Genomic DNA, 121,896 nt, shown 5'->3' on the forward strand with positions numbered 1-121,896 from the left:
TTCAAAAAATGCCTCCGATGAGGCCCTTCCCAATTTCCATTCGATGTGATTTTCCCACTGTTGTGATCACCGTTTCCTTCTCTACAGGTTGACTAGAGCAAAACACCCAACCGCAACGTTAGCCGGAGGAGCCGCCGCACCAGAATGCCCCACCGCCGGTGAGTTTTGATTTTCTACATTTTTTGGGCCTACCGAAGGCCCTAAGTGTGTTTTCTCACAGGAACCGATGCAAATTCGGCTGAATTTGACCAAAAATGACCGAAAACAGCCAACCCGAGGCGGATTGCCGCTGCGGACGACAGCACCGTCGCCGGAGCATGACAGAGCCACCATGCCGGATTTTCGAAATTGACTGAGTAGGCCTGAGTCTGATTTTTGAGTTATTTGAGACATTTGTAGGTACCGTAAGCGTGTTTCAGTTCCCGAATAAAAATTCAGGGAACCTAGGGACTGCCCGTAGGCGTAGTAAGCTATTTAGCTTTTCAGCGTTAAATCAAGTAAAGACCCCTCACCCTATTTCCTATCATGGAATTGAAGTTCAAATTAATAATAATACGCTCTTTTGTACAAATTAAATGGATGTGCTTGATTAATTACGGTTTCTAATGGAGCCCAAATCGGACATTGTTTTCTGTCGATTTCTGTTGATTTATTTTATAGTCTAAAAGCATGATGGTATCTGGTTTATATATTGTATAGTTTAAATGCATGTATTACTGTCTTACTTGACCACTGTTTGATTTTAGGAATCTAAGATATAATTGCATTTTCGAATGCATCTTTACTTGTTTATGTATTTATGTTTGATTTGGTAACGGAGACTAAGGAAAAACAGGAAAGGGGTATGATCTGATAAATGGATAAGATGACAGCCTCACTAGATATCCTAGGAGATGGTGGACGGACTGAGTTCATAGGGAACCCTACCGTGAACGTTGTCTCATACCGGACGGGGTATGAAGACTTGGTCATTTGGCACTCATACCGAACGGGGTATGGGGACGGCCCACTTCGCCCTCATACCGGACGGAGTATCGAGATTTAATATCTTGGCACTCATACCGGACAGGGTATAGGGTTGGCTATGTAATTAAGACTGTTAAAGAAAAGGGTTCACGTGTAGCAGGGACACTCCTATGGATTCCTATAGATACTAGTAAGCTGGTGAAACGAGAAATGGTTACGAATTCGTCTATTGTTAATAAATGTGAATTTATGATATATTTTATGTTGGTGGTCGTGCATGAAGTTATGGTCTGTATGATATTATTGCTTCTATAATTTATTTTTATAAATTCCCCAATAGTAAGTAAAAGGGTAAATGGTTTAGTTTAAATAAATGTATTGGTTCAAATCTAATACTCCATTGGTTGTTTTGATTTTCTACCAACCTTTACTTCTGTGACGGTGATATAGTGTGATGTCCTTATTAGGCTAGTGTAGCTCATTCTTTATTTAACTATTTCATATCAAGAGGATCTGATTCCCGAGCCCGATCCGTAAGAAGACTGCGAGTAGATACTAAATATTTTACATATTTCTTTACTTTTCTCATTTCTCGTGTTTCTTTCAGAAATTTCATTCCATGATATTTGTTTAGTACTTTTAAGTTATTGTGTAAGGGATGTAAACCTTAACTTTTTATTTCGCTTCCGCATTTAAATTAGTATATATTTTCTTTTGGATTTCCGAGGTCGTTACAATATTTTTAATTTAATTTTAGAATTTTTTACCGTGTATAGATTTTTTGCAGTTTTACTTCAAATACAATATTGAAATTGTTTTATTAGATTTAAAGATAATATTTTTTAAATATTTTATTAGAATTACTTTACTTTTATATTATTATTTATAGAAAAATATTTTGTTATTTTTATATTAACAGAAAAAAGTTAAAATTTATATTCTGTACATAATACACAATAAAAACTTAATTTGTAAATTAATTAAAATATAAACAAAATAATTTTCTGAATAAGTACTAAAAAATGTAAAATTTTCAATTTCATCATAATTTTGACCATTATTCTTTTTATTATTAACTCAAACTTCCATGATTCTGTAAATATAATAAATGTTAATTAAAAAGTGAAAATAAAAAAAAAAGAATTTATATAAACATGGCCATAATTAATTAATTAATTTGAAAAACTTGGAAGTTAATTTACAAGTTCAAAGCTATAAAAGTACATATCAGGTAAAGGCTAAAACAAGTATCAACTGATACAGAAATCAGCTAGGACACACTACTCGGATGATTTAAGGTTTCATAACAATTATCAAGATCACTTGCATTGCAGCACACAGATGAAACCAAAGACCGCCAAACACAAATCTCTGGCAGCAAACCCTGGCTAACCATCTCTTCCACCCACATCACAGCTTCATACAGCCTCTGCACGGAGCAAAGACCCCCTATCAGAACGTTATATGTTTCGAGACAAGGCCTATATGATTTTATCAACATCTCCTCCAAAACTCGGCTTGCATCAAGAAATCTACCATTGGAACATAGTCCATTCACTAAAATATCATAAGTTTCCTTGTTAGCAACACAGCCGACCTGCTTAGCCATTTTCTTCAGGTATTCAACAGCCAGTGCCGACTTCCCTTCATCACACAGACCTTTCATTAGAATATTATATATTCTAACATTTGGAACCAAGTACCCTTTTGCCCTCTCTTCATCAACTACTTTCAATGCCTCTTCAACTTTACCATCCTTGCACAATGCAGCCATCTTTGCTTCGTATATTTGTGGGGTTGGCCAAAAGCCTCTATTGCGCATTTTGTACAGCACCATATCACCTTCAATAACCCTATCTTCATTATAAAGATCAATCGCCATAGCACTGTAACTGGCCAAACTAGGAATTATCCCTCTAATCAGAACTTCATTAATTAAAAGCTTTGTGCCCTCTGTATCCTTGCAGTTACTAAACTGACTAGGATCAAGACGACAATAACTGCGTTTTGGAGCCTTTAGCCCCTTCCTTAAGATTTTAACAAGTATCTCCAAAGCCTCTTCAACTTTTCCATTATCACACAAAGCATCTAAAAGTATTCTATAGATCACAACATCCTCACCACTGCCCTTCTGTGAGACCCTCCAAAACATTGAATACAATAAATGTGTTGCCTCGTGCAACCTCCCATCTCCACACAATCCCTTCATCAAGACTTGATAACTTTCCCTATCTGGATAGCAACCCTGATAATTCATCTCTTGTAGAACTTGCAATGCCAAATCAGAGCGGTTACGTTCACAAAGAGCCCCCATAAGCAAATTTAAAGACTGCACCCTAGATTTCACCTCCCATCCATAAGAATTCTCTGAGAAAAGATGATAGGCACTCTCAAGTCTCGACTTTTTCACCATTTCCCGCAAAAGAGTGTTGAAAGATTGAGTCCAACTGATGCAGTTAAATTGATGAAGTTTCTTGAAAAGAGTCTCAGCCTCGTTTAGCATTCCAGCTCTTGAAAATGTCTGTATTATTGATGCAAAAACTGAATCTTTACAAGCACAAGAATCTTCTTTCACTTGCTCAATCACTTCTTTCATTTCAGTAATTCTGTCCGCATTTCCAAGGATGCCAATCATGGTTGCATAGACAGAGCCATTGTGATGATAATTCGGGTATTTTTCTTTTGCTTCCTTGAATAGTTGCAGGGCTGTTAGTGGGTTTTTTTGGTTCCTTATGATTTGAGAGAGGTGAGTTGGTGTTAAAACCTTTGGCCATCTCACCCTCATGGCATTCAACATTCTCTGTCTTTGTTAATCAGAGCTCGGATTGGCTTCTACTGGTGTGCATGCAAGCACTTCACACTATCATTGAGAATATATAAGGCTCTCCTAAATAAAAATAAACAAATAAATAAATAAATTAACCGAATGACTCATAAATGGATAAAAAAAAATATTGCTTAATAAATTTTTATAATGTGCAGGCATGATTTCTGTAGGAGTAATCATGTTTTGACGCAAAGAAAAAAACTTCAGAAGGAAATAAGGATGTAGGAATAAACCATATAGCTAAAATTTCACGCTGAATTTCAGTTGACCCTTTAAAAGTTGTAGTCATACCTTGTGACAGAGTAAATATCATTTTCAGTGGGCGTCCAAGTGATCACATGAATCATCCTTGAGAGGGATGAAATTTTAGCAATCATGACGGATAAAATTCAAACAATCATGATTGGAGCCCCTAAGAAATCCTAAATAAGCAAGCTTTACATAAATATAAGCCAGCTTCCAACACAAAAATTCATATCTTAAAACAACCTACGCAAGGCCATGCACTCATATACAGGAACCATAAGCCAAGCTCAAATTAAATATAAAGCATTACATATTGAGAGCAAAATATCAGAGAGTGTTCAAACACGTAAACAATCATTTACGAAAATACATGAAAGCAAAAAAATCCCAAAATTAGGCCAGCAAAAAGCAGAAAGAGACTTGTGAAGATTTTGAGAGTAGGAAAAACTTATTTTTTCATCTTATTACATCAATGATCAGTGTCTCATTTTATAGACAAAACAGAAGGGAAAAAACAAATTAACTTTCCCTAGCAAATGACAGCTAGCATTCTATTACGGTGCCTGGTTGTCTGACAAAAACAGAAAGCAGTAACAATAAATATAACTTATTCCTAATATTTCTATACTCCCCCTCAATCTAGATTACGTAAATGTTGAGTAAGCCTAGATTGAATATCAATTCGTTGAAGTGTCTTTTGATAAGTGCTTTTGTTAAAATATCTGCACTTTGTTGACTACTAGGAACATGGAGTATTATAATGGTTTGATCTTCAATCTTCTCTCTGATGAAGTGCCTATCTATCTCCACGTGTTTAGTTCGATCATGATGTACAGAAGTTTTAGCTATACTGATTGTTGATTAATTGTCGCACCATACTTTCATGGGAGTAATAACCAAGAATTTTATTTCCATTAGAATCTTTTTTAACCAAACCTCCTAACATATTCCATGAGCAAGTGACCGAAGTTCAGCTTCTGCACTACTTCGTGACACAACAGATTGTTTTTTACTCCGCCAAGTGACTAAGTTTCCCCAAACATAAGTACAGTACCCAGATGTAGATTTTCTGTCAGTTACAGAACCCGCCCAATCTGCATCTGTATAGATTTCAATATTCCTGTTCATTGTTTTCTAAAAAAATAATCTTTGTTCTGGAGTTTTCTTAAGATATCTTAGGATCCGATATACTATATTCATATGATCATTAGTAGGTTGGTTCATGAATTGACTTGCAGTACTTACAGCAAAACTGATGTCAGATCTAGTATGAGCGAGATAAATAAGTTTGCCCACAAGTTTATGATATCTTTCTTTATCAACTGGCTTGCCATTGGTTTTAAATTCAATTTTTGTAGTCGTTTCCATTGGTGTTTCTGTTGGTTTACACCCAAACATCCCTGTTTCTTTCAGCAGGTCAAGAACATATTTCTGTTGTGACGCATATATTCCCTTTTTAAATCAAGCAAATTCTATTCACAGAAAATACCTGAATGCTCCAAGATCTTTTATCTCAAACTCTATGGCAAAAAAAGTTTTGAGTTTCTAAATTTTCTTTATGTTATCACCTGTTAAAATAATATTATCAACATAAACAATCAGGATCGCTTTCTTACCAGAGGCACTATTCTTGACAAACAAAGTATGATCAGACTGACACTGTTCATACCCCATATGTTTGACTGGTTTGGTAAATCTGTCAAACTAAACTCTCGAAGATTGTTTTAAACTATAGAGTATCTTTCTGAGTTTGCACACCTTGTGAGATTCATATGTGATCTCAAGGCCCAGAGGGACTTCCATGTATACCTCTTCTTCCAAATCACCAATGAAAAATGCATTATTTACATCAAGTTGATAGAAAAACCAATCAAGATTAGAAACAAGAGAGAGTAATACCCGAATAGTGTTATACTTACCCACTGGGGCGAATGTCATCTGATAGTCTATCCCATAGAACTGAGTGAAGCCTTCAATGTAACACCCACCAAAACTTTTTTTTTTCATTTTTTATAAGTAAATATAATTATTTATTTATTTATTTATTTATTTATTTTATTATATTTTATTTTATTCTAATTTAATGAAAAAAAAAAAAGATAAAATTTATTAATGATTAAATTGAAAATAATTTTGAAAAAATTGGATTCAGGGAGTGTTTTTGATAGAAAAATTAAAAACCAATGGTCAAAATACAATTTAGAAAAAATTTGCCACGTCAAACGTCCGGTCAGCAGCCCCGACCAACCAGGACGCACCAAGTGGCAGAAATGTTGACACGGGATGCCACGTGGGTGATCCGCGTGCGCGCGATCGAACAGCTGAGGTCCGTTCCCGCGCGCACGGACGGCCAAGAGTGAATCGCGCACGGACGGCTCAGATTGGATCGCGATGAACGGCCCAGATTTACTCCTTATTTAATCGCGATCGGACAGTTCAGATCAAACGCGATAGACGGCCCAAATCAAAAGCAGATGAGTATAAATAACCTCTTCCGCACCCAAACCCTAACCCTAGCCGCCAGAACCCCTCGCCGGAGAAGACAACCAAGCCGCCGAGCCGACTGCCGCCGAGCCGACCGCCGCCACACGCCGCCGCACCGGAACCCTTTCCGACCGCCAAAAAAGGTAAAAATTTCTTTTTGCACGAAATTCAATTTTTAACCCACCCATGGCCAAATCGGAGTGAAAGAACCGACCAATTGATCGAAAAAGCCGACGAAGCCCGGCACTGCCGCCGCAGGAAATTTCACAAACCGCCTCCAATGAGGCCCTTCCCGATTCCCATTTCGCGTAATTTTTTCACTGTTTTCTTCTCTACAGGTTGACCGAAGCGAAACACCCAACCGCAATGTGAGCCGGAGGAGCCGCCCACCGGAGAGCCCAGCCGTTGGTGAGTTTCTGTTTTTCGTGTCTTTTTGGGCCCACCGAGGCCCTTTAGCATGTGTGCTCGTAGGAATCGATACAAAATCGGCCGAATTCGGCCAAAAATGGCCGACTCAAGGCGAACCACCGCCGCGGGCGACGGTACCGTCGCCGGAGCACTGCGGAACCACCGTGTCGGATTTCCAAAATTGGTCGAGCAAGCCCTGGGACTGATTTTGGGTTTATTTGGAATATTTGTAAGTATTATAAGTGCATTTCAGTTCGCAGAGAAAAATTCAAGGAACTCAGGGATTGCATATAGGAGCAGTAAACCGTTTAGCTTTTCGGCATCAAATCGAATAAGAACCCCTCACCCTATTCCTTATCATAGAATTGAAGTTTAAATAAATAATAATACAGTATTTTATACAAATTAAATAGATGTGCACAACTAATTACGGATTGCTAATGGAGCCCGAACCGGACAATGTTCTCTGTTAATTTATTTTAGTCTAAAAACATGATAGTATTTGATTTATCTATTTTATGGTTTAAATGCATGTATTACTGTCTTATCTGACCATTGTTTGATTTGGGATTTGAGACATGATTGCATTTTCATATGCATGTTTATGTGATTATGTTTGATTTGGTAATGAAGACTAAAGGAGAACAAGAAAGGGGTGTGATCAAATAAACAGATGGAATGGTAGTCTTACTAGATATCCTGGAAAATTGTGGATGAACCGAGTACATGGGGAACCCTACCGTGAACGTTGTCTCATACTGGACGGGGTATGGAGACTTGATAATTTGACACTCATACTAGACAGGGTATAGGGACAGCCCGCTTCACCCTCATACCGAACGGGGTATTGAGCTTTAATGTCTTGGCACTCATACCGGACTGGGTATGGAGACGGTCCTGTAATTGACATTGTTAAAGGAAATGATTCACGTGTAGCGGAGACATCCCTATGAACTCCCATGGATACTAGTAGGCTGGTGAAATGAGAAACAGTTATGATTTGATTTATTGTTAATGGATATTAATCTATGATATGTTCTATGTTCTGATTGTTCATAAAGTTATGAACTATATGGTATTATTTTCTCTATAGGTTGTTTTCATAAATTTCACTATGGTAAGTGAACGGTAAATAGTTTTATTTTTAATAATAAATGTATTGGTTTAAATTTAGTGCTCCATTAGTAGTTTTTGATTTTATACCAACATTTGCTTCTTTGCGGGTGATATAGTGTGATATCCTTACTGGGCTAATGTAACTCATTCTTTATTTAACCATTTCAGATCAAAAGGACCTGATTCCAGAGCCCGATCCGCATGAAGATTACGAGTAGATGCTAGATACTTTCTATTTTCCATTACTTTTCTTATTTCTCGTGTTTCTTTCAAAGAATTCATTCCGAACTGTTTGTTTAGTACTTTTAAGTTATTGTGTAAGGAATGTAAACTTTAACCTTTTATTTCGCTTCCGCACTTAAATTATTATATATTTTCTTTTCAATTTTCGGGGCCGTTATATTTAACCACTAGACGAGATTTGTACCGATTCACACTTCCATCAGGATTGCGTTTTATAGTGAATACCCATTTGCACCCCACTTTATGTTTTCTAGGTGGAAGTTTTGTCAATTCCCAAGTCTTGTTCTTTTCTAGAGATCTGATCTCTTCTTGAATAGCATCTCTCCACTCTGGTAGTACAAGAGCTTCATGAATTGTTTTAGATTCAGTGGAGCTGCCATCAAGCTTACTTACATATGAATAATACTTTAAAGACAAGTTGTTGAATGAAACATAATCCTGTCTAGGGTGTCTAGTACAAGATCGAGTTCCTTTCCGCAAGGCAATAGGTAACTCAATATCATGGTTAGTAATGGTAACAGTATCAGAAATTGTGCCTGAAAACTCATTACTTGATATGTCCTTACTGCTTGGAACTGAAATAGACTCATGGCAATGTGTAGTTGGTTCAAAATCTTTATCAACTGGAGTTTTATTTCTCCTAATATACACACGTAACTCTTTGTTAATAGTAGTAGGTATAGGTTCAGGTTCAGACTCTTTGATACTGGTTTCAGGAAAATTTGATAAGGACTCGGGAATAGTAAGGAGAAGAGAGGTGAGAGGTGGTGTACAGGTTATAGTAGTAGGTACAGGTTCAGATTCAAACTCTTTGATACTGTTTTCAGAAAAATTTGATGAGAACTCGGGAATAGTGAGGGGACGAGAGGTGAGAGGTGGTGTACTTACATCCCATACTTGATATTTCTGATTAATATTGTCCTCCTGAATATCAGTAGTGGGATGAATGACTGATTTTCAAAAAAAGTAACATTCATAGTGTTGTAGAAACGATGGATCCTGAGACAAAAATATTTGTATCCTTTTTTACTTGGTAAATATCCAACAAAAACACATTTAATGGCCCTTGGGTCAAGTTTACCCCTAAGGTGAGTATGAACATGGACATAAGCTGAACAACCAAAAACTTTGTAGGGAAAGGTATGAAGGATATAGATTGTGGAAAGGCCTTTAAAAGTGTATCATAAGGTGTTTGAAATGCGAGAGTTCGGGAGGACATGCGGTTTATCAAGTATGCAGCGGTGAGAACAACCTCTCCCCAAAGAAATTTTGAAATGTGGACAGTGAACATGATTGATCGAGCTACTTCAAGAAAGTGTTTATTTTTTCGTTCGGCTATGCCATTTTGTTGTGGGGTATTAACACAGAAACTTTGATGAATAATGCCGTGGTCAGAAAAATATTGACTCAAAATGGTTTCAAAATATTCACACCCGTTGTCTGATCTCAATACTTGAATTTTAGTAGAAAATTGATTTTGAATCCTAGTGTCAAATTTTTGAAAAATTTAGCCAACTTCAAATTTTTCTTTCATGAGAAAGATCCAAGTGATTGTAGTGTGGTCATCAACAAAAAATACAATCCATTTTGTTCCAATGATATTAGTAACCCAAGAGAGACTCCATACATCACTATGAATTAATGAAAAAGGTTTTGTGAGTTTGTAAACTGAATTGGAAAATAAATTTCGAATATGTTTGGACAGTTGACATACTTCGCACTGAAAGAAAATTGGATTTTTATTTTGAAACAAAGTAAGAAATACCTTTTCCAAGTACAAGAAATTAGAATGTCCTAAACGGTAATGCCATGACATAATGGGGCAAAACTATTTAAATTGTTTACAGATTCAGAATTAGTACATACTACATTATGAGTTTGTCTCCTAAGAGAAGAATTGTCAGGTTGTAGTAGATAAAGACCAGAATCCATACTAGCATTGCCAATCGTCTTCCCTGAATTTAAGTCCTGAAATTCACATAGTTTAAAGTTAAATGTGACTACACAATTCAAGTCCTATGATAATTTGCTTATTGACAGGAGATTGCAATCCAAATTTGGAACATATAGCACAGAATATAAAATTAACTTAGGTGACAGTGCAATTATTGTTATTCCTTCAACTTGAGAACTAGAGCCATCAGCAATTTTAACTGAAAATTTACCTCTATATTTACTGTATTTCTTAAATAGTGAGATATCTCCAGTCATATGGTTGGAAGCACCCGAGTCAATAATCTACATTCCCTTTTTGAGGAATAAGTTGAGAAATCAGAAAAATTACCTTTGTGAGCTGTGGAAGCATTACCGAGAACCATATTGGGAGAAAACATTTTCTAGAGGAGGATGATCTGTTCAGGACTAATAGAGGACTTTTAGTAGGAACGGCTGCAGTTGATTCCTCCTCAATTGAGACAAAATTGACCCGATGAGTCTCCTGCTCATGGTCTTTCCAAAAACAGAAAGCAACATGGTCGTCCCTTCCGCTCAGTCACCCAACTTGTGAGAGCTACACCAGCCTCGAGTGAGAGAGAACTGCTTTCAGCAGGTTAGGGCTAAGTCGCGATTCACCCATCATCACCTTCTTCCTGCTTTCTTCGCGTCGCACCTCAGAGAACACCTCTCTGATGTTCGGGAGAGGTTTGGTTCCAAGGATGCGTCCTCTTACCTCGTCGAGATATTTGTTCAGTCCGAAGAGGAATTTGAATATTCGTTTCTGTTCCATGATGCTTCGGAATCTCCTGGCATCCTCGGGACAGCTCCAAGCATGTTCCTCAAAAGCGTCAAGCTGCTGCCATTTTTGGGTAAGAAAATTATAATATTGAGTTACTGTCTTTTCTCCTTGGTACAGGTCGTGAAGACTTACTTCGACTTCGAAGATGGCCGAAGTATTATCACGAGTGGAGTAGAACTCACGGGCTACGACCCAGATATCGTGCGTAGTCTCATAAAGGAGAAAATTTTCTCCAATCTCAGTAGTCATTGAGTTCACCAACCAAAACATAACAAGATTGTTCTCTACTTTCCATGCCCGAGCATTTGGATCATTCATGGGAGGTGGTGAGACCTCTCCAGTGAGATATTCGTCACGACCTTTCCCTCGGATGAACATTAACACCGAGGACGACCATTGTAGATAGTTACTGTCATTTAGTCGATGGCCAGTAACGAAAGGAGCCTAATCAACGAGAGCATGGCTATCAGGCACTGGAAGATAGGAGCTCGAAAGGACTTGGGGCGAAGAAGAAGTATGTTCATCCATTGCCTATTGAATGCAAGAGGGATGCTGAAGAATTTGGATCAGGTATGCTCTGATACCATGAAGATTTTGGGAGTAGAAAAAATTCATTTTTTCATCTTATTACATCAATAATTAGTGCCTCATTTTATAGGCAAAACAGAAGGGAAAAAACAAATTAATAACTTTCCCTACCAAATGACAGCTAGTATTCTGTTACGGTGTCTGGTTGTCTAACAAAAACAAAAAGCAGTAACAGTAAATATAACTTATTCCTAATATTTCTACAACTTGTATACCAACAATTTATGAAGTAGAATTAGTTTTCTCAATCGACTCCCACACAACCCCCAAACTGCCAACATTTCTTCTTCCAAAGACCAGGTAGAATCAACATTTGTATTAGCCCAGAAACCCAGTGACAATAACAAAAAGAGAACTTAGAGCTAAATAAAACAGTCAAATCAATGTAACAATCTTAGAATGACTAAGAACAGGAATGAGGAAAACTATACCTAGATTCTAGAATCTGTGGACTTCAGAATCCATTACCACCTACAGGTGTAGAGGATAATGAAAACTAAGAATCTAAACCACATAAGAAAGCTGCTTAGGTTGTTTATTCTCAGAAAAAATAGGAAGCAGCTTACATTTTTTATTCTCAAAAAAAATATAGGAAAGCTGCATAATACTGAAGGTAGGTCTAAAACAGCCAGCATTTCACATTAGCATATGAACAAATCAGAGAAAACAAAAGAAAACCATGAAAAGTAATCACAAAAAAGGGAAAGAAGAAAATAAAGAGAAAGAAGACCTTAACTAGAAGGAGAAGCCACCAATCTCTCAGCTCAGCTTGTGAAGAGAACTGACCCTGAGCTGGAATTATGCAAAACAAAAAGAGGTTTGATGGATTTTTTGCAGGTGGTGGTTTCTGTGACAGCGAAGAGATAAGGAAACAGAGACGTTCAGGCAGGATCTGACTTTCGGTGGAAAGTGTGTATTGAGCAGCATCAAGACTAATACAAAACAAAAAAACAATTGCATTCATTTCCCAAAGCAGCAGTAGGGAGACCAATCAGCAACAGAAATCTTCAGAACAGATGGAATGTGGAGCCAGAGTGACAGAGCAGCAAGCTCTGGAAAGATACAAAAAGCAGCAATTCTCCATAAAACACTATTTAGACAACATTTAATACTATACCATGCTTTTATTACTCTCAGATCTAACTCCTCTATTCACAAACCCAAAACCATGTCTCCTAACTCCGATATAGAGATAAAAGATGTAGATTTTTCAAAAAAAAATATTTACTTTACTTTTCACTTGTATGTTATGGTGTCACAGACGAGGTATATATACGAAATTCTTATATACAAATAAAGAAAATACCCTTATAATAGAGATTCTAATTAATTCTAACATTATGGAAAAGATTATGATAAGAACTATATAGAAAAAAATATCACAACTAATTAGGTAACAAAATATTCTAATCAACAAAAGATAATAAGTATTCATTAAAAAACAAAAGAAAAGTTTTAGAAATAATTTAGAGGAGAGCCTATCTTAAGGTGGTCATTTCTAGAGAAGAATAAACTTTTTCCTGATGCAGATTTCAAGTATCGTAATATGCGAAAGACGGCATGTAAGTGAGTCTCGCGATGATCATACATGTACTGATTCGCTAGGATAACTGCATATGTTATATCGAGTCTGATATGTGAGAGATAAATGAATTTTTCAACTAATTTATGATATCTTCACATGTCAACTGATGTACACTATCTACTTATAATTTATGATTATTTTCAATGAGGGATTATGCTAGCTTGTAACCCATCATAACAGTCTCTTTTAGTAAATCTAGGATATGAAAAATGAAGATTCCTGTATTAGATCTGACAACTTCAATTCCCAATAAGTACTACAATTTTTTTATATCCTTGATTTCAAACTCTCAAGCAAGAAGTTCTTTTAATCGAAACATCTCCTTTATATTATCTCCAGTCACCATAATATCATCTACATAAACAATTAAAAGAGTGACCATACCCTCACAGTACTAAATGAATAGGGTATAATCAGCATTACTTTATTGATATCCGAAAGAGATCATCACTCTTTTAAACCTTTCAAATCATGTTCTTAAAAGACCGCTTCAATCCATATAAGGCCTTCTTTAATTTGCAAATATTTTCTTGTATTCTTTCATCTTCAAATACAGGAGAAATTTACATGTATACCTCTTCCTATAAGTCCCCATAGATAAAAGCATTTTTGACATCAAACTGATGTAAGTCCCAATCAAGATTAGCAGCACAGGATAGTAAAATTCTAATTGTATTCATTTTCACGACAGGTGCAAAGGTCTCTTAATAATCAACTCCATAGGTCTGAGTAAACTCTTTACCCACTAGTTTAGCTTTGTACCTTTCAATCGACCTGTCTACTTCATGTTTTACAGTGAATACCCATTTGCAACCAATTATCTTCTTTTTTTGTAGAGGTGAAACAAACTACCATGTTTCATTTTTCATCTATTCAATCATCGCTTCCTTCCATTTGGGATCTCCTATAACTTCTCGTCAATCCTCTGAAATATATACAAAGGAAACAGAAAACAAAAACTCTATAGAAGGAAGATAGAGAATCATAGAAAACAAAATTAGACATGGGATGCTTAGTGCAAGTCCCAATTCCTTTTCTAAGAATAATGGATTTATTAAATAAATTAAAAGATAAAGATAACTCACCAATATTTTTAGGAACTAAAAAAGATTGTTGATCTGAAATAGACTGCATGATGACTTTTTCTGCTTTATCTCTCCTTAAATAGCTTTTCAAGTCTAGTTTATCCAGACATCCAATATTTTCTCCTTGAATAAGATCTTTTGAAATATAACTCTCTCTCTGAATATGACTGTCAAGAGTTACCGAACTAGATATCACTTTTTCCTTCTCACTCTCCCCCTGAAGAGGTGTTGGGTTTAAGCTGAAGTATGACTCAGATTCTCTAAAAGTAACATTCATAAATATTTTCTACATAGTGAATGATAATACTTGTAACTTTTTTGAGTAAGAAAAATATGCAACAAATACATACTTGAAAGCTCTAGATTTCAACTTACTCACATTTCTAGTATGGACAAAACAAATACATTCAAACACTTTTGGGAGAACAAAATAAGAACTTTTTGCTTACAAAACCTTCAGATGACTTCTAAAATCGAAAATTCGTAAAAGTATTTTATTAATAAGATAGGCAGCTGAGAGAACTGCATCTCCCATTAATTTTTAGGTAGATTCATAGTAAAAATTAATGATCGAACTACTTCATTATGCGTCTTTTTTTTCTCTAAACAATCTTATTTTGTTCACTGGTATAAGCACAACTTATCTAATGAATTATCCCATTTGACTCCAAGTAAACATATAATCAACTATCTATATATTCTGTACCATTGTCAGTTATCAGAATTTAACTTCAGTATCAAACTGTGTACATATCATTTTATAAAATAATTGAAAGTATGAAAAAACATTAATTTTTGCTTTCAACAAGTAAATTCATGTTAATTTAGTACAACAATCAATAAAAGTAACTGTTAACATGAATATTTTGTTGTCGAAATAATTGTGATATTTTTTCCTACAGAGCTCTTACTATTAATTTCTTATATTTACTTAGAATCTCTATTTTAAGAAAAATTTCCTTATTTGTATTTAGCAATTCTTGTATATATAAGTTATTTGAAACACCAAAAAAATAGTGGAAATAAAGTAAATATTTTTTCATAAATTTCTACATGGTATCAGATCAAAATAAGGGTATTTTGAAGTTTTAATTTTTAGGATTTCTTTCAAACCCTAGAATATTCTCAACACCCACCAAACGAAGTCTTAGACTCGTCACCAGCCTGCAGCCCTTCTCTGGTGAGCGTCTCCGCCATACCCGATCCCCTTGCTCCAGTCGCACATGATTGTTCGCCCGACCGCTGCTTCTCCTTCGACTATCTCTTTGATTCGCGCAGGCCATCTCTCTGTTTCACGCCTGACCCAACCTGCACAGCATCTGGTTCTCCTTGCCCCAGCCGTGCATTGCAGACTCAGATCATATCTCTCTGAGTCGCGCTCGATCCAACCCGCACAACCTTAGTTCGCGCATCGCAGACTCAGTTGGCGTGGTTTCTCCATTCGTGCATCTCCCCGACACATCTGTCTTGGTTTGCGCACGGCTCTCGGCGCGATTTCTCCATTCCCACACGGGTCCTATTTCACGGCTCCGTCTTACGGGATCATGCGCAGCTGCTGTTCTCTTCTGCTGTGCGACCACATCTGGCCGAGCACCAGCGGGTCTGTTTATTTTTTTGCCATAATTCGGTCGTGATTTGGCCTCTTGCAGCGCTCGCCTACCTCTGTCTCCGACTCCAGACTTATCTCTCTCAGATCCGGCTCTAGTCTTGTCTCCGGTGATCTCCTCTGATCTTGTAGCATTTTTTGTCTCCATTGGTGTTAGAGCATTTTTTGGCATCCTTTGAATTTTTTCTATCTCGTTGAAATTAGCAATTGGGTATTGTTCTTTCTCTATTGGTATTTCCCAAGCTTTGTATCTGTCACTCGATCCATTTGCGTTGTGTTTTACAGTGAACACCCACTTACAATCAACCATTCTTTTTTCTTGTGGAGTTGAAACAAACTCTCATGTTTAATTTTTTACCAATGCTTTTATTTCTTCAATCATTGGTTCCTTCCATTTGCGATCTTTTAGAGTTTCTTTCTGATCCTGTGAAATAGACATAAAGAAAACATATAAGACAAAAGCTCTATATGAGGGAGATAGAGAGTCACAGGAAACAAAATTAGACACAGAATGTTTAGTACAAGTTTTGATTCATTTTCTAAGAGTAATGAGTTTATCAGATAATTCACAAGACAAAGATGACTCACCAGTATCTTCAACAATTGAAGAAGATTCTTGACCCGGGGTAGACTGCATGAAGACTTTTTCTGTCTTATCTCTCTTCGGAGATACAGATGTCAATAGTAAAATCCTACAGTTGCATCGACGATTAGGACATCCTTCTTTCTTTACCCTAGAAAATTATATCCCACATTATTTAAAAAACTTATATGGATTCCTCATTTTGTGATGCATGTGAGCTAGCTAAACATAAAAGTTCATATCATTTGAGTGACCATAGAAGTCCTATTTCTTTTATAACCATTCATTCTGATGTTTGAGAACTTACTCAAAATACATATTTATCTAACTATAAATGGTCTGTTACTTTCATTGACTACTATACTAAATTAACATGGATTTATCTGTTGAAAGGAAAAAAGTGATGTGTTTCTATCCTTTCAGTTATTTCATAAAATAGTATGTACACAGTTTAATACTCAAATTAAAATCTTAAGAACAGACAACGCTACAAAATATATGCATGGTGGATTCTGTGTCTATTTAGAGTATAATGGGATAATTCATCAGACAAATTGTGTTTACACCAGTGAACAGAACGAGATTACTGAAAGAAAAAACAAACACATATTTGAGGTAGCTCGGTTATTAATATTCACCATGAATCTACCTAAAAGTTACTGGGGAGATCCAGTTCTCTCAGCTGTCTATCTTATTAATAGAATGTGTTTGCGGGTTCTTGATTTTAAAAATTCTCTGGAAGTTTTGCAATGTACAATTTCCTATATTGTTCCCCCCAAAGTGTTTGGATGTGTTTGTTTTAGTCATGCTAGAAATGTGAGTAAACTAAAACCTCAAGCTCTCAAATGTATATTCGTTTGATATTCTCCTACTCAAAAGGGTTACAAGTATTATCATCCGGCATTTAGGAAATACTTTATGACTACGGATGCTACTTTTAGAGAATCTGAATCATACTTTAGCTCCAACCCAACACCTCTTCAGGGGGAGAGCGAAATGGAAGAGCTGATGCTCAGTTTGGTCACTCTTGACAGTCATATTCAGAGGAAGAATTTCACATCAGAAGATCCTATTCAAGAAAAAAATATCGGACGACTTCTTTGAAGAAGTATTCAAAGAGAGATAAGACAAAAAAAGTCTTCATGCAGTCTACCCCAGGTCAAGAATTTTCTTCAATTCTTGAAGATACTGGTGAGTCATCTTTGTCTTGTGAATTATCTGATAAATTCATTACTCTTAGAAAATGAATCAGAACTTGTACAAAACATTCTGTGTCTAATTTTGTTTCCTGTAACTCTCTATCTCCCTCATATAGAGCTTTTGTCTTATATGTTTTCTCTATGTCTATTTCACAGGATTAGAAAAAAACTCTAAAAGATCGCAAATTGAAAGAACCAATGATTGAATAAATAAAAGCATTAGTAAAAAATTAAACATGAGAGTTTGTTTCAACTCCACAAGAAAAAAGAATGGTTGATTGTAAGTGGGTGTTCACTGTAAAACACAAAGCAAATGGATCGAGTGAAAGATATAAAGCTACACTAGTGGCTAAAGAGTATACTCAAACCTATGGAGTTGACTCAAGAAACTTTTGCACTTGTCGTAAAAATAAACACAATTAGAATATTATTATCATGTACTGCTAATCTTGATTGGGATTTACACCATTTTGATGTAAAAAATGTCTTCTTTCATAGGAACTTAAAAGAAGAGGTATACATGAAGATTCCACCTGAATTCGAAAATAAAAGAACATAAGAGAATGTCTGCAAATTAAAGAAGGCCTTGTATGAATTAAAACAGTCTCCAAGAGCATGATTTGAAAGATTCAGAAGAGTTATAATCTCTTTTGGATATCAGCAAAGCAATGTTGATCATACTCTGTTCATTAAGCATTGTGACGGCAGGATCACTCTTCTCATTATTTATATAAATGATATCATAATGACTAGAGATGATACAAAAGAGATGACTCGACTAAAGGGATTTCTTACTCGAGAATTTGAAATTAAAGATTTAGAAAAATTGCAGTACTTCTTGGGAATTGAGGTTGTCAGATCTAATAAAGGAACCTTCATTTCTCAAAAAAAAATATATCATAAACTTATTAGAAGAGACTGGAATGATGGGTTGCAAGCCAGCAGAATCCCCTATTGAAAGTAATAACAAACTACAAGTTGTTAGTGGTACAGCAATTGACATGGAAAGATACCAGAAATTGGTTGGAAGACTTACTTATCTCTCACATACCAGACCAGATATACCTTATGCAGTTAGTCTAATGAGTCAGTACATGCATGATTCTCGCGAAACTCATTTCATGTCTTTCGAACATTATAATATCTGAAATCTGCAACAGAAAAAGATTTACTATTCTCCAGAAATGGTCACCTTAAAATAGAAGCATTTACAGATGTCGATTGGACTGGATCTCCAGATGATAAAAAGTCAACTACTGATTACTGCAAATTCGTTGGTGGCAACTTAGTTACATGGAAAAGTAAGAAGCAGAGTGTAGTTATCCGTTCTAGTACTGAAGCAAAATATAGAATAATGGCTTAAGGTGTATGTAAATTATTATGGTTGCAAAAGTTAATGAATGAATTAAAATTATTTAAAGAAGGGAGTTTATCATTGTTTTGCGACAATAAAACAACTATTACTATTGCCCAAAATCCAATTCAACATGACCATACGAACATATTGAGATTGATCGTCACTTCGTAAAAGATAAAGTAGTTGATGATTCCTTATAATTATAGCATGTATCTTTTAACAATTAGGCAGCAGATATCTTCATTAAAGGACTTTACAACAAAACTCTTCAAAACATGATATGCAAGTTGGGCATGTGTGATATCTTTGCACCAACTTGAGGGGGAGTCTTGACATGAATATTTTGTTACCTAAATAATTGTAATATTTTTTCTTATATAGCTCTTATTATTAATTTCTTATAATTATTTAAAATCCCTATTATAAAAAAATTTCCTTATTTGTACTTAAAAATTCTTATATATATATATATATATGAGTTATTTGTAACACCAAAAAGATAATGGAAATAAAGTAAATATTTTTTCATAAATTTCTACAGCAACAAACCATCGATGACCAGATAAAGAGATATTTTGAGTAAGTTCCCACACATCAGAGTGAATAGTCATAAAAGAACTAGAACTTCTATTATTACTCAAATGGTAACAACTCTTTTTATATTTAGTAAGTTCTCATGCATCACAAAACAAAGAATCCATGAAAGTTCTCTTAAACATATTAGGATATAATTTTTCTAAAACAAAAAATGAATAATGTCCCAATCGTTGGTGCCATTGTAGTATTTTCATATTGACTTCTTTGTTCTCAATGGTGGTTTGATTCCTAATTAAATTCTGACTTCTATCCAAAACAAATAAATCATCCTATAGTCTATTAGTGTCAATCATCTTCCCTGTTCGAAAATCCTAAAAGATACAATAATTAGAGAAAAATTTAATTTTACAGTTTAGATCTCTAGTAATGGCACTAATAGATAAAAAAACTGTCAGAAAAACTAGGCACATGTAAAACTGAAGACAGTGTAATAGTTAGGGTACAATTAATAGAACTTATTCCAAACACAGGAGTGCATGACCCATCTACTATACGAACATTTTCCTTTTTAGTACAAAAAAATAGATTAAAAATGTTTTGGAAAAGCATATCATATATCTGTTAGCTCCACAGTTTATAATCCAAGTATCATAAGTGGAAATAAGAGGGAAATAAGTAATACCTGATTTTTACCATAGTTGATGCACAAATAATTGATGAAGAATTAAGTTGAAACAGAATATACTTCAAACTTTGAATCTCTTCGGTCGAAAAAGCTCCAACTGTTGCTGTTTTAGGTGCTTCACTTGCCTCAACCAAATTTATTTGAGCTCTCATAGGTTGACATTTCCTTCCCACACAATCTCTAGTTGGTCGTCCATGCAATTCCCAACAAATTTCCTTGGTATGTCTCGCTTTATTACAATAGTCATAATTCCGTTGGTCTTTGGATTGATCAGACTGAGCAAAATCCAATTTTCTCAACTGGTGCTATATGAAACATTGATATTTTTTATACTTTTTTCTCACTAAAAATAAGAATAAGTTTGTTCTAATGAGAAAAGAAGATCCTTACCAAGTATCTGGATCCGTATCTGATCATAGTCGACATTCAAATCAAACAAGAACTTATAAATTTGCTCTTTTTCTATCAGTTTCTAAAATTTGACTGCATCTCCAGGGCAATTTGTTTGAAAATGTTGATAATAGTCTAACTCCTATCATAATCCACTGAGTTCAAAAGAATATTGAAACATAGTTATTTCTTCTTATTTTGTACTGTGAACCTCTCCGCAGTTCATAAATTTGTACATCATTTTTCACTTGTGAGTATGTAAGAGATGTTGCATTCCATATATTTTCTACAGTATTGAGCAACAAATATGTTCGAGCAATGTGAGATTGCATGAAATTAATGAGCCAAGACATTATTAAAAAGTTTTCAAAATTCCATCTATTATATTGCAAACTACTGACATCTAGTTTCTTCACATCACCATAAATATAACCCTACAATCCTCTAACTTTGATAAATAGTAAACAGAATCTTGATCACAAAAGATAATTAGTTTCATAAAGCTTAACAAGACTTATTTGTAATGGGGTTATCAGAATGAGGAACAATCAATTTTTTACTTCTGTCATTTTTTTAGTAATAGAAACAAGATAAAAATAATACCGAGTAGTGAATCTCACAAGTATAAAACAAACATTAGAACCAGTACCAACAAAGGTCGAAAAACATTGCGAGACCAGAGAAGATCACTGGAGACAAGAACCAGAACCGAATCTGAGAGAGACAAGTGTGGAGCCAGAGACAGATGTCAGTCGCGCACTGCGGGAGGACAGATTGCAACCAGATCGGATGGACCTACTGGGAGAAGGCGCGACAACACGCAGTTGGGAGGGCGAAGATTGCGCACGGCCGCATGAAACTTGTTATAGTGTGACACGACCAGATTGCGCGGCGGAGGAAACCGAACAGAATCGAGAACATATGCCAGATCTGTGAAGCTTTTCCCCTGCACAAAAACAAATGCACGAAACCAGAGACTAGAGGACAAAAACAGATGCGCGAAACCAGAAACCAGAGGACCGTGTTTTCCCGTGTGGGAAATCAGACGAGTCATGCTTGCCCATGCACAAAAGTAGGTCGGAGAAGGGGTGGAGCAGAGATAACAGCCAAAGGAAGAAGCCGTGCGATTTCGAGCCGGATTGCAAATTTTCTAGCGGTGCGTGTGGCTCACATTCTCGAAAATCGGTCACCAAAGTAGGGCGGCCAGCCGACAATGAGCTATGACCCTGTTTGGGTGGGTGGTATGAGTATTCTAAGATTTGAAAGAAAGCCTGAAATCAAACTCCTAAAACACCATAACCTTGCTCTAATACCATATAGATTTTTCTGAAAAAATATTTACTTTATTTTTCACTTATATTTTATAGTGTTACAGACAAGATATATAAACAAAATTCTTATATACAAATAAGGAAATCACTCTTATAGTAGGGATTTTAATTAATTACAACATTATGGGAAAGATTATGATAAAAACGACATATAAAAAAATATCACAACTAATTAGGCAACAGAATATTTTAGTCAACAAAAGATAATAAGTATTTCACTAAAAAACGAAGGAAAAGTTTTAGAAATAATTTAGAGGAGAACCGACTGCAGTAATTTAGAGGAGAGCCTGTCGCTATGAAATAAAGTTCTGCTGCTTGAGGAGATGAGTGAGTTAAGAGAAGCTGTGGCAGGTTGAAGAGAAAACCTAGAACAAATGTTCTTGCAAGTTGAAAAAAAGAACCCTAGCTGTTATAGATCAGATGAGTTGTGAAGAGAATGAAATGTTTTTATATAGGTGTATTGTAACTTCTTTTTAAATCTTTTGATATTTTTGCATGAAAAATAAGCGTATGGTGAAGCTACAGACAATAAATTAGGCTGTAAGTCAAACTGATGACTCGTACAATCTTTTATCAGCAATCATATCCAGTCAACCAAACATCACTGACCTTTATTCATGAAATAACAATCACATTTTAAGCTCATTCTCACCCTATTCAGAAAACCAACCGTGTGTGTGATTAGTAATTATAAGAAAATATTTTGAAACTTAGCTGAAATCAATGACATGGTGAAATTTTCAAGGAAACCTATGACACTAATAATGACGAAAATTTATAAATGTGACTTTTATTCACCAAATATTTAAATCAATGCAAACAATAAGATATATTTAAACTAAGCATAAGACGTGGAAACTAGATCAACTTTAGAAATCGTGCATTATTTCTACAAAATCCCAGCTAGTGAAAAATTAAAGTAATCAAATCTCAAGAACAATAGAACCAGAACCATGAATACAAATTGACCATTTTATTCCCATCAACAATCATCAAACAGAGCAAGAATGAATATTGAAAGCCCCAAGTTGTAACGAAAGCCCAGGTTCCTAATTTTACAATTTTCAACTAACCCGTGTCAATCATCTATTCAAGGAAAGAAATAGAAGAGCCTTGAAAGATACTTTTTTCGTTTAATTTCAGGATGTTTAATTCTATACTCTTTGTTTTTTGTCTCAATTATGCAGAAGACCTAGGGAACTTAAATTGACATTTTGACTTGTTTGTAATTTATGCACTTTTCTGCTTGGATGGCACCCCATTGGTACTCTTCAATAATACATATCACACCAAATTACAGTATGTTTTGCCATCGTAATAGTAAAAAAAATGAAAACCAACACAAACATATATAACCAAGCACCTATGAGGAAAACCAGAAAGCGCACAAGTCTTTCCCTAATCGAGAAGCCAAAATCAAAATAAAGAACCCAATCATATTTAATTAAGAACCCATCAAACTATTCAGTTATATGTCCAAAACCATGGTGCAAAGGAGAATCGTCAACTTGCAGAATCAAATATAGCAAATTAATGTAGAAGAATTTTGACAAGAGTCTTGAAGGGGTGCACTGTTGGGTGAAACTAAAGATTGCCATTTTTATAAAACCAAACATTAACTTAACCAAGTTTAAGATAAATAGCAAAAGAAATCAAACGGAACTTGAATCAAAGCACCAAAAAAAAAGAAAAAGCAACTCAGAAACCAGATTAAAACAACTATTATTTAAAAGCAAAAAAGAAAAACCGTATCTTAACACAATTCTCTTGCTTAACTACAACGAAATACCAAAAAGAGTAAACGTAGACATAATTCAAGGACCCATTCAACCAAGTCATACGTGTCTACTAGCACCATTCTCAGAAACATTTGGTCTACCACCTCTAGTGGAAGAACTATGAAAAGTTTAACTTGAAACATTTTAACTAACAATATAAATCTAACACTAAATAGAATTATCATTTTCAAATCCACTCAAAGAAAATTAGCTCGTAGCACCTCAGCAGTTCTTTGGAAAACCAACATGATTGATAATTTGAAATCTCAGTTTAGACATTTCTTCGAACACGTAGTCTGCAGTACCCAAAACAAAACAAAAGATTCATCACCTGCTGCAGAATTTTTCATCTTGACTCTTTTTCAATGAAACAATTTTAATTCCCCAACAGAATAAAAACAGAAACAAATTGATCCATCTGAGTTACTCTTCAGAAAACCAACCTGTGATTAGTACATTCTCAGGGTCTGGGGCGAATGAAAAGAGACGACGATAAGGTGGTGACGTTGAATGATAGAAAGAATCCGGTGCAGGAAAGTCTCCGATGGATGATTCGACTTTTTGCGGCTCAAAAGCTTCAGAATTTTTTTAGCTTAAAAGCGGAATTCCGCCGGTTAGCTTTAATAAACATTCTGAAATCCAAAAGAAAAAACATATCATTTTAAAAAAAAATGATAAATTCTTGTTATATAAATAGTAGAAAGTAAAATTACATAGAAATCTTTTACACTCTATTTGGATCATGATAAATGATAGAATTTTAATATATGGTATTTCACATGTGTGAAAAATCGTATTTATTTTAACTTCTAATTGTAACAAACGGTATCTGACCGGTAAATTTGAAATGAATTTTTAAACTATCGAATTGTTGATATGTGACCAGCAGATTTTTTGTTTTTCTTATACCTCATATAATATAATTAATTTTATTTTTATTCTCACAAATTAAAAACCTTATTTTCTATTTTTTCCTCATTCAAGCTACACGCAAGGAGGACTGAACAGCTCCAATATTCTTCTTCTTCGATCAATATCTGCTTGTTCTTCTTCTTTGATTGCTTCCAAAATTTAGGTGCTTGATTCTACTTTTGATTTACGTTCTTCACCTTCTCGATCGGTAAGTATTTTTGTATTTTTTTTTTCAGCATCAATTTCTTTTGTTTTTTATTTGATTTGCATGTATTTCTTTCGTTCCTCACCTTCCAATCTTCTCTGAATAATGTTCTTTTTAGCTATGGTAAACTCCCTCTGTTTATTTTTTTCTTTTTCCAAAGCTTGAATCTTTGGTGGAAGAGGAGTTGTTACCCAGTGTTGTTTTTGTAAGTTCATATGCATTCTATTTGACTTGTTTTTTTTGTTCCTGGTTTATTCTATTTTTTTTATATGCTGGAAATTCTTAGAGATTAGGGTTGATTCTTGGCTTGTTCTCTTTTGACTTTGTAAATCAATACAAGGGTTTGAACAAAAAGAAGAAAGACAAAACAAATCAAAACCATTTATTCTGTTTATTCTAAACATTAATAAGTTTGATATGATTTTGCGATATAGGCTACTCATCATAAGTGCATTTTTATATCTGCATGTAGACTTCCAGAATTGTCTTTTCCATGAGATGTATAGGGTTGACAGAGGATTTTTTATTTGGGTATTTCCTGAGTCAAAAGAATTCAAAGTGATTGTTTTGTATCTGTCTACATATCTTCTCAAATGATGGGTATTGTTTAATAAAGCTTTTTGAATGGAGCCTAACCTGCATGCATGTGTTAGATATCCAAACCTTGTGATTCATATCCATTATGACCAAGTAAGGATTAGCTTATGTTTGGAAAAAAATCAAGAATTATTATCGAACTCATTTGGAGATCTACAGCTATTTTAACCTTTTTTTGGATATTATATAAAAAAAGAAGCCTATAGATAATTTTAAGTAGAATAAGACGAATGTAGTTTAAATTCTTTAATGAAATCTAGAATGTTTTATTTTAATTCTTAAATTTTATTAATTTTCTAATAAAATTTTTATTAGTCCTAATTAAACTTTGTAAATTTTTAAGTGAATCCCACAAAATTTATAGATATATTTCAAATGTAGTCTTAAATAATTAAAAAATAATTGTCCTCTAGTTCAAAGACAAAGATAATTTGGTTACATGTTATGTTTATACAAAAGTAAAAGCTCTCAACTTTTTACTTTCAAGAAAATAAAAGTTCATGCACATGTGAGAGGCCAACTGCATTTTATGAACTCACTATTATTTGTTTATTTTTGTACTGGAGAATTTTCTTTTTGTGTTGTAAGTCAGATTCAAAACAAATTTAGTTGTCAGGATGTTTGATAATTCATGCTTCATGGTGTCCTGAAGTTGAGATTTCATAGCAAATTCTTCATTGAATTAATTGCTAGGATGTTTGATAATTGTTCTTACTTCTGATCATCCAAAAACTTAAATTGATGGGAAAGTCATCATTCCGATGTTCTTTCACACTTTCAATTTTTTCTTCTGAATTGTCTGAGTGCATTTGATATTTTCCTTTCTATATTTTCATTGCTTGTATATTCACTTGTCTTTATGGATATGATTGCTTGAGTTTCAACTTTATTTCAACTCTGTGCTTCCTCTCATTCTTTTCATGAGATCCACAGCTTTTTCTTTCAAGTCTGTAAAACAAGTTCCTGTCGAGATTGAATTTTTTATACAAGCTCTTTTACTGCTTACTGATTTCTTTTTCCACCTTATTAAGAAAAAAAAGGAGAGGTGGCATTGGTGGCAAATCTTATTGAACCTGGCTACACACTCGAACTATCATTCCTTCTTCTATCAGTTAGTTGGTTAGTATGATGAATTCCTTGTAGGATGTAACTATCAAGACTAGACCATGTTTACATTTAGCTAGTTTTTGTTTGAAGCACTAATGAAGTAAATATAATAATAAATTTATTAAGGGATTGCAATGGGGTTAATTCAGTGTGGGTTTTGCTAAAATCGAACCTGCCCCAAATTTTTTAAAAAATTAGTTTTCTTTACACTGTATGGGTGTACTATAAAATCCACCCTGCCTTATCCCAAGTAAATTAAAAGATTTAGTGAGATACAAATGAATGCTCTCAAGCGAGTGGTGAGCCACAAAGAAGAAGATGTTGTGATGAGGGAGTGAAGCCAATAATTAGGGAAGTTATAACTTACATATGAGAAAGGTGTTAATTGGGTATAAGGAAAATCAGGGGTTAAGTGAGTGAGGAGAAAATTTGGTATGTGGTAAGGGCATATTCTGTCTAATTTTAGGAAACTGTAGTTTGGGAATGATAAACCAGGTGGGTAATTAGCAAGATTAAGGGTGATCATTTGGGAAACAAAAAACAGAATTGAGCATATTGGCAGAGGGATGAAACTTGTCAAGATATGGGTAGGGTAAGAGTCAAGTCATAGGCTTATGTGAATTCTGTTAACATATAATGAAGTTAAAAAAATATTACTGAAAATTTATTCCCCAAACAGGCGAAAGTGTGTGGAAATTATCCTACACTTAATGATGGATATGTCTGGCTTATTTTGATTGAAAAGAGCCTCAATTTCTAACTTAACCTGAGAGCTGACTGAAGACATGAATCAATTCACTTATGCTCCTTTGATTTGATTTCCACTTGAACTTTCATTTGGGCTCAACTTTTGTCATTTTATATGAGATTTTCACTATTTCCTAGTTAAGTATATGTTAATTTTTTTAATGAATTCGATAAAAAAAATCTTGATTTGTTTTAAAGTTATGCATTTTTTGTATGTATTTTCTTGTTTGATGTCACATTCATTAGACAACACTTAGTTGTTGTAGGTGACTGATCTAGCCATCAAGAACTCATAAGAAGCTTTCATGATGGAGATTCGGGCAGCCAGAACGTTAATTAAAATGCATGCTTTGATTTGCTTTGATTTGGAATAATTATACTCATTGTTTCTTTTTATTTCAGGCATTTGGTATCGTTTCTATTCACACATTAGATAAGAAATATTGATATTTTGAGACATGTAGTTATTTTAGTATGTCAGTTTATCATATTTCATGAACTAGTAGTTCATAGAATGCGTGAGATAAATTATAAGTTTACTCATTAATTATGACTAGAGGGAGAGAAAGTGTAATATCTCGCCCATCACTGTGTTAAAATGATCTAGAAACTCTATTTATTCGGCATTTTGGCCGCCCTAAATTTAAATTAATTTATGCATCTCGAGATCCATGATTTTAATCTATTTTTATTTATTTTATTAATTTTACTATTATTTTTATTTTACATTATTTTGCTTTATTTTAAAAGAAAAATTAGAAAAAAAAAATTAAAAAACGGCAAAATGGGAGAAAATCGGCTTGCGATGAAAAAATTCGCAGGAAAACAAGTTTGCCTGCGCGGTGCTAAGCATTGTGTGCACGCGCATGCGCGCATAATGGCCGCAGGGCGTCCGCACAGCACATACGGGACGTGTGCACAGCGCACACATCACCTCCACACACATGCACGCACGGGACTGGCGCACAGCGCGCACATCCCATCTGCGTGCATGACGCAAGTCAGGACCTGTGCTCGCGTCTTGTCGCGCACAGGTGGGCCATTTGCACATCACTTCGCACACAGACTGGTGCCGCACATTGTGTGCGCGTCGTCCGTGTTGTAGGCCTGTGTGGATAGGCCTTGTACGCCTGGGGCCTATGCGTGTGGCGCCCAGTACGCCTAGGCCCTGTGCGCACGACAGCAGACTTATGCTCCTGCAGCGCGCCGGCTGAGCTCTGCCACCTCGGGGAGAGCTCTGTTGCTGCCCTTAGGTGGGGTGGGGGGGGGGGGCGCCACCACCGTCGGTGGAGGAAATTTTTCTCTTTCATTTTTCGTGCTAAGAATCTTTTTCTTCTCTCTCTTCACTGGATTTCGTCACTTGGCGTGAATCCAACAGTTCTTAAATTGTATAAATTGCCCTTTCCCTTCCCTTTCTCTTCACACTTCTATTTCTTCTATTTTTTAAAGATTTAGAGAGAGAAAGAAATATAGTAAAATAGTGAGAGAAAAAGAAAAAGAAAGGAAAACGATGAAGGAGAAAACATCGAGGTTTCGGTAAGAAATCTAACGTTACTTTCGACGTTATAAGGAGTATTTTTATATAAAAAAATTTAATATGATAATTATTTTATCTTTTTTGCATGTCTCTGTATTCAAATAAGTCGAATTGTCTGATTTTCAAGCATGATGTGTGATTTACTGACACTTGGTGAATTTGCATGTGATAAATGTAATATGTAGCACGTGATAATAAAAAAAAGAAAAAAAAAGAGAAAAGTTGAATGAAGCATGTATGGTTTGAAGTGTATCTGTATTGATATGCATATTGTATCAAGTGTTTCGTTAGGCTTTCTATCTCTGAAGGATATATGTTCCCCTTACCCTTCAGGGTATCTGTTTCCCCCTCCCTATCTGGTCTGAAAAAACGTAAGAGAACCACTCCTAGTGAATGACGGTGTGTCCTCTGATAAGAGTGGTATCGCATTATCTGTAGGGGTCACCCGTGGCTAAATAATGTCGTGACCATAGATTATCTGTTAGGACCACTATGGTTTTGTATGGTCGTGGTCATAGATTGTACCATAGTTTAACCAGCCAGAAATGGGTCTGAGCAAATTGTCATATCTATATCTAATCTGATCATTCCACTTGGGTAGTTGAAAATCTGAATCTATATCTGTCATCAAAGATAGAAGTTTATAACGACTTCGTAAAGTATGACACGAAAAATTTGCGTATTTCATGATTTATTTGATTTTCTTTATTATTTAACATGATATATGTATATTTGATTTTCTATTCTAATATACTATTTTGATATTCAAATAAATGATTGTTTTTCTAATGATGAGTTAGGTAAATGAGAAAGCTAATCGGTAAGATAAAATAATAAACTTTCGAAATCTTACGATGTTAATTTAATATTGTTTTCCTTACTGAGCACGAACAGGAGGGCCATTTACGCGTCACTTCGCGCACGGACTGGTGTCACACACTGTGTGTGCGTCGCTTGTGCTGCAGGCCTGTGCGGACAGGCCCTGTACGTCTGGGGCCTGCGCGTGCAACGCCTAGTATGCCTAGGCCCTACGCGCATGGCAGCAGACTTGTGCTCCTGCAGCGCGCCGACTGAGCTCTGCCACCTCGGCCAGAGCTCTACTGCTACCTTAAGGGGGCGCCACCGCCGTCGGTGGAGGAAATTTTTCTCTTTCATTTTTCATTCTAAGAATCTTTTCCTCCTCTCTCTTTACTGGATTTCATCACTTGGCGCGAATCCAACAGTTCTTAAATTGTATAAATTGCCCTTTCCCGTCCCTTCTTCTTAACACTTCTATTTCTTCTATTTTTTAAAGATTTAGAGATATATATATATTAAAATAGTGAGAGAAAAAGAAAAAGAAAGGAAAACAATGAAGGAAAAATATTGAGGTTTCGGTAATGAATCTAATGTTACTTTCAACGTTGTAAGGAGTATTTTCATATAAAAAAATTTAATATGATAGTTATTTTATCTGTTTTGCATGTCTCTGTATTCAAATGAGTCGAATTTTCTGATTTTCAAGCATGATGTGTGATTTACTGACACTTGGTGAATTTGCATGTGATAAATGTAATATATAGCCCGTGATAATAAAAAAAATTAAAAAAAGAGAAAAATCTAATGAAGCATGTATGGTCTGAAATATATCTGTATTGACATACATATTGAATTAAGTGTCTCGTTAGGCTTTCTATCTCTGAAGGGTATATGCTCCCCTTACCCTTCGGGTTATCTGTTTCCTCCTCCCCTATCTGGTCTAAAACAATGTAAGAGGACCACTCACAGTGAATGACAGTGTGCCCTCTGATGAGAACGATATCGCACTATCTGTTGGGGTCACCCGTGGCTAAATAATGTTGTCATTATAGATTATCTGTTAGGACCACTATGGTTTGGTATGACCGTGGTTATAGATCATACCATAGTTTGGTCAGTTGGAAGTGGGTCTGAGCAAATTGTCGTATCTGTATATGATCTGATCATTCCACTTGGGTGGTTAAAAATTTGAATTTATAGATGCCATCAAAGATAAAAGTTTATAACAACTTCGTGAAGTATGAAACGAAAAAATTGCACATTTCATGATTTATTTAATTTTCTTTATTATTTAACATGATATATGTATATTTGATTTTCTGTTATAATATACTAGTTGTAACGCCCGGAAAATGTGGAAAAAAAATTGATTATTTTATTTTAAATATTTTAATTAGGTTTAAAAAAAAAACACCACGTCAGCAGCCACGTCAGCAGACCCAGTCAGCAGTCCTGGCCAACCAGGACCTGCCACGTGGCAAAACCACGTCGACCGGGGACGGGCCACGTTGGCGATCCGCGTACGCGCGATCGGACGGCCCAGATCAAGCGGACGCATGGACGGCCCAGATGCAATCGCACGGACGGCCTAAATTCAATCAAAAACGGACGGTCCAGATTAAATCAAAATGGATGGCTGAGATCAAAAGGCAAAATGGTATAAATAGAACCCCCACACCTGACCACAAAAACCCTAGCCGCCTGCCCTCGCCGGAGAAGACGAACCAGACGCCGGAGAAGCCGGACGCCGCCACCCGCCGCCGCACCGGGGAGATTTTCGACCGCCGATCGAGGTAAATTTCATACCCCCGACTCGTTTTTCCACGCTGATTTCCCCTGTGGCCAAATCGGAGCCAAAATCCCGGCCAAACGGCCGAAAAACACGGCCGAAACCCAGCGGCGCCGCCGCGCCCCTCCTCAGTTTTTGCCTCCGATGAGGCCCTTCCCGGCCTCCGTTTGATGCAATTTTTATATCACCGTGATCACCATTCTTTTCTCTACAGGTTGATCGGAGCCGAATCACCAAAACACGAACCTCACCGGAGAGCCGCCGCACCCGAGAGCACCGCCGCCGGTAAGCTTCGGTTTTCCGTAATTTTTTGGCCCTCCGAGGGCCCTAGGGTTGTTTTATCGCAAGGACCGATGCAAGTGTGGCCGAATTCGGCCGGAAACGACCAAAAACAGCCAAACCGAGGCGAATATCCGCCGCAAGCAGCGGCGCCGTCGCAGAAGCACGGCGGAGCTGCCGTGCCGGAATTGTGATATTGGCCAAAAAGGGGCCCTGGGCCTAATTTGGGATTTTTTGGAACACGTGCAGGTACCAGTAGTGCGTTTCAATTCCCCGGAAAAAATTTAGGGAAAATTAGGGACAGCCTGTAGGCGCACTGTGAAGCCGTGTTCGGACCCCGAAACGAGTAAGGACCCCTCACCCTATTTCCTATCATGGTATTAAAGTTCAATAATGATAAAATGGTATTTCTTGAATCAACGAATGTGTGAAATTGCTTAAGGTCGCTAATGGAGCCCGAGTCTAGTGTGTTTGTCGGTTAACTGTTATTTGGCATATTTTACAGTTTTAAATGCAGTATGAGGTTTGATGTTTTCATTTTATAGTTTCGTGTGCATATTTTACTGTTTCATTGATTATGGATTGAATGACTGAGATACTGATGCTGTATGTTGCCTGTTGGGCATAAATTACTGTTTTGCTTGTTTGTATGTGTATTGATGATGCTGACTGAGGAAAAGGAGAATGAAAGATTATGTAAATTAGTAATTGTATAATGTGGTCAGCCTGACTAGATATCCTGGGAGATGGTGGACGGACCGGGTCCGTAAGGAACCCTACCGGGATTATGGCCTCTCATACCGAACGGGGTATGAAGACCTTATGTATTTTGGCGCCCATACCGGACGGGGTATGAAGACCTTATGTGTTTTGGCGCCCATACCGGATGGGGTATGGGGACGGCCCATTTCACCCTCATACCGGACGGGGTAATGGGGTTTATAGTTTTGGCGCCCATACCGGACGGGGTATGGGGACGGCCTTAGAATCTGATTTCAAGTGTTAAGGGTTAACGGGTAGCGAGACCCCTATGGATCCCCATGGATACTAGTGGGCTGGTAAATGAGGAAAATATGTTGTGTAATGATTGAATTACAAAAGGCGTGATAAGTATTATATTATACAGTTTATATATGATTTCATGATGATGATAATGTTATTGCTTTCGTATACTGTTTTATGAATTTCACCGAGGTAAGTGGATGGTGAAGGATTTATTATTGATAAAAGAATTTGTTGTAAATTATGCTTCATTGGTCTTTTTGTGTTTTCTACCCATATTTACCTCCGTGACGGTGAGATATCGTGATGTCTTTACTGGGCTAGTGTAGCTCATTCCTTATTTAATCATTTCATATTAGGAAGACATTGTTCCCGAGCCCGTTCCGCAGGAGGACGACGAAGGGGACGCCTAAAGACTCCATAGTCGTATTCATAGCTTTTACTTTCGAGTTTCTCCTTTAGTTAGTTTGATCTTTTATATTTTGTGAGCACGTTTTTTGTTTTAGTGTAAGGGATGTTAAATCGAATTTTTGACTTCGTTTCCGCATTTGATATTTTTAATACACATTTCATTTCTAATTTCCGAGGCTGTTATAATTTTGATATTCAAATAAATGATTTTTTTTCTAATGATGAGTTAGGTAAATGAGAAAGCTAATCGGTAAGATAAGATAATAAATTTTTAAAATCTTACGATGTTAATTTAATACTGTTTTCCTTACTGAGCATATATGGAACTCACTCTTTCCATTCCCCCCCATATGAGGAAGAAGATGAAGAACCACGAGCAGACCTACACTTAGAAATCTATAAGGATCTCGTGGATCCAGAAGTCTGAGTGCATGTCTCTTCCTACGCTCTGATGAATTCCAGTAGCATAGTGAAAGAAGTGACCCTTATGTTTTGTATTTTGTAGCCACTTCTGTCCTCTGTAATGTATGTATTTGGAACTATATATATGTATCTGTAAGAGATTTGTTAATGTCTTAATTTCGCTGCAAAATATTACTATGCACTCATTATTCTAAATCTATATCTGACACTCAATTTTCTTAACTAGCACCTGAGATGTCATAAAAAGCTCAAGATAAGTTTATGCAAAATTTATTATCAAGTGAGTTTTATCATCATATAATTAGGATGAGAGCTTCATCTTTTATGAATTTATGTCATTTACTAGTTATAGATGGTGAACTTAGGTATACCATTCGTGTAACTATAGAGGAATAAGTACTTAAGACACTTATCTATTAGGACACAATGAGAGAAATCGAGTCATATCTTGAGTTTTTCAACGATATGGAGAAACGACAAGTTGTCATTTTCACAATGTGCTACGATGTATAGTACATACGGCTGATAAATTTATTAATCAGCCAAATGGATCACAAGTGCCTCCGAAAATATGCAACAATCCCATATTCTTTCTATTTTTTAAGGTATATATATAAGTTATATACGTTTAATTAATTCTTTTAACACCAGTGAATGTTTAATTAATTAGTTAACAATTAATTTCAGGATTGTCTTAGTGCGATTAACGAAACACATACGTATTAAAGTGTCTAAAAAAGATGTTTCACGATTTCACAGGAGAAAAGATTTCCCCACCCAAAACCTATTAACAGGTTGTACATTTGATTTGAAATTTTCATACGTTTTAGCTGGGTGAGAGGGGACCACATTAGATTTAAGAATAATAAAATATGTGTTACACAGAGTTGATGATCCTCTAGTAATTCCCGATGGTAATTAAAATATATTTAACTTCAATATGTAATGTATACTTTTGAAGAAAAATATTATAACTTAATTTATTCATTGCTTATAGGTAAGTTTTACCTTGTGGATACTGAGTTCATGTTGTGGGGTGGACTAATTACACCATATAGAGGAAAACGCTACCATTTGAGTGAATACTCTAGGAATCCACCATGCAATGCTCGTGAGCTATTTAATCTACAATATGTTTCTTTGCGTAATGCGATTGAATGTACCTTTAGAGTTCTAAAGAAACGTTTTTTAATTATCCAAACCCCGACTGAACCTCATTATTGGATTAAGACTGTTAATACCATTATATTTGTTTGTTGTATTTTGTATAATTATTCACGGGGAGAGGATCTAATTGATGAACTTTTTCAAGAGGTTGATGAAGAACTCCAAAATTTTCTCTAGATGAACGAAGTATATATAACTTTTGGGATAACACTGAGGAAATGAGAAAAGGCAAAGCAATTAGAGATGCAATAGTAGCTGATATGTGGGCTGATTACATTTTGTGTACTTTATGACATTTGTATAGTTTATAATGTTTGTATGATGTATTACATTTGTATGACTTATGATGTTTGTGTAACTTAAATATTTTAATTGAATGCTATAATTTAGAATTTATTTTATTATAATTATATTATATTTTTTTTGTATGATTATATTTGATGTTTTCATATGTGTTTTAGAAAATGGCTTAGAGGAACAGGCATGTAAATGCAGGAAGTAAAATGATCTACTGGTCAGATCATATGGATGATGTCCTAGCAAACTCGTTTTACGATCAACATTTGTGTGGTTGTAGATCGGGTGGGACGTTTACATCACACGTCATTGATTGTGTAACACCCAAGTAAAATAAAATTATATTTTTTACTTTTATTTATTTGATTTTTATTTTATTTAATTTAATGAAAATAAAAATAATAATAATGTAAAATTAGGTAAAAATATTATTTAGATTTAATTGAAATTGATTTTAGGAAAAAAATGGTGAAAATTTGATTCTGGGGGTGTTTTTGAAAAGAAAATCGGAAACTAGGGGTCAAAACGCAATTTAGAAAAATTGTGCCACGTTAGCGGCTCGATCAGCAGCCCCGGCCAACCAGGACCCGCCGCGTGGCAAGGCAACGCTGACCAAGGAACGGGCCACGTGGGCGATCCGTGTGCCCGCGATCGGACGGCCCAGATCCGTTCCCGCACGCACGGACGGCCCAGATTGCATCGCGATGGACAGCCCAGATTTAATCCCAATTAAATCGCGATCGAACGGTCCAGATTTAATCTTGATGGACGGTTGAGATTAAAAGGCAAATGGTATAAATAACTCAACCCACACCTGACCACAAAAACCCTAGCCGCCAGTGCCTCGCCGGAGAAGAAGAACCAGATACCGGAGGAGTCGGCCGCCGCCACCCGCCGCCGCAAAGGGGAAGTTTCTGACCACTGATCGAGGTAAATTTTCTCCCCCTTGCTCCTTTTTCGATGCTGAGTCCGCCTATGGCCAAACCGGAGCCAAACCACTGGCCAAACGGCCGGAAAACCCAGCCGAAGCCCAGCGGCGCCGCCGCGTCCCTCCTCAGTTTTTGCCTCCGATGAGACCCTTCCCGGCCTCCATTCGATGCAAATTTTATACCACTGTGATCACCGTTCTTTTCTCTACAGGTTGATCGAACCCAAACATCAAAACGCGACTCACGCCGGAGGAGCCGCCGCCGGTAAGTCTCGGTTTTTTATGATTTTTTTGCCAACCGAGGGCCTTAGGGTTGTTTTATCACAGGGACCGATGCAAGTGGGGTAGAATTCGGCTGAAAACAGCTAAAAACTGCCAACCCGAGGCGAATCACCGCCGCAAGCGGCGGTGCCGTCGCCAGAACACGGCAAAGTTGCCGTGTCGGAATTCCTATATTGGCCGAAAGGGGCCCTAGGTCTTATTTGGAATTTTTTGGGTCACGTGCAGGTATCGGTAGTGCTTTTCAGTTTTTCGGAAAAAATTTAGAAAAATTAGGGACAGCCCGTAGACGCACTGTAGAGTCGATTTTAGACCCCAAAACAAGTAAAGACCCGTCACCCTATTTTCTATCACGTTATTAAAGCTAAATAAATAATTAAACTGTACTGTGTAACTTTATAGATGTATAGTTGATTAAGATTGCTAATGAAGCCCGAGTCTGATACAGTGTTGGTCTGTTATTGTTTGATTTAATTTCCAGTATTAAATGCAGCATGATGTTTGATGTAATTATGTTATGGTCTTGTATGCATGAACTATGGTTCTTTTTATTATGGTTTGTATTATGGTGAACCCGGTACTGTATTGTCTTATTTGGTGTCAATTACTGGTTTACATGTTTTGTATGATTGGATGATTGAGATTAAAGAAAAAGGCAAAAAGGTTATGTGAATTGATAAGTGGATAATGTGGACAGTCTGACTAGATATTTTAGGATATGGTAGACGGACCGGGTCCGTAGGGAACCCTACCGAGAACGTGGTCTCTCATACCAGACGGGGTATGGAGACCTTATGTGTTTTGGTGCCCATACCAGACGGGGTATGGGGACGGCCCGTTTCACCCTCATACCGGACGGGGTATGGGGACGGCCCTGGAATCAGGTTGTAACGGCCCCGAAATTTTAAAATGAAATATGTGTATTAAAAAGGTCAAATGCGGAAGCATAATAAAATTTTTGATTAACATCCCTTACACTAAAACTAAAAACGTGCTCAAAGTATAAAAGAACAAACTAACTAAAAGAGAAACTCGAAAATAAAAGCTATAAATATAACTACGGAGTCTTCAGGCGTCCCCTTCGCCGTCTTCCTGCGGAACGGGCTCGGGAACAATGTTTTCCTGATCTGAAATGATTAAATAAGGAATGAGCTACACCAGCCCAATAAAGACATCACACTATCTCACCGTCACGGAGGTAAAGGTGGGTAGAAAACACAAAAATACCAATGGAGCATAATTTACAACAAATTCTTTTATCAATAATAAAATTCTTTACTATCCACTTACCTCGGTGAAATTCATAAAACAATATACGAAAGCAATAACATTATCATCATCATGAAATCATATGAACTGTATAACATAATACTTATCACGCCTTTTGCAATTCAATCATTACACAATATATTTTTCCTCATTTACCAGCCTACTAGTATCCATGGGGATCCATAGGGGTCCCGCTACCCGTGAACCCTTAACACTTGTAATCAGATTCCAAGGCCGTCCCCATACCCCGTCTGGTATGGGCGCCAAAACTATAAACCTTAATACCCCGTCCGGTATGAGGGTGAAACGGGTCGTCCCCATACCCAGTTCGGTATGGGCGCCAAAACACATAAGGTCTCCATACCCCGTCTGGTATGAGAGACCACAATCCCGGTAGGGTTCCCTACGGACCCGATCCGTCCACCATCTCCTAGGATATCTAGTCAGGCTGACCACATTATACAATTATCAATTTACATAACCTTTCATTCCCCTTTTCCTCAGTCAGCATCATCAATTCACACACAAACAAGCAAACCAGTAATTTATGCCAAACAAGACAATATACAACATCGGGTTCTCAGTCATTCAACCCATAATCAATAAAACAGTAATATATGCACACGAAACTATGAAATGAAAACATTAGACCTCATACTGCATTTAAAACCGTAAAATAGGCCAAACAACAGCTAACCGACAAACACACCAGACTCGGGCTCCCTTAGCGACCTTAAACAATTTCACACATCTGTTGATTCATGAAATACCATTTTTATCATTTATTGAACTTTAATACCGTGATAGAAAATAGGGTGAGGGGTCCTTACTTGTTTCGGGGTCTGAATACGGCTCTACAGTGCGCCTGCAGGTTGTCTCTAATTTTTCCTAAATTTTTCCTGGGGAACTGAAACACACTACTGGTACCTGCACGTGTCCCAAAAAAAATCCTAAATTAGACCCAGGGCCCCTTTCGGCTAATATCGCAATTTCGGCACGGTGGCTCCGCCGTGCTCCGGCGACGACGCCGCCACTTACGGCGGCGATTCGCCTCGGGTTGGCCGTTTTCGGCCATTTCTGACCGAATTCGGCCACACTTGCATCGGTCCCTGCGATAAAACAACCCTAGGACCCTCGGGGGGCCAAAAAATTACGAAAAACCGAAGCTTACCGGCGGCAGTGCTCTCGGGTGCGGCAGCTCTCTAGCAAGGTTCGTGTTTTGGTGATTTGGCTCCGATCAACCTGTAGAGAAAAGAATGGTGATCACGGTGATATAAAAATTGTATCAAACGGAGGCCGGGAAGGGTCTTATCGAAGGCAAAAACCGAGGAGGGGCGCGGCGGCACCGCTGGATTTCGGTCGTATTTTTCGACCGTTTGGCCAGGATTTTGGCTCCGATTTGGCCACAGGAGAACTCAGCATTGAAAAATGAGCCGAGAGTATGAAATTTACCTCGATCGGCGATCAGAAAACTCCCCGGTGCGGCGGCGGGTGGCGGCGGCCGGCTCCTCCGGCATCTGGTTCGTCTTCTCCGGCGAGGGCAGGCGGCTAGGGTTTTTGTGGTCAGGTGTGGGGGTTTTATTTATACCCTTTTGCCTTTTGATTACAGCCGTCCATTTTGATTAAATCTGGGCCGTCCGTGCTTGATTGAATCTGGGTCGTCCGATCGCGCGCACACGGATCGCCCATGTGGCCCGTTCCTGGGTCGACGTGGTCTTGCCACACGGCAGGTCCTGGTTGACCAGGACTGCTGACTGAGCCGCTGACGTGGCTGCTGACGTGGCGCTGACGGGCACAATTTTTCTAAATTGCGTTTTGACCCCCGGTTTCCAATTTTCTTTTCAAAAATACCCCTAGAATCTTAATTTTCACCTCTTTTTCCCAAAATCAATTTCAATTAAATCCAAATAATATTTTTACCCAATTTTATCATTATTATTATTTTTATTTTTATTAAAAAAATTAAATTAAATTAAATAAATCAATTAAAATTATAAAATTATAAAATAAACTAAATAAAATTAATAATAATAATAATAATAATAATTAAAAAAAAATTAGTGGGCGTTACACAGGTTGTAAATGTTAATAGTTCACGTGTAGAGGGGACCTCCTATGGATCCTCAGAGATACTAGTAGGCTGGTAAAAGAGGAAATTTGTTTCCTGATGATTGAAATGTAAATGTGTGATATATGTTATGTTATAAAGTGTGTATGATTTCATGATATTATAAGGTTATTGTTTTCATATGTTGTTTTCATGGATTTCGCTGAGGTAAGTGGACAGTAAAGGTTTTTATGTTAATAAACGAGTTCGTTATAAATTATGCTTCATTGGTCATTTTTATTTTTTACCCACCTTTACTTCCGTGGCGGTGAGATAGTGTGATGTCTTTACTGGGCTGGTGTAGCTCATTCCTTATTTAACCATTTCAGATCAGGAAGACATTGTTCCTGAGCCCGTTCCGCAGGAAGACGGCGAAGGGAACGCCTAAAGACTCCATAGCTATATTTATAGTTCTTATCTCGAGTATCTCTTTTAGTTAGTTTGTTCTTTCATATTTTGAGTATGTTTTGGTTATTGTGTAAGGGATGTTAATCAAAAATTTTATTACGCTTCCGCATTTGACATTTTTAATACATATATTTCATTTAAATTTCCGGGGCCGTTACAGATTGTGTACTTAAAGAACTAAGGAATACATTTTCATATCTAGACATTGATAAATAACCTATACACAACCGCATAAAAAATTTGAAGAGGCAATTCTCAAAATATTATGATACTTTCAAACATAAAATGAGTGGTTTTGCCCGAAATCCAATAACTAAACGATTCGAAGCATCCAACAACTGAACGATTTGAAGCAGAATAGGAAGTTTGGGAGCAAATAATAAAGGTAAATCTTTAACTTTATCATATGTTGTTTATCATTTTTTATATTATTCAAATATCAATATAGTTATTCATGCCAAGCTCAACCTGAAGCAGCGAAACTGAAAAATAAATGTGTGCAAAATTACGAGAAAATGTTAGAAATGTATGGAAGGGATAGAGCTAGTAGGTCTATAAATGAGATATCCTAAACCCTCGAAGACAAACAAAGAGGAGTGGTGATAAACATGGTCTAAATGCTACAAGTGAGACACCACTTATCCAAGATTTATGTGGTAATTTTAATTTTCATGGTCTGGATAGTTCATGTGAGACTCCAACACTTGAAGCTCCTACTTCAGAATCCGAACATAAGGTGCAAGAGTCTTTAATGCAAAAGAAAGCGAGACATTTGACAACAGTTTATAAAGAATAATATCTGGCTGAAATTCGAACTACTTCAAATTCAGTGAAGAAAATATTAACAATTTCAAAAGCGTCTGTTTCTACAAAAGAACTATATCAAGAGGTTTCTCGTATGAAATTAGTTCTCCTTCTAGAAACAAAAGCTTTTATGCTGCTTATGGATAAACCAAATATGGCTAAAACTTTAATAACTTGTCTTCCTAATCGACGTAGTTTTTTCATGACCAATTTGCTTAATTTACCAGATAATGACTAATATTATATTTCAAGTTCGAATATTATTTATTTATTATTTTGTTAGTTTTGATTTTTTGTTTTCTTCGAATTTTCGGATAATTGAAAATGGAGGTTGATGTTGCCGAAATGCAAGACTATATTATGGTTTTAGGAACCTTTGTCAAACTGATGTTGGATGTTTAATGGATGAATTTTGTTATGTTAATAGATTAATTTATTATTCTGGGTTGATTAATTTATGTTAAATGGACTAATTATGTAATGGCCCCGGAAATGTTAAAATGGAATGAGTATTTAAACACATAAAATGCGGAAGGGAGATCAAAATTTCAGTTAACATCCCTTACACGAAAACCAAAAACGTACTTAAAATATAAAAGATTAAACTAACTAAAAGAGAAACTCGAAAATAAAACTATGAGTATGACTACAGAGTCTCTAGGCATCCCCTTCGTCGTCCTCCTGCGGAACGGGCTCGGGAACCATGTCTTCCTGATCTGAAATGGTTAAATAAGGAGTGAGCTACACTAGCCCAGTAAGAACATCACGATATCTCACCGTCACGGAGGTAAAGGTGGGTAGAAAAACACAAAAGACCAATGGAGCATGATTTACAACAAATCTTTTTATTTATGATAAAACCTTTACCATCCACTTACCTCGGTGGAATTCATGAAACAATATAAGAAAAACAATAACATTATCACAATCATGGAATAATATAAGCTGTAAAACATAGCACTTATCACGCCTTTTGTAATTCAATCATTATACAACATATCCTTTTCTCATTTACCAACCTACTAGTATCCATGGGGGTCCATAGGGGTCCCGCTACCCGTTAACCTTTAACATTCATAATCAGTTTCCAGGGCCGTCCCCATACCCCGTCCGGTATGGGCGCCAAAACCATAAACCTCAATACCCCGTCCGGTATGAGGGTGAAACGGGCCGTCCCCATACCCCGTCCGGTATGGGCGCCAAAACCATAAACCTCAATACCCCGTCCGGTATGAGGGTGAAACGGGCCGTCCCCATACCCCGTCCGGTATGGGCGCCAAAACACATAAGATCTCCATACCCCGTCCGGCATGTGAGACCACAATCCCGGTAGGGTTCCCTACGGACCCGGTCCGTCCACCATCTCCCAGGATATCTAGTCAGGCTGACCCCATCATACAATTATCAGTCTACACAATCTTTCATTTTCCTCTTCCTCAGTAAGCATTATCAATGCACATTTTAAAACAAGCAAATCGTAATTCATGCCGAACAGACAACATACGGTATCAGTTTTTTTTCAGTCATTCAACCCATAACCAATAAAAACGTAATATATGCACACAAAACTATAAAATAAACACATCAAACCTCATACTGCATTTAAAGCTGTAAAACAGGCCAAATAACAGTAAATCATCAATCACACTAGACTCGGGCTCCATTAGCAACCTTAAGCAATTTCACACATTCGTTAATTCAAGAAATACCGTTTTATCATTTTGAACTTTAATACCGTGATAGGAAATAGGGTGAGGGGTCCTTACTTGTTTTCGGGATCCGAATACGATTCACAGTGCGCCTACAGGTCGTCCCTAATTTTCCCTGAATTTTTTCCGGGGAACTGAAACACACTAACGGTACCTGCACGTGTTCCAAAAACCTCAAATTAGGCTCAGGGCCCCTTTTTTGCCAATATCGCAACTCCGGCACGGCGGCTCCGCCGTGCTCCGGCGACGGCACCGCCGGAAGCGGCGGCGATTCGCCTCGGGTTGGCTGTTTTCAGCCATTTCCGGCTGAATTCGGCCACACTCGCATCCGTCCCGGCGAGAAAACAACCCTAGGGCCCTCGGGGGGCCAAAAAATCACGGAGAAGCGGAGCTTACCGGCGGCGGCGCTCTCGGGTGCGGCGGCTCTCCGGCGAGGTTCGGGATTTGGTGATTCGGCTCTGGTCAACCTGTAGAGAAAAGAATGGTGATCACGGTGATATAAAAATTGCATCAAACGGAGGCCGGGAAGGGCCTCGTCGGAGGCAAAAACCGAGAGGGGGCGCGGCGGCGCCACTGGTCTTCGGCCGCGTATTCCGGCCGTTTGGCCAGGATTTTGGCTTCGATTTGGCCACAGGAGGAATCAGCGTGGAAAAACGAGTCGGGGGTATGAAATTTACCTCGATCGGCGGTCGGAAATTTCCCCGGTGCGGCGGCGGGTGGCGGCGGTCGGCCTCTGGTTCGTCTTCTCCGGCGAGCGGCAGGCGACTAGGGTTTGTGGTCTGGTGTGGGGGTTCTATTTATAACCCCTTGCCTTTTGATCTCAGCCGTCCATTTCGTTTTAATCTGGGTCGTTCGTTTTTTATTAAATCTGGACCGTCCGTGCGATTGCATCTGGGCCGTCCGATCGCGCGATTGATCTGGGCCGTCCGATCGCACCCACGCGAATCGCCAACGTGGCCCCTTTTCGGAGCGACGTGGTCTTGCCACGTGGCAGGCCCCGGTTGGCCGGAACTGCTGACGTGGCTGCCGACGTGGCTTTTTTTTTTTTTTCTCCTTCTCGGTCCGGGCGCTACAACTCTCCCCCCCATAAAGAAATTTGGTCCCCAAATTTGCCTCATTACTCTTGATCAAACAGATGGGGATACTGAGCCCTAAATTCTGATTCCAGTTCCCAAGTCGCCTCCCTAGGCGTGTGGTTCTGCCACATGACTTTTACAAATGATATTTCCTGGTTGCGGAGTATTCTGCTTTCTCGGTCCGTGATACTGACCGGTACTTCTTCATAAGACAAGTCCTCTCGGAGTGGAAGCGGTTCGTGAGCCAAGACATGAGAACGGTCCGGATTGTACTTACGTAGCATAGATACATGAAACATATTATGAACCCGGGAGAGCTCAGGAGGCAGTGCAAGTCCGTAGGCAGTGGTACCAATCTTGTCTAAGATTTCAAAGGGTCCAATATATCTGGGGTTTAATTTTCCCCTCCTGCCGAACCTGCTAATTCCCTTGAAGGGGGTGACTTTAAGAAACACCCGGTCGCCTTTCTCAAAGGCCAGGTCCCTTCTCCGGGTATCGGCATAACTCTTCTGCCTACTCTGAGCTGTCTGGATGTTCTTCTTGATCTTAACTATCTTGGACGTGGTTTCTTCTACCAAATCCGGGCCAAACAATCTTCTATCGCCCACTTCCTCCCAATAGATCGGCGACCTGCACGGACGCCCGTATAGCGCCTCGTATGGGGCCATGCCGATGCTTGCTTGGTAGCTGTTGTTGTAAGCAAACTCTATCAGGGGTAGGTGGTCGTCCCAATGGCCCCAAGAGTCAAGGACACAAGCTCGGAGCATATCCTCCAGCGTACGAATTGTCCTCTCTGATTGTCCATCGGTTTGGGGGTGGAAGGCAGTACTAAGAGACAGCTTTGTTCCCATAGCTTGCTGGAAACTATTCCAAAACCGAGAAGTGAATCTGGGATCCCTGTCGGATATCACTGTTACTGGAACTCCATGTAGTCTGACTACCTCCCGGATATACATTCTTGCCAACTTGTCCAATGGATCAGTCATTCTGATGGCCAGGAAGTGGGAAGACTTAGTGAGTCGGTCAACAATTACCCATATAGTATCATGTCCCGATCGTGCCTTGGGTAGTCCCGATACGAAGTCCATGGTGATATGTTCCCACTTCCACTCTGGAATCGGTAAAGGCTAAAGTAACCCACCCGGGCGTTGATGTTCTGCTTTGACCTGCTGACATACCAAGCATTTAGATACAAAGTCGGCTATATCTCTCTTCATCCCATTCCACCAGAACCGAGGTCGCATAGTTTGGTACATTTTCGTACTTCCTGGATGCATAGCGAACCTTGAACTATGGGACTCTGTCATGATGTCTCTTCTTAACTCACTGTCGTCTGGGACGCACACTCTGTCCCTGAAACGAATCAATCCGTCGGCGGAGATCTGAAATTCTGAGTTCACTCCCTGTCCTGCATCCTTCTTGCGGGTTACTAGGGCGGGGTCGATTGACTGGGCTTCCTTTATTCTTTGGATTAACTCGGGTTGGACTGCTAGGTGGCTCAAACATGTGGCCCTCTTCAGATCTCGCAGTCGAACCTGCTGCGTGGCCCCAATGGACCTGCATTCTGAAACCATCATATGGGCTAGGGTGCCAGCACTTTTTCTGCTGAGGGCATCGGCTACTACGTTGCCCTTACCTGGATGGTATAGGATGTCACAATCATAGTCCTTGAGGAGTTCCATCCACCTTCTCTGACGCATGTTGAGATCCTTCTGAGTGAAGATGTGCTTCAAACTCTTATGATCGGTGTAGATCTGAAAGGTCTCTCCATACAAATAATGGCGCCAGATTTTCAGGGCGTGTATGATTGCGGCAAGCTCCAAGTCATGGGTAGGATAGTTCTTCTCATGATTCTTTAGCTGTCTAGACCCATATGCTATAACCTTTCCATGCTGCATCAGGACACAACCCAGGCCCAGATAGGAGGCATCACTATAAACTGTATACCCTCCTGATCCACTCGGTAGAGCCAGCACGGGTGCAGTAGTCAGTCGCTTCTTCAATTCTGAAAAACTCCTTTCGCAGTTCTCATTCCAATCAAACCTTGCATTCTTCTTTGTGAGTCGGGTTAGAGGAGCCGCTAGACTGGAGAACCCTTCGACAAACCGGCGGTAATAACCTGCCATCCCTAGGAAACTGCGAATTTCCTTAACTGTTGTCAGTCTTTCCCAACCAAGTACCGCTTCAACCTTCTCGGGGTTCACTGACACCCCTTCCTTCGATATAACATGTCCTAGGAAGGCGGTTTGCTCGAGCCAAAATCCACACTTGCTCAATTTTGCATACAACTTCTTTTCCCTGAGTACCTGTAGGACTTGGGCAAGATGATGAGCATGTTCTTCTCTACTTTTTGAGTAGACTAAGATATCATCGATGAACACGATGACAAATTGATCCAAGAACTCTCTGAAGATTCTGTTCATTAGATCCATAAAGATGGTCGGGGTGTTGGTTAGCCCAAACGGCATAACCAGGAACTCGTAGTGTTCGTACCTGGTTCGAAATGCCGTCTTGGGGATATCCTCTGCTCTTACCTTTACCTGATGGTAACCTGATCGTAGATCTATTTTAGAAAAGATCTGTGCACCCTGCAACTGATCGAAAAGGTCATCAATCCGAGGAAGAGGATATTTGTTCTTGATTGTTACCTTGTTTATCCTTCTGTAATCAATGCACAGTCTCAACGTTCCATCTCCCTTCCTTGCAAAAGTAACCCCGACACCCCATGGGGAAACACTGTGTCTAATGAAACCACTGTCTTGTAGCTCAGTGATCTGTTTCCTTAGTTCTTCCATCTCGATGCGACTCATTCGGTAAGGAGCTACTGAGATGGGCTGGGTACCTGGCTGTAAGTCTATGGTGAACTCGACCTCCCTGTCCCTTGGTAGACCGGGCAGTTCATCCGGAAATACGTCTGGAAAGTCTCGGACTACTGGAATCTCTTGGATACAAACTTCTTTCTTGGGTTTACCTAGTTAGAGAAAATACAAGATTAAGGCACTGGAAATCAAGAAACGAAAAGACTTGCCATTTGCGAAATCAGTACTGAATAATTTTATTAACTTGTAAATGGCTCCTCGTTGGGAGGATTAAATACAATCTTTTTGTTAAAGCAGTCTATGGTGGCGTGATACGCCGCTAGCCAATCCATTCCTAAGATTACATCAAAATCCCCCGTGTCTAAACCTATCAGGTCTACCCTCAATTCCCTATCTGCTATCTCCACGGCACATGCCCTGTAGACAACCTCTCCTAGCAATGTCTCCCCCCCCAGCGGTAGATACAAGCAATAATGAATCAAGTCTCTCAGGTGATACACAAATTTTGGAAGCAAGAACATGTGAAATAAAAGAATGTGATGCACCAGTATTAAACAAAACATGAGCAATATGGCCAGAGATAGTATACATACCATGTACCACGTCCGGGTCTGCGTCGGCATCCTTCTGGGTAAGGTTGTAAACTCTGCCCTGGATTGGAGGCCTTCTCTGATTCTGGTTCCTGGGGCATTCCCTCGCATAGTGCTGAGCACTGCCGCATATGCGACAAGTGTCGTTGAGGTGGTAGCAGGGTCGGTCCTCGTGATCCCTGCCGCAGTACTGGCAGATCTTCCCACATGCTGCCCCCGTAGCCTGAGGAGGGGCCTGGACGGTAGGTCTGGCCCTCTTACTGGGTTGGACAGGCATGATAGGTGCTGGCCTGCGGAGCGGGGCTGAGAGTCGGGAACTTCCCGCTAGTTGAGGGCGGGTGTCAAAGCTCCTTTCTATGATCTGCGCCTTAGCTAAGACTGCCGAATACGTCTCGAGCTCCATTACGAGTAAGTGTTGTCTGATCTCCGGGCGGAGACCCCACTGGAATTTCCTGGCCTTTCGGCCCTCATCCATCAATGTCTCCGGGGCATGTCGGCCCAGCTCCAGGAACTTACGAGCATAGTCTGACACTGTCATATTTCCCTGGACCAATTGAGCAAACTCCATTTCCTTTAGATGTTGGATGTGTTTAGGAAGATACTCCGCATGGAAGGCCGCCAGGAACTGCTCCCAAGTAACTGGTGTAGGCAGGGTGGCCCGCTTGAGCTCCCACCAGCGTACTGCTTCCCCTACCAGCATGTAGGAGGCAATGGCAGCCCTCTGCTCAGGAACTACTCCCAAGGTCTCGAAGGCTCTCTCAGTCTCTGCCAGCCAATATTGGGCCTCTTCAAAAGAGGATCCCCCTGCAAAAGTAGAAGGGTTCAGTCTTCTGTACCTCTCTATGAAGCCGGGATCGATCAAGGAAGGAGCGGGGTCCCGAGGTAGGGGGACTGAGACCGGCTGAGGGTGAACTGGGGGACCCTGTGGTGGAACCTGCTGATGTGGTGGGGGTACTGGAAAGTGCTGTGGCGGCGCCTGCTGGTACTGTGGCTGTGGTACCGGGTCGTACCGCGGCTGTGGTGCCGGTTGGTACTATGGAGGAACAGACTCCTGCCGGGGTGGTACGGGATCTGCCTGCTGTAGTGGGGGCTCAACCTGCGCTAGCGGAGGAGGTCCGGGTAACTCTCTTCTCTCCTCTTGCCTTCGCTGGGCAGCTATGAGAGCCTCCACCATCTCATACAGTCTGTCAAGATCCTCCCGAAGCGAATTATCCTGAGCCGCTCGGTTTAGTGGGGGTCTTCCTCTCCTCATTCCCGTGTACCTGCATTCACAAGGAATGATTGAGTAACGATATATCGGTGAGTATTTATCTAAGGCACTATTGTGTAAGGGATGGGTCCGAGGAAACGCGGCTCTGATACCAACTGTAACGGCCCCGGAAATGTTAAAATGGAATGAGTATTTAAACACATAAAATGCGGAAGCGAGATCAAAATTTCAGTTAACATCCCTTACACGAAAACCAAAAACGTACTTAAAATATAAAAGATTAAACTAACTAAAAGAGAAACTCGAAAATAAAACTATGAGTATGACTACAGAGTCTCTAGGCATCCCCTTCGTCGTCCTCCTGCGGAACGGGCTCGGGAACCATGTCTTCCTGATCTGAAATGGTTAAATAAGGAGTGAGCTACACTAGCCCAATAAGAACATCACGATATCTCACCGTCACGGAGGTAAAGGTGGGTAGAAAATGTAGCGCCCGGTCCGAGAAGGAGAAGGAAAAAAAAAAAAAAAAAAAAACCACGTCGGCAGCCACGTCAGCAGGCCCGGTCAGCAGTCCCGGCCAACCGGGGCCTGCCACGTGGCAAGATCACGTCGCTCCAAAAAGGGGCCACGTTGGCGATCCGCGTGGGTGCGATCGGACGACCCAGATCAATCGCGCGATCGGACGGCCCAGATGCAATCGCACGGACGGCCCAGATTCAATCAAAAACGAACGGCCCAGATTAAAACGAAATGGACGGCTGAGATCAAAAGGCAAGGGGTTATAAATAGAACCCCCACACCAGACCACAAACCCTAGCCGCCTGCCGCTCGCCGGAGAAGACGAACCAGAGGCCGACCGCCGCCACCCGCCGCCGCACCAGGGAAATTTTCGACCGCCGATCGAGGTAAATTTCATACCCCCGACTCGTTTTTCCACGCTGATTCCTCCTGTGGCCAAATCGAAGCCAAAATCCCGGCCAAACGGCCGGAATACGCGGCCGAAGACCAGCGGCGCCGCCGCCACCCCTCTCGATTTTTGCCTCCGACGAGGCCCCTCCCGGCCTCCGTTTGATGCAATTTTTATATCACCGTGATCACCATTCTTTTCTCTACAGGTTGACCGGAGCCGAATCACCAAACCCCGAACCTCGCCGGAGAGCCGCCGCACCCGAGAGCGCCGCCGCCGGTAAGCTCCGCTTCTCCGTGATTTTTTGGCCCCCCGAGGGCCCTAGGGTTGTTTTCTTGCAGGGACCGATGCGAGTGTGGCCGAATTCGGCCGGAAACGGCCGAAAACAGCCAACCCGAGGCGAATCGCCGCCGCAAGCGGTGGCGCCGACGCAAGCGGTGGCGCCGTCGCTGGAGCACGGCGGAGCCGTCGTGCCGAAGTGCGATATTGGCCAAAAAGGGGCCCTGAGCCTAATTTGAGATTTTTTGGAACACGTGCAGGTACCGTTAGTGTGTTTCAGTTGCCCGGGAAAAATTCAGGGAAAATTAGGGACGGCCTGTAGGCGCACTGTGAATCGTATTCGGATCCCGAAAACAAGTAAGGACCCCTCACCCTATTTCCTATCACGGTATTAAAGTTCAAAATGATAAAACGGTATTTCTTGAATTAACGAATGTGTGAAATTGCTTAAGGTTGCTAATGGAGCCCGAGTCTAGTGTGATTGATGATTTACTGTTATTTGGCCTGTTTTACAGCTTTAAATGCAGTATGAGGTTTGATGTGTTTATTTTATAGTTTCGTGTGCATATATTACGTTTTTATTGGTTATGGGTTGAATGACTGAAAAACTGATACCGTATGTTGTCTGTTGGCATGAATTACGATTTGCTTGTTTAAAATGTGAATTGATAATACTTACTGAGGAAGAGGAAAATGAAAGATTGTAGCACCCGGAAAGGAGGAGGGAAAAAAAAAAAAAAAAAAAAAAAAGGGGGGGGGGCCACGTCAGCAGCCACGTCAGCAGGCCCGGTCAGCAGTCCCGGCCAACCAGGGCCTGCCACGTGGCAAGATCGCGTCACTCCGAAAGGAGCCACGTTGGCGATCCGCGTGGGTGCGATCCGACGGCCCAGATCAATCGCGCGATCGGACGGCCCAGATTCAAACGCACGGACGGCCCAGATTCAATCAAAAACGAACGGCCCAGATTAAAACGAAATGAACGGCTGTGATCAAAAGGCAAGGGGTTATAAATAGAACCCCCACACCAGACCAAAAACCCTAGCCGCCAGCCGCTCGCCGGAGAAGACGAACCAGAGGCCGACCGCCGCCACCCGCCGCCACTCGCCGCCGCACCGGGGAAATTTCCGACCGCCGATCGAGGTAAATTTCATACCCCCGACTCGTTCTTCCCCACTGATTCCTCCTATGGCCAAATCGAAGCCGAAATCCCGGCCAAACGGCCGGAATACGCGGCCGAAGCCCAGCGGCGCCGCCGCGCCCCCTCTCGGTTTTTGCCTCCGACGAGGCCCTTCCCGGCCTCCGTTCGATGCAATTTTTATATCACCGTGATCACCATTCTTTTCTCTACAGGTTGACCGAAGCCAAATCACCAAAACACGAACCTCGCCGGAGAGTCGCCGTACCCGAGAGCGCCGCCGCCGGTAAGCTCCGCTTTTCCGTGATTTTTTGGCCCCCCGAGGGCCCTAGGGTTGTTTTCTGACAAGGACCAATGCGAGAGTGGCCGAATTCGGCCGAAAACAGTCAACCCGAGGCGACTCGCCGCCGCCAGCGGCGGCGCCGTCGCCGGAGCACGGCGGAGCCGCCGTGCCGGAGTTGCGATTTGGGCCGAAAGAGGCCCTGGGCCTAATTTGGATTTTTTTTGGAACACGTGCAGGTACTGTTAGTGTGTTTCAGTTCCCCGGGAAAAATTCAGGGAAAATTAGGGACAGCCTGCAGGCGCACTGTGAATCGTATTCGGATCCCGAAAACAAGTAAGGACCCCTCACCCTATTTCCTATCACGGTATTAAAGTTCAAAATGATAAAACGGTATTTCTTGAATTAACGCATGTGTGAAATTGCTTAAGGTTGCTAATGGAGCCCGAGTCTAGTGTGATTGATGATTTACTGTTATTTGGCCTGTTTACAGCTTTAAATGCAAAATGAGGTTTGATGTGTTCATTTTACAGATTTGTGTGCATGTACTACGTTTTTATTAATTATGGGTTGAATGACTGAAAAACTGATACTGTATGTTGTCTGTTTGGTATGAATTACGATTTGCTTGTTTAAATGTGAATTGATGATGCTGATTGAGGAAAAGGAAAATGAAAGATTGTGTAGACTGATAATTGTATTATGGGGGTCAGCCTGACTAGATATCCTGGGAGATGGTGGACGGACCGGGTCCGTAGGGAACCCTACCGGGATTGTGGTCTCACATGCCGGACGGGGTATGGAGATCTTATGGTTTTGGCGCCCATACCGGACGGGGTATGGGGACGGCCCGTTTCACCCTCATACCGGACGGGGTATTGAGGTTTATGGTTTTGGCGCCCATACCGGACGGGGTATGGGGACGGCCCGTTTCACCCTCATACCGGACGGGGTATTGAGGTTCATGGTTTTGGCGCCCATACCGGACGGGGTATGGGGACGGCCCTGGAAACTGATTATGAATGTTAAAGGTTAACGGGTAGCGGAACCCCTATGGACCCCCACGGATACTAGTAGGCTGGTAAATGAAAAAAAAAAAAAAAAAATATGTTGTACAATGATTGAATTACAAGAGGCGTGATAAGTGTTATGTTTTACAGCTTAGATTATTCAATGATTATGATAATGTTATTGTTTTTCTCATATTGTTTTCATAAATTCCACCAAGGTAAGTGGATGGTAAAAGTTTTATTATTGATAAAAGGTTTTGTTGTAAATTATGCTCCATTGGTCTTTTTGTGGTTTTCTACCCACCTTTATCTCCGTGACGGTGAGATATCGTGATGTTCTTACTGGGCTAGTGTAGCTCACTCCTTAATTAACCATTTCAGATCAGGAAGACATGGTTCCCGAGCCCGTTCCGCAGGAGGACGACGAAGGGGATGCCTAGAGACTCTGTAGTCATACGCATAGTTTATTTTCGAGTTTTCTTTCTTAGTTAGTTTAACCTTTTATATTTTAAGTACGTTTGTTTGGTTTTTCGTGTAAGGGATGTTAACTGAAATTTTGATCTCGCTTCCGCATTCGATATATTTAAATACTCATTTCATTTTAATATTTTCCGGGGCCGTTACAGTTGGTATCAGAGCCGCATTTCCTCGGACCCATCCCTTACACTATAGTCCTTTAAAGAAATACTCACCGATGGGTCGTTACTCAACCATTCCTTGTAAATGCAGGTACACAGAAATGAGGAGAGGAAGGCCCCCACTAAACCGAGCGGCCCAAGATAATTCGCTTCGGGAGGATTTGGACAGATTATATGAGATGGTGGAAGCTCTCGTAGCTGCCCAGCGAAGGCAAGAGGAGAGAAGGGAGTTACCCGGACCTCCTCCGCTAGCGCAGGTTGAGCCCCCGTTACAGCAGGCTGATCCCGAGCCACCCCGGCAGGAGCCTGTTCCTCCACAGTACCACCCGGCACCACAGCCGCGGTACGACCCGGTACCACAGCCACAGTACCAACAGGTACCGCCACAGCATATTCCAGTGCCCCCACCCCATCAGCAGGCGCCACCACAGGGTCCCCCAGTTCACCCTCAGCCGGCCCCAGTTCCTTTACCTCGGGACCCCGCCCCCTCCTTGATCGACCCCGGCTTCATAGAGAGGTACAGGAGACTGAACCCTTCTACTTTTTCAGGGGGATCCTCTTTTGAAGAGGCCCAATACTGGCTGGCGGAGACTGAGAGAGCCTTTGAGACCTTGGGAGTAATTCCTGAGCAGAGGGCTGCCATTGCCTCCTACATGCTGGTAGGGGAAGCAGTACGCTGGTGGGAGCTCAAGCGGGCCACCCTGCCTGTACCAGTTACTTGGGAGCAGTTCCTAGCGGCTTTCCATGCGGAGTATCTCCCTAAGCACATCCAACATTTAAAGGAAATTGAATTTGCTCAGTTGGTCCAGGGTAATATGACAGTGTCGGAGTATGCCCGCAAGTTCCTGGAGCTGGGCCGACATGCCCCGGAGACATTGTTGGATGAGGGCCGAAAGGCCAGGAAATTCCAGTGGGGTCTCCGCCCGGCGATCAGACAGCACTTGTTGGTGATGGAGCTCGAGACATATTCGGCAGTCCTGGCAAAGGCGCAGATCATAGAAAGGAGCTTCGACACCCGCCCTCAGCTAACGGGAAGTTCCCGACCTTCAGCCCCACTCCGCAGGCCAGCGCCTACCATGCCTGTCCAACCCAGTAAGAGACCCAGGCCTGCCGTTCAGGGCCCTCCTCAGGCTATGGGGGCAGCTCGTGGGAAGATCTGCCAGTACTGCGGCAGGGATCATGGGGACCGACCCTGCTACCGCCTCAACAACACCTGTCGCATATGCGGCAGTGCCCAGCACTATGCGAGGGAGTGCCCTAGGAACCAGAATCAAGGGAGGCCTCCAATCCAGGGCAGAGTTTACAACCTTACCCAGAAGGATGCCGATGCAGACCCGGACGTGGTACATGGTATGTATACTATCTCTGGCCACATTGCTCATATTTTGTTTGATACTGGTGCATCACATTCTTTTATTTCACATGTTCTTGCTTCCAAAATTTGTGTATCACCTGATAGACTAGATTCATTATTGTTTGTATCTACCGCTGGGGGGGAGACATTACTAGGAGAGGTTGTCTACAGGGCATGTGCCGTGGAGATAGCAGATAGGAAATTGAGGGTAGACCTGATAGGGTTAGACACAGGGGATTTTGATGTAATCCTAGGAATGGATTGGCTGGCGGCGTATCACGCCACCATAGACTGCTTTAATAAAAAGATTGTATTTAATCCTCCCAACGAGGAGCCATTTACAAGTTAATAAAATTATTCGGTACTGATTCTCCCTAATGACAAATTCTTTTCTTCTTAATTCCCAGTGCGTTGATATTGTATTTTCCCTAACTAGGTAAACCCAAGAAGGAAGTTTGTATCCAAGAGATTCCAGTAGTCCGAGACTTTCCAGACGTATTTCCGGATGAACTGCCCGGTCTACCAGGGGACAGAGAGGTCGAGTTCACCATAGACTTACAGCCAGGAACCCAACCCATCTCGGTAGCTCCTTACCGAATGAGCCGCATCGAAATGGAAGAGCTAAGGAAACAAATCACTGAGCTACAAAACAGTGGCTTCATTAGACACAGCATTTCCCCATGGGGTGCCGGGGTTACTTTTGCAAGGAAAGGAGATGGAACGTTGAGGCTGTGTATTGATTATAGAAGGATAAACAAGGTAACAATTAAAAACAAGTACCCTCTCCCCCGGATTGATGACCTTTTCGATCAGTTGCAGGGTGCACAGGTCTTTTCTAAAATAGATCTACGATCAGGTTACCATCAGGTAAAAGTGAGAGCAGAAGACATCCCCAAGACGGCATTCCGAACCAGGTACGGACACTATGAGTTCCTGGTTATGCCGTTTGGGCTAACCAACGCCCCGGCCATCTTTATGGATCTAATGAACAGAATCTTCAGAGAGTTTTTGGATAAATTTGTCATCGTGTTCATCGATGATATCTTAGTCTACTCAAAAAGTAGAGAAGAACATGCTCATCATCTTGCCCAAGTCCTCCAGGTACTCAGGGAAAAGAAGTTGTATGCAAAGTTGAGCAAGTGTGGATTTTGGCTCGAGCAAACCGCCTTCCTAGGACATGTTATATCGAAGGAAGGGGTGTCGGTGAACCCCGAAAAGGTTGAAGCGGTACTTGGTTGGGAAAGGCTGACAACAGTTAAGGAAATTCGCAGTTTCCTAGGGATGGCGGGTTATTACCGCCGGTTTGTCGAAGGGTTCTCCAGTCTAGCGGCCCCTCTAACCCGACTCACAAAGAAGAATGCAAAGTTTGATTGGAATGAGAACTGCGAAAGGAGTTTTTCAGAATTGAAGAAGCGACTGACTACTGCACCCGTGCTGGCTCTACCGAGTGGATCAGGAGGGTATACAGTTTATAGTGATGCCTCCTATCTGGGCCTGGGTTGTGTCCTGATGCAGCATGGAAAGGTTATAGCATATGGGTCTAGACAGCTAAAGAATCATGAGAAGAACTATCCTACCCATGACTTGGAGCTTGCCGCAATCATACACGCCTTGAAAATCTGGCGCCATTATTTGTATGGAGAGACCTTTCAGATCTACACCGATCATAAGAGTTTGAAGCACATCTTCACTCAGAAGGATCTCAACATGCGTCAGAGAAGGTGGATGGAACTCCTCAAGGACTATGATTGTGACATCCTATACCATCCAGGTAAGGGCAACGTAGTAGCCGATGCCCTCAGTAGGAAGAGTGCAGGCACCCTAGCCCATCTGATGGTTTCGGAATGCAGGTCCATTGGGGCTACGCAGCAGGTTCGACTGCAAGATCTGAAGAGGGCCACATGTTTGAGCCACCTAGCAGTCCAACCCGAGTTAATCCAAAGAATAAAGGAAGCCCAGTCAATCGACCCCGCCCTAGTAAACCGCAAGAAGGATGCAGAACAGGGAGTGAACTCAGAATTTCAGATCTCTGCCGACGGATTGATTCGTTTCAAGGACAGAATGTGTGTCCCAGACGACAATGAATTAAAAAGAGACATCATGACAGAGTCCCATAGTTCAAGGTTCGCCATGCATCCAGGAAGTACAAAAATGTACCAAACTATGCGACCCCGATTCTGGTGGAATGGGATGAAGAGAGATATAGCCGACTTTGTATCTAAGTGCTTGGTATGTCAGCAGGTCAAAGCAGAACATCAACGCCCAGGGGGGTTGCTTCAGCCTTTACCGATTCCAGAATGGAAGTGGGAACACATCACCATGGACTTCGTATCGGGACTACCCAAGGCACGATCGGGACACGATGCCATATGGGTAATTGTTGACCGACTCACTAAGTCTTCCCACTTCCTGGCCATCAGAATGACTGATTCGTTGGACAAGTTGGCAAGAATGTATGTCCGGGAAATAGTCAGACTGCATGGGGTCCCAGTAACAGTGGTATCCGACAGGGATCCCAGATTCACTTCTCGGTTTTGGAATAGTTTCCAGCAAGCTATGGGAACAAAGCTGTCCCTCAGTACTGCCTTCCACCCCCAAACCGATGGACAATCAGAGAGGACAATCCGTACGCTGGAGGATATGCTCCGAGCTTGTGTCCTTGACTCCGGAGGCCATTGGGACGACCATCTACCCCTGATAGAGTTTGCCTACAACAACAGTTACCAAGCAAGCATCGGCATGGCCCCATACGAGGCGCTATACGGGCGTCCGTGCAGGTCACCGATTTGTTGGGAGGAAGTGGGCGATAGAAGATTGTTTGGTCCGGATTTAGTGGAAGAAACCACGTCCAAGATAGTTAAGATCAAGAAGAACATCCAGACAGCTCAGAGTAGGCAAAAGAGCTATGCTGATACCCGGAGGAGAGACCTGGCCTTTGAGAAAGGTGACCGTGTGTTTCTTAAAGTCACCCCCTTCAAGGGAATTAGTAGGTTCGGCAGAAGGGGAAAATTAAACCCCAGATACATTGGACCCTTTGAAATCTTAGACAAGATTGGTACCACTGCCTACAGACTTGCACTGCCCCCTGAGCTCTCCCGGGTTCACAATGTGTTTCATGTATCTATGTTGCGCAAGTACAATCCGGACCCTTCTCATGTCGTGGCTCATGAACCGCTTTCACTCCGAGAGGACTTGTCTTATGAAGAAGTACCGGTCAGTATCACGGACCGAGAAAGCAGAATACTCCGTAACCGGGAAATATCATTTGTAAAAGTCTTGTGGCAGAACCACACGCCTAGGGAGGCGACTTGGGAGCTGGAATCAGAATTTAGGGCCCAATATCCTCATCTGTTTGATCAAGAGTAATGAGGCAAATTTGGGGACCAAATTTCTTTATGGGGGGGAGAGTTGTAGCACCCGGAAAGGAGGAGGAAAAAAAAAAAAAAAAAAAAAAGGGGGGGCCACGTCAGCAGCCACGTCAGCAGGCCCGGTCAGCAGTCCCGGCCAACCGGGGCCTGCCACGTGGCAAGATCGCGTCACTCCAAAAGGAGCCACGTTGGCGATCCGCGTGGGTGCGATCCGACGGCCCAGATCAATCGCGCGATCGGACGGCCCAGATTCAAACGCACGGACGGCCCAGATTCAATCAAAAACGAACGGTCCAGATTAAAACGAAATGAACGGCTGTGATCAAAAGGCAAGGGGTTATAAATAGAACCCCCACACCAGACCACAAACCCTAGCCGCCAGCCGCTCGCCGGAGAAGACGAACCAGAGGCCGACCGCCGCCACTCGCCGCCGCACCGGGGAAATTTCCGACCGCCGATCGAGGTAAATTTCATACCCCCGACTCGTTTTTCCCCACTGATTCCTCCTATGGCCAAATCGAAGCCGAAATCCCGGCCAAACGGCCGGAATACGCGGCCGAAGCCCAGCGGCGCCGCCGCGCCCCCTCTCGGTTTTTGCCTCCGACGAGGCCCTTCCCGGCCTCCGTTCGATGCAATTTTTATATCACCGTGATCACCATTCTTTTCTCTACAGGTTGACCGAAGCCAAATCACCAAAACACGAACCTCGCTGGAGAGTCGCCGTACCCGAGAGCGCCGCCGCCGGTAAGCTCCGCTTTTCCGTGATTTTTTGGCCCCCCGAGGGCCCTAGGGTTGTTTTCTGACAAGGACCAATGCGAGAGTGGCCGAATTCGGCCGAAAACAGTCAACCCGAGGCGACTCGCCGCCGCCAGCGGCGGCGCCGTCGCCAGAGCACGGCGGAGCCGCCGTGCCGGAGTTGCGATTTGGGCCGAAAGAGGCCCTAGGCCTAATTTGGATTTTTTTTGGAACACGTGCAGGTACTGTTAGTGTGTTTCAGTTCCCCGGGAAAAATTCAGGGAAAATTAGGGACAGCCTGCAGGCGCACTGTGAATCGTATTCGGATCCCGAAAACAAGTAAGGACCCCTCACCCTATTTCCTATCACGGTATTAAAGTTCAAAATGATAAAACGGTATTTCTTGAATTAACGCATGTGTGAAATTGCTTAAGGTTGCTAATGGAGCCCGAGTCTAGTGTGATTGATGATTTACTGTTATTTGGCCTGTTTACAGCTTTAAATGCAAAATGAGGTTTGATGTGTTCATTTTACAGATTTGTGTGCATGTACTACGTTTTTTATTAATTATGGGTTGAATGACTGAAAAACTGATACTGTATGTTGTCTGTTTGGTATGAATTACGATTTGCTTGTTTAAATGTGAATTGATGATGCTGATTGAGGAAAAGGAAAATGAAAGATTGTGTAGACTGATAATTGTATTATGGGGGTCAGCCTGACTAGATATCCTGGGAGATGGTGGACGGACCGGGTCCGTAGGGAACCCTACCGGGATTGTGGTCTCACATGCCGGACGGGGTATGGAGATCTTATGGTTTTGGCGCCCATACCGGACGGGGTATGGGGACGGCCCGTTTCACCCTCATACTGGACGGGGTATTGAGGTTTATGGTTTTGGCGCCCATACCGGACGGGGTATGGGGACGGCCCGTTTCACCCTCATACCGGACGGGGTATTGAGGTTCATGGTTTTGGCGCCCATACCGGACGGGGTATGGGGACGGCCCTGGAAACTGATTATGAATGTTAAAGGTTAACGGGTAGCGGAACCCCTATGGACCCCCACGGATATTAGTAGGCTGGTAAATGAAAAAAAAAAAAAGAGGATATGTTGTACAATGATTGAATTACAAGAGGCGTGATAAGTGTTATGTTTTACAGCTTAGATTATTCAATGATTATGATAATGTTATTGTTTTTCTCATATTGTTTTCATAAATTCCACCAAGGTAAGTGGATGGTAAAAGTTTTATTATTGATAAAAGGTTTTGTTGTAAATTATGCTCCATTGGTCTTTTTGTGGTTTTCTACCCACCTTTATCTCCGTGACGGTGAGATATCGTGATGTTCTTACTGGGCTAGTGTAGCTCACTCCTTAATTAACCATTTCAGATCAGGAAGACATGGTTCCCGAGCCCGTTCCGCAGGAGGACGACGAAGGGGATGCCTAGAGACTCTGTAGTCATACGCATTGTTTATTTTCGAGTTTTCTTTCTTAGTTAGTTTAACCTTTTATATTTTAAGTACGTTTGTTTGGTTTTTCGTGTAAGGGATGTTAACTGAAATTTTGATCTCGCTTCCGCATTCGATATATTTAAATACTCATTTCATTTTAATATTTTCCGGGGCCGTTACAAAGATTGTGTAGACTGATAACTGTATGATGGGGTCAGTCTGACTAGATATCCTGGGAGATGGTGGACGGACCGGGTCCGTAGGGAACCCTACCGGGATTGTGGTCTCACATGCCGGACGGGGTATGGAGATCTTATGTGTTTTGGCGCCCATACCAGACGGGGTATGGGGACGGCCCTGGAAACTGATTATGAATGTTAAAGGTTAACGGGTAGCGGGACCCCTATGGACCCCCATGGATACTAGTAGGCTGGTAAATGAGAAAAGGATATGTTGTATAATGATTGAATTACAAAAGGCGTGATAAGTGCTATGTTTTACAGCTTATATTATTCCATGATTGTGATAATGTTATTGTTTTTCTTATATTGTTTCATGAATTCCACCGAGGTAAGTGGATGGTAAAGGTTTTATCATAAATAAAAGGATTTGTTGTAAATCATGCTCCATTGGTCTTTTGTGTTTTTCTACCCACCTTTACCTCCGTGACGGTGAGATATCGTGATGTTCTTACTGGGCTAGTGTAGCTCACTCCTTATTTAACCATTTCATATCAGGAAGACATGGTTCCCGAGCCCGTTCCGCAGGAGGACGACGAAGGGGATGCCTAGAGACTCTGTAGTCATACTCATAGTTTTATTTTCGAGTTTCTCTTTTAGTTAGTTTAATCCTTTATATTTTAAGTACGTTTTTTGTTTTCGTGTAAGGGATGTTAACTGAAATTTTGATCTCGCTTCCACATTTTATGTGTTTAAATACTCATTCCATTTTAACATTTCCGGGGTCGTTACAGAAAAACACAAAAGACCAATGGAGCATGATTTACAACAAATCCTTTTATTTATGATAAAACCTTTACCATCCACTTACCTCGGTGGAATTCATGAAACAATATAAGAAAAACAATAACATTATCACAATCATGGAATAATATAAGCTGTAAAACATAGCACTTATCACGTCTTTTGTAGAAACTAATAAAAAAAATATGATTGCACACATAAAATTTTATTAATGATTAATTTTTTATATAATATTAATTATTAAATTAACTCATGGTACGTGACTATTTTAAGCATATTTTAATTTTTTTTATTTGTTGAAGTAATTTTAAATTTAATATAATAGTAAATAATTACAATAATTTATCTCTAATATATAAATAATTTTATTTTTATTAAAATTAAATTAATGTGATAATATAAATAATTATTATTTATTTTATTAAATAAAAAAATTTAATTTAATTATGTATAATAATTATTTTTTTAAATATAAATCTAATTATAAATTTTTCTATTATTGAATATGAATACAAGATATTTACATATGTATATATATTGGGTAAATTTTTGTTAAAAATTGAATTTAGAAGTTTAAAATTAATAAAAAAAAAAATACGATTGCACACATAAAATTTTATCAATGATTAATTTTTTAAATAATATTAATTAATAAATTATCTTATGATATATGATTATTTTAAGTATATTTTAATTTTTTATTTGTTGAAATAATTTTAGATTTAATATAATAATATATTTATTTTTAATATATAAATAATTTTATTTTTATTAAAATTAAATTAATTTATTAATATAAATAATTATTATTTATTTTATTAAATATAAAAATTTAATTTAATTATATTTAATAATTATTTATTTAAATATAAATATAATTATATTGATAAATAATTTATTTATTTTTTATTACATATTTATTATATACTATTTACTATTACATATAATTGAGAGTAATAAATTAATAATTTGATTGAAAATACAAACATATCATTCTATTATCTAAATAAAAATATATCATTAACATATATTAATATACTATTATTTAAATATAAAAAAATTTATCATTCTAATTCTGTGTTATTATTATTCAATTATTATTATTATTATATATTAATTAATTATTAATAAAATTTATCTAAATAAGTGTTATTGATAATATTAATGATTATATTTTTATGTTAAATTTTTTAACCTCCAAAACTAAATTTAAAGTTAATAAAAAAAAATAAAAATGGATTTAACGAGGGAACGGAAGTGAGACGGACGTTTGAACTGACAGAAAACTACAACGTTCGCTAGAGGCGCGTAAAGTCTACGCTCTCTCACCGACAGCCAGTAAGATCGCTTCTTCCTCACTCCGCTTTCTAATTCTCCCCCCTCCAAATCTGCGACCTCTGTCTCTGTCTCTGTCTCTCTCTCTCTCTCTCTCTCTCTCTCTCTCTCTCTCTCCAGCTTACATTTTTCGCCATGGATTTCGCGTTTCGAAGAACTACCAGCAGCAAAACCAACAACATTCCACTTCTCTTTTCTTTTGCTTGCCTTCTTCTCTCCTCCATTTTTTCAGTCGTCACTGCCTCCATCCACTTCTATGACCAGCAACCATTCAACGACGTCGGCAACTCCTTCCTTCTCTATGGAGGCAGCGAGGGTATCTCCGCAGCTTCAGTTATTCCCGACGATCCCGCCCCCGCTTCCCTCCATGATGGCCGTGCTTTCATCCGGTAAACCATTTCTCTCTTGCCAAAACGTTCGTTGCATGCGTGTCCCATCTCTTTATATAGTGTTTACATCTGTATCTGCGTGTTTCCGTGTCAATTGTTAATTTTATTTTGAGACTGGATCTGGATAACGAGGAAGCTGAGAAATGGAGAACTTACGGAGATTCCATTTAATAAGAAGCAGAAATTAATATTCAATGTTGGTGCTTGCTTGAATGTGTGCGACCGCGTACATGCTCATTTTAGTGGTTTTGGATTCAGAATTAGATCTGGAGTCCGTTTGGTCTTGTGTGAGTTCTCGTGCTTGTTCGATTAGACGCTATGAAGAGGAAAAGTAAATTTGAATACTTCGAATCTGAACTTCGTCCCTTTAAGACAAGCTGTTCTTTTTGCGGATTTCCAAAAGGGACATATTCTTGGAGATGTAGGAAAAAGATCACAGTGATTAAACGTGCCACGATGATTGAGATAGACATCAACCCTCAGTCCTTCGTTAAAATTGCGTCTGCTGCTTATGAATTAGAGTGATAAGATTATAAAAAGCACAATAACATTAGAAAACTCTAGGTGTTACAAATGGAACGCTGAGGGTACCCTGGATTGCAAACAGAGATCTATAGACATCAGTGCTTAAGTTAGGCAAATGAACCAGTGAATTAATGCAAGAGTTGATTAATATTTTATATATATACGTACATATAACTTCTATTTATTTTGAAAGTTCAAACCCATGTACTTTTAGCCTTACTGCTATTGCTGTACCAAGCATTGCCAGAATTTTATCCTTGTTGTCTCTGAACTAGAGAGAAATACAGATGTTTTAGCATTTGGTTTTACTGAATACCATATTGCTGTAGATATAATGTTTATGTTCTGTTATCTAACGCTTATATGCTATTAAATCTCGGTATTCATGCCTTCGCAAGTAATAGACAAACATTGTCTTAAAACTTGCTGAACTTATTTCAAATCTGAATGTCATACATGTATAACTTGACTAGATTTGAGAATATTACTTTCTGGAGGACTCAGGATGCAGCCGATGAGCATTCAGACATGGAGCACAGTACTGGGTTGATACAGGCTGTGATCTTTGAGGTGGCTGATCGCAATAATATTGGTGGTTCTGCTTATGGTGGTCAAAGGTCTATATGCTGTACCCCTGATCTTGCTAAGCTGGAAGGTTGCAAGCAAGGTGAAGTGATTAGGATACCTTCTGCTACAAACATGAACTGGCCCATTGTCGTAAATGTACAGTTCAGTGGCAACTACTTATCTACAACGATGGATTATACAGAGATTCCCATCTCAAAGACTGGCATGTATAATTTGTTGTTTATAGCCTGTGATCCAAAACTTAAGGGACTAACAATGAGCGGGAAGACTTTTTGGAAGAATCCTGATGGTTATCTACCTGGTAGAATGGCCCCATTGCTGAAGTTTTATGTGTTTATATCACTTGCATATCTGTTGCTCAGTACTGTTTGGTTCTCTCAGTATATGAGATTTCAGAAGGATGTACTGCAACTTCAGCACTGTATCACATCTGTCATTACCCTTGGACTGTTTGAAATGATCCTTTGGTACTTTGAGTTCGTAAATTTTAATAGTACTGGAACAAGACCTGTTGTCATTACAACATGGGTTGTGACAGTTGGAGCTTTGAGGAAAACAGTTTCCCGCCTTCTTATTCTTTGTGTTTCAATGGGCTATGGGGTTGTCCGACCCACTCTTGGTGGTCTTACCTCAAAGGTCGTCTTAGTTGGAGCCACTTACTTTGTGGCATCAGAGTTACTGGATATTACTGAGTATGTGGGAACCATCAATGACATATCTGGAAGAGCAAGACTCTTTCTAGTCCTTCCTGATGCATTCCTGGATGCATTTTTGATATTGTGGATTTTCACCTCTCTTTCAGGGACACTGGAGCAGTTACAGGTGTTATTTTTCTTCTTTTTTCTGTACTTGTTTTCAATATAGTTCCCCAATACAAAGCTTACTGTGTTAACCTTTTCCTTCTTATATATTTACATTAATCTTTGATATATTTAACTGATTGTTTTATTTACTTTCCAATCCAGGTAAAAAGGATATCAGTTAAATTGGATATCTATAGGAAGTTCTCAAATGCATTAGCTGTCACTGTGATTGCTTCCGTTGCTTGGATAGCTTATGAGGTAAATAACACAGTTACAATTATAAATTTGGTACTCTGTAAATTTTACCTGTCACTACTGAGTTTCATGATCATGTTTTTTCCATGCATCGAATTGGTAACTAAAGGATCCACTTTTGGATTTGGAGTATGGGCCTGCTAAAAATAAAGAATATAGTTTAAAATTATACTCAAGGTGAAAGAAGTATATGATGAGATCTTCAACTGCCTGACTACCAGAAGTTTTCTTCTATATGATGAGATCTTCAACTGCTTGACTACCAGAAGTTTTCTTCTATATTCAATTAGGAAATTGTTATTTAAAATGTGGCTGCTATGCCTGTTTTGCACAATTAACTTAGATTGTGAGATTTCATATGAATCTAGTTTCAGGTGGCTAACATCTATGAGGCCCAAAGAACAGAAAAAAGAACCTCTTAATAGAAGTATCAAACTGCTCATCTCTTTTTTTTAATGATCAGTTATTTCTTCTCATCAATTTTTCAACTGGTTTTGATCACCTATCTTAAAGGATATGAAGAAAACGATTACTTTAGACTGATTTTTTTCCGGAGCTTATGACCTAGTTTTAAGAACAAAATATACCAAAAAAGCCACCCCAAGTTTACATAATTTATTTCTTCTCAGAAGACTAGCTTATATGAGCTCCAAAAAGAATAACCTAATCCGAAAGGGCTCCTTCTTCTGATGTTCTGTTTAATTGCTCGGTTAAAATTGGTCATATCACTAACAATATGTTAGCTGAGATAGTTAAGCAATCGTTATTTTTTCTGATAACTAGTGCATTATGGTAAAATTTCTCTTTTCTTTTTTTTCTCTTTTAAAATTTGGCTTTTTATGGGGAAAAGGACAATTCAAGACACCTTTTGAAGGAATTTGGTGAAATAGTAAATAAATGTCTCAAATGAGGACAGAAGCTTTTGAAGGATATAGTTGATTTTGATTTTAGATTTCCTTTTTCCATTTACTATATATTTGATCTGACATGCTCTTTCATATAGGTTTATTTCAAAGCAACAGATCCATTCAATGAGCGGTGGCAAAGTGCCTGGATAATAACAGCTTTCTGGGACATAATTGCGTTTATGTTACTGTGCGTTATTTGCTATCTATGGGCCCCATCTCAAAACTCTCAGAGGTGCGATGTTACCTGTAGTTCAACAGATTGTATTTTGATTTTTCCTCTTTTTTCCCTTTTTTCCCTCGCTTGCTGCTGCATATGGCAATGGAATCTTATGTTTAACATACCCCATCCTCCTAAACAGAACAGTCAAAAAATTGAAGGGAAAATAAACGAAAGAAATTACTTTTTCTCCTGAATTTCTTTTAGGCTGCCTTTCCTGCATTCTGTCAATCATTCTTGGAAATCTGATCCTTTATGCAAGGAACTGTAACTAGAAATGTGACAGATCCATCGGAAGTAGTTATATCAGTTACTCAGTTACAGGTCTGTTATTTCACTTGTAGATCTATCTGAGTGAAGGTAGGTATAAATACCTTAAGGGTTGCAAAGATGATGACCTATTGAGGAATAGAATATCCTCCTCTCTCTCTCTCTCTCTCTTGCGCTCTCTCGCTCCCTCCCTCCCTCCCTCCCTCCTTCCCTCCCCTTCTCGTTTCCTCCTATCTCCTTACTTCCCCTTTGCCTTCTCTTAGATTCGCTTCTGTGTGACTGGAGCTGCCAATAAATACAACCCTGTGCATCAATCCCGAAATTGGTTGCTAAGACATTACTTATCTGCTTAGTTAAGATAGCAAATAGGAGTCCTTTAGGTCTGAGGTGTTCTAGCTGTGTTTTTATGAATGAAAAACTTACTGTCCCTCTCACAAAATTGTAAAATGGTCTGCATTCTAGTTGACATGTACAATGTGCAGGTATGCCTACTCTGGAGAAGTTGGCGAAGAATTTGATGATGAAGAAGCTCAGTCTCTTACGGATGGGAAGCCTGAAGGTGATATCAGTTTAGTCAAGCAACAGAAGAATGTTGCAAATTCTACGGAATCCGACCAAGAAGATGATAATGAAGAGGGTAAGAGGGAATGAAAATAATCATTCAGAACATATATCCATCCCTGTTAGCAATCTGATTCAATATTGCCAAACCCCCTACTTATATAAATCAAGCAGGGGGCAACATAACACAAGGATGATTATCCGCAGAATGAAAACCTTTTCCACTTGGGATCCAAAGTAGGGTTTTCCTTTTCTTCTTTTTTTCTTTGTTAAAGAGGGGGTATATTTTTGCTATAGATGTAATCATTCATAATTGTGCACTAGAGGCAGAGAGGATCTGCCAGATTTCTTGAATTTGTTCAGGTTCTTAAGTTTTGTTCAACTGTGTATGTATAACAGGGTGTGCAATAGTGGTTATCAAACAGAGTAAATGAAAGGCTAAAATGGCAGGGGTTTAGTCTCGAATATCAATGCCAAGTTGATTGGTGTACTCTTAGGATTTTGGGGGTAAAAGTAAAAAAAAATATATCTTTTCCATTAGTAGTTGAAATGTAACTTTGCGTTTCAGTAGTGATACAATTGGTCAATTTGATGTTGTTATGAACTTATTATCGAGAATTAGATCCAGATAATTGTTATGTCATCCTTTAACAATTCACAATTACTTCTTCATTATAAAGACTAGTCTCTCAGGTAAGATATATATTACGTGACATTGTTTGGTTCATAATAGTTTATGAATTGATTATACCATTCGGTAGTTGTAGTAAGGTTTGAACAAAAGTATAATTGATAAATTATTGTATCTTATTTTGGCATATTTATTTAAAAGTATATTTTAATATATTTTTAAAATAATATAATATGACAGTTAGTAATTCAATTGAATAAAGCTTTTCTAACATTACATAAATTTTGAATGAATTCCAAAAAATATTCTGAATGTTTTCAAACATAACTTTAAAAAAACATTTCAATGTAACTCAGTCTTTCTCCTGAGATTGGTTGCGGCAATTTATTATTAAAAATTATATTTTTAATAGAAATATATAAATAAATATTTAGCTATGATATATTTTTTAATATTACTGTAACGCTTTCAGAATTTTTATATTTTTTAATTACAATTTTTAACTTATTAATTATCAAACTAATAGTGCATGACTCCAAAACTTTTCAAGAATATGCAAAATTTTTAATTCACTTGTTCTGTATAAGTTTTAGATTACTGTTTGATATATTAATTTTGCATATTTATTAAAAATAATCAAAATTAAAATCATAGTTAGAGCTGTATATTACCTTTAAAATAATGAATAAAAATACCATCAAAATTTTGTACCAAAATTATTAAAAATAAATCCAGTAAAAAACCAAGCAAGGAAATGAGAGAAAAAGAGAGAACAAAAAAGTTACTGTTTGTTATTTCCGTTGGCCGCCCAGTATATTCAATTAAATCCTCTTCTCTGAAATGATTCAGTAGAAAAGTGGAAGTGGCAAGCAGCACTAAAAAAAGAACCAATTAATCAAATTCAGTCACAGGAAGAGAAGAAAAAGATTGTTTAATTATGGCTAGCAGTAATGGAAGCGACGACCAACTAAAGCGAATGGCAGAACTCAGCAAAACCCTAAAAGAAGGAGAGAGGATTGTTGCGCCCACACGAAGACCCGACGGTACTCTCCGAAAACCCATCCGGATTCGAGCCGGTTACGTTCCTCAAGAAGAAGTCGCCATTTATCAATCCAAAGGTGCCCTGGTATGGCTGCTTTTCTTTTCTTTTTATCTCCACCAACGCAAAACCCAATTACATATGTACATAAATGTATTACATCTCTGGAATTTTTGTTTTTATTTACGTGTTCATGTTGGTATTCATTATTGATCAGTAGAACATAGGGAAGAGAGAGCATATGACCCTAATACTCATTGGTGTTTCTGTATGGGGTTTCTTTTTGCCACATTGTTATTGAGCTAATTCAAGAACTTGTCTGTCTGTGTGGTAACCATTGAAGTGTTTTAATGGTTTGTTTGGTTGGTGAAATAATTGGGATTCCGCGAACTTTTCAACTTTCTGCAGAGGAATGTTTTGGTTAAGTGCATAGGCATAGTCCCTAGCAACTATGTCAACTAATTAACTACTTTTTTTATACCCAGAGATTTTTTTTTAATGCTAGTCTGTTCTTACTAGGTTTTTTTTTAATATACAAATCATATTGTGGCCATTAAAAAATATTTAGGGCAAGGAAAAAGGGAAGAAAGAATCACAGTGGCTTTTGTTGTCTTTTCATGGTGCAGTGGAGAAAGGAGATGGCCTCACAGGATGTGGTGCCAGGTTATGATCCAACTGCAGATACAAAGCCCAAGACCAAATCAGTAAAGAGGAATGAAAGAAAGAAGGAGAAGAGGCAGCAGGTATATTGTTATTGTCTTGCTTATTTTGTTTTTAATGTTAAGGACTTATAGCACAATTCATTCTTGTGCTTCAATTGTTTAGAAATTATAGAAAAGAGGACTGATTCTAGAATTTTATTTCTGGGAGTTTTCTTTTCTTTTGGATAGCCTCATTTTTTGTGGTTGAAAAATTATTATTTTCCATATATTTCTTGGTAATCTGACATGATGATCAATAGCCATAATATTACAGGTTCATCTTTTTATTCAGATAGGGATTTCTTGGCTTGAATAGTGCTAGATTGGCATTTGAATGGACTGAACAGTTGTTAATCAGAATGTTATATTTCACTGTATCTGAATAACTTACACAGGAACACATTGGACTAGGATTGAAATTCAATCCATTGACAGGCTTACTCCACTCCATTTCTCATAGAACACATCTGTTTGCTTTTGAAAGATAAGGTTATTTGTTCATTTGATACATCATGCAACATGATTATGTGGTAAAACCTCATGTTTTAGCCATTTCTGTTAAATATTTTGACTCTATTTCCTTATGTTATATGCTTGTCATTTCTAAGAGAAAAGTAGTTCATAATCAGTTAGTTAAAACGAGAGATGTAGTTAACGTTTTGCAAAGAAATGTTAATGGTTTATATGAGCCATTCCTATAATTTCCAAATTTGATGGTCAATTTCTCCAAATTCTCATTTAGTTAATGGATTTAGTTTTCTGCTGCTAATGCATTTATTTTTCTGTAGTTTTCAAATTGCAAAACAAGCAGGCTTTACTCTTTAGAGGGTAGGCCAATCTTGACCTAACCTAAGCCTAGATGATTTACTTATTCGACCTTTCAATTACTTGAATGAGTACTATAGTAAAGAGTTTTTCAGGAAAGGTGTCATTATAGATTTGAAAATCAAATGGCTATCTAGATTGTCATTAAAGGAATGTTATCATAAATTTTGTAGAACAAAGTTGGTGTAAATAGCATACAGTTCAAGAGGGGAATTGGAAGTAAAATATGAAATTCATATGATCATTACAGGAAAACAATAAAAACATACTTTTCCTTCTTTCTAATGGAGATAATGGAAAAATGAAGAAGTAGTAAATGAAATCAATGCAAAATTCTTTAAGCTTTGCAACTCTAGATCCTCCTTCAACTGTTTCCTTTTTGAACATCAATTCTTACTCATGACATTTCTTTCTCTGCCAATTCTTTTTTTTTTTTGAAATAAAAGTGAAGTATTATTATGCATAAGGAACCAAGGGGGTACCACCTATATATAAAATAGTTACATACTAATCAAATGTTCAATGACAATGCCTATATCTTCCCAATTTTTAATATTATGACCGAATAAAATAGAGTCAAAAATATGATTCCATTTATCTTTAATGTGTACAAAGTTAGTCTCTACTTCCTAAAAAGCCCTTACATTTATTTCTTTTCAAATCACCCAAAAAATGATAAGCGGAACAAGAAATAAGTGTCTTTTTTTTTTACATAAACCTGCCCAAACAGAAGACTATTTCCTGCCAAGCCGATTTGGAAGACTAAAATTCCTCCACGCATTGCTTTTTTTGCTTGGGAGACTTGCTGGAAAAAAATCGTTACTTTGGATAGGTTGAAAAGTAAAGGCAGGATTATTGCAGATGGTTGCTATTGCTGTTTAAAGGCTGAGGAAACTGGCAGTCATCTTCTACTATAGTGTCCTACTGTTTCTAAACTATAGTGCGGGATTTATGGGTGGTTAGGTATCAATTGAGTTATTTCGGGTTTGGTTGGGGGGCAGATTTGGGATTGGGATGGTTTATATGTAAAAAGAAACATTGCTAATCTTATCCCTTTGACCCTTTTTTGGGTTATTTGGAAAGAGCGGAATAGAAAGGCTTTTGATAACATAGAGAGTAGTTCTAATAGATTAATGGATAGATGGATACACTTGTTTGGGATAATTGTGTTTGGTCAAGACATCATTAATGACGAAAATTTTGAGGAAGTCATTGATGCTCTAACTTCTTTGTAGAGATTTTGTATATGCGTGGTACTCCCGTTTTTTGGTACCTTGTGAATAATATTTTACATTTTTTATTTAAAAAAAAAACATAAACCCGCCCAAACCCGTAGGTCTTTATTTACACTATCCACCATAACCCAATCCATCCCCATAAGCCTTAAAACAGAGGACCAAATCCTCTAGGTCACTGGGCATCCCAACAGCAGATGGTAACAAGTTTCCTCATCCGCTTTGCAGAAATAACATTTATTGATCAGCATATTACCTTTCCTCCTTAACATGTCAATTGTTAGGATACATTCTTTACCGGCCTCCCATGCAAAAAAAACACTATTCTAGAGGGAGCTTTTGATTTCTATATTTGCTTGAAAGGTGCTGTCATACTGTCACCGTTCTCTCTCATGGTTAGAAAATCATAGAAAGATTTCACTGAGAATCCCCTCTTTTTGTCAGTCTTCCACACCCTTTTATCTTTATGCTCAGGTAATTTAACGCTTGATAAACACAGCAGCAGATTACCATACTCTTCCACTTCCCAATCCTGTAAGTTTCTTTTAACCTGAACATTCCAAGCCCTACCCCCACCAACAGCTTCATAAATCTTCTCCACCATAGTCTCCTTATCTCTGGCGACAGCATAAATTCTAGGAAACCTGTCTTTAAGTTTAAAATCCCCCACCCACTCATCCTGCCAAAAGCGAATTTCCTCACCATTGCCACCTGCCACCCCAAACATCTCCCAAAAACGTTGCTAGCATCCCTGATTGGAGATCATCTCTGCCAATCCATTCTTACTCTTGGGTATCCATTTTAAGTTGAGCTGTTTAGGACCTCTTTCTTCAATTATGAATTAGAATTGGAGATCACTTCAATGATTACTGTTGGCACCATTTGTCTGTCCTCCCCATGAAATCAATGAACTGCTATTTCTTTTATCCATATCATTTGTTCCTTATGGTAAATGTTCCTTTAAGGCTAGGCATTCATTCTCTTTGCATAATCATTTTATAACAATTGAATGATTGTTTTTTACAGCCCATGAATGAAAGTACGCTGTGATTCAAATGATAATGTCTTTGAATGCCCATCATTGATTGAGAAAAACTAATTAACTTCTTGTAACACCCACATCCCATGTTGATAATGTCATATGGAAAGCAATGGTGTAGATATGTGACTTCAAAAACATGTAGGTAGCTTTTGGATACAAATGTTATTAGAAATAACCAAGCCCTTTTGGATACCAATGGTATTAGAAATAACCAAGTCCACTATCATGTTGAAATATGAGTTTTGATTTTGTACAGTTATATGTGATTTTTGCATTCCCTGGATGGGCCAGAATGATTTGTTATTGTAACTTGAGGATGTCAACGTGAGTCTTTCAATTGAGGAGGTTATAACTTACAACACCAAAATGTACCCCAAGTGAGGGATGGGGGTTGTTTTATAACCTCAAAAGCACATTCAGTTCTTTTGGGTTCTGGCCTAATTGTTACATTTTATTTATTTATTGTATCTGGGAAACTGAAATCTTTTCCTCTTAAAGGAACTTAAAGGCTAAACCTTTTGGTGTTACAGTGAACTTTATTGATATTCAGTTACACTTAAACCTGTAGATGAATTGCTAGGTTTATCCCATATCTATATGGCTATAGATGTATTTCCAGTTCATAAGGAGGTAGAGGAATCATTGGGTACATATCTAGAAAGGGTGTGATATGGATTTCAGACTAATTTCTACCTCTGGCAATTATAATTGGGGCACTTAGTCATTACTACTTAGGTAGAGGAATCTTTAAGGAGTTATTTATGGATTTCTTGAAATTTGATGCATGTTAGTTTGTCCCTTTACAGGAATCTTGGTGATCATTGGTAAGAAAGTAGGGCTACATACCAGCTGAAAATATGTTAATGTTAGGTCATTATGCATTGATGAGGAAGTGATCCAGATTCCAGATGATGTACTAAAATGATTCAAGGCATAAAGTCAGCATGGCATCATAAAAATCTTACTTCGTAGGACTTTAGATGGGTATGTTAAGAGGAAAAAGATCTTACTCCCAGCCTGTGCCTGCCCCTGCTAGTTTCAGGATTAGATCAATTTAATAATCTTTTTTTTATGAGAGATTCTTTTTTCACAAAGGACCTTAGATGGGTATGTTGGAGGAAAAAGATCTACATTCATCCTGTGTCTGCTGCCCCTACTAGTTTTTATGAGAAATGCTTCTTTTGCAGAACAAGATCATCTTGCTTCTGTCTTTTCTGACACATGGATACTTTGCACCTGGATAGTGGAGACTATTATTTGCTTCTAGGTCCCCGTTGGTCTTGTAATTCTTTTAAGATGTTATGATGTTTTCTGAAGATAAAAGATGATGAATCCCTGTTATGTCTTTTCTAAGGTTCCTGACTTCTTTCAATCAATCTTTTGATCTGCTTATTCATTCAAGAAAAATATTAGATCTCTGCTTCTGCCAACAATTTGCCGGACTATTATGATAGATATATATATTCTTAATGTCTATTACTTCATAAGCTGATGAATAAGCAGTCTCTCTTTGAAGGGAGTTTTTTCCTGTAAAGGTTCACTAAGACCATAAGTTTATGGAAGTCCTTTTTATAAACTTATGCTTTCAGAACAGGGTAATATAATAATGTCATGACTGCTCTTGGACTTACTTGCTTTCTAGGAACAATGTAATCCCACCAAATAGAGGAAGTAAATGTTCATTGCCTCTTTTCTAGCAAACACAGTATGTCTTTTATCATATCGAGTCCTCTAATTTAATGTATCGAAGTTCATTGATATTGATATCCATGAAAAGAACTGTACCAAACACTACAAATATAGCAATGTTGTGATGCTTTTGAAATTACTAGCTTTATGCAAGCAGTTCATGTTCTTTCTTTGTTTTTTCTGTTCATATTTAATGTGAATGACTTCTCAAGTTACACCTGTCAGGCTGCACTTGAAAAAGGTAAGCACTTGGAAGAAATGACAACTGGAGATATGAAAAATGAAGAAGCAGTACCTGCTGAGGATTTAGGCTGTGGATCAGAATCTGTCAAGTATTTGACATCTCAAATCAACGAGCTAACTGTTTCTTCAAGTCCAACTGTAGCTGCTCCTGTTACTGACTCAATTGAATCTTCAGAACCAGGAACTCTGACTCAAGATATTGATAAAAGAATCAGAGCACTTAAGAAGAAGGTATGATTTATCATATGCTTATATCTCAACCGTGGAAAGAAAAATTTTCCATGTTCTACCTATTATATCCAACAAAATCTTAAGGAAACTTGTAGATATAAGAATAACCTTTGTGGTTAATGTCAAATATGCCATTCAGCTCTTAGCATTGGAATGAGATATTAGCTATTTGTTGCCATAATCTTAGACTTTCAATTTTTCCTTTTTCTTTTTCAAGGGGATATCAGAATCTACTAATTTTATCTTTTCCAGAAGTAACAACACTAGTCAAAAATAAACCTCTGAGTGCTTGGTTTCAGTATGTATCCACTCTGTATTTTTCATTCTTACCACTATAATAATTCTGCAAGTCGTGAGTCATCTTGTTGTGTCCTTGGACAAGAGCCATTGCGTCCCTTTCTACTAATGCTTTTAATATCTGTGTATACTTGAACTAACTTTCTTATGTCTGTCTGTAATTCCTTGACACATCCCTCCTGTTCTATACAGCTGCTTGACTGTCTCCGAACATGATTTACATCCCATGTTAAGGCCTAATATGAGCTTTTAATAGGCTTCTTGATGCCTAAGGGACTCCTAACTGTAATCGTATAAGCTAAGACCTCTGGAATCAATTGTGGCATTTAAATCATGCAAACAAGTGAAGTTTTTTAAAGCAAATTGTCAGAAACCAATCAATAACAACTGGTAATGTGCAGGCACCACTAAACAGGTTTATCTGATTTTTGTTTTGCCTTTCAGATTCGACTAGCAGAAGTACAACAGCAGAAAACTTCAGTGCAGGACATGAAGCCAGAGCAGCTGGAGAAGTTCTCAAAATTCGAAAGCTGGCGGCAGGAGTTGAAGCTTTTGGAGGAGAAAAAGGCAGAACTATCAAGCTCGTGAATTTTTGGTTTCTATTAATGCAACACAAAAAACCATGAGGTTTTGTTGCAGGTATAAGTGGTGAAAGCTGCAAATGCTGTATCTTAGGAACAGAAATTCATCTATCCAGATTTTGTTCTAGACATGGTGACTGAATTTGCATAATTTTTAATATTTATATAATTTTAGTTACTATAATATTTTTAATTAGATAATTTTGGTTACGGTATAATTAATTAGATAGTTAACAACATTGTGATAAATAAATGTTCAATTAGACACAAATACAATTAGAAATATTTCAATTTTTACTATGTCATTTTAAATTCAACAAATTTTTTTTTAATAGTTGGTGGAAATGGATTTCAATTTAGTCTTGCGTGCGTCTATGAAGTTGAGGAAATTATGTCTATGTCTAAGAGTTGCACTGATGAATTTTTTGAGAGTACAAATATATCGAACATGATAGATTTACCTTTTTGTGGTAGAAGATGGACCTAATCTAATTCTAGAGATTTATTTTCTCTCTCTAGAATTGATAGGTTTATTGTTTTAACATATTTTCAAGTTCAAGCAGCGGATTTATTCAAAAGCTCATTTAGTATACAATTTTGTATAATTTTCCAATCAATATGAAAACTAATGGTATCCAATGGGGACTTTACCCATTCAGATTTGACAATAGGTGGTTGAAAGTCTCTAATTTCGATGATAAAAGTAGAAGTTGGTGGGAGGCCTTTGAGACTGAGGACAATGCAAGCTACAGGATGGGCAAAATAATATCCATGGTTACGGATGGATCAAAGGAGCAGGGTCAAGGGATATTATATTTGGGACATAGAGAGAGGAAACAAGGTAAGCTATTTCCTGAGTTGAAGAAACTGGGTGGTTTGGAGGGTAAGAGAGGCTTTGAGGACGGAGGAGATGGAAAGAAGGGAAAAGCATCCGGCTGGAATCAGTCATATAGAATTCAGAAAAATTAAAGTATATAGAGAAATAGGAATTCATCAAACAAAACACATACCTTTAGGACTCCATCGATGCAAAAATGTTGCAAAAAACTTGAGCATAATTTATAAAATCACTGTTGAAACCTCCCAAAAAGTTACATTTATTTGTTGATAAAACTATTTACTATTTCTTTAAAACTCACTTTTTATTCTAAATCAACCATAAAATCAAGAGAAACTATGAATCTATTGCTATGATTCATAATAGAACTTGCTTTACTAATTACAAAATTTTTTTATCAAACATACATCTTCACTCTGATGTAATTGAAACATTCTTTATAAATATAAAAAATAGTTATTAAATCTTTAGTACCATATAAAATCATTCTTCTTTAGTAAGATATTAATACAAATAACATAATGTTTTACGCTACAATTAAAGGATTTCATTCTAAGCAACGGAATTAAAATTATTACTTCCGAAGAATTACCATTGGAAAATAAAAAATTAAAAGACTTCATTCAAAATCTTATCAGAAAAATTACACTGTAAATAGAAAAAGTATCTTTTAAAGAAACATAGGATTCATTACCTTCTATACTTGGATGATCTATGAGAAATTGGAAGCAGATTTAATAACAAAATTTTAAGTTCGCTTGGGGGAAACTCTTCCGCGCCAAAAAATGACGCAAACCAATTAACCAAATATCCAGATTGACAGCCAAGAAAAAGCCCACAAGCCAAACATACAACCTTTACATGCTATTTTGTCTTCAACTAAGGAACCATGCATTACTATGTAAGCCACATTCCACTCTTACTCATCTCCAAACTAGTATTACAAGCAGATTCAGGTAAACATCTAGTCAATTTAATTTAATTTCAACAATTATAAGTCACTTATGCTGACTCAACGTCTGAATCACCCAATCCTTCTATGTAAAGCTCGAATTCCTCGGGGGCCCATCTACAAATCAAGTGAAGCCGGAAGGTAGCCATCTTGATTTCCATCAATCGCTGGATATAAATCGAAATCAGTCACCAGGTCCACTAGAATAAGCTGTTAAAAGATGAGCTTAACTAATAATAAATACATCAGATATAAGATTTTCCCATCTACTTCTTAGCAGAAATTGAGAGTGAATCCTACTTCAAGGGTACCAAGAATCTAAAATGAAAAAACATTTGACTAGTAGAACAAACCAAGATACGAGCTGCCTCAGGTGATAAAGGATTTCCCTCTTCACAAACAACAAAGTCAGAGACCAGTTCCACCACACCTGCAAACCACGTAAGAAATAAGCAACACATCACACTTCTTCCCCCATGTACATGCAACAGACAATGGAAAGAAGAAATAAGTGACAGACCTTTGTTCAACCGTACAGGCATCCCTTGCTTGCGCAAGAATGGCTCCATCTCATGTGTGAACTGTTCTAGATGGCCTTCCTTAAGTTCCACCTGAAAGTTTGTGTAGCACCACTTGATGATAAAGAGTGTAACTGAATCTAGGAAATGAATGATATGTTGATGTCTGGCATAAATGAACAACAGCATGCCAACACAAGAAGCATAAGTGTCAAGATGTTGCTAACTAACAGCAGAGGGAAATAATGCATCCTTAGTTACTTCCAGAGAAATAATTTTCAAAATGGGGTTTCCCCATTTACTCAAGAAATTATGATCATATAGAACAGTACAGGTTCTCACACAAACCTTTTCAGTTGCAGTGGTACCAGTCCTTGCAAAGTCATACTCTTCGTATGTGTTAAACAAACTGCTAAACAATTAGAAAGAAACTTAGAAACAGAACTAGCTCAAAATTATCATTTGAAGGAGAAAGACCAAATATCACAAGAAATAATTTGAATTTCTTTTTTTAATTAAGAAATTAATTTGAATTTCAAATAGAAAGAATAGGAAACGGAAACGATTTTCCACTTCCCTAGGTAAAACAAGAATGATCTCACAATATATATATCACAGGAATCAACGAATATTAGCTTCTTCAAGTAAGACTATCATCCCACACTCTTATTATGTTTCTACTTCTTTCCCCAACTAATTCTCATTACTATTGGAGAAGGCATTACCAATTGTCTTGCCATTATGTGCTTTATCTATAACAATTTTGAATATGAAAGAAGCACATTTACATTAGTTCTCCAATATGGAAAGAAGAAATGGGCAATGAGCAGTAACATTGTTTCCTACAACTATCACATTAGCTTCACAAAAATGGTACACTCAAATTCCTCTTTCTGATCCTTCTATCCTTTTAAAAAACAAGCATAAAGGTAGTAAGATCCTAAAAAATTACCCTTCAACCTCCTCTTTTGACATGTTAGTAAGAAGAAGTCCACTATCTCCACGAAGAAGCTGAAGAAAAATTCAATGAGACAGAAAAGACATGATAAGCAACTTGATTTATGATTAAAACTTTTCAGGAATGCTACAAGAAGCATAATTACCTTAGAAACTTTGTGGATGCCTGGTCGGATCTCGTCAGCAGCAGATCGACCCAGGGCAACCTGCATGACTTTGTTTGATCCAAGGAAAAATCTGAAAAAAAAAGAATGATTTTTTTAAAAGAAATGCAGAGTTGAAAAAGAAATAACCCCTTATTTTGTAAGGACTTGGAGCATAGAGCTTATAAGCTCCTCAACAACATATAGGCTGCTTTATAGTTTTCTTAAAAATAAATGTTTGGTAAATATTGTATGAGCCTACAAATTTTATAAATTTGTTTATGTTGTAAGTGGTCTGTTCTGTCCAAATAACAGTGCACTAATAAAAAAGGAAGAAAACATGTTGTACAAAAAAAATAAATTTTACCAATTATTTTAGTCTTTTACTTGGTAAACACTAGCATTTTTAAGAGACTTTATGAGCTCTCCAAAAAAAAAGTAGATGTCACCAACTTTCTAACAATGTTATTGCAATGACTTGCTATCTTGGTTGTTTACCAAGTGCATATCAAATTAAACACTATTACAGAACTTATAAATTCATGTTCACCAAAAAAATTATTAAAGCCAAACACCCTCTAAATAAAGCAGTAAAAGATCAATGCTCATGTTCTAACACACATAATACATTTAATATAACTGCAGATCCATAGGAATGGTCAAATGAGCATTTAATAACTGGATGATTACGTTTTCCCTAAACTTGAAAATCTAAATAGTCAACCAAATTAAAACAGCATGTTTCAAATTTTATCAATTTCATGAAATTTTTTAATTTTCTTTTTAGAATTTGAAATGAGTAACGACAAAAAAAATTAAGATTATGTTTTGAACAAATAAATAAATTTTGTGGCAATCATTTTGAAACCAACATCTAGTGTAAATAGAAGCTGAAAATTTAGTATAAGATAACAAAAATTGAGGCTATATCAAATTACAAGTGGATTTGGAACACAATCCCAAACTCTATCAATAACGGAATCGAGATCATATATGTTAAATTCTAAAAGAATTGATGGAATTGAATTGCATAATTACAATTCTAATTGAGATTCCCTATAAACTCAATTTTTATTCATCTTCTAGTAACCTTCTCAAACTGCTAATTGAGTTACTTGTAAATTTATAAACAAATGCAGGTCCTTATTTATTCCAAACATAGCCTAAAAGCAGTTTTTATCATTTCTAATTGTTGTTTTAATTTTGAACGACATAGTTAGAAAATAAAAATTAAAAATTACTTTATACTTCAAAACTAGCCTAACATTCCAAATGAATACTCCAAAATAATTTATTTCTAGCATATATATCCCTAAATTTTAATTAATTCTCAAAACTATGACGACAATTTTTATTTCTCATCAAAATCTCACATCCAAACGAAAGGTAGAAAGGTCGATGCACTGACCGGCTGGTAGGCTTGAGCTGTTCTCTGAACTCCTTAAATTTAAGATTTCTCATGTTTTCGAAAGAGAAAACATATATGGAGTTGTAACTCTCCACTGCGTCTCTTATGGAATTCACAATTGATTCCTTGTGTTCCCTCCCCTTCTTCTTCGTCTTGGATAAAGTAACTGCACATCATTCAAATGGGCTATTCAAAAACCTTATACATCATAAAAATAACTTTCCACTTAACTTTTTCGAACTTCACTCCCGCTACCTTTATAAGCTAACCAACAGAAAAGAGAAAGAAAAAACACAGACCTTGTTTATTGCGCTTGGACTTGGGCATGATGGCGATTAATTCTACTACTCAGAAAGAAGAGTAATGAACGATTTCCTTTTCTACAATCTCGAAAGAAAATCCTCCTCTTCCTGTGTTTCCTGTGTAGTTAAGGAGAAAGAAAGGAGGGAGACGCGAGAGAGAGCGAACTTTAAGTAGTGTAGGAGTAGGGTTTATGGGAGAGAAGATGAACGGGCTTAGGGTTGGAAGATAAAATGGGCTTTTTCAGAAAATAATAAGAACGACTCGGGCTTGGGCCTTCGACATTAAATGGGCTGATGCTTGCAATCTGAACTCAAAGAGCTTTTCTTCTTTTTTATTTACAATTTACAATTTTTATTTGGTCCAATTATTTAAAATTAAAATTAATTTAAATTTTTTATCAATTATTTAATATAATTACTTTGAAATAAAAATTTATAATATATATAATTAAAATTAATAATAAAATTGTAATATATACCTAACCCCCAAAATAATATAATTTAATTATCCAACACTAATTTAATATCCTTTAAAATAGATAAGATTTTAACCCCCAAAAAATATGTATTTGAAATATTTGAGCCCTAGTCACTCTCCCTCTCCCTGTCTCTCTCAACATGAAAGCGGGAACCAGTCTCAATTGAAAGACAGCATTTTAATGAAAAACTCAGTCACCAAACGGGAATTCGATCTTCTTCTTTGTATGTTCTACAACAAGAAAACATATAGATATTGGAGATTCCAAGGAAATGAGAGGCAACACTGCCAATCGCCGGCGTCCAACGGAGTCTTTTAATCGGCCACCGCCACCGCCGTTGGATCACCGGCAGTTTGCCAAGTCCCGCGATTCCGATGCGAGTTTCACCAGCGGCCGGCCATCTTCCATCGGCGTAGGCCGCCCCTCCACCGCTGCCGATTTCTACTCCGATCGCTCGCACCAGTCCTCTGCGCTCCGTTCCGTCAATGCCTTCCTCTCCTCTCACTCTGCCCCTCTTTCCCTCCGCGCCAACCCCGTTCCCTCTCTCAAGGAAATCTCAGAGACTCTCAAGTTCCTGCTCTCCTCTCTCGATTATCCTTGTGACGCCGCCTCCAAATGGGATGATCACCTCTTCTTCCTTCTCAAATCCCTAAATTGTCCCTTCAAAGTAAGCAAATCTACTCTTCGTGCCCCCAACACTCCTCACAACTGGCCAAGCGTTCTCGCTCTTCTCCACTGGCTCGTCCAGGTTGCTCTTTCTTTTGAGCATCTCTCCTCCAATTCCAGGGCCTTTGTGGAGAGCAATAGCATGACCGCTTACGCACTTGATAGTTACATGCACTACATCCGCGGCGAGGACGATCTTGAAGAGGAGTTGGACAGGGAGTTCTTGGGGAAGCTGGAGAGGGAGAGGGATGGCGCAAAGGAAAACGTTGGGGTTTTGGAGATGAACGTGACGGAATTGGAGGCGAAGGCGGAGGCACTGCGGACAGGTCCCTCCGACAGGGAGGTCTTGGAGAAGGAGAGAAGTGTGCTGGAAGAGGATGAGAAGAAGTTTCATGCGATGATTGCGGAATTCACGGGGAGGATTGCGGCAGTGGAGAAGGTTCTGGAGGAGAAGGAGAGGGAAATAAGAGCGAAGGAGGAGGAGAAGAAGAAAATTAGTGAGGAAAATGAGGAGCTGAAGAAGAAAGTAGAGCTGCAGACATTTAATGCCAGGGATGCAGAGAGGATGAAGAGGGAGTTGCAGGCCGTGGAGAGGGATGTCGAGGAGTCGGAGATCGCCAGGGATGCCTGGGAACAGAAGTCTTGGGAGCTTGATAGCAAGATTAAGAATCAACTTAATGAACTCGAGACTCTTTGCATGGAGTGCAATCAAGCTCTTAGGAGGTTCTTCAACTCTAAATATTTCATATTTTCACTTCTTATTACTGACTCTAAATCTCCTGCATAAACTCTCCTATTTGCTGGAAACCTAAACATTTAAGCCATAAAGCACGCTCTAATTATGTAAATTTGAATGCATAGTTTTGAAGAGGGAATGGTCTTCCTGTCAGGCAATGAATGAAATTGCCATCATTTCCATATCAAATGCTCATTATTTTAGACATTTTTACTCGCCCAAGCTGTCTCCTTAAATATTTCATAATAAAGCATATTAAGAATTTCATCACTGATATGGCTTTCTTTTCTGTGGCTATAGATTAAAGGTTGATAATGGCTTTCAGTACCATTTGAACGAGAAAGGATCCACACCCATGGAGGTTATGGGCATCGACTACAAATCTACATTGAAGCCTGCACTTGAATCCTTTGCTGATGGATTAAAGAAAGACTCAATGGAAAAATTAGAAGAGCTCATTGCCCTTCAGCATCAATCATCTGAAATGACTACCAGGATTGAGGCAAAAAAAAATCACATTGCCACTCTTCAATCCCATATTAATGAAGTAAGTTTTTAGCAGTAGATGCATATTTATTCTTTTCTGCTTATTTTCTAATATCTTTCAAAACTCAAACTATGTTTATAACAAAATGGGAAATTAAACTGGATTGTTCTGTTCCTCACTGAATTAGGAATGGATTACATCTATGACTAGCGATTCCTGATTGTTTCTGGTATACGTCATCTAATGGAAGTTCTTTTTGACCTTAAGTGACACAAATTCTATCATTTCTTTCTTTGCCATCCTCACTTTCTTATTCAAAGTATTTAGTCAGGTATATAGGCAATGGTGGCTAGATGTCTACATTGAGGCTTTATTTCCAGTCACTTGGGAGTATTCAGTGATTGGTTTGTTGATATACTCATTTAGTGAATGATATGAAATTTGGTTCCGAAAACAGGGGTTGGAAACAATGGTGAAGATGTAGGTTGTGCATTTTTTGAACACGTTGATGTGATGTTTTCATTATCAGAAGAAAAACAGAATCCATATAAACATTGAATATCTTTTCTCTGGAGACTGAAAGGAAAAGAAATCAGAAGCTTAAGATGATAAAATGCTGTTTTCAATTTCTAGAAAATGAAAATGATATCCATATTTAAACAAAATAATATTATTACTACTCTGTCTACATATAAAATAAATATCTTGTCAAATTCCTTTGACATCCCCTACAAACATTAACTTATCATGTCCATGTGATCTTAAAGTTGCTATTATTGCCTTTGCCATAAATTATCAGGCTTAATTTAGCAGGCTCTAAAAAGTTATAGGTTCTTTGTGATTTTAAAGCTGACCTTATTACCTTTGACATATAGTGATTGGGGTTAATCAAGCAGGTTGTTGGAAATATTGTATGATTTGTGTGCTTTTTAAAAATAATAATAATAATAATTCTGTTTCTTCTTTCGGAATGGGAGAAGTTGATGTGACTGGAAAGGAAAATGATTTAGTTCATACTTTTGGTAGTTGTTAATGTTTTGCTCTTTGTCATCGAATCTTTGTTAACTTTCTTTCTTTGCACTGCACAACTTTGCTACTTAGTTACTTCTATTAAGTTTTAAAAATTGGAATCTAGGTGTAGGAAAATTAAGTGAAGTTAGTTCCGCACGTTTTATTGGGCTGACAATAAGTTTTGCATCTTCTCAAATTTGAAGGCCAGAGTATATTTGTTTCAACTACATAAACTACAATCTATAAATATCATTTATGTAAATTGATTAATCCTGAGGGAAAGGACTGAGCCTCTTCTGGCTCAACATCACTAGGTTTCCTACTGGAACATCACAGCCCCAACATATGCTTTCTAAACAATTGTAAAGTGCAGTGAAAAGAGGCACTTGATGAAGCAGACTTCTTGGCTTAATTGCAACTGTTTTGTTGAGGTGGTGCATCCTTCTTGCGATGGATTTGCCTAGAGATCCTTCTTGTCTTAATTCTTGAATTGAATACTAGCTCTACTTGGAATTACAACCTGCCAAACTGTTTTTCCCCAATTATGCGAACAAACATCCTCCATTTCAGAATAAGTCCCAACTCTGGAATGCCTAATGTTACTGGCTGTTAGATCTTCAAACTTCTTTTCCTTAGCTTCAATTTCCCACAATAAAAGATTGGAAAAGAAGTAGTTTATGGAAGTGCCATTGTCCAATCTTTTTCTCTGCATTGATAAAATTTCTTTTCAGATGGAAGACAAGTTGAACTCGTGGAAGAAGGAAATTCAGGTCGACACTTGTAGATGTGCAGTAGAAGTTAAAAAGATGATGGAGGATGTTCACAATGAGGCTTATAATTTGGATATCATGGAAAAAGAAGCATCAGAGGTTTTGAAGGTATGGCCTTTCTAGTAACTGAATATTTTGAATTCATGATCAGCATTTTGAAAAATGTGGCCAAATTTAATTTTGACATATACCCAGCACCACATTTGAAGGCAATTCAGGAATGTAGTTTCTTCACTTTGATATTATACATTTCATTGACATATTACTGATCAGGCTTAACTTTTGTGAGGAGATAGATATAATTAGACATGTCTAACCAAGTTTCATATGTCCATTAGGCTGCTGAGCTGAAGTTGCAGGAAGTTATCAAACAAAACGAGGAAGAAATTCAGATGCGCGCATGTGAACTCTTTGCTTTGGTTGATTCAGTTTCAAAATACAAGGAATACATGGCATCCAGAATTTCAGAGATGAAAAGTGAACTTGCGGAAGCTGCAGTCACAGTAACAGATGTTTTTAAGGGATCCTTATCAGTACAAGCTGGTGTAGGTAATGATGTCACCCGCTAATGTTAGTTGCTATATATTACCTACTTTGTTTTACCTTTTCTTTTGTTCATGGTCAGGCAACTAATTATCTGCTGCCTAGTGCTGGCACTATGACTTCATTTTGTTGTTTGTAACTTGTGATACAGTGAAAGGAAATTACCAAATTATGATATAAAAACTGTGTTTAGTTTGTCTATTTACATAAGATAATGACAACAGCCATACAGAAGAGGTTTTTTTTTTTTTTTTTCGAAAAGAAATCCCAATGAAATCATTAATAAGAAGATTTTGGACAGACAACACTAAATTCAATTTTCATTAGTAATTAGGAAGCTAAAATTTGGACAGGCAAGAAGATTTTTCTAAATTTAATAAGAATAGTTAAGTCCGAATTTTCCTGCATTAATTCTACTTTTTTCTTGGTAGAATTTTCTTCTTAAAAAAATTCTAATTTGTATTAGGATTAATTTTCAGCAGTTCTTTACGTTAGGAACAGGTTATTTTTAGTTCTAGAGAGTTATAAATACCTTGTAAATCACTCTTTTATATTCACTTTATCATTAATAATATTCTCATAGGTATCTTTCTATTTGTCCTAGTACATTTCTAGTCATTGATTGCTAGGATGGTTAAGGGATGACCCTCGTGAGCTGCAATTTAGGAACAACATGCAACATTAGATAGACCATAACAAACTGCGGAGCGCGGCTTTGAAGAGATCACATAAAAATTGATTCACCAAGTATTTGAAACTATTGATGGACTTTGATTTCAGTGTTTGAAACCATCCCTGGCCTCTTTCTAGGGTGAACGATAAACTTGTGCAATATGGCTTCCATTGTCTATCAGGATTCTATGGTCTTTTTACAGCAATCTGGTCCACATGATCATCTATCCCCTTGTACTTAAATTTTGATGGGATTGCCTCTTCTACCATACTATTTAACACAATATTATACTTGAAGAAATATGAGTCATCTTTGAAGAGCTTAACCTCAAGTTTTTCCAGACGGTTCTATGTACTAACTGTTATGCCAGTTTTAACAGTCTTATTAGGGTTGGTCAATTTGTTTTCTTGATTATTGACCTCCTTCCTAGTGTTTCTTAAGCATCTTCAGGTTGTTTGCTCCTTCATCTGGCTGTGGTTGATATCTTCTTGCACTTGCAGGTTGCTCATCATCTTTCTAAGTTTGTCTCATGCTTCTTAATGGAGGTCAAGTTGCAGGCCTTCATATTCATCAACTAACATGAAAACTCAATATCTTGATTTCCTTTACAACTGGAGTAAGGTTGTTGTACTTATGCCCGAGTATCAAATTACCAGGAGGTGAATGTTTCGAGGATGTTGGTTGGTTCGGAGCTAAATAGGACCAGATCGAAATTTTTTGCCCTTTGATTTTGGAATAAGAATTTTTTTAATGATTTCTAATTGAAAAAATAATGATAAAATCGATAAAAATTAAAACAAATAATAAGTTCATAAATAATAATCATTGGTCAATTTTATAATTAATAAAATTAATAAAACTAATAATAATTCATAAGGTATCAATCTATAATCAAAATTTTTAACATTTTATTTGATTTGGATGGAGGATTGTACCGAATTTGAATTTTTAATTTGTCTAACTTTAGACCAAGATCAAATTGTAAATACCCCTAGGATGTCTCAACTTGACACTTCGGGAGTTTAATTTTTTGTTTGTGCGTTTCTCTTATCACCATAGTCACTCTTTTGTTCATTTAGATAACATTGATGATGTCTCTAGAATCGTGTTTAACCCAAGTATATGTACTATCTTGTGGGGATCTTATGAAATGCATCTTACTTGGAAGAAAATGGTATATCTTTATAAATGAGGATATTTCATGATAGTGCAAACCTTCCATTTGAGTGAATCTTTTGGCTACAAGTTTAGATTTTTATTTTTCAATTGTCCCATCTGCATTAAACTTTACTTTAAATGCTCACTTATGTCTAATAAATTTCTTTCCATTCGACAAATTTGTGACTTTATAGGTCTTATTTTCCTCTAGGACATTAATTTCATCTCTCATGGCCATCACCTAATTAATATTTTCACAAGCCTCTTCATATGAAATTGGTTCCCTTTGTGTGCTTAAAGCCAACATATACTTCTTATATTTGTCAATAATCCGATTATATGAGACAATTGAGGATATGAGAATTGTTCTACCTAATGACGGGTCTCCTACAGGCTGTTGTGGGGAAGTCAAAATATTGACTTGCTCACACACAATCTTTTAAATAAGGGGGTACTCTTCTAACTTTATTTGATCTTCTCCTCAAGTGACTGCCATTTACATTAGTGTCATTATGTACAAGAACTTTATTTGTCTCTCTTTTCTCAAGTGTTGATGGTGGTGAGTGGGCATATGTGATCGCTTCATTCAATTGTCCACACTGTGCATTAGGATGTACGTTTACTGCTACAGGCTCCTTGTCAGATCTCCTGCAAGATGGGCATTTGCTAATTTTTCCATTTCAACATCTCCTAGGTTTAGAGTACTGTCTTTCAGAGCTATTATTCACCATTTTGCAAGGAAACATATTCTCATGGAATATCACATTCCTTAAGATAATGATTATGTTTGTTTCCATATCGAGCACCTTATATCCCTTCAGACCAAAAGGATACCCTAGGAAAATGCACTTCTTTGCTTTGGGATTGATTTAATTTTACCATTTCTCAAGGTGGATGCAAGCCAAGCATGTAAAAGTTCAAAAATAGGAAAATAAAATAATACTGAAATTTATTAATTAGAGGAAGTAGTTTGGAGTTTAGGGTTACATTTTTTTCACAGTTTACTTAAAACGTCTAATAAAGTTACGGGCATTTTTTTAAAGAATATAAATGAAAAAGAGTAATAAGAAGAACTAATGTGCTCAACCTCTACTCGAAACAGGAAAAATAGAGAGACAATCTTCTAACTAGCTTTCTTCCTGTTTAAGATTCGGATTTTGGTTGTTCTAATCTGAAATGGTTAATGATATAGGGGTGAGCTACACTAACTCAGTAATAATATCAATGTTTTACCACTGATTCGGAAAATTAAAGATTTGTAAAAATCGTAAAACAATCAATTGAGTCTATTTTTTAATAAATTTGTTTAACTGAAAGCATTAACTTTCTTAACTCACCTGTAAGTGTTTAAATGTTATTGATGAAAATAAGAATTATAATAGTAATTTACTTTACGCATTCTAAAAGCCAACAACAATTAACCTTTATCATTTCAATTTGCCTACTAGTGCTGTTGGGGGTTCATAGGGGTCCCTACTATATGTAGACCAAAAATTCATTTTATTAATCAAATGGTCATCCCCGTGCCCTGTCCGGTAATAAGTACCAAACAAACAACCATCTCAATACTCTGTCCAGTATGAAATTAAACAATTTTCAACCTCTTCCGATATTGGACTTCTCAGTCCCGTTCGACTGAGAGTAACATCTACAGTAAAGTTATCCTATACACCAAGTCCGTACACTCTTTCCTAAGGCACCCTGTAAGCCCTGTTTATTTAACCCAATTTATTTTTGATTATGCTTTCTATTATCTATTATTTAGCCTTAAGAGACCCGTACATTTATATCACAAACATATGAGTGGACATTCTAAGATAGGTACATAAATTAAGGATGCATTATACCGAAGAAACATGTTATACACACAATAGAATGACTGGACAATATAGATTGAGAGACCTTACCATGTTAGCCATAAATTTAAAGCAAATAAATTAATATAAGCATAACAATGAATGGATAAGCATGATAAACAACTAAAGAATGTAAATACTACAATTAAAACTCAAAATAGGTATAAAATGACTGGTTACTTGCTCTATTTGTTACCTGTACTTAATTAATTAAATAACCACCAATTAACTAAAATTCCGTTTATTATTAGTTTAGATTCAATTTAACCGTAACAGAAAAAATGGGTGAGGGATTCTTACCCTGCGTCAATGTCCGAAACCCCACCTTTTTTACTACGCTTTTCGATGGTTCTTGGTTCCTGGATTTCTTGAGGTTTTCTGCTAAAATCAAAACTTACGTCAAAATAATGCGGAAATACGCGAAAAAACAGCCAAAAGGGAAAAAAATCTTACGGGGGTCGATTTAGGGTTCTGGCACGGTGCTGCCGCCATGCTCCGCCTTCGGTTTCTCCTAAGGCGGATCCTCGTCTCAATCAGGCCGGTTTCGGCCGTTTGTGGGTGAAATCCTGTTCAATTTGTGGTTAGGCGGCGTTTGTCGATGGAAAAAGGAAGAAAATAAGGGACTTACCGATGTTTTCGATCTTCGGCGCAGCGACTCAGTCGGGCTCCGTCGTTCTTCCTTCGCGGCTCATGGCTTTTTTTATCACCCTGCACTGCACTGGAACACACATTAGATGGTCTAGGGTCGAGAAACAGAAGGAACGAGAAAGGATTTCAGGTTCACCAGAGCGTTTTTTGATTTTGGGTGCGGCGGCTCAGCCGAGCTCCGCCCTCCGTTTACGGCTTTTTCTCGAATTTTTCTGCATCAAGAAGTGTTTTGAGTAGTTTAGAATAGAAAAACGGGACAAACGAGATAAAATCGCGCTTACTGGCGTCGATTTGGGTCTATGGTGCGACGGCAACAGTGGGTAGCTTCTCCTCTGGCCGCCCTTTTCTTCTTCTCTGGCGAGCAAGTGTGCAACTAGGGTTAGGGTTTTGATGGAATATGAGTTTAAATATTCCCCTCCTTTCGATCTGGACTGTCTATCCGGGTCCACATGGTGCGTCCTCAGCCATCTGATCGTGCCTAATAGGGAGAACGGATTTGGGTTGTTCGATTAAAAGCGTGTGGACCGTTCGATCGCGTCTAATGAGGAAATAGATCTGAGTTGTTCGTGCGCGCAAAAGTGAACACGGGCTGTTGGATCGCTTGGCACGTGGATTGCCCGCGTGGCTTACCGTGTGGAACTCGTGCTGACGTGTCTGCCACGCAGCGTACGGCAACTGACCATGCTACTGACATGGTTGTCCTACGTGGTCGCTTTTCCTTTTTTTGCTATTTGATCCCCACTTTCAGTTTTTCTTTTCAAATAGGTTCTCCCTTATTTTTAGTTTGGCTTCTTCCTTTTGAAATTATTTTAAAGATATTCAAAATGCATATATCCAAAAACAATTTTAAAAAAAATTAAAATTAAGCATTTTTATTATTATTATTAAATTGAGGACTTACCGGTGTTTTCGATCTTTGGCGCGACGGCTCAACCGGGCTCCGTCGTTCCTTTTTCGCAGCTCGTGGCTTTTTTGGTCACCTTACACCGGAAAACACGTTAGATGGCTTAGGGTCGAGAAACGAAAGGAACAAGAAAGGATTTTGGGTTCACCAGAGCGTTTTTTTTTATTTTTGGTGTGGCGGCTCAATCGAGCTCCACCCTCCGTTTATGGCTTTTCTTCGAGTTTTCCTGTATCAAGAAGTGTTTTAGGTAGCTTAGAATGGAAAAACGTGACGAATGAGAGAAAATCGCGTTTACGGGCGTCGTTTTAGGTCTTCGGTGCGGCGGCGACAGTGGTTGGCTTCTCCTCCAACCGCCCTTTTTTTCTTCTCTTGCGAGCAGGTATGCAACTAAGGTAAGGGTTTTGATGGAAGAGGAGTTTAAATATTCCCCTCCTTTCGATTTGGACCTTCCATTCGGGTCCACATGGTACATCCTCAGCCGTCCGATCACACTTAATAGAAGAACGGATTTGGACCGTTCGATTGAAGGCGTGTAGACTGTTCGATCACGCCTAATGAGGAAATAAATTTGAGTTGTTCGTGCGCGCAAGAGTGAACACAGACCATTGGATCACTTGGCACATGGATTGCCCGCGTGGCTTACCACGTGGAATGCGTGCTAACGTGTCCGCCACACAACGCACAGCGACTGGCCGTGCTACTGACGTGGTTGTCCTACGTAGCTGTTTTTTCATTTTTTGCTATTTGATCCCTACTTTCAATTTTTCTTTTCAAATGGGTTCTTCCTTATTTTCAGTTTGGTTTCTTTTTTTGAAATTGTTTTAAAGATATTCAAAATGCATATATTCAAAAAAAATTCTAAAAAAATTAAAATTAAACATTTATTATTATTATTATTAAAATTAGTGTATGTCATCTCGAACTTAAATTTCAGGTTCGGGATGTTACAAAGCAACCAAATACTCTAAGATGTCTGTATTCTGGCTTGGTCTGAAAGAACACTTCATACAGAGTTTTATGATTGATGACTAGTGAAAGCACTTTGTTCATGAGGTACACTGTTGTCAAGACAAAATCACTCCAGTCTTTCAGCTCAACTCCACTTTGGAATTTTAGGGCTCTAGCAATGTTGAGGATCTGTAGGCGCCTCCTTTCTCCTTGTCATTATGTTCAGAGGTTTTAACATAAACTTTTTGGTATATGATTCCCTTCTCTATATAGAAACTCTTCATCTCAAATTCTTTCTCATTGTCACTGCAAGTTATTCTGATTTTCTTATTGAACTGTGTCTCAATCATGATAATAAAATTTTTAGGTTTAGGCTGGTCCCAGCCTTATATTTCATTAAATAGACCCATACACATCTACTATAGTCATTCATAATGGTATGAAAGTAGCAATATCCATCATATGAAATTTCATTGCAAGATATTCAAATATTACAATATATCAACTCAAAACATTATTTACTCCTATGTTCACTAACACAAAATGAGAGTCTATGCATTTTAACCAGAGCATAAATTCAAGGTTTGCAGTTCTTATTCCTCAAAATTACATGAGGGGAAGCCTGATAAGGACTATGATGGATGTCCAAGGTGATGGTGTCAAAGATTGAATGTTTCACCTTGATTAAGGGCCGAGAGCACTATGCTAGAGAATCCTTGTTGAGACTGGTTTGGAAGACTTTCATGTTGCTTGAATTGATACAATCCATCCTTCATCTCACCCACTCCAAGTGTTTTTCAAGTTATAAGGTCCTATATCATGCAAACCTCCTGTGAGAATATTAGATAACACCTAGAATCTTCAGTCAACCTTCTAGCAGATATCAAATTGAACTTAAATAATGGTATACACAAAAACATTCTGAAGAACCAGTTTATCAGTTATACCCACAATTGCAACATTCAGAAGTGTTTGTCATAGTACTGGTATATAAATATGTTGTTGATATGATATGGTCTAATGCACTAGTGTCTATGATCTATAGAATGATTGAATGATTTTTTATCTTGTTACATTAAGGGAAAGAGACATCAGAGAAACTAGTTACCTGTGTGGAAGCAGAAGGTGATTGTACCATGTGTGCTGAGGATTGATTGTGCTGTAGTGTCATGAGTTGAGTGTACTGTTCCTTGTGATGATAAGTTGTTTTTCTGGATCTGGATGTTCATGTGTAACTTGGGGGGAGACATGATTTACATTAGAGCGCCTGACTTTATGCTAGACTTCTGCCTTTTCGGGTATCCTTGGAGCTTGAGCAAGTCTTTACAATATGTGTAGGCATGTTATAATTGGAACACGAATGTATATTAGAATTTGTCTTAAAACATTGCTCTAAAGAATGTTCTTCCATTTTGCAAAGAGAGCATTAATATTTCTCATTGTTTGTTTCTCTATTACTGAAAGTTAGAGCTCTATTAATTGTACTGTCTAGTGGGATTTTCTACATTTTTGTTCTTGCTGGATGATCGAGTACACTTCAATCAAAATAGGAAAAGGCTTTATCAATTGTTATCTAAGCGCTAGTGGCTTTGTAAGACCTGTTTAAACCCATGAGAAACTTCATTACGGTCTTTTTGTTGGTATTCAATTATGGTTTTTAATCATTCACGAGTACAATTCCGAATAAACTCTAATTCATCAACTCATCAAACAATATTTTAACTTTGAGAAATAAACATTTATAGGCTCTAGAAAAGACTATTTGGACTAGAAGGATTTAGGATGGTTCCACTTGAAGGTGATGAATTTTGTGAAAAGTCATCTAATTTGAGTTGTTCTTTATTCCTTGCTCTGATACCATGCAAGAAAGTACTTCAATGCTGTTACTAAACAGGATTTGCGAAGATTTGCAAAAGAAACGAAAAACAACCACAAGAAATGCCAGAAAAATTTGCAGACGACAGCTTGCTGAGAGAAATCTTAATAGGTTTTTTATATTTATATTTATATTTATATTTAATTTCAGATGCTTCAAATGAAAAAAAATTAGGTATTCATATATCGAGTAAGGGGGATGTACACCTCTTATAGAACTTACCAAAACCTGTTTTAACATGATATATAGATACGTACGTATATACATATGCTTGAGAAACACATGCTTCCATTGGAGCAACGCAGCCCACATTCTTTTCCTCTCACTCGAGCAGCCCTTTTCTCCTATGACTCTAGGCTCAGCCAGCCAAATTCATTAACAAATACGAACAAACTAAGCCAGGTCTACTTTATCTTATTGGTTAAGGAAAAATTTTATGCAATCTTTATTGTTAATGAAAGTATTGACCTTTTTTAAGCAGAAAACTCGGTATTTTATGCCAAAATTTGAGAATGAAATTAATCAAATAGGAATATCACCTGGGGATATTGTTTTGATTGCTAGATAATTTAAATTTAAGCATAGATCAAAGAAATATCAAACTGACAACAATGACTTCTGTGCTTACGAAAAACAAAAAGAGAGAGAGAGAGAGAAAAAACAATTTAATTGATGAAATAAAGTCTCCCATGTTAACGTGGGTTATGCTTAGAAAGATGATTAAGTGATTAGTTAAATATAATTAGTAAGATTTAATAATAATTAATTAAGAGAAAGGTGTGGGAAGTTGTAGTTGACGTATTCAAGATCTGATCCCAATGTTCTTTTTTATTTGTTATGGGATTTCGTACGGGGCTCATATTCCATGTGGAGAAGATGATGTCATGTGATCCATTTAATTAATCTTTATTAATGAATTCATTTTTTTAATCCCAATATCTCAAGGGTTTTGATCAATGCATGTTTAATATATATATATATATATATATGGTTGAAAATTGCTTCTCAAGCACCACTCATCCTGCAAGTCTAAGGAAATTATTATAATGCATAATTTCATCAAATCTCCTCTTTTGTTTTTAACAAAAGTGAAAAAAGAACTCTTTTATTTTTTCATGGTAATTGATTAACAAAAATGTCTAATTGACTTGTGATTTTTGGAGTACAGTATATTTAATTTACTGTATATATAATTAAATAAGCAGAATCAATCTTCAAATATTATGTAATAATAAAAATCTTCATTTACTATGCATGAATGCATATATATACACACATATATATAAACTTATGTACTATGAATGCATGTGTTACAATTACTCTTTAAATGGTATAAAATTGTATTGAGAATGATTTTGGTTACAAGAAAAAATCCATTAATTTTATCATCATATCTTCAGACACCTAGATAAATTTCTGATTTGTAATCATGTATGCATGTGTATGGTAGATTTATACATACGACTCATACATACATTTATAAACAAGAATATATATCTAACATGCCCAAGTTTATAAAGAAATTATTCAATGGAATATATAGCATAAAAGAGGGAAAAAAAGTAATTATGAGGATTATTACACAAAATCCGGAGTACTTACATATATCACCAGAGGTGGCTATTAATTATATATGTAATAGAGGGTTGCCAAATGATAGTTGATTACGTAGGGATACTACTTACTTGTATGTATGTGTATATATGTATATATATATATATTATAATTACATGATAGAGGATGAAAAATTCAGGAAGGGGAAGGCAAGAAAATTAGGACGCCTAATGTAAGTAGAAGATAAAATTTTCTTTTAATTCAACAGCTACCTAATTAATAGTTAATGGTTTGTTTTAGTGGAAATCAATTTGATTAATTTAGGTAGACCTTGAATTAAAGTATGACCTAATTTTCATACTTATATATTTCTATTAAATTATGATATTTGAATGAAAAGAAAAGGAGAATTAGGGTTTATTACTTACTTGAGAAAATTCCCATTAACCAGAAATATTAGCTTAGAAGGTGGGGATAAAAATGTCCATCAACAAGTAGGGTGGCAATAGGCAATAAAGAACATGGGGAGAGTGGTCTAGTCAACTTGTAATTATTATGATCTATACTTATAATTATAATTATAATAGTAATTAAGGTGCAACTAATTAATATATAAAAAAAAAAGAAATTAATTAATTAAAGTCAAAGCTAGATGCGTCCTATATACAGTTTTGCGAGCAGAGAATTGATATTGGCGCCTTAAAAGTAGCAGTAATATATATATATATATATATATATATATATACATACAGAGAGAGAGAGAGAGAAGTTTTTGTGTTTACAGATGGAGAAAGAGGCAACTGAGATTGATCTTTCTCTCAGACTGGAGACCTTAGAAGATGAGAAAGAAGAAGAAGAAGAAGAAGATCATGATGGTAATTTATTACTACAACAACCGCAAGAATTATATACAGAGGGTCAGAATAATATTTCACTGCAGCAAAACTTGAACACGCATGAGGTACGTACTGTATATATATGTACACACACAAACACATATACACCATATTGTAAATCTGACCTTTTCTTTTCTAATCTGGGATTGGTCATACTGATAATTAATCTCATATGCAATTAAACTCAACTTTGAGTTTTGAACTTACTATATGGTTACGACAAATCTAGCGATACATATGTGTTTAATTAAAAAGTCATCATAATACTATTTTGCAATTTTTTCTAATATATATATATATATATATGTATATAGTTATGTGGGTTGCATATGGAGATGAAGCGTATGAAGGAAGAGAACAAAGTGTTGAGGAAGGTAGTAGAACAAACCATAAAAGATTATCATGATCTGCAACTCAAACTTTCTCTTATCCACCAAAATAATCCCATTTCTAAGGTAATTAGCTATATAGTATATGTATATATCTAGATGGGTTTGATTTATTTTAATCATGCGTATGTAGATCTTAATCAATTATGATGATTAATTATTATAATATATATATATGTAGGATATTCCTGAAATAAACTCCAACGATAATGAAAGTGGTTCTCATCATCATCATCAAGTTGAAAAGACAAAGATTAATGTACTTGGTGATGAAGCATTAGACGAAGATGATGATGGTGGTGATATGAACATTAGCGAACAGTACAGATCAGGTCCATCACAAGATGAACTGGGTTTATCTCTCAGGCTACACACAAATACAAATTTAGATCTCCAATTAGAACCTGCTGATCAGAAACAAGAAAAGTCTGCACCCAATTCCACACTGCAACGCAACAAGTTCCATCATCACTTGTCTGGAATCACAATGTCGCATGTCAGCAACCCACCTAACAGAAAAGCTAGGGTTTCTGTAAGAGCCAGATGTCAATCATCAACTGTGAGTTCAGTCTTTTCATGTATACATTCATCTATGTACATATACACATACCACTATCTCTTTGCACTTGCATAATTACCTGTGATCACAAAAGATAACAATATACATACATGGAAGATCTGCAAGTAGGCGTGTAATTTAGCATATAGCAAAATAATTAGATATTGGAATTGAAATGTGTAATCATGAATTTAGATGAATGATGGGTGTCAATGGAGAAAATATGGTCAAAAGATTTCCAAAGGAAATCCTTGTCCACGAGCTTATTATCGTTGCACCGTAGCCCCAGGATGTCCTGTTAGAAAACAGGTAAACTTCTAAAATCCCTATGGACATAATAGCCTTTTTTGAATTTAAATATTTGATGTAATTCAATAATTTAATCATAACGAAAGACTGGTAATCAGACTTAGAGTTAGAACTAATAAAATATAGATTTATATCTACATAGGTCCAAAGGTGCATAGAAGATATGTCAATTTTGATAACGACGTACGAGGGAACTCATAATCATCCGCTCCCTGTTGGTGCAACAGCCATGGCAGCTTCAACAACTTCTGCAGCTGCAGCTTCATTCATGTTACTAGATTCAAGTAATGCACTATCATCATCTGCACATGTTAATTTACCAAATTACCATTACTACTATCCCTCCAACAGTAAGACCATGAACTCTTATGATCCTTATAAGGGGATTGTTCTTGATCTCACAAACCATGCAACTGATCAAATCCTAAAAAATTCAGCGCCACAGTCCTGGAATATCCCTACAGGAACACCATCAATGTCGACAGATGCTGCAATTGCATCTGATCCAAAGTTTAGGGTAGCTATGGCAGCTGCTATCACATCTTTTATTAACAAGGAAAACACTACTAGTTAGTAGTAGTAGCAGCAAGTTACTATGACATTCAATTCAATATTTACAGATACTATAATTTTTTTGGGCAACTGTTTTTGTTTTTAGCATGTATAATAAGTTATTATTTCTCTCTTTCAGGATCTATACAGTTTTAATTCCTAATTGAGTATAACGTATTTTTTCTATAAAAATGTTAAAGCAATAAGAAATTAGTAAATGTATAGATATATCATATGGTTGTATACCTTTAAAATTTATATAATTGTATTTAATGTCCCAACTAATTCTATTTGTTCATAATGTTTATGTTTATGATTATTAATATAGCATGAATTTTTCACTCTTCCTAATTTGACACCAAATTTATTGTTTCTGTAAAATTTCTCTGTTACTTTATCTGCTTAATTTATAGTTCGCATGGCTTGAATGCTATTCAAAGACAGACGATGGTGTTTTAAGAGCAAAATGATGAAAATGAATTTACTGTAGAGCCAATTTGAAACGGAGACGTTTCGCTTTTGATCCTGATTCTTCAAGGCCCATGCGAACATATATATGTCTGCATCTTTGACCCCCCCAAATACTTTAAACCAACAGTATATTTTATAGTTTTTTTCAAAGTTCAAATCTTATATTAGCACGCACCATCACCCAAAAAAGGTTTAAGAAAACCAAAAAAAAGGTTTCGACCCAGAAGTTTCAAAACTAACATTTTGAATTCCAGCTTATTTTTAGGTTAAAACATAAAGAAAATAGAATGATAAGACTGAAATAAGAACAGTTCAAGTTATTTATTTATTTGATATATATATATATATATATATATATATCACTCTAGATTGAACTATTCAATTCACATCAGATTAACGGGACAAATGTGGCATTAATAAAAATGTGTCAAACGCATAAATGTATGATTGCTTTTCCTGAACATTAGCAAATACAACCAAAGAGCATTTTTTAGATTAGTTTCACTTTGGTTTCCATTTGATGGTCTGTATATTCTAAAATAACAAATAACCCGTTGAATGCCTGCCAAACACGAACACTCTATTCTTCTAATTTCATTCCCAACCAACAGAGAAGAGGACAATACAAAAATCTATATAAGAAGATCTGTAGGAAAATAAAAATAAAAAAAAAAAAAGGCAATAAAAAGATCTATAGGATACCTAAGAGTTACTGATCAATATTATCAGGATTGGGACTGGTATTCCCAGCCTCTAATTTAGCTGTATCATCACCTAGCACATCATCCATCATATCATCCTCCCCAACATTTATATCCTCTACATCATCCTCATCTTCGTTGTTGCTTCTCCCAGGGATCTTTCTCGTTTTTGGGCCATGCTCAAGCCTATGGCTATCCAATTCTTTATCCATCGTTTCCTGTAAGTTCAATGCATCATTGTTCGCTTTTCTGGCTTTCCTTGCATTTTGCCACCTTTCCAATTCTTTCTCAACATTTGCAACATACTGTTGTGCAATCTGCTTCTGATACTCAGACAATTCCTCTCTCCTAGCAGCCTTCCACTCTAATAACATCTGCTTCACAAATTAGTGAATTATATGTCTTAGTGAAATGAAGAATATACCCAGTACGCTTAACAAATTGGTGAATAAGACATCTTAGCGAAATGAAGATAGACCCAGTCCATTACAATTTTTTAAGTTTGAATTACTGATGGATTGAAATATTATTAACAGTAACAGGGAAAGGAAGGAAAGAAACATCAGGATCTAAGTTGGCATTTCATTCCAAATACTCAACCTCAATAACAAATTCAATCTATAAGTCTTCTGGCACTCACCTGTTCTTTTTGCTGCTCAAGTAAGGTTGTATCTTCATTCAATGGTTTGGTTGGCAAATAATAAACTGGAGGTTCTGCCTTAGTTCTGCAAAGCCATCCATAAAAAACAATCAAAGATTAGTAAAAAAGGACATAATTCTACTAAGGATCATGCACAGCAAGAAACATTCACTTGTCTGATCGTTTCAACGACAACACTTCTATGCACATGAACAGAAACTTATCTTTGTCTCAATAAAATTGTGAATATGGACACTTTTGGACCAAAATTAAAAATAACCTGCAAAAGAAAATGAGGTGCATTTTAAAAATCATTAGAGCAGGTATGCTTGATTGAGACAAATTTATCACCAAATAAGCAAACACAGCATGTAATTCTCAGACAACATTTCTATGCTAATAGTTAAGGAAGAAGCTTACCTTATAAAATTGGTAAGTTTTTTATGGTGCTCACTCCAGCGCAGAAACAGCAATTCCAACTTCTTTTCTTCAGCTTTGGCAGCAACACGTGCTCTAAGGGTCTGATGCACATATAAGAAATTGGAATAAAACGATTTAAGAGAGTGTTTGTCAGTGGTAAAAAGGATCCTTACTAAAGCTTACTTGAGAATAATATTTTTACTACAACATACCAGATCTCTCCTCCTCTTTTCTGCAATTTGTTCACGCTCTTGTTGCCTCAGCCTTTCACTTTCTTCACGCGCCCTTTGCTCAGCCTAAAAAGAGTCCACATTTAGTTCTTGCCAAGGTACTCATACCCAGTTTCAATAAGTGCTATGGCCTTTAAGAAACTATATACATATGGAATAAAATAGAGAGACTATGTGAAGTTCTAATTTTTATGACTGACAAACACTAAAACCACTATATGAATTGATAATTCAATTTTGGTATATGTTCTTTCTTACTATTGCCAAATGATGTGAAACTCTAAAATACCATAATGTTTATGATGATGCTCACAGATTATTTGTTGTTTGAATTTCAATAGAAATAGTAACTTAAAATCTTAGCATAGCAGCCATCATGATGAGTTGACATCTACTTACCCTTTGCAGTGAATTTGACCGGCGCATGAATGCCTCTGTTCCTGAAAGTTGCATATCTTCCTTCCTGAATTTCTGGTTAGATCACACAGATGAGAAATAAGAAACAAGAAACTTGACAGAATAACCAAAAAAAATTACAGAAAAGAATACAAGTGGACTGCTCACTGAAACAGATTTCAGCATGGAGAGTAACTTTAGAAAATTTATCTGAGTAAAGCATCTAGACCTGTTTCACTTTTGATTCCTCTTCTAAATCAAGTAATTTGTTAAGGGACAATAAAAAAAAAGGACAAGTTACCTTTTATTAAGGTCGAAAATAATCTAACATCTTCATGTTTAAAGAAAAAATACATTTGGATAAATCTGGATATATGGTCAGACCAACAATTGATTTTGACACAAAAAAAAAAAAGGATTGAGTTAAAGAAACAACTAGACCTAGTATCTGAGCTTGGTGGTTTACAGATCCCAAGCAGGTCTTGGTTTTAATATGAGTTGCATTTCTCAGAAAATTGGTTCCCTTGATAAAAAAAATGTATAACTTGTGGAAAGTCTTTCAGTTTCTGCTAATACCATGTACAACTAGATCAAAATAAATTCATCTGGCACTAACATCAGTTTCAGTACCAAGCGGGAATTAGGCCAAGGCAACAAATAAGGCATACCTCCAAAGTGCCTAGAAGTTGCCCGAGCATTCTTTTGTTTCTGTTAACCACGCTTGGATCCTCATCCTTTGGCAAAACCCTTGGGACAGGTTCTGTCAGAGGAATTTCAGTATCCTTAAAAAAATCCACAATCAGATACTTCAGTACAAATACTCAACCAACATTTGTGTATAAAGGAAAGCTTCAAAGTTCACCTTCTTTATTGCTCTTTGACTGCCATCCTCCCTAGACCATCCACTCCGAGACAGGCTGGACGGCTTTCTGTCACTTTCTTCGGTTGCCCTTGCTCCTTCTGCATTAGAATCCTTTTTCTTCACATCTGACGCTGCATCTGCATCTGCATCTGCATCATCAGTTATCTCTCCATCCTCCACCTTCAAATGGCAAATCAAGAATTGAACCATGAAATATCATTTAGATTCTTTGGGGCAGGTAAGAACTTAGATGGATGAAAGAAGGCTATACACCACATAGAGTTCAGTAACCATTTTCTTCTCGTTCCCCTCAATTTCTCGTGAACCATCCACAAGGTTAGGCAAATCATACAATTAGAACAGGAAAAAAAACTAGTACAAAAGCCAGGAAAAACCACAAAGACAGACACAGAATGTGAAATTGTAATGAAGGTTATACCTTGACAACAGCAGATGATAATCTCCGTTTGGCAGGAGGTTGATCTTCACTGTCAGTCCTATCCGCCTGCAACCAATAACATTCATTTCATGAAACTAACCCTAAATTCCCAAGATAAAGCTTCAAGTACTAAGAGTAATTGGAATCATGGAAAACCTAGATTCGAATGCCAAATAAAAGGAAAAGGAACAAATACCGGGCGAACATAGCTTCTCTGTCGCCCTCCATTGGCAGCAAAATTCCGAGGACCGGCAGCGGTCATCCCTCCCCTTCGGAGTCCTCTAGGATCTCGAAGCCTCTCCGTAATCTGAATTCAGAAATTTATGGAGGAAGACGAATCAAATGCACCGATAATTTTAAAGAAATATATAAAACAAAGATGCATAGAGAGAGAGAGAGAGAGAGAGAAGAGAGCGAAACCTCGCGTTGTTGGCGGTGGAGCTCATCGATTTCTCGTTGGAGCTCCTCCTCAGTCTTCTCGACGGCAGTACTCCCCATTTGAGGCTCCTTTGCTAAGCCAAGACAGGGTTGTTAAACAAGTAAGAAGAAGAAGAAGAAGAATAAGCAACAGCAGCAAGCCTATGGCCACGAGCAAGCTGCGTGCGCGAAAACCCTTGCAACTTGAGATAGCGGAGAGAGGGTTTAGGATCCTTTTTGTCAGCACAGTCGAGCGTAGTTCACCCAACTTATCTTGATGGGTTTTCTCAAGTTAATTCTCACAAAAAGAAATGTCAAAATGCTAATTTAGTCTCTCAACTATTTTAAAATATTTAAATTAATTTCTATATTACTTTTTTGTTATTTAAATCTTTATATTTAAAAAAATTTATTTTAATTGAATTGTGGAGATGTCATGTAAATTAAGTTAGATATATGTCATATTTTGATTAGATGATCATCTTCGTTAGATGTTATATATATGTAATTATATAATAACATCTGAGGCATAAAAAATTAAATTTTAATTATTTTTTATATAACAAAAAATTAAAACTAAAAAAACTATTGGTCCCTCTTCTTCTTTCATCCTCTTTCTAGACCTCAATGTCTAAAACTATTTTTTTTACTAAACCTCACAACATGTCTCTGCCATATCTAACTTGATATCTTTTCTCTCAACTCATTTAAGATCTTTCTCTCATCCAACCAACTTGTTCTTTTTTTTTCTCTCTCTAAGTTTTCTAATAGAGACCGTCATTGATAGATTTGATTAAGGAAGATGAGAGGTCACCACTCATTCCTCTATCATTTCTCTTGCCAAACTAGTCGAAGCCTAAGCTGACAAAGCTATTGTTATTTGAACCCTTTTATCCTATTACTCACATTCTCAAGACATTCTTATTTCACATCCTTAGTTTCAAGTCATGCGCTTTTAACTTCCCCTTAGCACCACCTTTGCAAGCCATTAACATTGGTTGCCAACAAAAACAAGTGGTATGAGAGAGATAGACCCTCAAACTATTTTGCAATTAGCTCTCGCAACTCTTTAACGTTATGAGAGAGATTATGTATCTTCAAAAGATCATAAATTTTTTTTTAAAAAATATTATATTAAAATAACTAAAAATTATTTTTTTACATATTAGATATCATGTTATCTTACATATAACATCTGATGTAGATGATGACTCAACCAGTGACATGTGTACAAACTGGTTCTATGTAGTACTTTCATTAACGTCATTAACACTTACAAATTGAAATATAAATATTTTATAAATATAGAACTCATACATCTTTACAAACACACTTATAGTTTTTATCCTCAAACTTTCATATTACTCGCCTACTTCAAGAACCTAACTATTTCATTTATTATTTAAGTACCTAAACTTTGAAACATCAAGGGCCTTAAAGCAAGTTTTAAGTTTCTTATTAATTATCGTAATGTCCATTAAGTTTACCAAAACTATAAATCGAGCTTTAATATTCTTTCTAAAAGGTACATTAATTTTTTACTAAAGTGTCGGAAAAAATAAGTTGAAGAGGAAAATAATTCTCATGCTAGGGCCAAAAGGAGATTTGTAATATGGGAAAAAATCAAGCTCTCGTTAATACAAAGCATGAAACACTAGTTAGAAAAGAATGTGAATGGACTTAAGTTGTACATTTCAGTAGTAGTTAATAGAAATAGATATCATAACAGTAATATCGGATAATACTCCGGAAAAAAAAAATAGATCTTTAACTCTTTTAAATATTTTAAAAAGTAAGAGACTCGTCATTGATTCTAATATGAGAAGAATTAGACATTAATTATTACATTGCTTTTTTTTATTATCGAAGATTCAAAGTGAAATAGTACATAACAGTAAAATGTAAGACATTTATTATATCATATATATTAATTATTTTAATTGTGATTTACATGCATGTTTTATGAATCTAACTGTTACATTGGTAGATCGATTTCGAAATAGCATTTTTTATCATGAATACATAAATTTTGCATGAAAAGAATAAAACCCAATAATAATAAAAGTCAACCGACTAATTAAAAAAGAAATATTATGTTATAATTTTATTTCTCAATTCATTTTTATAGTGAATTCTTCCAATATTTGATTTTAATTTTAAATAATTTTTTTTTATTTACCAATTTGCAATCAGCAAGTCAAAAAACTTGTAATCAATTGAATCAAAACCCAAAAAGATTTAAGCACTGACATATGAAAATTGAACTAATCCTCAAATTTAATTTTCACAACAAAATAAACTTCATTCATTTAATAATTATAAATTATCTCAAACCAAGATAGAGAATAATAATTTATTTTTAGATTTGTCTAAGATCAAAATTACAAAGTCAAGTTAAAACATCGTAATGTTCTATTGTGTTCGGTTTTGCAGATTTATTCAAATCAAAATCAATTTTAAAAAAAATCTTAGATAAAAAGACAAATTTTTATACATATTCAAAACTCATTTCAAGAACTCAAAGTTTAAAGGAAAGGATAGTACTCTGTTAATTTCGTCAATGACTTAAACACAACAATACTTTTAGTTAACTCACTCCATGAATTAATAAGCTTAAACAAGAAAACAGAAAAAGAACTATGCAAGAAAATCAAATTTGTTGAGTTCATTTTATTTCACATATTCATATACCCTAATAAGTCATACCCAAAATTCATCAATCTCTATTTCGTTAGAAGAATAAATACTCAAATATAATTAATTAAAAATAAAAAAGAATGAATTTTTAACCACTAAAACTCGATCTTAAAAAATAATAGACTTTTAAAATTTCGAAATCTCCATTCTCTTTTTATCTCTCTTTTCTCTCTTTTTTATTTTATTTTTATCATTCTAAAATCACTTCAAAGAAATACTCTTTTCTGATTGTTTTCCTCTTCAAAACCTCTATATTTGTTGCTTGATTTCCCCTCTTTTGTTTTTCAAGCACAATCTTTTCTTTTTCCTCCCCCTCACGTAATACTTCACATCCTTCTATTCTAAGCTCTCTAGATGAATATTTCACCAATTAATCTTTTGTTAATTTATTGAGATCTACGAAATATATGAATATCTCGAGTCACTAAGAGATGTTGAAGACCGAACAAACGTCGCGTGAGTAAAATCCTATAAGGGTTTCAGGGAAATGTTCCAGATCAATCGACCTAAAGAAATACCATTAAGCAACTAATTGTTCCTGTGATTGATATGTACATAATATACACACACACATGAACGCGAAGAACATATACTGACTGACATATATGCTGCAAAAATAATTTTATATTCTATTCAAATTTATAGCATATCCGTTCATTGTTTTTAACTTTTTAATTCATAGAAAAGCCTTTCTTCATAAAAAAGAATGCACCATGGAGGCAATAAGCCAAATATTGGGTTCCAGAGCTTACCCCCCCACGCAGATCACAGAATACAACTTAGAACATACTACACCCACCACTTTATTTTATTTAATTAAAAAATATAATTAATTCTCAGAAAATCCATTTAATTTATTTTCTTCTTCCTTTCTACCTCTCAATCTCCTCTGTCTCTCACTCACTGTCTGTCACCACCTCCTCCTTCCTCCCTCTCCTTTTCTCCGTTTCTTTCTTTCAAAGGCAAAGGGAAACTGTAAGTACAAAAACCCATCAAACAGAAGAAGGATCAAGGAGAGTGTACAGGAAGAAGAAGAAGGAAGAAAGTGGAAGCTTCATTTCCAAGTATATCTCGGTACCCACAAAATGCCGCCATCATCGTCCAGACCACCCACTCATATTAACATCAACGGCGACCAGCAACAGCACCAGCACCAGCACCAGCCCCAGTCCCGACATCGACCTCCGCAACCAGCTCCCGCCAATACTCACCACCCTTACTACCCTGCCAACTCTTCTTCTTCTTCTTCCTCAGCCTCCTTCAAGGGCTGCTGTTGCTGCCTCTTCCTATTGTTCTCCTTCCTAGCTCTCCTTATCCTCGCCGTCGTCCTCATCATCATCCTCGCCGTCAAGCCTAAGAAACCCCAGTTTGATCTCCAACAGGTGGGGGTTCAGTACATGGGCATCTCCGCTTCCAATCCCACCTCTCTCGACCCCGCTACCGTCTCCACCACCACCACGGCTTCGCTTTCTCTCACTATCAGGATGCTTTTCACTGCTGTTAACCCCAACAAGGTCGGGATCAAGTACGGCGAGTCCAGTTTCACTGTGATGTACAGAGGGATCCCGCTGGGAAAAGCTTCGGTCCCGGGGTTCTACCAGGAGGCTCACAGTACGAGAAACGTGGAGGCAATCATCGCCGTTGATCGGGTAAATCTGTTGCAAGCGGATGCCGCAGATTTGATAAGAGACGCTTCTTTGAATGACCGGGTGCAGTTAAGGGTGTTGGGTGATGTCGGAGCCAAGATCCGGGTCATGAACTTTGATTCCCCTGGCGTTCAGGTGACGCACTTTTGTTTCCCTTTACTTGCCGCTGCATTTTGGATATTATTCTCTTTTTAGTATCCATTTTTGGCTTCTCTCTGTTTTCTTTATCTGTCTCTGTGTGTACAATCATCTATAATTCAGTATTCTTAGATTATTCTCTCCTCCTAACTCTAAGCGTTGATCTGGTCAGAGTTTGCTAGTCCTCCTATGGCATTTTGCTTTGGATTCAGGGTATTTTCTTCCCGTCTATTCAAAAATTTTCTTGCATTTTGGTGATTTTAATTTTACTAGTTTCTAACTATACCCGAGTTATTTTCTGTTTCCCAAACCGGGTTTTTGTTTCTTTTACTCATTACTAAAGAATCGGTGCATTTGAGTTTGGATTCGGAAGGTTAGATTCTTCTTGGAAATGAAATAATAGGAAGGAAAAGCATTTCCCATTTTCATCTTCGAATTTGAGTTGGACTTCTGATTTACTGTCAATTACCATTCAAATATTTGGATTCTGGGCTTTGGTTTCTGTTTTTTGTGTCTGAGAGGGGAGGGGAGGGAAGGAAGGAGGAACATGAGGACTAGGGGGGGGTCTGCATCCACTACCTTATTATGTCTGTTCCCCTAACTCAGCTTTTTAATTTTCATGGCTATCCTGCGCGGCTCCTTTTGTCGTTACCTACGCTATCTCTTTGTTCCTACGCACAGGAATTGGGGGATGTTTTTCTTGGATTCTTTCACTGTTCCACACTACTTACATCCGCATACATTATCTTGGTTTAATTCTCACAGCTTTTTTTCTTTTCCACATTTTCCCATGTTTCGGTTAAATTCAACTTTTATTTGTTTATTTATTTATTTTTAGTTTTGTTAGAAGGAAAGCTGAAGATTGGGTTGGGTTTTATTTTGTTTTATGTCTAAGTTACTCTTGAACTTAGCTACTATTTTTCAGAAGCACTCAAAATAGTATAAGGTGAGTTATATAGTTTTCATAATTTTTCATGTGCTAGGTTTTGAAAATTGGGTTTAATTTCTTCGAATATATTATATTTCTAGATGGAAAAAAATATTGTTTAGGTTTTTTAGTTAGGTGGGCACATTGTGTTGAAAATTAGATTTAACCTTTTTGGTTATTAAAAAAAAAAAATTTAAGTATTGAAAAAGCTAAAGCATGAGAAATGAGATATTAACTATTATAATATTTTGGTTTATGTGTTTTTACATGAGCAAGAATTGGAATGAGAGCTTGTGCTCACAATGAGCTGGTTGCCATTTTCTTTCCTTCCTTTGGGGGTCTTTGTTTTTAATCTAGTTTGATATGGGTTTTAGAGATTTTTGTGTAATGTTTACCTTGACCAATGTGCTAAAGCATATTCCATCTTGTTTTTCTCATGGACTAGAAAAGTCCATGAATGACATCTTTTTTACTTGCATAACAGTGGTTATCGGTTATGTAATTGGCTTTTTCCACACCCAACCAATAGATTTCTGCTTATGTGGGGTTAGCTTTCTCTTGCACCATAATTGTCCTATCCCCTTTTTTTCCACTACCTTTAGAACTATATTTCACTGCCCAGTTCATCCATATTTTAACAGAATTCAAACCAAAAATGCCTGTATAAATCCATGTTTGGAAAATTATGTTTGATAAATCTAATCATAGGAGCAAAACCTTTGACAGTTTTGTTGTGTTTGTAGTGAATTACAGATTTTTTGTTTTATGTGCATTATTTGGTTTCTGGGTAAGGTGTGTAAATAGGGAGTGGACAAAAGGTTCATATTTTGTAGCATCTCAATGGAGAAACAATGTAATAGAACAAAAACTAGCTAAGAAAAAGTCTCCCCCCATGTGATTTTTGAGGTACTTAGGGTCCCACTTTCACCCCAAAACACTGCTGCACCATTTGAAATTATTGCCCGCTGTTCTTTTAAGATATATATATATATATATATATATATATTTCAACTACAGGAAATCACTTGTAAGAGAGTTATGCATAGAATAACAAAATAGGATTTCTATGATTTCTACTGTAATTAATTGGTACCCTGGTTCGTACGAGAGAGATACGAAAGTTTAATTTGATCTTGAGTTTATTAAGTTAAAGGGGGATATGGTTATGATTAGAAAATCAATAATATTACAATTTCTTAACAAGAATACACGAAATATAATGTATAAAGTATAGAAGTACTATTTTTCTATGTAGGGTTGGTGGGTATCGTTAAATTAAGAATGTGGATGCGTTTTGAGAGTGTTAAGAATGAGGGTGTGTCTTATGGCTTTTAAGAAACATGTATTATACTATAGAGATTCTGTATATCTAAATGCTTATGTATATATATATATATATAGAAGCACATAAACATGAACCAAAGTAGTATTTTTGTACTTCGAATTAACAGTGAGAAGGGTGTTGGCTGGCAGGTATCAGTGGATTGTGAGATCGTGATCAGTCCAAGGAAACAGTCTCTTACTTACAAGGAATGTGGATTTGATGGGTTGAGTGTTTGAGTGTGGCTGCGGGTGTATTTATTTTTATTTTATATACACCACCAACCAACAACACCATGTTTTTCTAATTCCTTTCATATCATCTCTCTGCAAATTGGTCAAGAGAGATTGAACAAGGCAATTGGCAAAACCCAAAGTGGAGTGGAGGAGGTCAAAAACAAAAAATTCCCCCTTCACATGGATGGAGCAAAGAGAAATCAAAATTCAAAATTTTTGCTGTTAAATTTTTTAAATATATTTGCTTACTTCTTTCTTAAGGAAAAAAAAAAAGAAAGAAAAAGTCTTTTAACTCTGTAAAGTTGCATGTGTTTAACACCTTTGCTTACTATTCCAACCCTAAATGGGCGCTCTCTGCCATTGTTTTAACATGGAATTTTGGGTATAAACAATGCCCGAAGTCAAATTCTTTAGAGCTTCTTCTTTTCTTGATGAACAATTCTTTTGTTCCTTTTCCTATTCTCCTTTTGAAGCTTCCCTTTTATTGGACGGTTGTTGTACTTCTTGGGCTATAAACAATGTTAATTGTATAAAATTAATCAAACCAACAACTCCGAAAATATCAGAAAACCTGCAAAAGCACACAAATACAAAAAGTTCAAACTGATGGAGATAGAATTGCAAAATCCATTATAAAAAGAGAGAGGAGAAGATATGTAGGCATCTTATCAAGAGCACTAACAATCAGTATCTTTGGCTTTACAGTCTCTTCCAATCGCTCTACAATTGGAATTAAGTTAAATTGATTAATAGTTAGGAATGACGTGTGAAAAAGAAAGCCACATGAACCTGTCCGATCTATCAGGAGTTGAAGAGGAACGCATACCAAAAATAACTCCAATAATAATGGACCAACGACTCTCTCTCTCCCATACACGATATATACATTGTTTATATTTTTGTGTCTTTCTGTGCATGCATAACCTTGCCCTAAAATGCTGTAAAGATTCAAATACCCAGTTGCTATAACACAACTTTTTGAGGAACCAGCACCAAATTATTCATTGTGTTGATCCACATTCAGGTATTAAAACTAATCCCATTCAAGTTCACACACACACACATATATATGTATATCACTTTTTAACGTTTTCTCCTTCTCTTAATCTCATTTTTTGCAATGATTTCTTCATGGGTTTTGTTTTTCATTGATCTTTGTTGTCCTTCATTTTTGGTGGATATAAACAACATGAAACTTGAGATTTCAATTTGTTTTTAACTGTGGTTCTACATAACTAAACACAATAGCAAGAAGAAATAGATACCATTGTTGCCAAATTATATTAAGTTAAATGTATAGATTATAATTAACAGGCGAATGTTGCAAAACTTCTCTCTTAATTTGGGTTTTTGGATTTCCAAAACAAATCATTATCCAATTTTATAAACTTTGATCTTCTTTTTGGACATAAAGTTAATACTCAATATTTAGATCTCTAAATATATGTTAATTAACAACTAAAAATCCAATTATAACTAATATTGTTTTAATAATTTGTTATTGGGATTTTTTTTTTTTTCTTTCTTTGCAGACTATAATGGAATCCATTAAAGGGCATGGAGGGATTCAAATGCTATTGACTGCAGAACAAGAAGCCCAACACATTGTTTCTACTGCTAGACAATGTAAAAACTCCTTCACTCAAAACAATTAATTATTTTTTGTTCAATTCTTTTTGTTACAAATACTTTTTGCAGGGTTTTTAGATGTTGATTTCAAAATTTTCTTGTTAAAAAAAAAAAAAAAAGCCAAAATGACAAGACTAAAGCAAGCTAAAGATGAAGCCGAGAGAGAAGTCATGCTATGTGGATCCCATATGGAAGAAGAATATCAGAAGAAAGTCACAGAGGTATATTTAATATTTACTTATTGACAATTTTTTTCTTTTAATTTTGTGATCATTATTTTGAATTGTAGAAAATTACATGTCAAGTACTAAATTACCACAAAAACAATTTGCTGGACGAAAATAGAAGATATTACCTTTAAATTTCTTCTTACACAAACACGAACCAAAGCCTCAGAAAAGATGACAGAGTAGTGAGACATATATTAAGCCACTATTTTGAGGTAATACATATTCTCTAATTAATCTCGATCAATACATACGACAAATTATCTATATAGATATTTTATAATAACCAGTTTAATCACTCGATATACATATTAATAATTTAGATAATCTAATAAACATACTATACTTTTTTAAGAAAAGAATTTAGAAAAACTCAGAAGAAAAAAAAAAGAACCAAAAATAAAAACAAAAAATGAATACAAAATGACAATAAAAATAGAGAAGGTGCATGGTGTCATTTTTTTTTATTACATAATACGTGTTTGTATCATAAGAATAGTCAATTATACGTGAATGTCATTTAAATAACTATAAATTTATTTTTCCTTTAAACTTAGTTCTTGAAATCTTCAATTTATATGTTGGGTATCTTTGCAAGTGTTTTATTTATTTATTTTTTAGCTTAATATCGAAACCATTAATGTCATCGATATCTTTTCTCTAGTTAGAGGTTTTATTGCAAGTTCTCCGAAAGATTAATATCATTGCTCTTGTAATCAACATTACTAAATCTATTTTGCAAAAAAATATCTTAAAGTACTATATTGATTGCCTAAGCTCTAGGTTTTCCTATTATAGTAATTACTATGAACTCAATCCATGATAATTGTGTTGTCACAACAAATTAGAATATATACAAACTAATTTTCACTGCATGAGAATTTTTAATAAAATTCATGTAAACTCTATTCCTCTTCACTAGTTGAGGTTAGAACAAAAAAAAATTACCTTTCAGAAAAGATCTTGTTAAATAAAATAGAAGAATTACCTTAAAAGTTGCTTCTGTTAACTATGAAACAGAGTTTGGGAGGAGGTGCCAAGGATTAAACATGTATTAGGTTGTTATCTTGAGACAATAAATATCATCTTTGTGATTAACTAATACAATTAGTTCAACCACAACATCCATGTTGCTAATTAGCATAGAGTAGTAAATTAAAAGATTTACAGAATCACTCATTTTTCACTCTCTTAACTAGAGTTTTCAAAAAAAATTTAGAAAAATCAAAATATAAAAAAAAAAAAAAAGTTGAGAGCAAGAACAAGAGAGGAATGTAGGATTGGACAAAATAAGGAGAAAAATAGCTAACTATTTATAAATCAAGATATGATGATGGTTATTAAATGAGAAAAAAAAAAGTGATTATTAACGTTTGTTGTAAACCCTACTACCATTATTGAATTTTATAACTACGAAGTTTTAAGAATCTCATAAATTAGCCAATAATATGGATGTTATGAAAGAATAAAATTCAGTTAAATCAAACTGGTTAAATGTCTATAGAAAGAATACATTATCTCCCATTTTTTTCTTATTATTACTTGTCAAGTTTAAGAAACTTTTCTCTTCATATCATCCATAGACCTAAAATGTTATTCCATTTTTTTTTTTCTAAAAGTTATATATATTTTATTAAGAATATCATAATACAATTTTTTTTTTGTTATTAAGTTTAATCATGTGCAGATAACTGGAAATTCAGGATGTACTTCTAAACAATTGGAAGAAGAAACTGAAGCGAAAATTAAAAAGTTAAAAGAGTCATCTTCTTCAATCTCAAAAGATGTGATTGACATGCTCATCAAGACAATAGTTAAAATTTAATACTTTCATTAAGTCTTATAACTTTACACGCTGTATGATACTTTTTTTTTTTCTTATGAGTTTTTAAAATATATAGATTCTATTAATTATTAAAATAATACAATAATAAAAGTTTTACTTAACTAATTTTTTTAGGCTTTCTTTAGCATTTTAATTAAAATTTTGTGATTTAATTTTTGATAACATAACTTCTTTATTTGATATATTAAATAGAGAAATAACATTGTTAATCAAAAAAATTATACATGACTTGAGAAATACATGCATCACCAACAATTGTCAAGTCAAACCATTTTTTTTGGAAAGGGGAGAGAGCAAGGCCTCTTGAGTTAGGTCGAACTCCTTGGACTAGGTTGAGGCCAATCTCGGAACCTAATTTATATTACATGCGTATATATAAACAAAATGCATTGAGTTAAAAGAAGGCTATTGTAACCCATATACTTTTCAGTTTTAGTAAGAAAAAAAAAATATATATATATATTATGAAATATTTTGTTAATGATATGGTTGTAGGATATTAACTAAATGTTTTAAATCTTAAACCTCGACTTCAAATTCAAATTCTAAACATAAAACTCTAACTCTTAAATTTTAAATTAATATTAAGTTTTAATCCATAAAAATTAAAGATAACTTTGTGTGTACTTCATAAATATAGTAAGAAACATCATATCTACTTAATAAAAAAAAAAAAAAAATTACTTTGTAGTAACTCATATATAACCCAAAAACTCTTATTATCTATAATATAATAAAATAATTATAGAATTATCAAATATAATACATAACTAGTGAATATTTAATAAATTATTATTTTTAAAGATAAATAATTTCCGTTTTTATTATTTTCTAAAAATAAGATTTACAGTAAAAAAAACATTATACTAGGTATATGATTTTGATAAATTTTGTTATCATTATAGTATAAATAACATATTTTACAACGATTATTTTTAAGAATTAAAATCAAATTTTAAATTAATTATCATTGTTATTATTTTCAATTGATCTTAAGAAGAAGAGCTGTAGAGGTTGAAATTCAGAGTTGTTAACTCATGATAATAATTAAGTTCAACTTATAGATTTAAATTAATTACTTGTCTTATTTTAATTAAGTTTCTAAAATGAAGTAAACCGGATTAGTTAAATTAATTATCGAAAGAGGAATATGTGGCATGCAAGGTGTCATCCTAGACACAGGCAGGATCTAATGTGGGACCTGGCTATCGTGGCAAGATTTGATTGGCTGTTCATCGTCTTGCCTCTGACCCTACCGCCACCCAATAAACCCTAACCCGCCAATCCTACCGCTCACTACCAAATCAAAAGGGCGCCACCCAGTTGCCTTCTTCATTGCAGTAGTCAGACGAAGAACCAGACAAGGAACAGAAGAGTAAGAGCAGGACACAACAGCCAACAGGTACTACTATTACTATTGCTATTGCTACAATGCTCTCCCTATTCCAGGCTCTAGATCCAGGTTCTGCTTCCCGCTTCATTCTTAAATTCAATTCAGCCGTTTGTTTTCTAAGTTTTAGTCGTTTCGGAAAGTCACGGCTTATGATTCGGGTAAAGGAATCACCCAAAGTTTTAACTTTTCTTTTCTTTTATTTTCTCGGGAGAGAGCAGAGATGGATAGGTACCAGAAGGTGGAGAAACCAAAGGGAGAAACTTCCATAAATGAGAATGAACTCAGGATTACAGCTCAAGGAAGAATGAGGAATTATATTTCTTATGCTCTCTCTCTTCTCCAGGTTTTTTTTTTTTCTTCTTTTTCAAATGTTCTTCCTTTGCTCATATGTAAAATTAACTTGGTGCTTTGTAGTAATGCTTCCGTGTAGGAATGGTACTTTGCTTTGGTAGTGATTATAGTTTAGTGACATTTGTTTGAATAAAAAGTCTGCTGATTGAAGTAGGTTTTTGGGCATAGATTTTCTGATTCACTTATTAAGGAAATGAGATTTCTCTTGTCTGGTTTAGTAGAGTTTCCTGCCAAACTATGCCAGTAAGAGCCAACTGAAGGTATTAACTGGTAGCAATGGGGCTACGGTATTAGAGGGTGTATGGCTTTTTTTTAATTGTTTTTTTAAAGTACGAACACATAAGCTCTCTAACTACATTTTGAATTTCTTTTACATATTTGACAAAAAGCAAACAACTTATATGTAGACAGCTTTTAAACTCTCTCAAAAATATTTTTAAGAGGACTGTTGGATGTGGCTTTTATTTCCAGAGATATTATAAGCTATATAAGAGACCTGATAACCCATAATAATGTTAAAAATTCTATCCATATACAATATATCCAACTCCTTCTTGAAGAGCCTCTTCTCGTCATTTGATAAACATAACATTTTATAGCTTATATCTATTTAAATAAAAACATTTTATAGCTTATGTCTTTACTAACATGTAATAACTTAATACAATTTATAAGCTCGAATTATCAAATACTTCAACGACTTATTTGCAAAAGGGCTTTTATCAACTTTGAAGAGTTTATAAGTTTATAAGCCTTGTACATTTAAAGTGAGTAAAATTCCCTCTTAATTACACATTCCCCTCGCTTAGATGGGACTTTCTTGAAGAGCTTATAAGCTTATAAGCCTTGTACCTTTGAAGTGAGTCAAACACCCTCTTACTTCACATACCTGATGTAAAGACGGGATTTTGCTAGGTGTATTCCCATGTAATTATTTTTCTGAAAGCTGTGTTTTATGTTCTTTTGCAGGATAAAGGGGTCGATGAGATTGTCCTCAAAGCCACTGGTAGAGCGATCAATAAGACTGTTATGATTGCTGAATTAATTAAGGTGCTTTTTAGAGTTTGATTCTTTTCATTTTCAATTAAATATCAAAATGATTAAAACTACATTTATCTTTTGATGGATCCATATCTCTCTTAAATGCATCAACTGTCACTCTGTGCTCTCTTCCCTGATAGCTCGACTTATCAGATGTCAATTCTGTATATATAGCAAGTCAAGGAGCGTTTTTGTCATAAATCTAGGTTTTATGTTTTTTTTCTTCTTTTCTTTCTAAATGTTTAAGTGCATTATTTTTTCCAGAGGAGGATTGTTGGTCTTCATCAAAATACAACAACAGGCTCTATTGATATAACTGACACTTGGGAGCCCCTAGAAGAAGGCCTTCTTCCGTAAGAATCAAAATCTCCTTTTTTTTGCTGTTAAATTACATCTTGTTATATGTTTGCAGTATATCGCTGGCTCATTTGCCATTTACTTTTGCAGTCTGGAAACCACCCGTCATGTTTCAATTATCACAATTACGTTGTCTAAGAAGGAGCTGGATTTGTCCTCTGCAGGGTAAATTGAAACTAGCTGTTTTGAATTTATTTTCATATGTTTTTTTTTTCTTGAGATAACAAAGTCAATTCATAGTCCATGTTAGTATTTTTCTGGCATATATCTTTTCTTTATAATGAATATAGAGTGGCAATGGTTAATGTGATAGAAAACTTCCTAGATAGGCAGGAATAGGATGTTATTTAATTTAGGGGTATTTTTGTGTCATGCGAGTTGCAATGAAGTTTTCCATTTTTGTTTCTCATTTCTAGTTGCTAGTTTTAAATGCTTTTGACACGAACAAGGAATGTCCAGTTGCTGCTTTAATATTCAGACTTAAGTGTAAATTACACGAAATTCTTCAGGTTTTGAGTCTAATGACAACTGGATTCATTACTTTTTTAAGATTACAATAAGATCTTCTATTAACTCACGGTTACAAAAATATAGAGAAGGACTGGAACAATCTTATTTGTATTTACCTTTTTAAAATTTTAGCTAAACAAATTACCCTCTAAATTTCAGCAACTCTGTTCATTAAAAAAGGAAATTCTAACTCAAATTTTACTCTGCCTACAAGTTGGAGATTGAAGGAATTATGAAAAATTCGAGATTGAATATGCAGAAAAAATATCATTTAGTTGCTAGCCCTGAAAGACAAAGGAATCCACATGGGATAGTCAGTTCATTTCTTAGGTTTTTAATTAAAGACATATACCTTCAGGCCAAAAATTATAAAGTAAATTTAATGGAAAATATGCTGGTGAATAACAGCCAAGAGATAAGTGAGCTTCATCATAGTTCCCATACATATACATTTATATACTTACATGAAGTTCAAGCTTGTTAGAGTTCATGGGAAATGTGAAGCTGATGATTTTATTAGAAACAACCTTTTGAGGGCCTGTAGTGGATCCAAAGGAAAGTTCATGAGAGGAAGTGAGTGAGAGTGGAGGAAAGAGATGGATGAGAAGGGGAGAGAAAAGCAGAAAAAAAATGAAAAAAATGAAAAAAGAGGGAAAAAAATAAAATTACCAGTGTTAGTTAGTGGTAGTTTATCGTCTGTTATTTTACTGGATGGATTTGACATATACTTTTAGAATAGAAGAATTTAAGACCAAGGGTTGTTATCATACTGGTTACATTTGCTCTCCCCCATGGTGGAAAGTTAGTTTTGATTCTTGCTGTGTGGAAGATAAAAATCACGTCCAACAAAAAAAATATATGGTCTGATTTGTAATTTTTTAAAAAGTAATAGAACTGATAGTAGATAGAATCAAAACTCAAGGATTTCTATGTAATTCATCCTAGAATGAATATAAAAAATTGTTTCCAGGTTTAACTGAGTCCGTTTGCTTTTATTTGATTTCTAAAGCTGGGAGAGCGAGTAAGTTTGTGTTGCTGACTGCTTGTTTTTCTATTTTACTGATACTTTAATTATGAACATGTGGAGTTTGTTGAATACTTTAGTACACCCTTTGAATCTTTGTAGGTTGGGATGAAGAGTTGTCACTAATGAAGCAAACCTAGCTTTCAAAGAATTATACAAGGGCCAAAAACTGGGTTTTATTTATATTTAAGATATGCAATAAACCTTTTTTTTGGTAGAATAAGAGTGTATAGCGCACAAGGAATCATGGAGGTATTGTCCATTTATAGAACTATAGGATTTATATGAAATTATTTTGTATACAGGCTGTACTCCTTTGGTACCTATGTGCATGACAATACTGTACTTTGTTTAAAAAAAAAGAACTATAGGATTTACAGCAATCCAAGTATCCATCATGTCTACATCTTTCCTCATTGGATGGGGTGTGACTGATACATCATAAGTGTACATAATTTATATATCTGTCTCTCCTGCTCCCCCAAAAAAACTTTACAACCCTTAGTTGTAAGTAGACTCTTAAAATCTTTAAAACAACTCCTAACTCAATGACACAGCTGTTCAAAATAAGAGGAGAAGAATCTGACCGTTTGAATTGAAGGGAATAAATGCAATTTTCTTATAATTCATGTTTAAGTTATATTCCCAAAAAAAAAAAAACTGAAGGAAATCTCTATTTCATGGAGTACAAGATTTTCTTATATACAAGTATAAAACAATCTCAACCAGACTATTGATTAAAACCAACAACTGAATAGTTTATCTATGATTTTCATGTTGTATGCTTTTCAGATAACTATGTCCTTTACTCTACCATAGTCTTCCATGGGGTGCTTTTCATTGGGAATTTTTTCTTGCATAACTACAGATATCAGCCACCACTTCCAGCTGACCAAGTGAAACCTTTGGCAGAATATGATGATGAAGGTAAGGAGAATAAGTTTAATTTATATGCATCTTTAATTTTTTTAGATTCAGAATTAATCAATACTTTTCGATTCTTGTAAATTTAGAGGCCTCTCCTGGCAACCAAGGCAAAGGACGTGGTGGTCAAAGAAGGAATGGAGGTAATCTTATTATTCTGGCATTAGATTGAGCTACACTGTCCAAAAAAACACATCTTAAGAGCTTTCATTTTTGAAAATGATGAGAAGTGGAGAGAAGGGATTCCTTAATCTCAAATCTTAATCCACCAATTCTTTGGCTTTACCACCTATACCTTAACAATCAGCATCGTGAATATACTCCACTGGGACTATGAGCTGGAAGTCCTTAACACTATGTTTGGATTGAGTGAAAGTGAGGGAAAAGGAGAGGAAGCGGGGGATGCCAACTATCTTTTTCCTTGTTTAGTTGAAATATGAAAAGTTAGTGAAGGAAAATGAGGGATACTGAGTATTCCTACTTTTCAAATTTCAATTTTTTCTAGTCTCCCAAATAACAAAAGGAAAAGAGGGGGAACGAGACATTTAAAATTCTAAAGGTTACTTTTCTATTTAACCTTTAAATTTTTAGTGTCATTTTATTAACAAATGGTATAACTGGCAATTTTTTAATCATTAATAATTTCCTTTTCTTTTAAACCAAACAAAATTATACAGCAACACTCTCTTTCCTTTAATTTCTTACTTTTAGTTATACAAACAAAGAAATTAGGTTTCATTTTCTTTAAAAAATAAATTTCTTTTTATTTCTTGAGTGTAAGGTTTGAAATCTAGTTCTTTGGAAAGAGCAACAGATGTTGTCAAGCTATCAATAAATTCGCCTACACTTCGAAGTTCCTCAAATGTCTATTACATTGCTTTTAACTAACTTTTATTTTAAAAAAATTGCTTTTAACCAACTTACAGTTCTTCTTCTTATTATTTTTTGAAATAACAACTTATAATTCTTAATGAGAAACACTATATGGTGAACCCTATCTAGTGCCTTCGTACAATTGACATATCTAAAAGCTGCCAGATTTATTCCTCCTAAAGGAATCTCCGGAGTTTCTTTCTTCTCTTATATCATCCAAATTTGAACATCTACTGTTGGCTTCCAGTAGCTCGGGCCATTATAAGCTTCTTTATAATAAGAATAAATACAGCCTATTCATGCCTTGTGCCCATTGGAATGAGACCTTAATTCTGCCAACTTGCTAGAATAATCATGTCATCTTGTTGGCTTTCAGAAAATTTAAGCTTATGAACATTGTGACTGTACATGCCCCAACCAATGTTAGTTCCCGTTGGCTAGTGGATGAAAAGAGGCAGCGCATCAGTGTAAATTCAGATGAAAAACCATAATGTCTCTTAGAATCCTAGACTAGCTCCTCCAATCATTGAGGTCATTGTAAAGTCCATAGATACATCTAAACTGGGGAATTTATTTCTATTTGAGACTATTTACTGGCTTTGGTGGATGCATTCGTGCAGATGATATCCTAATGGCCGAATAAAATGGAATTTGCCTGCATTCCTAACATGTTAATAATTAAGTTTCTGTCTTGAACAGCAAACAATAATGGCATGACTGATTATGCTAATGGATTTCAAGATGGTGGGCGTGGATACGGGGGTAGAGGAAGAGCTCGGGGAAGAGGGTATGGTGGAAGAGGCTTCAGAGGGCGTGGAAGGGGTTATGGTGGCGTAAGTATGCAGCAGGAGTCAGGCTATTACAATGGTTATGGTGCCCCAGGTCCTGGTGAGTGGTTATTTAATTCATAATTTATCATATTGTTTGTTAGGATGCTTCTTTAAGGCCTATAAAGATGCCCTTTTCTTGTATTTGTGTGCTTATCCGATGAGTGAATGAAAATGCTAAGATCAGTATATCCATCTGGTCAGGCTATTGTCTTTTAATGCACTTTTTTTTTGTGCTTATTGCTTCCAGAAGCAGATAAATGAAAATGATGAGTATGCCTGTTCGATTATTCTCCAAATAATACTGATGAAAATCTTCTTAGTAGCATAAGCAATATGGGTTTTGCTTTTCTGAAAATTGTTACCTTTCTCGAAGTTAAATCACCAACTTGAAGTCTGGGAATAACTTTTCATCTCATACTGTGAAAAGTGAGAGCTCAGGATAGTCAAATAATAATTGTAACTTTTTTAATTGTCTTTGCACTTCTACAAGATTATCATAGCCCCTTAATATTTCCATGTAGCTTATGATTTCAAATAAATACGGGTAACAAATTAGTGTATAATTTTTGTTACTGGTTGACAAATGGAATTGTGCAGCTCGTGGACGTGGTAGGGGAAGGGGCCGTGGGCAGGGGCGAGGACAAGGCTTCCGAACAGAAGTAGCAGCCCAAACAACTGCATGAGTAGCAGTTGTCTGAGTTGCAAGCTGAATGGAGGTATTGGATGCCTGCTCTGCTCTTTCTTCCAGAAAAATGAATGGACTTTAGACAAGTTGGGAATGGTTTAAGTTATAGAAACTTGTTCTGTAGGCTGCCATTTTTGTAGGAAGTTAGATAAGATTATCTTCAGTTCATCATTCACTCTAATTGTTGTATCATCTTCTAGACTTTTGTATTCTTTCTTAGAAATAATAGAGCAGTACGTTTCTTTTTGTTTTACTGCATTCATTGATAAGATTTCATACCTACTGTTTTTTTTTTTTTTTAACCAGTTTGTTCAGTTCTCATTAAATATCTGTTTATGTATTTACCTTTTCATTGATAGATTTGCAAAAAATTTTATATTGGGGCTATTTCTGCTTCGACCTTGAATTTACTTAAGGAATTGGATTTAATTTTTGCTGAAGATGAAAATTTTCTATGTACTTTATATGTTGCTCCTCAAGAATTTAAAAAATCCTTTACTGAAATATAAACTATATATATATATATATATTCCAACACAGTTTTTAAAAGTTCTATTTACTTATTTTCACGAATTAATGATATATAAACTTTTGGGGAACATATTCTTCACGTATAACAATCTTATTAGCCTTTTCCTAGAAAGGCTAATAAGATGCTTATTTAACTTTTTACAGGGAAGGGAAAGAAGGTGTCCTAATTTTGGTAGGCAGCATCTTGTTACTAATATTATATATATATATATATATATATGTACGTGCTACTTGGTGATATATTTATATCTATATATGTATGTATGGAATATGCAGTGTGTAGGTGTTTCTTCACCTAACTATAAGTTTCAATGGAAGATTACATGGTAATGATGAGTTAATTACTAAAAAATTGCAAAAATATTGAAAAATTAAAGTAAAATTAAGTCATTGTAGTTTAACTTAAAAAATAATATAATCATGATTCTCTAGCATAAGGTTCATTCCCATCATATGTTAAATTGTTAATGAATCTATGCATACATATTTTATATTTAATTTATATTTATGGTACGCTACGTTATATTATTCTATTTAGAAGATTAGTGCTTTACGTTTATACCATGTCTCCCCTCTCTCCTAATTAAAAAATAATAAATAAAAACTGAAATTCTTGAAGAAGTGTATCTTACCCACATGTTGACCCAATGTGTATATATATATATATGTGTGTGTGTGTGTGTGTATATATATATATAGAAGACATTATAAAATATAGTATTACTTAGGAATCATAATTAACATTTTAATTGTGGGTTTAACTTCTTTTTCTTCACTTTCAATACATATGCAACTTTTTTGCCAATTTAATAATTACTTTTACTTTCTTATTTCAGATACAATGTAAATTTATACAGGTTTATAAATTAAAGAAAACGTAAAACCTAGGAGGTAATAAATAAAGATTAGGAAAATAATCCCAAATATTAAAATATATTTCGATATACCAATAAATTATGTCATTTCATTTTATTATTATTTTGGTTATAATTTGTTATGATTTAATTATTATTTATTACCGTTGAAGTTCTGATTTATATTATAATAATTGCTAAATAAAATAATAATAAATTATAATTAAAATTATAATCAATTACTAACTATAAATAGTAAAAATTAATGAAATATAAACATATCCAAACCAAAAATAAACATTTTATAGTAGTCTTTTATAAATACAAAGTAAAAGTCTTTTGTATTCTCTAGTATTGAATTTAATTTGGAAAATAACTTGACATGCTACATATATATAATATTGGCATTGACAGTAT

At 36.8% G+C, this 121,896-nt stretch overlaps 10 protein-coding genes across 39 annotated transcripts; 7 read left to right on the forward strand and 3 right to left on the reverse strand.

Moving 5' to 3' along the window:
* Positions 1 to 2,109: 2,109 nt before the first annotated feature.
* Positions 2,110 to 24,493, reverse strand: LOC110819907 (pentatricopeptide repeat-containing protein At1g05600-like). Of its 20 annotated transcripts, none has more exons than XR_015817214.1 (5): positions 24,192 to 24,462; positions 23,970 to 24,044; positions 20,640 to 20,794; positions 20,247 to 20,554; positions 16,319 to 16,580 (listed from the first exon to the last, which is right to left on the reverse strand). XR_015817214.1 is itself a non-coding variant. In XM_088213902.1 (4 exons), the coding sequence occupies exon 4, from the start codon at positions 3,761 to 3,763 to the stop codon at positions 2,237 to 2,239; it is 1,527 nt and encodes a 508-aa protein (XP_088070028.1). In that variant the 5' UTR covers positions 3,764 to 3,853; positions 20,247 to 20,554; positions 20,640 to 20,794; positions 24,192 to 24,423; the 3' UTR covers positions 2,110 to 2,236. The 20 variants fall into 20 exon arrangements, 13 of the variants coding, with proteins under 13 accessions (XP_088070028.1, XP_088070027.1, XP_088070026.1 ...); XR_015817216.1 differs by lacking the exon at positions 16,319 to 16,580 and adding an exon at positions 16,630 to 18,933; XR_015817215.1 differs by lacking the exon at positions 16,319 to 16,580 and adding an exon at positions 18,940 to 19,870.
* A 37,239-nt stretch (positions 24,494 to 61,732) lies between these two features.
* On the forward strand, positions 61,733 to 66,859 carry LOC110823797 (Lung seven transmembrane receptor family protein). Of its 2 annotated transcripts, none has more exons than XM_022054275.2 (5): positions 61,733 to 62,089; positions 63,088 to 64,024; positions 64,168 to 64,263; positions 65,264 to 65,400; positions 66,138 to 66,859. In XM_022054275.2, exons 1-5 carry the CDS (start codon positions 61,836 to 61,838, stop codon positions 66,304 to 66,306), a joined length of 1,593 nt encoding a protein of 530 aa, XP_021909967.1. In that variant the 5' UTR covers positions 61,733 to 61,835; the 3' UTR covers positions 66,307 to 66,859. The 2 variants fall into 2 exon arrangements, with proteins under 2 accessions (XP_021909967.1, XP_088070036.1); XM_088213910.1 differs by having other exon boundaries at positions 61,949 to 62,089; positions 63,119 to 64,024.
* A 756-nt stretch (positions 66,860 to 67,615) lies between these two features.
* On the forward strand, positions 67,616 to 74,931 carry PYM (partner of Y14-MAGO). The gene is made up of 4 exons (XM_022054377.2): positions 67,616 to 67,973; positions 68,513 to 68,629; positions 73,604 to 73,852; positions 74,594 to 74,931. The coding sequence occupies exons 1-4, from the start codon at positions 67,785 to 67,787 to the stop codon at positions 74,735 to 74,737; spliced, it is 699 nt and encodes a 232-aa protein (XP_021910069.1). The 5' UTR covers positions 67,616 to 67,784; the 3' UTR covers positions 74,738 to 74,931.
* Positions 74,932 to 76,367: 1,436 nt separating this feature from the next.
* Positions 76,368 to 80,011, reverse strand: LOC110823568 (Ribosomal protein L10 family protein). Of its 3 annotated transcripts, none has more exons than XM_022053965.2 (8): positions 79,846 to 80,011; positions 79,547 to 79,712; positions 78,142 to 78,232; positions 77,991 to 78,049; positions 77,387 to 77,447; positions 77,041 to 77,131; positions 76,874 to 76,950; positions 76,368 to 76,687 (listed from the first exon to the last, which is right to left on the reverse strand). In XM_022053965.2, exons 1-8 carry the CDS (start codon positions 79,871 to 79,873, stop codon positions 76,571 to 76,573), a joined length of 690 nt encoding a protein of 229 aa, XP_021909657.2. In that variant the 5' UTR covers positions 79,874 to 80,011; the 3' UTR covers positions 76,368 to 76,570. The 3 variants fall into 3 exon arrangements, with proteins under 3 accessions (XP_021909657.2, XP_021909656.2, XP_088070037.1); XM_022053964.2 differs by having other exon boundaries at positions 77,387 to 77,450; XM_088213911.1 differs by having other exon boundaries at positions 76,463 to 76,730; positions 77,387 to 77,450.
* A 397-nt stretch (positions 80,012 to 80,408) lies between these two features.
* On the forward strand, positions 80,409 to 92,293 carry LOC110823893 (kinetochore protein). 2 transcript variants are annotated; one of them, XM_022054391.2, is made up of 5 exons: positions 80,409 to 81,716; positions 82,030 to 82,276; positions 83,959 to 84,105; positions 84,336 to 84,546; positions 91,808 to 92,293. In XM_022054391.2, exons 1-5 carry the CDS (start codon positions 80,599 to 80,601, stop codon positions 91,879 to 91,881), a joined length of 1,797 nt encoding a protein of 598 aa, XP_021910083.2. In that variant the 5' UTR covers positions 80,409 to 80,598; the 3' UTR covers positions 91,882 to 92,293. The 2 variants fall into 2 exon arrangements, with proteins under 2 accessions (XP_021910083.2, XP_088070038.1); XM_088213912.1 differs by lacking the exon at positions 91,808 to 92,293 and adding an exon at positions 90,714 to 91,732.
* Positions 92,294 to 94,898: 2,605 nt separating this feature from the next.
* LOC110823634 (putative WRKY transcription factor 9) lies at positions 94,899 to 97,029 on the forward strand. Of its 2 annotated transcripts, XM_088213913.1 has the most exons (5): positions 94,900 to 95,118; positions 95,368 to 95,508; positions 95,624 to 96,001; positions 96,197 to 96,310; positions 96,453 to 97,029. In XM_088213913.1, exons 1-5 carry the CDS (start codon positions 94,942 to 94,944, stop codon positions 96,882 to 96,884), a joined length of 1,242 nt encoding a protein of 413 aa, XP_088070039.1. In that variant the 5' UTR covers positions 94,900 to 94,941; the 3' UTR covers positions 96,885 to 97,029. The 2 variants fall into 2 exon arrangements, with proteins under 2 accessions (XP_088070040.1, XP_088070039.1); XM_088213914.1 differs by lacking the exon at positions 96,197 to 96,310 and having other exon boundaries at positions 94,899 to 95,118.
* An 863-nt stretch (positions 97,030 to 97,892) lies between these two features.
* LOC110823820 (protein-protein interaction regulator family protein) lies at positions 97,893 to 101,704 on the reverse strand. Of its 2 annotated transcripts, none has more exons than XM_022054303.2 (10): positions 101,442 to 101,704; positions 101,218 to 101,328; positions 101,022 to 101,087; positions 100,583 to 100,762; positions 100,389 to 100,502; positions 99,724 to 99,795; positions 99,307 to 99,390; positions 99,095 to 99,195; positions 98,675 to 98,759; positions 97,893 to 98,408 (listed from the first exon to the last, which is right to left on the reverse strand). In XM_022054303.2, exons 1-10 carry the CDS (start codon positions 101,517 to 101,519, stop codon positions 98,043 to 98,045), a joined length of 1,257 nt encoding a protein of 418 aa, XP_021909995.2. In that variant the 5' UTR covers positions 101,520 to 101,704; the 3' UTR covers positions 97,893 to 98,042. The 2 variants fall into 2 exon arrangements, with proteins under 2 accessions (XP_021909995.2, XP_021909994.2); XM_022054302.2 differs by having other exon boundaries at positions 97,893 to 98,411.
* Positions 101,705 to 104,885: 3,181 nt separating this feature from the next.
* On the forward strand, positions 104,886 to 108,631 carry LOC110823874 (Late embryogenesis abundant (LEA) hydroxyproline-rich glycoprotein family). 2 transcript variants are annotated; one of them, XM_088213915.1, is made up of 4 exons: positions 104,886 to 105,916; positions 106,092 to 106,130; positions 106,232 to 106,292; positions 108,321 to 108,631. In XM_088213915.1, the coding sequence occupies exons 1-4, from the start codon at positions 105,221 to 105,223 to the stop codon at positions 108,335 to 108,337; spliced, it is 813 nt and encodes a 270-aa protein (XP_088070041.1). In that variant the 5' UTR covers positions 104,886 to 105,220; the 3' UTR covers positions 108,338 to 108,631. The 2 variants fall into 2 exon arrangements, with proteins under 2 accessions (XP_088070041.1, XP_021910062.1); XM_022054370.2 differs by lacking the exons at positions 106,092 to 106,130; positions 106,232 to 106,292 and having other exon boundaries at positions 104,894 to 105,916.
* Positions 108,632 to 108,773: 142 nt separating this feature from the next.
* Positions 108,774 to 112,726, forward strand: LOC110823859 (V-type proton ATPase subunit G1-like). Of its 3 annotated transcripts, none has more exons than XM_088213918.1 (5): positions 108,774 to 109,364; positions 109,402 to 109,428; positions 109,937 to 110,030; positions 110,103 to 110,254; positions 111,948 to 112,726. In XM_088213918.1, exons 1-5 carry the CDS (start codon positions 109,164 to 109,166, stop codon positions 112,083 to 112,085), a joined length of 612 nt encoding a protein of 203 aa, XP_088070044.1. In that variant the 5' UTR covers positions 108,774 to 109,163; the 3' UTR covers positions 112,086 to 112,726. The 3 variants fall into 3 exon arrangements, with proteins under 3 accessions (XP_088070044.1, XP_088070045.1, XP_088070046.1); XM_088213919.1 differs by having other exon boundaries at positions 110,154 to 110,254; positions 111,933 to 112,718; XM_088213920.1 differs by having other exon boundaries at positions 110,154 to 110,254; positions 111,948 to 112,717.
* Positions 112,727 to 113,204: 478 nt separating this feature from the next.
* Positions 113,205 to 120,347, forward strand: LOC110823635 (uncharacterized). Of its 2 annotated transcripts, none has more exons than XM_088213917.1 (9): positions 113,205 to 113,508; positions 113,718 to 113,842; positions 114,820 to 114,900; positions 115,156 to 115,244; positions 115,339 to 115,413; positions 117,651 to 117,709; positions 117,796 to 117,849; positions 119,321 to 119,467; positions 120,007 to 120,347. In XM_088213917.1, exons 2-9 carry the CDS (start codon positions 113,720 to 113,722, stop codon positions 120,090 to 120,092), a joined length of 714 nt encoding a protein of 237 aa, XP_088070043.1. In that variant the 5' UTR covers positions 113,205 to 113,508; positions 113,718 to 113,719; the 3' UTR covers positions 120,093 to 120,347. The 2 variants fall into 2 exon arrangements, with proteins under 2 accessions (XP_088070043.1, XP_088070042.1); XM_088213916.1 differs by having other exon boundaries at positions 113,213 to 113,508; positions 119,279 to 119,467.
* Positions 120,348 to 121,896: the final 1,549 nt, after the last annotated feature.

This window comes from Carica papaya, chromosome 2 (assembly GCF_054855325.1).
Source record: "Carica papaya isolate Zhongbai chromosome 2, ASM5485532v1, whole genome shotgun sequence".
Taxonomy (NCBI): domain Eukaryota; kingdom Viridiplantae; phylum Streptophyta; class Magnoliopsida; order Brassicales; family Caricaceae; genus Carica; species Carica papaya.

Excerpts from the sequence above, each read along its gene's own strand:
- LOC110819907 (XM_088213904.1), bottom strand. The coding sequence starts at position 3,763 with ATGTTGAATGCCATGAGGGTGAGATGGCCAAAGGTTTTAACACCAACT.
- LOC110823797 (XM_022054275.2), top strand. The coding sequence starts at position 61,836 with ATGGATTTCGCGTTTCGAAGAACTACCAGCAGCAAAACCAACAACATT. Across the intron at positions 62,090-63,087 it reads GATGGCCGTGCTTTCATCCG|ATTTGAGAATATTACTTTCT; the intron begins GTAAACCATTTC and ends TAACTTGACTAG. Across the intron at positions 64,025-64,167 it reads GGACACTGGAGCAGTTACAG|GTAAAAAGGATATCAGTTAA; the intron begins GTGTTATTTTTC and ends TTTCCAATCCAG.
- PYM (XM_022054377.2), top strand. The coding sequence starts at position 67,785 with ATGGCTAGCAGTAATGGAAGCGACGACCAACTAAAGCGAATGGCAGAA. Across the intron at positions 67,974-68,512 it reads ATCAATCCAAAGGTGCCCTG|TGGAGAAAGGAGATGGCCTC; the intron begins GTATGGCTGCTT and ends TTCATGGTGCAG. Across the intron at positions 73,853-74,593 it reads TCAGAGCACTTAAGAAGAAG|ATTCGACTAGCAGAAGTACA; the intron begins GTATGATTTATC and ends TTTGCCTTTCAG.
- LOC110823568 (XM_022053964.2), bottom strand. The coding sequence starts at position 79,873 with ATGCCCAAGTCCAAGCGCAATAAACAAG. Across the intron at positions 77,132-77,386 it reads GTACCACTGCAACTGAAAAG|GTGGAACTTAAGGAAGGCCA; the intron begins GTTTGTGTGAGA and ends ACAAACTTTCAG. Across the intron at positions 76,688-76,873 it reads CTGAGGCAGCTCGTATCTTG|CGATTGATGGAAATCAAGAT; the intron begins GTTTGTTCTACT and ends ATTTATATCCAG.
- LOC110823893 (XM_088213912.1), top strand. The coding sequence starts at position 80,599 with ATGAGAGGCAACACTGCCAATCGCCGGCGTCCAACGGAGTCTTTTAAT. Across the intron at positions 82,277-83,958 it reads TTCAATCCCATATTAATGAA|ATGGAAGACAAGTTGAACTC; the intron begins GTAAGTTTTTAG and ends ATTTCTTTTCAG. Across the intron at positions 84,106-84,335 it reads AAGCATCAGAGGTTTTGAAG|GCTGCTGAGCTGAAGTTGCA; the intron begins GTATGGCCTTTC and ends TATGTCCATTAG.
- LOC110823634 (XM_088213913.1), top strand. The coding sequence starts at position 94,942 with ATGGAGAAAGAGGCAACTGAGATTGATCTTTCTCTCAGACTGGAGACC. Across the intron at positions 95,119-95,367 it reads AAAACTTGAACACGCATGAG|TTATGTGGGTTGCATATGGA; the intron begins GTACGTACTGTA and ends ATATGTATATAG. Across the intron at positions 96,311-96,452 it reads GATGTCCTGTTAGAAAACAG|GTCCAAAGGTGCATAGAAGA; the intron begins GTAAACTTCTAA and ends ATATCTACATAG.
- LOC110823820 (XM_022054302.2), bottom strand. The coding sequence starts at position 101,519 with ATGGGGAGTACTGCCGTCGAGAAGACTGAGGAGGAGCTCCAACGAGAA. Across the intron at positions 101,329-101,441 it reads TCCACCGCCAACAACGCGAG|ATTACGGAGAGGCTTCGAGA; the intron begins GTTTCGCTCTCT and ends TTCTGAATTCAG. Across the intron at positions 99,796-100,388 it reads AACTTCTAGGCACTTTGGAG|AAATTCAGGAAGGAAGATAT; the intron begins GTATGCCTTATT and ends TGATCTAACCAG.
- LOC110823874 (XM_088213915.1), top strand. The coding sequence starts at position 105,221 with ATGCCGCCATCATCGTCCAGACCACCCACTCATATTAACATCAACGGC. Across the intron at positions 105,917-106,091 it reads TTGATTCCCCTGGCGTTCAG|AGTTTGCTAGTCCTCCTATG; the intron begins GTGACGCACTTT and ends TGATCTGGTCAG. Across the intron at positions 106,131-106,231 it reads GGCATTTTGCTTTGGATTCA|GGGTTTTTGTTTCTTTTACT; the intron begins GGGTATTTTCTT and ends GTTTCCCAAACC.
- LOC110823859 (XM_088213918.1), top strand. The coding sequence starts at position 109,164 with ATGACGTGTGAAAAAGAAAGCCACATGAACCTGTCCGATCTATCAGGA. Across the intron at positions 109,365-109,401 it reads GTAAAGATTCAAATACCCAG|TTATTCATTGTGTTGATCCA; the intron begins TTGCTATAACAC and ends ACCAGCACCAAA. Across the intron at positions 110,031-110,102 it reads TGTTTCTACTGCTAGACAAT|GGTTTTTAGATGTTGATTTC; the intron begins GTAAAAACTCCT and ends TACTTTTTGCAG.
- LOC110823635 (XM_088213916.1), top strand. The coding sequence starts at position 113,720 with ATGGATAGGTACCAGAAGGTGGAGAAACCAAAGGGAGAAACTTCCATA. Across the intron at positions 113,843-114,819 it reads ATGCTCTCTCTCTTCTCCAG|GATAAAGGGGTCGATGAGAT; the intron begins GTTTTTTTTTTT and ends GTTCTTTTGCAG. Across the intron at positions 117,850-119,278 it reads TGGTCAAAGAAGGAATGGAG|CAAACAATAATGGCATGACT; the intron begins GTAATCTTATTA and ends TGTCTTGAACAG.